Source organism: Phacochoerus africanus, chromosome 7 (assembly GCF_016906955.1).
Source record: "Phacochoerus africanus isolate WHEZ1 chromosome 7, ROS_Pafr_v1, whole genome shotgun sequence".
NCBI classification, from domain to species: Eukaryota; Metazoa; Chordata; class Mammalia; order Artiodactyla; family Suidae; genus Phacochoerus; species Phacochoerus africanus.
The window spans coordinates 21,571,117-21,707,168 of NC_062550.1; the positions used below are offsets into that span (position 1 = coordinate 21,571,117).

Below are 136,052 nucleotides of genomic sequence, written 5' to 3' on the forward strand. Positions count from 1 at the left end.
CCAGCCAACCAGGAAGAGGATTCTGGCCTGCCCAGCTCCTCAGCTCCAGTTCTCATCCTTAACCTTGGCCAGGTCTATACAAGCAATCCAGAAAGTTTATGCCATAACTCAAGTTTTTCAGAACAAAACCCACTCCCAATGCTTTTCCAGAGACAGTAATAACTTAAAGAAGCTTCTGGTGCCAAGCTAACTCCGTTTTGGCCCTCAAATTTAGACTTGGGTCTTTTTTTTTAGCAGCTAAAAATCCAGGACTGATCTGGCACACACCTATGGAAAAATTCTTTGAAAGACACTCACACCCAACAGAGATACTGTTTATGAGTTGATGGGTTCTGTGTAGATGCTGCCATATTTTACTGTCCAAAGGAATCAATTAATTAGTGCCTCACCAGTCCCCCCCGCCCGCCGCCGGCCACTGCTTGGCTGGCTGAGCGTGAGAGGCTGAGATAGATGTGCGTGGCCAGCTCACTGGTCTTGTTAACAAGCCTTGTCATAAAGATGGAGATGATAAGGAGAGCGAGGGAAGCCCAAGCCCGGGTGGCCGCAAGGGGGGTGGGTTGGAGGGCCCAGCCCAACGGTCTGTGGGTTAGTGGCAAGTCAGAGCTGGTGTGAGAGCCCCCGGTCAGGTTTATGCAGTGTTCTCCCCTTCTGGGGTGGTCATGCTGTGGCTCAAGTAATTCCCTCTCCCCTCCCCTTTTGCTTAGTGTCCCCTTTTCTTCATCAAGCCCCAAATTAAAAAAAAAAAATTCTTTTTTAGGAATTCATGCTGTGGCTCAGTGAGTTAAGAACCCAACATAGTGTCCGGGGGATGCTGGTTTGATCCCCTAGTCTTGCTCAGTGGGTTATGAATCCAGCATTGCCGCAAGCGGCAAGCTTCGGGGTGGGTCGCAGATGCGGCTCAGATCCCGAGTTGCTGTGGCTGCGGCATAGCCTGGGAGCTTCCATATGCCGCGAGTGTAGCCCTAAAAAGAAAAAAAAAATTTGTAAATACAGTTACATAGACCTCTGTCCATAAGTGCCTGTCTTGCCATTTGCCACATTCGTTCAGGAACCTGCCGCCTCTTTTCCTTGCATTTCTCTGCGTGGTTCCTTTTCATCTCGGTCTGGTGCGCTCGCTCTCCTCCCTCTTCTGGCTCTCTCTCTGGCTTCATGGTTGCTTTTTCTACCAGGTTGGTACTGGCTCAGGCCCCAGTGAGCTTGTAAAAACAACAATCAAATATCCCCCGGTTATCTCTCGGCAGAGTAAACACCCCGAGATAAGCCCAGTGGAAAACAAAACAAAACAAAACAAAAAAGAACCCCTCATTGTAATTGCTGGTTTGGGTTGCAGCATTTAATTCTGTTTATTCTCACAAATGTGCATACTTACCGGAAAGATATTGATATTAAAAGGCAGGGGGGAATTAATTTTATTTTTATAGTCATCTATTAAGAGCAGAAGATGATCTGAGTCTCCTTTAAAGGGTCTAAAAAAGGGGGAGGGAGAGAGAAAGAAAGGGAGGGGGAATGGAGAAATATGACTGAAGGCGAACAAAGATCTTTGCCTGAAGAAGCAGTGTAACACTAGACAGCACTATAAAGTCTGGGAATGTAAGAACGCAGGACTCTGCTCAGCTTCCTCCATTTGGAATCCTGTCCCTTGAACTTCCTGCTGAAATCCCAACCCTGACTCCACAGCAGTGTTCAAGGAAGAATTCATGCAATTATCCAGATAATTGTAGGGCGAGAGAAAGGGCATTTTCCTTTGATTGTCTGATCCTTACTGGTGTCTGTGCAGAGGGGGAGGAGAAGGAGGTGTGCGGGAGAAGAGGAGGTGGTAGGGTCTCTCATTATCACCCTATCCCCTCCAAGACGCTATACCTAAACCAAGAAGGAAGCGCTAACAGCTTCTGGAACATACTCAAGAAGGGATGGAGATTCAGTTTCATTTTCCAGATATTTGCTTGGCTCTCCTTTGTCTGCATTGACCTGCCTCACCCAATATTGTAATTATCACAAGTAAGCGAATAATAGATAATTATAGGGGTGTCCATAATATCCTTTATTTTATAGCCACACAAGATATGATTAGGATTAATGTCGGAGGCTTTGTTGAAGCCTGGGAGGCAGCAAGAGGCAAGGTAGAGAGGCCTGGATAATCTATTTCTTTCCTATTTGTGTGTGTGTGTGGGGGGGAACTCTTCAGAAATCCCCATTTCTCTAAATTCCCTCTCCAGATGTCTTATGTGAAATGTCTAGGATTTTAGGGGCTGACAGCTCGGAGATGGGCAAACAACTTTTCGGTACTTAAGCCTTCCTCTTAGTCTCAAAAACAGTGGTTTCTGCTCTTCCCAGGCACCCAACAGCCAAGGCTTTCACTCTCAGTTCAAAACCACTAGAGACTTGGCAGGTGAAGCCAGTGAGAGGAAGACAGGGTCTCACCCAGAACAAGTTCACTGCCATTCAAGTGGGCACTGGGCCCAGAATGAAGCCCCCTTTGACCCCAAATTGGCCTTCTTTCTGGGACCCTCTTCCCCAGGGATACCTGCATAGGGGTAGAAGCCAGGCTAGGGCTGTGGAAGTCAGTTGGGATGGGGATGGGAGAGTATTGAAAATATTTGTTCTTGTTTCCAGGATTCAAAAGATCGGGACACTGTAGGAGAGAGAAAAAAAAGAGATTGTGATAGAGAGTCCAGCAAGAGAGAATCAAGGCAAACCCTGAGTAGGCAGAAATCAAAGGAATGAGTGCAAGGAAAGGGGCAGAAAGAAGAACAGCAGGGGAAAAAAAGAAAGAAGTTAAAAAGGTAGGAAAAGGAAAGAAAGGGGCAGAAAGGAAAAGGAGGAAATGGAAAAAAAAAAAAAAAAAAAGGAAAGAAGAGAGCAGTTTGACAAAGAGAGGAAGCCGGGAGGCAGAGGCCAGGGTCGCCTGGGCTCTGCCTGGCTGCCTGCAGCGGTCTGGGTGGGCGGGGGGCGCCATGACAAAGTGAAGGTCAAGTTAGCATCGTACCTTATAAGGAAGGCGTCGGTCCTCCATTTCAGCCTTTCTTTCTGCCGGGATGTGGCCGTGGCATTTCTGGTCTTGTAAACACTGGACTCTTTGGGGCCTTAAAAAAAAAAAAAAAAAAAAGCCCCCCTCCTTCCTTTATTGGGGGTGAGTTCGGCCGGCTGGGGGAAGCAGTGGACAGAGAAGTCAACTAATGAAGACTCCGGGAAACTTTTCTCTCCTTTTCTCTCCCTCTGGCTCCGCTCCCGCCAGCTGGGGCCCCCTCCCTCCCCCCCCCTCCCTCCCTCCCTCTCGCCCTCCTCTTCCCACCCCATCGCCTCTTTTTCTCTCGGTATCTCTCCGTCTTCCCTATCTCTCGCCACTGTCTGTAACTCTGGGCTCCGTTTCCCCACTCCGCCCTCCCTCCCCTACCGCAGACTCTAAATCCATTCCATTCCACGAAGCGGAGCAGGACGTAAGCAGTGGAGAGAAAATTAGCCATCACAAAGAAAAGTTCATTTACAGCTTAGATGTCTGACTGTTAAGATTTCCTTCGAAAACGAGGCGGTTACACTCGGTAAGGAGGAGGGGAAGTGAGGCAGCACGAGTGGGGAGGGCGGAGGCGGTAGGAGACGTGGATTTATTTATTTCTCAGATCCAGAGGCGGAAAGAAAGGGGGAGAAGCGGGAAAGCGAGAGAGAAGCGGTTGAACCCGGCAACTAGCGAAGAAGGAGGCTGCCGCCGGGGGTGGGGGACGGGAGCGAAGTGCGCCGCGCACGGACCCGGGACCGCAGCTGCTACCCCCGGGAGCGTTGAGCCGGCTCAGCCTAGGCCTTGGGTGCGGAGGAACGAGTATTTAGGTATTTGTCGCTCTGGGAGGTGGGAGAAAAGCAGGGATGGGGGGAGGCAGGGAGAGACAGACGGAGTTAAAGCGGCGCCGCCGCCCGCCCGCCGGAGGGACAAGGAGTTCCGGAGCGGCGGCGGCGGCGGCGGCCGCCGCCCGGGCTGCGGGCATCGGGCGGGCTCGGCCTAAGGAAGGCGGCGGAGAAAGGAGCCTGCAGTGGAATCCTTGACCCACTCCCTCGGGGGTACCAGGGTAGCACCAGCGAGGAGGGGGAGGCGAGGTGGGGGGAGTGAAAGCGCGCGAGATAATGAATATGGCCGTGGGGGTGTCTGCGAAGGGCTCTCCTCTTTCCGAGGAGACCTCGAAGCTCGCTTTCGCCTGCTCTGCGCCCACGAAGCCCTGTTTAGGCCCAATCATTGCTTTTTAAATAGGAATGCTCATGGCAGGGGAAGGGAGGGAGGCTCAGAAAACACCGGTGGGGGACCTCTGGTTAAATCTGATGGGCCCCCCTCCACCCCATAACTCCCTCCTGGTTGTCACCTACACCCTTCTCCACTGGAAAACCAGCTGTCTGGGATCAGTCCCCTCCCACTTGACCTACCTGGCTGAGGAAGCCTCAGGGCTCTGAAGTGGGGCCTGGGGCCCAGGTGGGAGCAGCCGCCGGGAGCAGTGAGGGTGGTCAGGGAGCTCTCAGACCTCCAGCCTGCAGCCCTCCCACCCGGTGTTGTGATAATGAAAAACAAAGGGGGAGGATTTGATTATTTCTGCTGGTGTTAAAGGATCCTGGCTTTCCAAAACAGCCTCTGACCCCGAGATCTAAGGTGCTAAGTGTCTCTCCCAGGGACATTTAAGCTGGGCCAGTGTCCTACTGCCTGGGCTCAAGGGGCTGAGACCGTGGCCAGGATCAGGATGTTTGCTGTCACCAAGCCCCAGGGAGAGAGTGGCAGGCCCTCTCTGGCATTATCTAGAGTTCTGAGGAAAATATTTTTAAAGGTCAGAATGGACTGGGGAAGCCCTTTCTGAGGTCCCCCTTGGCTCTGGGAGGGGGAGTCCCAGGAATGGAGGGAGTTTACAAGCGGGGACATTTCCCCCTGGTGTGGGAGAGACAGAGATAGCCAGACCTCATCCTGAAAAAATGTGTTTTTGTGTCTGTGACAGAAAATTGGTAGCCACGTGGGAGATTTAGGGACTTGCAGCGAGTGGAGCAGGGCCAGAGGCTGCTGTCCTGAAGGCAGAAGCTGAGGTGTGATTTAGGGAGGGTGGAGGAATCTGAGGACACTGGAAAGGTATCGTCCAAACCCATTTTCTCAGAAAAGCCAAAGACATGCACACGGGCACACGCACGCATGCATGCGCGCGCACACACACACACAGACACACACAGACACAATGGGCCCAATATTGAAAAACACCAGATGATCCGCTTCGAAGGAACATAAACAAGCCAAGCGGATGCAGGTTAATAAAACCCGCAAAAGCCCCAGACAGGAACACTTAAAATGCCCCAGAAACAAAGCATACCGTGACAAATTCTCACCCAACACATAAGTACATGCACCAGAATGTTCCCAGGCATAGAAGACACGTCCCCATTTCCAGCCCCCATCCTTGGACACTCAGGTGTACCTGCCCAGCTCCAAGAGCACACACACTTTTGTGTCCCCTCCTAAACCTACCTACAGAAACCCCTGGGGGCTGGCGGAGGTGGGGGGAGCAAGCACTGAGCTTCGCACACACCACACAGAGCCAGGCACACACCCCACAGAGCCAGGCCTGGGTCTCCTGAGCCTCAGTAATGCACGATCCATACCCGGAGATAAAAGTCTAGACAATAGACGGCTGTTTATGACAATGAGGCTCTCCAAGTTTGGGGCCAGGCGATAAATCTCTGGCGAATCTTCCTGTAACTCAACTTCTGGCTGTAGTGTGATGGGAGAAGCACGGAGACCGCAGAGAGGAGAGCAGCAAAATGAGAGACTTTTAAATCGTGAGCAGAAGGCGAATTTCCCGCTGGGGCAAGTGAGTGCAGGCGGCCACACTCACCCCACATGGCAGGTCCACACTGTGGAAGCTTTTGGATCAAGCTTCAGCACACAGGCGAGTCAGGCTTCCCGGGCCCCCCATATCGGGGGAGAAATCTGTAGGCAAATGGTAGGGCCTGAAGGCAGGGACAGACCCACAAACCATTCTTGCCACAGGCAAAGGGTCTTTTTGGTTGATGACCAGAATCTTCTTATTATGTGTCACCTGAATTTTTTCACACACACTTCCCCCCCCCCCCCGCCCCGTCTCTCTCTGTCCTCCTTTTCCTCCTCCTTCTTTCTCTCTCTCTCTCTCTCCCTTATTCCTTTTTGGATTGCTGGGCTGTTCCCTTTTGCATTTTCGGCCCAGGCGTCTGATTACAAGTAAAGAGCCACTGAAGTTGATCTCATAAAAATGCCGCGAGCTCACTTTGATCTGCACGGACTGGGTCCGAGCCTAAGTAGGCGCTAAAGCTGGAGAATGGCGGCTCGGGCCAACTGGGCCTCTGCTGGGCCGAGAGGTCGGAGATCCGGGTGGCCCAGCAGGGCAGTCCTGCCCGGAAGAGGCATTTTCTGTGCTGCTGCAACTGGGTTTGGAAACCAAGGTCCAATGGTAGCGGCTCCATTTCCAGACTGCTTTTAAGACATTTCCTTCATTTTAGAGCACTTGGTGAGGGGTCCAGTGAAACTGGCTCGTAAAATGGGGCTTTTATGGGGAGAAATGGGGTCTTGTTGCCAGCCTCCAGGGACAATCCCTCCGTGGAGGAAGGAGGGTGGGGCCTTGGGGGGCAGAGGGGCTGCCCTTGTCCCTCCCCATCCTGTCCAGGGGCCAGAGGAACCTCAGGGCATCTTCCTCTTAGGTGGCCTGACCTGGGACCTAGGGCTTTGGGGGCTGAGGAGAGATGGGGGCTGAGAACTGACAGTGCTTTTTCCTTCTAGTTCCCTGGCTGGGGGTGGGAGTTGTCCCGGGGTGCAGAATAAACCACTGGCCTGAAAATCCCCAAGCATATTAAAGGGATTATTAAACTCAGCGGCATTGCTCTAAGGGAGAGATTTGTGCAAAAAAGAGCAATCCTTGCCGGCTCAGCCTTGAACCGCTGAGGGTATCCACCCGCTGACTGCTTATCTTTTTATTGACTGCACTGGGGACTGAACTTATAGACCAGAGCACTCTAAGGGCCCCCTTTCTCCAATCTGGGTTTCCTCCCAGTTTTAGATCTGTGGATGGAGCCCCTTTCCCCACAATAAGCTACTCTTTCCAGAGCAGCCGCACGAAGTGGACAAGCTGCAAGGAAGCCCAGTACTGGGGGGGGGTTGCTGAGTGGGATCTGGACAATACTAACCCCCTTCTGAAGCAGCCCCTGGTGTCTCTGTGTGGAAGGGAATGGTGCTGCCTGCCGCCGCCCTGGCCAAAGTACTGGGGCAGCTACCCAGCCCGCAACCTGGCTGCCAGGCAGGCAGGCGATGCTGACTGAGGCCACCCAGAGCCAGTGGGGCTGGCAGGATGGCCCTGCCCAGGAGGATTTCAGGTGAAAGCTGGGACTGTAGTAGGTAGAGAGGCCACTAGGCCCCTGTGAGATGAGGGGGAAGAGCCACCTGCACGCCATGGAACAGGGCTTGCTGGGACTCTGGGGAACTGATTTGGGAACTGATTTTGGAGCTCACATCATTGGGAGGGAGGCACTGATGCCCGAGGGGGCAAGCTGGGGCAGACAGCTCAACCTCTGCTTCAAAGTGGCCCAGATCTGGAGCTGGGCAGGGAGGCTGCTCCCCCAAGCCGGGGGCATTTTTGCCAATCAGTGCCTCCCTGACCTCAGGAGCCCAGCCTTTTCTCCTTGACCCCAGCAGCAACGTTCCTGGGATATTTTTTTTTTTAATGTTGTTGAAAAATTAAAACTCAGACCCAAACTAGAAAAAAAATTTCTTGAACTTTGTGTCTTAATTTGGGGAGAAAAATATTAATGTTCAGAAGCCTCTATTGGGAGACCCTAGAGGATCCTGAACATTGATTCCTTCGACATTTTTTTTTCTTGCCTTTCTTTTTTGTTTCAAGGAAATAGAGCCGCCAGCAGCTCCTTGCAGCCGCCTGGCTCACTTTTATGGTGGCCCTGGAATAAACTTTGGTGGTCAAATTCAAGTGCTCAGGCCCACAGCTGTCTCCTCACAGGAAGCGCACCCCCTCCCCACTGTCGGCCCTGGCTAGTGCAGAATTTGCCCTGGGGGCTTGGGCCCCACAAGGCCCTGGAGGCCAGGATGAAGGAGGAAGCCGGGCCCTGGAGGGAGGTGGGGAAAGCCAGAGCTGAGACTGAACCCTCATCCACACCTCTGCAAGGAGTAGGGGTTCCTATCACTGTTTGGGGAACATTTTGCCTCCAATAAACTGGAGTTTAATGAGGAGAGCACGAACCCCATAAAAGCCGTAGTCCATAGTTCTTCATCATTATAATTAAAAACGCTGGCCCCAGCTCACCCTATAAAAAGGGGTAGAGAAAAGAGGAAAAGCAACAGATTTTTTTTTTTTCTTGAAGCCCACTCTTTAGCAAGGCCCCAATCTACATCCTCTTTGCCCCTAGTTAAGATCTGGCCAGGACCAAAGGAGGGCCTGGGAAATAGCGCCAGCAGTGAATGGTTAGAGGGGAGCTGGAGGCCTATCCCTGGGTAAGCCAGAGCCACCTCAAGAATGGGGTCCATGGCCAAGGTGGCGCCAACACAGGTGTTGCTCTAAAGCAAGTGATTTAGAGAAAGTGATTTTGGGGGGGTGTATTTGGGGGGCAAGTTACCATTTTTTGTGTCTTCCCCATCTGGGGATGGGACCTCAGTACCTCATCAAGTTCAGCAAGGAAAATGGAATACAAAGAATGTTGTTAAAGTGAAACCATTTCGAACCAAGAGTGAGGGGTAAGAAGAGGTTTGAGCCATTTCTGGCTTTTCCTAAGAGCGCAATGGGCTGAGTCCTTGAGAGCTTCAGTTCCTCCCGCCAACCGGAACAGTACAGATCACAGATCACGCCCTGGTGGCTCCTCCGTGGATGCAAGTTTGCTTTCTGCTCCCGAGCATTTGCTCTGGTACCCAGTCCAGAACCTTTCAATAAACTGATTTTCAGCTGCCCAGATGTGTCCTGTGGTGCCCAGAGGGATGGGAGACAAAGGAGGGCAGAACCACTGAGTCCCCCCCCTGGGTCTCAGCCACCCAGGAGGCTGGCAGAGGTAGGGGAGGGAAGAGCAGCGCTGAGAAGCAGAAATGAGGCCCCAAGGCCTGGCTGCAGCCCCTGGGGAGTGGGGATAGGGGCTGGGGGTTTCCACTAGGGAGTGGCCCCTGGCCCAGCCCTGCCTGTCCAAGGTCATTAGCTTCCTTTCACTGCCCTGCTGGTCTATCTCAGAGACCTATACCTGACCCCACTGTCCACCTTACGGCCCCCAAATCATTCAAGGACATGAGCCCCAAACCCAGCCCCCCCCCATGACCTTCCAAGTCACTGGGCTTCTTGTCAGCGCACAAGCGGAGGCTGAGCCCTCAACCCAAAGGCGCCCCCCCCCCACAGAGAAGATACAGAGCTCTCATTCCAACCTTTTTCTTGGAGGTTTGAGATTTAAAAATCCACAGTGGATGTAGCTTTCTGCGCATTGATTGACAATAAAGGCAGGCATGAAATATTCACCCAGGGCCACTCTCTCATACTAAATATTTAACACAACATTAGAGAAGGTTTTTCCCAGACTTTGCCAGGCACCGGCTGGGCGGCTGGCTCACTGCTTACCACTGTTTATGACTAATCTGAGTCCCTTGCCGCCGGCAGCACAGCAAGCCAGACAAAGTTGGGACACTGGCTTGCTGCTGGGCTGCCTCACCTTTGGGAAACTTCTGATACTCTTCCGGGGAGTCTCTCCAAAGGGGGAAGGGAGTCTCCATACCCAGCCCTGGACGGAAGAAGAATCGACTTCTTCAAACTCTTGCACACGGGCACTGGACCCCTTCGGGCTGGTGGGGTAAGAGTCCCTGAGAGCTGAGGGGAAAGGATTCGCATCTCTGGCAGAGTCAGGCAGTGGGGAAAGAGGTCCTTATCCCTAGCCCAGTCTTGGGCTGATCACAGGGAGGAGGCAAGACCCCCCCCCATATGCGAGAACCCTCCTCCTTCTCCCAATCCTGGGGAAAGAAAAAAAAAAAAAAGAGCAGCAGCTAGAAAAAAAATACAATTACCCCCTCCTAGCCACCGCCCCCGCCCATCCCACCGCCCACCCCACCCCAATCCTCTCTCTCCTCCTTTGCTCGCTCTGTGGAATGGAGAGGAGGGGAGTGTCGAGAGAAAAACGAATACAAATCTGCAATTGATTTTCATAATGTTTCTGCGGTGTTTGCAAACCAATCGCCTGAACGTCCCCATCTTACCTAAGAGAGAACCCCTCCTACGCCTGCGAAGTGCTCCGAACTGATATATGACAATATCTACTTTGGATCACGTGCTCGGGGAGAGAGACTAAGACGGATAACGCGTCATCTCGCCTTCCCAAATTTTCCCCCCTCGCTAGACAGGGTCCAAAACCTCCATCTGGAGCCGGCAGGAGAAGAGAACGATGTTTAACTCGGTCAACCTGGGCAACTTCTGCTCGCCGTCGCGCAAGGAGAGGGGCGCTGATTTCGGCGAGCGAGGGAGCTGCGCCTCCAACCTCTATCTGCCCAGTTGCACTTACTACGTGCCCGAGTTCTCCACGGTCTCCTCCTTCCTGCCCCAGGCCCCCTCTCGTCAGATCTCCTATCCCTACCCGGCCCAAGTGCCCCCGGTCCGGGAGGTCTCCTACGGCCTGGAGCCCTCCGGCAAGTGGCACCACCGGAACAGCTACTCCTCCTGCTATGCGGCGGCCGACGAGCTCATGCACCGGGAGTGCCTGCCTCCTTCCACCGTCACCGAGATCCTCATGAAAAACGAAGGCTCCTACGGCGGCCACCACCACCCCAGCGCCCCGCACGCCGCCCCGGCCGGCTTCTACTCCTCGGTCAACAAGAACAGCGTCCTGCCTCAAGCCTTCGACCGTTTCTTCGACAACGCCTACTGCGGCGGCGGAGACGCGCCGGCCGAGCCCGCCTGCCCGGGCAAGGGGGAGGCCAAGGGGGAGCCCGAGGCGCCCCCGGCCTCGGGACTGGCGGCCCGGGCTGAGGCAGGGGCCGAGGCCGAGGCCGAGGAGGAAAACACGAATCCCAGCTCGTCCGGTTCAGCCCACTCAGCGGCCAAGGAGCCGGCCAAGGGAGCCGCCCCCAGTAGGTAGCAGCGGCCGGGAAACAGGCGGGCAGGAGGGAGGGAGCCAGGGAGGGAGGGCGAGGGTAGGGGGGAGGCGAGGGGAGCGGGGACGGCCTCGTGTTTTGGGTCAGTCCGATTTTATGTGGAGTTTTATAAGCATTCAAAGGATTTTATTATAACCTACAAAGCCCTCTCTCCCAACGACTCGACTTTTTACGATGGAGAAGGGGTGGGGAGGGAGGGAAAAGGGCTCTTTGGAAAAGCCGGGTGAACCCCCTCCCCGTTATCTCCCTCGGTCTGTGAAATTTTTAAAAGCGCCACCATCGCGGGCGATATTAACTTTGATCGTGAACTTAGAGGAGCATTTAAGGAAGGATGGGGAGCCGGGCCGCCGGGGGTGGGAGGGAGGGGAGGGGTGGAGGGGGAGAAGGGGGAGGGCAAGGGAAAGACAGGGAGAAACTCCGCGAGGGGGAGTGGTGGGGGAGAGAGGCAATGGAGCAGAACCTGAGGCCGGGGAGGCCAGCCGGGGCTGCTCTGCTTCTTTTAAAAACTATTTTTGAAATGTTCAAACTCTGCGTGCGCGGGTCCCTGAGCAGAACCCGGAGCAACCCGGGGGTCAGCGGCGACAGGGGGTGGGGGCGAGGCGGCTCAGGGCTCCACTCTGCTCTCTGCTCCGGGCCTGGGGCTCAGCGTTTCGCTGGGGCCCGCGGCCTCGGCGCTGGCCTGGCCGGGCCGCGGGATAGGCGCGACCAGCCGGGCGTCCCGGGGCGCCAGGGCCCCCGGAAGCGGCTCTCGGGTGTCTTTGGTGCCTGCTCGCTCGCTTCCTTCCCGCCTCCCCACGAGTGTCCCTCGGTCTCACTTCTTTGCGCCTGTTCTCCGCGGTTCCCCCCGGATTTCTGCGGGAACGGGGGTGGGTTTTCAGAGCCCCCTAGGAGGGCAGCGCAGGACAGGGCCCAGGAGCGCGCCTGGGTGCGGGGAGGGAGGGGGTCACGGGGACGCCCTTGGCCCCGGCTGGCTTCCATCTCCCCCAGACTCCGTCCGCCTCGGCTAGCCCTGGCGAGGGGAGGGGGGGTCGCGGCTGGGCCCCCGCTCTGCCGCGTCCCCCCCGGGAGGAGAGCCGGCCGGCCTGGCGGGAGGGCTGCCCGGCGGTGGGGCTGGGAGAGGGGCCGCCGAGCGCTCCGCGGGCTGGGGTCGCCCGGGTCTCACGTGTCTCTCTCCCCCTCTCCTCGCACTTGCCCCCTCCCCTCCCCTCCAGACGCCCCCCGCACCCGCAAGAAGCGCTGCCCTTATTCGAAATTCCAGATCCGGGAACTGGAGCGAGAGTTTTTCTTCAACGTGTATATCAACAAAGAGAAGCGGCTGCAGCTGTCCCGGATGCTGAATCTGACGGACCGACAAGTGAAAATTTGGTTTCAGAACAGAAGGATGAAAGAAAAAAAACTAAGCAGAGACCGGCTGCAGTATTTCTCGGGAAATCCTCTGCTGTAACCGCAGACCGGGCCCTTTCGGGGAGGGGGGAGGGAAGGGGGAGATTATTTTATTTTATTTTAAGTTTTTATTTTCTAACTCGCCTCCTTTCCGCGGGTGGAAAACTGGACTGTGGCCAGGGCTGGCCCCCACTGCCGTTTGCCCGCACTTCTTTCTGGAACCTCCTTCACCTTGGTCTGACTCCATGTGGGACAGGGACCGGGCCTGGAAAGGGGGGTGAAGGAAAGTGTCTGACCCACGGCGAGTGGACACCGTTGGCGCCGAGGCCAAGACTCTTTATTTAAAAGAAAACACACCTCGCGACAACGTCTTGCTGCTCGGATTGGGCGGGGGAGGGGCGAGAGTAGTGGCCGCCAGAAGCGAACAATCCTTGAACTAAAAGCCTTGCCCAAGTGGGAAGATCTGCTAGGACACCGCGTCTTCCAGGGGAGAAGGCCCGGGGCTCCCCGCCCCTATCCCACCTCGCCCCACTGCTAGGGGGCAGCTAAATGTGATCCCGCCTTGCTGTGAAATTTCTGTTCCTTTGACCTGGTGTTAGGTGTGCCACGTCCATGTCCTACCTCCGTCTGCGCCCAGGCCCCGCCCGAGCCTAAAGTTGTTCTCCCCTTGAGCGTGTAGAGCCCTCCTTTGAAATGTCTTAACTGGTGCATTGAGGTTTCCTAACCTTTTTCCAAGCCGTGCCCCACTCCATGAATTTATAGCTATAGTCTATGCATTTGTTACCACTTTTGTTAAGGCAGAAAAAAAAAAAAGGTTGGGATGGAAGAGGCAGTAGGGAGATGGGATTGGACACCTCTTCCATGCTGGGGCCTGAATTTTTGTAAATAAATTTCACAAGCATTTCTTTCTACCCGGAGGGGATGTGGGGTGGACTCGCCTGGAATGAGATTCGAATCACCCGTCTCCATGTGCGTGAGTGCGTGTGTACGTGTGCAATCCCCACCGTGCTCTCGTCCCAGAGGGATTGCTGTGAATTTTTTTTTTTTGTGGCAAATAAAGATATTTCATTCTGTTCAATATTATGATTTTATTTGACCCTTTTATTAGCCCCTCTCCTCTTAAAACCCTCAGTGCTCCCAAGGCGGAGGAGGAGGCAGGCGGGCAGAGCCCAGCCGAAGAGGAGGGGGCATGTGGGGTGAAGGCCAGAGCTGGAGGGCCTGCACCCCCTCTCTGAGGGCAGGGGCAAGAGTGCGGGGAAAGCTTCCTCCTGCTCTCAGGCTGAGGACATTGCAGGGCTACTCTTAAAGCTCTCCTTCCTCATGTGCAGCTCGAGCTGCCTCCCAACGCCCAGCAACGCATTCTGTTTAAGCACACGTTTGTTGTGGAGTTAATTGTAACCATCATCGAATTTAAATTTATAGGAATTTTCTTGGCTCCACCGCCCTCCTGCCAGATGTCTCCGTCTGTCGCAGTTATGTGTATAGGGTTGAGGGTAGGGCTTTCAGTTTTTTTCTTTTTCTTTTTTTTTTTTCCTGTATGAGAAGACGCTATTGGAATTTTTATACACAGTTTGAGGAAGGGGAGCAGGGAGGGGAGAAACCAGCCCCCTCCCTTTCCTCACCGCGCTGGCTCCTGAGGGTGGGAGGTTGGAGCTGAGCCCCTTCCCCTCAAGCACAAATGGCCAAGCTCCTCCAGAGACAACAAGACCCTAGGCTGGGGCCACCCTGATGTGTATACTTTGGTCGTCCAGAGTAGAGAGCTCCAGAGATTTCTTTTGTAAGATGCTGGCTTGGGGTGTGGCACTGGGGAAGGAGGTGACCCCGGGAGGGAGGACCATCGGGTTGCCACACCCATCTATATTGGCTGCATGTGTCTTCTGCATAAAGATAACCCTAGTGCTTTAAGTGCGTTCCGTGAGGGCACTCGTTCGTTATTTGGGGGAAGAGATTTGGAACCAATTCTTTCTTCCATTCTTCCCCTCTCTTTGGAATTGCTCTTCTGTCAGTCAAAGAAAATGTTTTTGCCAATTCAGTTTCGTAGAATGAAAGGAAAAAGCACCATGACTATGGACTATTGCTTCTAGGGTCTGTCTGTCCTTATTGATGGCAGGGATAGCTGAAGCTCTAATTTGTAAACATAGGTCTTGAGACAAAATTTGCGAAGTGGGGTGTACATATGCAGACCCACAATTCCCTTCTGTGCCATGCACAAGAATTTGAATCGGGATGCCTATGGATGCCCATGAAAATGAGTATTATGTGTATGCTTTTGCCTGGAGTATGGAATAAAATTGACCTCATGCACCTCTAGGGTCCTCCGAGGGGTGCAACCACTGGCAGCCTTTAGTGAGTGCCAGCAGAAATGCAACTGAGGGTCCTGTGTGTGTGTGTGCGCGCGCGCGCCTGTGCGGGCACACATGTGCATGTGTGTTCACGAGTGCATGAGAGAGATTTCTCCAGGTATGGCGTTTAGTCATAATAAGGAATGTTGGCCTGCTGGCCGTGTTTCCAAGCAAATAGGCTGGCAATACTACATAGAACAAATTTGTTTATAAAGCAAAATACTCATCTCCAAAAGGCTCCTGATTTTGGAGGAAAAGATTGAAAACCCAAAGCTACCACTTGCCCTGCAATGTGCAGCCCAGAAAAGATCCCCAGCTCTAGAAGGGGTTTCTGAAGGAAGAGGGTGTGTGTCCTAAGTGAAAGAAAAACAAAAGCTCCCATGAGCCAGGCCCAAGAACCTGCCAGTCCTTGGCGACCCTATAAAACTTGGGGGTGTGTGTGGAAGAGGTCTCTGTCCCCCAAACAAACCCACCTTTGCCCCCGCCCCCGGATGTCCAACCCCCCCGCCCCCCGCCGGTCTGGGGCACTCGGGGCTCAAGCTCTTCGGGTAATCCCCTCCAGCCGTGGCGCTGCCTGGGAACAAAAGAGCCTCGTCTAGACGCCACCATAAAGCGCACCCCTGGCTCCCCCCCCGCCCCCCCCCCCCCCCGCGCCTCTAAACCCAGTTTCATTTCGCCCTTAACGACCCAGTCTGGCCTGTGTTAGAAAACGCTTCCGCCCTAAATAGTAAACAAATCCGCAGTGGACAGTCCTGGCTCCCCCAACCCACCCAGACCCCTGCTCCATTACCCCCTTGCCCGCATTTCCCCCCTCTTCCCCTCCTGCCTTTCTCGGCTCTCAGCCCCCCCATCCCCTCCCCCCTCCCAGTAAATAAACCCGAGGCCGAGTTCAAAGTTTCCCGGAGCTAAGGAGGAATGTTGGTTGTAAAAATCCAAGTTTATAGCGCACGTGGGAGTTTACAAGGGTATTAAGTGGTGTGGGCTGAGAGAGCACTCTGGGCCCCTCCCCCTCCCACTATGGGCTTTGGGGGTGCAGCAGGAACCTGGGGGGCTTGAAAGGAGGCGTGGCTGGGGCCAGCCTTGAGTTTGGGGTTTCTTTGTCACTAAGGCCTCCAGGTTGCTGGGGGATGGCGAAGTGAGGGTGTCTTGGGAGAAGGTTGACAAAGCCCCGCTGAGCGCCTCTGAGCAAAAGCCTGCAGGTCCCAGGCGTCCCAGACGGAGAGGATGGGGAGCTCAACTCTGGGGAAGCCAGAAAGTTGCGGACCAGGTGTCTGAAAGGTGACTGGAGCTGGGAATACCTGGAGCCCTTTCCCAGTCGGAGGAGGAGATAGTACCCGGGTCTAACTTCTCGAGTGGGTTGAAGGGAGAAGGGGTTTTTCTCACCAGGGCAAAGAAGAACTTTGAACTTCAAGGAAGTCAAGGGCGCCACCCCTTCCCTCTCCCCGCCCCTCTCCGGAATCTGTAGGGCAATTCCTTTCTGGACCAATATTCCCTCAAGGGGGCAGCCCCTGGGGTTGCCTGGTGCCCCAGAGCTGGATAGTGCTGTTTACTGAAACTTCCCAGCTTAGAGCCCGCCAGAACTCTGTGCACGCGACTGCACTCTTTATTATTCATATAAACCTTTGGAAAAGGCAGCGCGGGGGAAGTTTTTATAACTTTGTTTGGCATAAAAGTTTTACAAGATGCCTCCTCCCTTTCTGAAAAACTTAAAGTTTTGGTCTTGCCATTGGAATGAAATCTCAGGATCTTTGGGAGGCTGGGGAGAGAGAGACCCTGGGGCCCCAGTGGTGGCGGCGGGCGGCGTCGGGTGGGGGGGTGGGGGGTGGTGTCTGGAGCTGCAAAACAAGGCTTAAAGGATGGGATTAATCCTTTCTGAGGCTCACCTTGGACCCAGCTTTGGGGGCTGCTAGGAAAGTCCTGGACTCTCTGCTGTTGAGACACAACCTTACAGACCCCCAAAGTTTGGACAGTGTCAACAGGACCAGGCAGATCTTCCCCATCACATGCTCTTGTTCTCCTGCAGGCATCATTCTCTCTCCCCTCCTTCTTACACACACACACACACACACACACACACACACACACTCACAGCCCTGCACACACCCTCAACCGCTGCACGAAGTGGAGACCCATAACCTTGACTCAGACCACCAAGTTGGGAGAGACTGCACACACAGCCCTGCATCCCTGCCTCCTGTAAACTCCACAAAGGGTCTGATGAAAGACAGAATTCAAAACATGCCTGGCCAGAGGTTGCAGCTGTTGTAGGACTGAGAGAGAGAAGGAAAGCTGCCAGACCGCAGTCCAGGAGCCTGCAAACAAAGGTGCCTGTGTTGGGACGTGGCCTTGGGCCGCCAAGCCTGCGAGTGACCCCCGGACCTGCCCCCCACTTGGATTGACATACCCACCCTCCTCCATTTCCCCTAATTGCAGCCTCCTCGGGACATCAAGTGGGCTCAAACGGGGGGAGGGGGGCTATTTTAATGTTCAGCTGTTCAAGTCAGAACAATGATGGAGTAACTTCTCCAAAGACTGGCCTGGTGGATGCAGCTCCGTCAGGGTGAAGGACTTGAGGATACCAAAGCCCTGAGGCTGGGCACTTCAGGGGAGCCATCGGAGTCCGTGGTCAGGATGTGACCCAGCGCCTGCTTCTCCTTCCCTCTAATGGCGACTGCTGAGGCCTGGCCGCCCTGCCGGCCCGCCGCCGCCAGCCAGCCCTACACTTCGCCTTGTGAGGAGTCGAGTTAAGGCTGAAGGCGGGAGAAGGTCAACTCCAAGCTTGAGCAGCAGCGGGGCTGGGGAGGGATGCTGCAGAGGCTGGCGCTCTCTCTCACTGAGTCCAGCACGACAGAGAAAAACAAGAAGGCTAGGGGCGAAAGCCGAGGGGAAGGTAGGCACTGAGGAGGAAAGAAACGAGTCAAGAATACTTTGCAGAATAAAGAAAGGAAGGAAGAAGAGAGAAATGAGGAAGATAAGAGAAAGAATCAGAAAAGCAGAAGGAAACAAATGAATGGCAAAGCAAAAGAGACGGAAGCAAATACAGAGAAAGGAGGAAGAGGTAAAAAGAAAGAGGAGGAAAAAAAAAAAAGATGGAAAACAAAGATCTTCCAAAAGGAATTTAGCCGGTAAGAGAGAAGCGGGATTTTCTCCGGAGTAAGCCGGCGGCGACCACAGCCCTGCCTCCGGCTGGAAACCCAACCTACTGGGCAACTTGGGAGCAAACCACAAAGTGGGGAGCCAATCATCCCCCCCGCAAGGCATCCCCCTATCCTCCTCCACAGCTTCTCGTGGATGTGTTTGCCGTCTGTTTTCAGTTCAGGAGGCAAAGTTCAACAACGGGCTGGTTTCGGCGGGGCAAGAAAGCAGTCATGCTGACTCTCAGACTTCAGGATGCTGGGATCACAGGGAATACATTTTGGGGTAAAAGTGAATATTTGTGGCCGCGTATCTACAATTAAGTGCCAAGTCAGATATGTGTATAGGTGGGAACCTCCAGAGCAACTGGGTGCAAAAGTGTACATTGTCCAGGTGTGAGAGTGACTCTGATGGCAGGGCTGCTGGGGTGGTGGAGATCCGGAGTGGGGTGGTGGGAGATCCAGAGACCAGAGGCCCCTCCAACTGTCCTCGGCCTTCCCTTTCCTCTTGTATCTGTTTGAAAAATCTCTTTGGGGGGGGCAGTTTCTGAGTATTCTATCTTTTGCTTGGGATTTCTCTGCTCCCAATTCAGCCGGGGGCAGAGCCCAGTGTTAGCGAAGAAGAAAGCAAATCCTTCCTTCAAGTTTTGAGAAGAGAAGGAGTTATCTGCGCCTTCAAAATAAGAGGGGAAAAAAACCCCTGCAATTTTTAACCACCGGTGTGATTTTGTTTTCCATTTCACTGGAAGAGATTTCAACACGCACACTGTCTAATTATTTTATTTTATTATTTCACCCCAAAGGGAGAGACACCCTTCCTTTTTTCCACTTCACCTCTGGAATTTCCTAGATGACTTCCTTAACCTCAAGGGGAAACTCTGCTAATTTTCCTTGGAGAAATCAGGGTGGCTCTGGGGCGCTTTGAGGGCTAGAGTCTGGAAAATAGCCGAGGTTCCTTTCTGTTCCTTGAGCCCTATGTTTTCCTTCTTCTGTTTTCACATGGGGACCCCTAGCACCCCAGCCCTCAGCCCCAGCCCTATTGGGACCCGCCAACCATCCTAACTTAGTCTGCAAGGAGCACCCTCACCTCTCTGGATCACAGTCCTACCGGCGGGCGGCAGGAGGCCCAGCTCCCCAGCCCTGCGGCCCTTCCAGGGTCCAGGGACTGGGAAGAAGGGCACAGGGGGCTGGGGCTCTGAGGGTGGGGAGGGGTTGTCAAAATGTAGGTGCAGCTCTGGCTTGACGCTCCTAGTTGTTCACATCCCCAAGTTGAGGCAAGAAGAGGGAGCTCCGGAGTCAGGCATAGACGCAGCACTCCCAGGAAAGTTGGGGAAATGACTGAACGGGGTGGCTCTAACAAGGCAGAGGTCTCCTGGACCCCAATCCAGTTCCCTAGGGGTGCAGGCCTGGGGGTCTTGGCCCCCGCAGGCAGGGCCAGTGGGCGCCCGGCAGCGGCTGCAGGCGGGATGGCCGATGGCCATGGCAGCCTGAGTGCCTTTGAACGCCAGGCCCCGGACGGACAATAGGACAGAAGCGGCCTTTGCTCCTGGCCTCGGAAAGACAGAGCCCAAGGGGGTCAGAGCTGGGACCCACACCCGAGTGTGCTTTCCAGGGAACCCTTCTCCCAGTCCTCACCCTCACGTCTTCTTTCCTTTCGCCTCCATGGGGGCAGACCCCAAGTCTGCAAAAAACCCAAGTTATTGGAGTCTGCGAGTCTGCGTCTTTGGGTTCTTGTTGAACAGCTCCGGGTTTGCGTTTATCCTGCATAATTAGAGGCAAACATTTGTCCCACCGGGGGTTCCACTTAGGCTGATGAATTTGATTTCTTTTTTCATTAATGGGCCGTGTTTATCATACTTCTAATTATTTCAACTTTAAACATTATTCGTTCTTGTGAGAAGGTGGGAGTGGAGGCGGGAAGCTCCATCTGGGGGGGGGGGATTATTTCCACTAATAAGGGCAAGGATTCTGAAAGCAACTCCATCCCCTCCCAGGGCTGAGTGAGTCAGGGATGAGGGTCGGGCTGGTACAGGAGACAGGTCTCTAGGCAGGCGGAGTGGCTCTGCTTCTCTCCCGCTGGTTCCCCAGGTTAAGCCTGTGGGGCTTGATGTTTTTGAGAGGTTATCTGGAGTTTGTCTCCCTCTACTCCGCTGCCTCCCTCACCCCCTCCCAGGCTGGGCTCAGACCCTTCCCTTTCGAGGCTCTTCGAAACCTTCCGCAGCCCCAGCTGATCCCAGCCTGGCCTGGGCAGAGGCTCAGGGAGCACTGTCCGGGCCTACGGCTACCAACACCGAGAGAAAAACCAGGAAAAGCTGAGGTGAACAAGCAGCGGCACCTGGGTGTGGGGGAGAGGGCTCAGCAGACCCCAAAATGGGGGGCAAGGGCTAGGGACTGGGACGCCAAACTGCAGGAACAGGCACAGCAGGCAGGAAAAGAAAGGAGATGTGAAAGAGGGGGGAGGGAACCCCCCAAAGCCATATAATTCTCAATTGCTTTGGTCTTTAATTTCATCGCCCCATAAATGAGGAAATATCAGTTCCCATACTAAATTTTTATCCCCGGCTGATAAATATGACGGGGAATTTTCGTTGGGTCCTCGTAAAAGCGAACAGTTTCGATCAAACTGGTAGGGAAAGACTTATGCAGATAATACAAACAGAGTGGCCATAAAGTCTCCGCGTTTCCCGAGGGGTGGGCGGTGGGACAAATGGCTCCTGGATTGACTGCCGCCCAGGCCGTCCCAAGTCTCATCTGGGGCCTAAACAGCCTAACCTTGTCCAGGCCAAGCCCCATGCCGAGCCCATGGCGACCCCTGCAAAGGAAAACACGAAACCACTTCAAATCTCCCCTGGCTGCCCGGGCCGCGCGAGGCACACGTTACACCTTTCTCTTCCAGTTTTCCCGGGGTTCAGGGACCCCCCCGCGCCTTCTCTCTCGCCCTCTGGATGAGAGAATTCGGCAGATTTCTCGCCGAAGTCGCCTTCTAGCAGCCTCGGCTTGGGCCTCCCTAGAAGCGAGATCCAGCCTTCTCACTCCTCCACGCCAGGGCGGCCGGAGCTCAGGTCCTTTCCCGGCCAGGCTCCAGCCCTTCGCAAAGTCAAAACCCGAGGTTCGGTCCAGGGGAAAATGCGGGGCGACCGGAAAGACAAGTTATTCTGCAGATTCCGTTTCCTGAGGAAGGGGTGGAGAGTTTAGTTCGCTTTGGAAGAAAGGCGATGGAGAAACGGAAAGAACTGTTTGAAACATACCTTGTGCCTTATTTCTCGCTTCCCTGTATTAAAAATCATAACTAAAACATAGACGGGTCCCTCGTCTCCTCTCAAAAATGCCCCCGGCTCATTCGCCCTGTAAAGGGCACTTCCCTGGGTCGGATTTTGGCACGTCTGTTGTCCTGGTTTCCCGGTTGATGCGCGACTCCCCCAAACCGCCGTGGGCCAGCGGGTTCCCGCTTTCTCTCTGAGAATTTTCCCTGTTTTCGTGGGGGCAAGGTCAACTGGCAAGCGAGGGCCACCAGGGCCTGGAGCCAAGCAGCCGAACCGGCTCCAAGGCCAAAGCCTTGCAGCCCTTGAGTTGATAACCCAGGAGCCGCCCACCCAGCCAGGCCCAGGCCGCACTCCCTGGTCGGGAAGCCGAGCGCCTTTGGTTACCAGCTGCCTCCTCCCGCCACCCCTAATCTCCCCGGAACCTCCTTCTCCCAAGCAGCCCCAAAGTCATCGTGACCTCCTCCCTGGCCCGCCCCAGACACTGGTGATTCCCCGTCAGTCCCCACAGGGAACTTGCAACTCAGCCAACTTCCGTGACGGGCGGTCCCGAGCTGAGGTCTCAGCCCCAAGGGCCAAGCCCGACGGAGGAGGACGCAGGAGAGCAGAAACTTTAGTTCTGTTTGGGCTTCCTTAACTTTTTCTCGCCCTTTCTCTGCCCGCAGGAGCCCTCCCCCAAACCTCACCCCACTCCCATCCCAAGGGAAGAAGCGGGGGCGGGGGCCAGGGCGAGGTAGAGGGGAGGTGAGGAGAGGAGAGGTACCTGAATCATGTCTTGACCTTTTAATTTGAATTTGACTGTTTTGAGCCCCGAGTTGTCTCCCTCTCTCACTCGCTCCCGCATTTTCCCCCTCTCCGCCCCCCTCTCCCCAGGAGTTACAGGCTGGTTCCCGGGTAAACAAACCCCATTCTCTCTAGGACCCCCCCATCCCTCTCCACCCCCCTCCTGCCCCTGTCGCCCCGGGGGCCCTTCCTTTGTTCGCGGGGAAGGGCTCCGGCGCTCCTACCCCGAGGCGGCTGCTAGGTGGCGCTGTTACTCCACGCTGCGCGCTCCGCCTGCCGACAACTTGACCCCGCTGACGTCACGGCCGTCTGAATCATCAAGGCCATTTTCAAATCCCATTGGTCTAGCCGTCACATGGTGAGGACCGAATGCGCGGATAATTATGGAGCTGATATTTCCCCCCCTCCCCTTCTTTTCCCTCCCGCCCTTCCAACCGCCCCCCCTCCCGGATGGGGAAAAAAAAAAAGATGTCAGCTCCTCCGCTGTAGTATTGCTCCTTAAAAACCCCTCTCTCTGAAAATGACATGCCCTCGCAATGTAACTCCGAACTCATATGCGGAGCCCTTGGCTGCGCCGGGCGGAGGAGAGCGCTATAGCCGGAGCGCAGGCATGTATATGCAATCTGGGAGTGACTTCAACTGCGGGGTGATGAGGGGCTGCGGGCTCGCGCCCTCGCTCTCCAAGAGGGACGAGGGCGGCAGCCCCAACCTCGCCCTCAACACCTACCCGTCCTACCTCTCGCAGCTGGACTCCTGGGGCGACCCCAAAGCCGCCTACCGCCTGGAACAACCTGTTGGCAGGCCGCTGTCCTCCTGCTCCTACCCACCTAGTGTCAAGGAGGAGAATGTATGCTGCATGTACAGCGCAGAGAAGCGGGCGAAAAGTGGCCCCGAGGCAGCTCTCTACTCCCACCCCCTGCAGGAGTCCTGCCTCGGGGAGCACGAGGTGCCCGTGCCCAGCTACTACCGCGCCAGCCCGAGCTACTCCGCGCTGGACAAGCCGCCCCACTGTGCCGGGGCCAACGACTTCGAAGCCCCTTTTGAGCAGCGGGCCAGTCTCAACCCGCGCGCCGAACATCTGGAGTCTTCCCAGCTGGGGGGCAAAGTGAGTTTCCCTGAGACCCCCAAGTCCGACAGCCAGACCCCCAGCCCCAATGAGATCAAGACCGAGCAGAGCCTGGCGGGCCCAAAAGGCAGCCCTCTGGAGAGCGAAAAGGATCGGGCCAAAACTGCCGACTCCAGCCCAGACACCTCGGATAACGAAGCTAAAGGTAAGGCCGCCTGGGCCGTGGCCCGGCTGGGACGCTCGGGCACTTGGTCTTCGTGGCTGGGGCGGGGGCAGAGAGAGGGTTGGGCCGAGGAGGCCTTCGATGGTACTGGGAATGCGACCCCGGCTTGCGACTGGTGTCTGCTGAACGCCAGGCGGGTGGCGCGTCATTTGGCTAGGGAAGGTAAGCGGCGAAGTGGAGGTGCCGGGCCGGCAGCGGCCATGGGCGCTGAGACCGGGGTGGTGCGCACCACGGGCAGCCTGCTGGCGCCTCGGGCTGCCCAGGCCGGGTGACTGCTCCAGGTGCGTGCTGGCTTTGGTTTGCTTGCTCTACGCTGGTGTCCTGGGGGGCTGATGTCCCCTCTGCTTAGGTCAGAAGCTTGCAAAAAGCTTAAAATGGCGATCTTGGGCCAGGGACCAGGGAAGGCTTGGGAAAAGGGGGATTTCGCTTTACTGCATTTTCCCAGTTGAAAACTGTTTCCTGCGAAGCGCGATTTGTTGTTCGTGGGTCTGGTTTGTGCCTGTGGTTTGGGCTCCTGCGGTTTGGGGCTCGGTCGGGGGCTTCGGGCAGCCGGGCTGGGGCCGGAAGAGGTGGAGGTGAAGGGCTGCCTGCGGTCCCTCCCTCCCCCAGACGCCTAGCCTGCGAATGGCGTTGGAACAGGGCACTGGGAATGTTGTAAGTTTTTTGTCTCCCCTTTGCATTTTTTTCTTTCCTTTTTTCTTTTTCTAGTTACATTAAAAAAATTTTTTTTTCCCCTGTGGGTTTCCAAAAGCAGCTTATAAATGAGTGGTTGGGAATTTCTGTGTGCATGGTAAGCGGTTTTCTCCTGAAAGGCAGTGTGGCTTTGATTGGATTTCATTGTGATTTTGTTTGGGGAGGCAAAGCCTGGTCAGAGTTCAAGCTCAGGGTTCAAGATTCATTTCTGCTGCAGGAATTGGGGGCCTACAGGACCTTTCTCTGACACCTGGAGAAAAGGTGGAGGAAACGGGAGCAGCAGAGGAAGGCTGAGGGGACTTTTCCTGAAAAGTTGGAGCAAAAAGCATCAGTAAAGGCCCAACTGGCAGGAGGCGGTGGGGGGGGGGCGGATAAACCTGCTCCCCCCTGGCCTTGACTATTGGAGGCTGCGTGTAAGAGGAGCTCTTTGGGTGCAGAGGCAGATAAAACAGGGAGAACTGAGCAGCCTGGGGGCAGCCTGGGTCTTGTGGTGCTTTGTATATGGATGCGGTGCACACGCATGCCTGGCGGCGACCTGTGTCACACTCACACACACTCACGCATGCCCTCTCACACATGCACCCTCACCCTCTTGGGTCTTCTCTGCAAACCAATGGTGGTCTTGGCAGATCAGCCCATGGAGACCCTGGCCAGAAGAGGGGCACCCGTGTGTTCACGAGGGTGAGCGAGGTGGAGAGAGGCACATGCACCCAGGGAGCCTTCCTTGTGGCACGTGTGCAGCACAAAAGTTTAATTTTATACCCTCTCCCCACACCCTGAGCTTGATGGGAGTACAGATTTAGGGTAGGAGAAGCTGTGTTCTAGCTCCACCAAAAGCAAAGTCAAGGTTAACAAGCCCACCTCCTAGCTCAAACTGCCCCCATTCCCGCAGGCTTCCTCACTCTCCCGCCCTCCCCACAAGGATCTAAACCCTCCCATGACAACTAATCCCTCTCACTCTGCACTCTGCCTTTACGCCCTTCTTGCCTCTCACCCCCCACACACCCATTTTGGCATCTCCGCCAGGCCAGAGGCAAGAGGGCTTTGGGCCAGACTTCCCCATTTGTTATTTCTCCCCTTCCCCAAACCCAACAACCTCAATAAGGAAATTAATGGCACAGAGTGAGAGGTGGAGAGTCTTATACAATTTGGCAGGAAGCTGCAGGTGCAGAAGTGGGAGCAGAATTAAGGATGTTCAAGTGTTTTAAACTGCAGCCTCAAGTTTGCATTTTCCTGGTGGCTCCTGCTTCTCCCAAGGCCCTCAACCCACTCCCCATCAGGATAAGATCTGGGAACCTGGCAGTTTCATTTGGCACAGGGGGAGGCAGACAGAGCCCTGAGCCATCAGCAGAGTCCTTTGCTGTGTGTCCCTCCTGGGTCTCCGGACTCTGGGTTTTTCCCTAGAAAAGATGGCCAAGGACTCTTCTGCTGCTCAAGGAGCCAGGCTGGTCCATTTCAGCAAGATCGTGTGCCAGGGAGAGAAGCTGTGGATAAGAGAGTGGGAAATACACCCTATATTTACACTGTCTCCTTATATAAACAGACACATGGGTACGTCTCTGTGTCTGGGTGTACATATGTGTAGGCGTGTGTAACTCTGCAGAAACACACATGCACACGCATGCGTGCATATCTACATAGACTAGCAGGAGATTTCCAGGAGGCTGCATTTCCTCAGGATCTCGCTCTCCCTTGACCTTAGGTCTCTGGCCAGGGCAGTTGTCTGAAGGCCCCTCAGCATGCCCCAGAGCTGTTACCCCTGACCTCTACTGCCTGCACAAGCTCCCTGCCTCAGCTCCTCCTGGGGGAAATGGCCAGGAGAGGAAGAGCTGGCAGTGGGAGCTCCACTGGGGCAGAGTGGCTCTGTGGCACGTCAGGTGGGAGCCAGCCGGGGGTGGGGTTCTGATGCAGAGACGGCTGCAGTGGCCTCCGGTGGCAGAGACTGAGGCCCTGGCCCAACATGGAGTTGAAAGGGGCCAAAGCTCTCCGGGAATTGCTCTGGGCAGCGGGGTGGCCTCTGTCACCGGGTCTGAGGCCTGGAGAACACTCTTCCCTCTGGTTGGGTTTTTCCAGAACTGGAAAGGAGCAGAGATGAGGGAGGGTCTGGTGAGGCTTAGAGCGCCCACCAGGGTCCGCAAGCTGCGGGAGAGCCGGGGGTAACTCAGAACCTGCGAGGTCCAGGTGGATGGAGGTGGTTTAAATTTAATAGATGTGTTGGATGCAAGTACCTTCTGTCTTTCTCCCCTGTAAGTCTAGACCCCAAAGAAATTCTAAGAGCCCCCAAGCCCGAGAAGACCCCACCCGCCAGGCCTGTGGGGCGACAACAGCTCCCCTGCCCTCACTCCCTCAGCTGCCCCCACAGCAAGCTGGCCGGGCTGGCCACGCTGCCTGCGAGGGTTTGCGTCTTCGAGGGATACTTATGTAAATAATGTTATTTTTAACAGAGGAGATAAAGGCAGAAAACACCACAGGAAATTGGCTGACAGCAAAGAGCGGAAGGAAGAAGAGGTGCCCCTATACTAAACACCAGACGCTGGAATTGGAGAAAGAATTTCTGTTCAATATGTATTTGACGCGAGAGCGCCGCCTGGAGATTAGCAAGACCATTAACCTTACAGACAGACAAGTCAAAATCTGGTTTCAAAATCGCAGAATGAAACTCAAGAAAATGAACCGAGAGAATCGGATCCGGGAACTGACCTCCAATTTTAATTTCACCTGAGCGCGCGGCCTCCCCCCCCCCCGCCCCTCCCCCCCTTTCCTCTCCCCGCCCCTCCTCCCTTTGTGCCTGGTGGTATATTTTTTTTCCCCTCCCTGAGTATAAATGCAACACGCCCGCAAAAAAGGCAAAGACCTCAGACTCTCCATCCAAGGGACCGATGGTTCGTGCTGCGAAGATGCCTCCACCTAAAGCATGAGCAGTGGGGTTCGGGGGTGTGGGGTGTGGTGTGCCCGCATAGACGAGGGCGGGAGTGTGGCTGGTGTGTGTGTCAACCCCTCACTCACCCACGCACTCACACATAGCATCCTGTTCTCCAGGCAAAGTTAAGGTCGAATCCACCCGATTGTAAGGGAAAAAAAAGAGGGAAAAAAAATTAACCAGAGAAGGTCTGTAATCTCGCAGAGCACAGTCAGACTCGCTCCTTCCTTGCTGCATTTCCTCCTTAGAATAATAGACGTTTTGGAAAGTTCGGCTAGTGTTTGTGTGTTTGTCGTAGCGTCCAGCGCCTCCACCAAACCCTCTCCGTGTCTTTACCTCCCAGTCGCTCTGAGAATCTGCTTGAAGTCTCGTATTTGTACTGCTTTCTGCTTTTCTCCCATCCTCCCTGCACCCCCACATCCCCCATCCAACTGCCATCTCAGAAATTCCATCCAGAGGAACAAAAAAATTTTTAAAAATTAAAAATAGGACATAGTGAAGCGAAGACAGAATGCCCCTCCCCCAAATATCGCCCTGTCCCTGTCTGGGAGTTGTGTTATTTAAAGATATTCTGTACGTTGTATCTTTTGCATGTAGCTTCCTTAATGGAGAAAAAAAATCCTAATAAATTTCCAGAATCGTAATCCTCAAATGGGTGGTTTTTTGTTTTTAGTGTTTTTTTTTTTTTAGCGACACCCTCCCCCCAAAGAGGCTGAGTGTGTGGATGTGTGTGTTTTGTGTTTGACTCATCTCCTAGAGCCTTTCTAGAACGTCTCTTGGCGGGTTTAATGTAAGTGAGAGACCATAACGTTGATTTAAATATTATCCAGGTGACCACAATAAGTCAAGGTCATAAAACAGTAATGTCAGGACGGTCTTGGTGCGCGCGAGAGGTGGATTTTATGATCTGCAAATATAATGTGGTGCTGCAGTAAAAGATGCATTTAAAGGTGACTGGAGGAGGGAAAGAGGCAGAGAGCAAACTGCAATCTTGAGGAGCAGACGGATCTGATTGCCTGGGGTGCTGGGCCAGGCGCACCCCACCGCTGCTGGGGGGAACCCCAAGAGCCCCCCACCTATCCAAGGAGAGGAATAAACTTAACCGCCGGAGGGGGACGAGGAGCTCAGCCACCCCCCCCCTCGACAGCAGCAGCAGAAGCGCGGGCAGCAGCAGGAGGAGGAGGAGGAGGAGGCAGCGACAAGGTAAGAGAAGCGGTTTCTTGTTCTTCTCTTGGCGGCGGAGTGGGGACTAGCGGCGTCCCCAGGTGCCCGGCGCGCGGCGGGCAGAGCAGGGAGGAAGGTGTTTCGGGCATCCGTGCTTACTGAGAGCCCAGGCGTGCCGTGTGGCGGCTCGCAGCGAGGGCAGTGGCCATGAGCTCCCCCTCCCTGGCCCCGTTGCCGTGGGGGTCGACGGTTAAAGGGGTAAATTGGTGGTTTTTGGCTTCTTTCTCTACTCGGGCGCTTAGGGTCGCCTCGAGGTCGACACATGGGTCTAGATGTCGCGCAGTCTGGTCGTCTGCTGGGGTGGGGGGAGAGCAGGGGGTGGGTGGGCTAGAGAAGGTTGGCGCTTGAAGCTTAGGTTTTCCTGCTTTCTGCTGGTTTGGATGTGAGCCTGAGCCAGGCTTTTGGTCCCCACTCTCTCTGGCCGTGGGCAAGTGGCCTGATGGGAAGAGGCTCTGGAGCGGTTTCGGCCACACGTAGAGGAAGGGAAGCCGGCGTCCAGCTGGGAGACGGAGAGGATCAGAGGGAAGCTAGGAGGAGCGCACAGGAGAGCCCGAAGGGCAAGACAGGGGACCCAGCTCGAGAGTGGAAGGACACTCCAGCTTCCCCCAGGGCCAGGGCCAGAGGCAGGGGGATAGCCCCACTGCGGGGCTGGGGGCGGGGCAGGGGTTTGGCGGCTAGAGGTCCCATTTCACCAGAATCCCCCTGAGCAATTTGCTTAGACCAGAAGCGGATGAGGCAGTCAGACCCCCTACCCACCCCAGCCACCCAAAGTCTGCTCTCTAGTCCTTAGGGAGGTTGTGGGGGCGGAAAGGGGGACGGGGCTGAATTTCTTCCTTCCCCAACCCCCTTCCCTTCTCCTCCCGATAGATGCAAAGCTGAATCTCCCGCCCTGCTCGCTCAGCTGATCTGTGGCTTAGGTAGTTTCATGTTGTTGGGATTGAGTTTTGAACTCGGCAACAAGAAACTGCCTGAGTTACATCAGTCGGTTATCGTCGAGGGCCCCAACCCACCTATCCCCGCTCCTTCCTTCCCCGGTGGGACTGCCCCCCAGCCCCCACCAAGATAGGGCAAAGTGGGTCCAGACCGAGGAGGGCAAGCTGTGAGTGGGGCCTCAGGGCAAGTCTGGAGAACCCCCGCTTTATACCGTCCACTCCTCGGCCTGTCCCAATCCCTGTGATTGAGAGAGAGGAGTTTTTCCTGCAGCTATTGTTCCCTGGGCCCAGCTGATGGAGACAGACAAAGAAGGTCTAACCAATTCCAAGGAAATTCAGGAATTTGAGTAAGAGGTGGCCTGGCGGGCCAGCTCAGTTGGGTAGCAGGGTGGGGCAGGGCGATGAGGAGAGAGGAGAGCACAGAAAGAGAAAAGAGTCTCTGGGAGGCTTAGCTTCTCCCACCTGCCACCTCCAAGGGGGGAAAAAAATCTGCCTCCAGTCGGCTGGGGCCGCAGCTTCTCCTTAGAAAAGTGGGATGCCTGGGGTGCCCAGAGTTGGGGGACTCTGAGCACCAGCTTAACCACCTCCCCTTCCCCTTTCTATAGCTCCATCCTCAGGAGAAGGGCGTGTGTAGGGTGTTAGTAGGCTAGGGGAAAGCCATCAAGTCCAAGTAGAACCCCCCCCCCACACACACACCCTACTGGGAAACATCAGGGCAAGAATCTGGCTCTGGTCTCTTTCTAGCTGTCCGTTGCCTGTAGGCCTTGGTCTGTTGTGTCTGTGCCTGTCAGGCAGCTGCTTGTCTTTGCGCTGTGTGGAAATGTCTGGGTGAGCAGAGGCTGCCAGCGGCCACCATTACCATATTGTTGAGGAGGTTGTTGGCTGATGCCAGGGGGAGGAGGGGAGGACGGGGGCGAGGGAGCGTCTGGGCAGCGTGCAACTTTGCAAAGCTTCTCGCCCTCCTTTCTCTCTCTGGTTCCTCCATCCTGGCCCTGGTTGCTGGAGAGGAGGCTCTCCAAAGAGGTTTCTCTGCCTGCAGAGAAAAATGGGGAGGGTCAGGGAGGCAGGGGAAGATACACCTCTGTTCTCAGAGAGCCTGGGGAAGAGAAAGTCAAAAGAAGAAGGACAGGTTCTTGATTCTCTTACTTTGGTATTATTATGATTATTAAAACAGTGTAAACTTTCAGACAGGGGGACAGTATCATGTCCTTGTAACACAGTGTGTGCATGGAGGTCTGCGTGGGCACACTTGGCTGCTGGGGGGATATGTGTAACCCTGGAGGAGTGTGGGTCTCGCTTTCTACACCTCTGTCTCCTCCAGGCTCTCTCAGAGCCCCTGTATATATTTTTGTGCAGACTCATGTATTTTTCTCTCTTATACAAAGAGACCCCCAAGGAGGCTAGAAGAGAACATGGGAATAGAGCGGTCCTTCTCCCCCAGCTGAAATTGTCCATGTGTCTTTCTGTCTGTCCTCCAGCCCTTTGTAGGGGGGGAAATATCTCTTCCCTTGCAAGGAAGTGCTCAAATCTATCATTTCCCTATGGCTCTCAGGGAAATGGGGAGGCTTTCAGAGAGGAAGGCCAGCTGGTGCTAGGCAGGCAAAGGCTTCCCGGGTTTGGGAGCCCCCAGCAGTCTCTGAGTCTTCAGGCTGTCAGAAGCCTGGGGCCAGCTGGAGTGAAGGGAGTCCCAGGCAGGGGCGGGGTGCTCAGGAGTGCCTGGCTTGGAGACAGTGTCCCTGATGGGCCGAAATTCACCAATGAACGACTTCTGCGTTTTGGGTCTCTCTGCCCTAATTTCTGTTTCAGAGCTGGTGGGCTTATGGGGGGGGTGACCACAGAGCCATGGGTCTGGGTACCCCCCCCATATCCTGGGGAATGGGATGTGTTCTCCAGGGCCAAGGTGAGGTCCAGTCTGGTGGACAGAGTCCACCCTGGGGCCCTGGGGCCGTGGATCATGGCTAAGGCGATGGTGATTATTTATTCGCTTCGCTGGAAGGGAGTCTTCAAAAGAAACAGCGTGAAGAGGAGGGAAAAAATTATCTCTCTCGTCTGTGGATATTAAGATGGATTTTTATTTCTTAAAGGACCCTCCCCGCCGAGAGCGCATAAGCGTAAACTTAATATATGCTCCGCAGCCCAACTCCAGAAATCGCAATAAAAGTTAAAACCTCCCCTACTGGTTTTTTTTAATTATGATATGGGAAAGAGGAGCAGGATTTATAGAGCTGAACTCTCGGCGTGTGAGTGTTTAAGACTTGCGGGAGAAGGAGGAAAAGGCAAGAGCTCGCCAAGGAGAGCCTTGGTCTCTGAGATCTCTCTCCAGCTGCCGGGGCTCGGGCTTAGCCTACCGATCCTCTGTGGCCTCCCTGGGACTCCCCAGCACCCACCGCCCGGGCCCATCGCCTTGCCTCGGCGCGCTCGGAGATGCAGCCCTTCCCGGGAACAGGTGAAGGGCAGCAGGGGCTGGGGACAGGGGGCTGCGGGTGGGAGCGTGAGGACACCGGGCTTTGTGTGGGTGCCCGTGCAGGGGAGGAGGTTTGCAGCCCGGGCAGGGCCTCGGCCCGAGGGTGGCCAGCGGGCGCCTTGGTCTGGAGGGGTGTCCGGCCGGCCGGGCGCGAGAGCACGGACAAGGTGGCTTGTGTGTGGACTTTGGCCGCAGACGGATCAGAGCGGGCTCCCGAGCAGAGGCCCGCGGCGAGGCGGGCCACCGGATGTTGAGTCTGTAGGAAGGACCTTGAGGTCTGTTTGGTGTTGGGGCTGCTGGGGTGCGGCGGCCCAGAGTGTGGAGCGTGCAGTGCGCAGGGCGCGGCAGCCGGCGTGGGCGAGGCAGCAGGCCCGGCACACCTCCGCTGCTGCAGGGCTGGGTCCAGGATGTCCGAACTGAGGCCGACCAATGGTCAGAGCGTGGAAAATAAATGCAGTTAAGGGTCTTTCTTTCTTTCTTTTCCACATGAGAGGGCCTTTCTTTTTTTCTCTCTTTCGGAGATACCTGGATTTGGTCCAGAACAGGTTGCCCGCGGGAGGGCCCCGCGAGCGGCAGCGCGCGAGGGAGGGAGAGAGGGAGGGAGGGCGAGGAAGAGGGAGGGAGGGAAGGAGGGCGGGCAGCGGCGGCTGCGGTGGCCGGGGCTTCCCTCCCCGGGCGGAGGCGGCTGCCCTGCATCTGTGGCCGTGGGAAGCCGAGGAGCAGGTAACGAAGGCGCTTCCTGAGGCGGGATTGGACCAAGCCAGAGGGACCGAGGCTTCCGGGGTCTCTGCCCAACGCCCTGGAGGGGAGAGAAGGTAGGGAGATCAGCGCCTGCCTGGCCTGGCAGAGAGGCCTCAGGGGAATGTTGAACCTGTATTTGATTTCAGGCTCACACTCATGTTGTGAGTCTGTCTGCCTCCGGAGATGCGGGTTGCCTGTCTGTGTCTGTCTGTCCGTCTGAGACGTCTCAAACCCTAGGCTGTCCTTCCAAAGGCTGAAAAAATCGGGAAAATTTGTCGGAATGTGCACTTTCATTCATTGGATTCTCTGCACCTCAGTGGGGCTGGTTGCCGCGCCCCCAAGTTGGAAGGGAGCTTTCCTCCTGCTTTCTGGATGCCGGATCTTCCTCTAGTTCGCTCCGCCACGGGCCGAGTTTCCGGCTCCAGGTTCGCCGGTTGCCCTGAGGTTTGAGGCCAGACAGCTCCTAGTCTGGCAGGGAGGGCGGGGGAGAGACTAGCGGCTCTGGCCCCTTAATTGTACTTCGGACCCGTATTGTCTCTCCTTTCGCCACCTCGGCTGGCTCCCTCAGTCTGGGCTCCAAAGTCACTGCAAATTTTCTTGCGACACACACCACAGCACACAAAGATCAGGTAACCAGGCGCCCAGGGCCAAGGGAGGCTCCCGGCGGAGAGCACCCCTAGCTCTGGGGCCGCTCCCCCTCCAGCCACTCCTCAGGCTGGGAAACCAGACCGTGTTGGGGGAGCCGGAAATAGCCCCGTTTGCTGCGGGGCGGCAGGGCAGGGGGCCGGCGGGAATGCAGGCCGTGGCGTTGAGAGGGCCATGTTCACAGGCCCTAGGGGTTTTGCTCCTGCTGGACTCAGGAGCCGGACTCCTGGTGTGTAGGGATCCCGAATACCCACCTGGGGTGGGGGCAGGACGCGGGTCTCCTCGCGGCAGGCCAGGAGAATTCAGCGTCTGCTTCCAGCGCAGGCCTTTGCTAGGAGGAGTTGTGCGTGTGGGTGTGTTTTTCCCAACAAAGAGGGATCAGGAGAGAAAAGGGGGGAAAGTAGAGGGGAACCAAGGAGGGGGCGGGGAGGAGGAGAGGGCAGCCGAGAGGTGAACTGAGCCCATTTCAGGGGGAGAAGGAAAATGAAAGCAAATGGAGCACGCCCGGCCTCCTCCGCGCAGGCGGGTGCTGGCGAGCCGGGAGCGGGCGCCCTGCCTGCGGCGGCGGGGATGGCCCCGCTGGGGGACCGGGAAAAGCCTGTTTTAAATTTAATCCGAACTTGACGGTGTGGATTGAACCGGAGGGAATTGAAATCGCTGAAAGGGAGGCGCAGGGCCAGGGGAGGGGATGACTCTAACCTGTCCGTCTTTCTGTCTGTCAGTCTTTCCCACGGTGGTGCTAGCTTGATTGTGGTCTCAGCTGTCCAGGTCTGAGGTGCTGCAGTAAAGGCGCCCCTCCCCCTGAGGGGGCTCTCCTGCGCTCAGTGCACTCTTTTGGGGTCAGAGGAGAGCTCTAAGAACCAGACTGAATGCAGAGCTGCTAGCTACAGCTGGGGTTTCCCCCCCCCCATCCCCTACAGGGATTCCCAGTGGCCTCCAGTCCCTTGGCTTGCTCCATCGGTGCTGGGGAAAATTGAAGGGAGTGGCGGGGGTGAGAGGAGTCTGGGGATCTGGCAGGAGACCCAGCAGGCATCACTGAACCTGGGAAGACAACCCCCTCCTTCTTGGTGCCCCCACATCCTTTGTGCCCCCCACATCTACAGGCCTGGATTTGGGGGAAGCCTGAAGGTCTGCTTCAGAGCCCTGACCTGCCACCCCGCCACCAGACGCAGGGAACTGGTGGTACAACCCACACACGCAGTGGTGGAACCCGAGGGACTTCAGCCTGGTGGCCTGGTGAACTCAGGGACTCCCAGCCCCTTCCAGCCCCCCTCCTTCAGGCTGCCTCTCCCTGCAAAGGCCTAGGCAAAATGGGGCGGCGTTGGTGGGGAGGGGGCTGTGGGCGAGGCCTGCTTCCTGATCCACAGCTGTGTCTGCGCCTGAGTGGGGAGGGTCTGAGTTCACGCTCTGAACCGGAGGTGACAATCTCCCCTCAGTTTCACAGAGAATTTGAAGGCATGCAGCAGAGAGCTGGGCCTGGTGATCTCGGCTGCCCCGTGGCTGCCGCCTCTTCCTCCGGGTGGGCAGGGAGGGTGGGCAGGCTGCTCAAGAGTTGAAAAGAAGGCAGTGGCCGAAGGGGGTAGGAGAGAAAGGGGCATCTGTTTACAGCCACTATGCCTGGGGGGCTCTCCCAAATAGTGGAGGCCCACGGAGAGGGGCTTTAGGGGCGTCTTTCTTCTAGGAAAACTGAGGTTGGGGCAGATGGGCCCTGTTGCCTGGTGAAGACTCCAAGGAGGAGCGAGCGTGAAAACCTCCTTGGTCATAGCTTTGCTCCTTGACGAGAGTGTGGCTCAGTCCCCAGCTGCCTGGGCGGCTGTCTGGGCCGAGATAGGGTTCGATATCCCCGGAGGCCTGGTGTACCCACCCCAGCAGGTCGCCAGGGAGGGGCAGGAGAGGAGGCCTCTTCCTCCTTTGTGTCCGGAGGCGCGGAGCCGGTCCCGCAGCAAAGGCCCGGCTGCACAATGCCACGGCTGCTCGGCCAGCCCGCGCCCTGCCCCGTCTGCCTGCCTGTCGCCGCCCTTCCTCTGGCTCGCTCTCTGCATGCCTTCCTTTCCCTGCTCTCCTCTCGCTCTTCCTCCTGCATCCCCTCTCTTCTGTAATCCTCCCCTCCCTCTGCCTTGTATCCTAATCCTTCGTTTTCTTCTTTCCTGCCCTCCTTCCTTCCTCCCTTCCTCTCTATGGGCCTGGCGCCGTGCTTCGGTCGTACTCTCTCAGGCTGTCTCGGGCTGTCTCTCTCAGGCTCTGTCCCCTGATGTCCTCTTGGTCGCAGTCTGGCCCCGGGCCCTCTGAAGGCGACACATCTCTGCTCTGCGCTGCCAGCAGCCACCCCAGAGCCAGGCAGGGTCCCCCAGCCTGCACCTGGGGGACGTGCTGATGATGGCACTGGGGATTTGGAGAAAGCCATGGCAGGGGGACGGGAACCTCCTGTCTTTTCCTTGAACTAGTGAGGGAAAATTTTTGATTGACAGCTAACCCAACTCCATCAAGGCCAAAGAGATATTCTGTTTCTTGCTGTAATTTGGATTTCCCAGACCCGTCCAGTCCTGGGGAGGGGAAGGCAATCACGGCCTGGGGTGAAGAGGTTGAGGCCCCTGGCTGCCTCTCCCCAGCCGGGCACTTCTCACGTTTCCCCCCACCCCCATGCGTCAAAATCCCAGCCCCGCTAGACCGAAAAGGAAGGAACCAGAGAAGGGGAGGAGCAGGCACTGGGGAGGGGGCCTGGCAGGCTTGGGTCAGTGCTGCAGGCTGCAGATCTACCCTTCCCCCTCAACTCCCCCCCCCCAACACATATCCTACAATCTCTGGGACACCTCTCTCTAGCCCTTCTTCTCCCCAGAGGAGACAAGTTGACAGAGATGCAGGAAAAAAAAGCAGCCTCCACCCCCACCCCTGGCGTTTGGTCCCCTCCTGGGGACAGGAGTGGGAAAGAAGGGCAGGCAGGCATCTCGGGTCTGGGAAGACTTGCCCTTCCCTGCTGCCTCAGAGCCTGTGTCTAAGCCTCAGCGCCTGCCTCTTTCCCCTAGAGCAAACTAGACTCATCCCTGCTGACCCTGAAATTGCACCCCTCCTTCAAACTCCCTCCGCCATGCCCAGGGCGCATCTGTCTCTGGGGACATCACCTGCCCTTCTCCCCCGCCCCCAGCCAACTTCCCTGACCCCTCTCTTGCACCTACACTGAGAATGTCCTGCTTGCCCAAAGCCCACCTTTGCTAAACCACCACGGGACAGTCTGCTAGAAAGCAGAGGGCTGGGCAGCGAACCCCAAATTCAAGGAGGAGGGTAGCAACCAACTTATTGGGGGGAGGAATCCAAGTTGTGTGACCGTCCCCACAATCACACTGCCCCCTCCAGAATTCCTGCATCTGACTCCAAAGAAATTGCTCTCTCCCATTCCTCTGTAGCTTTTTTCCCGTTCCAAAAACAGCCTACAATTTTATTTAATGAAAGACACATTTATGAACAATCAAATGATCCTCATAAAATTTTTATTGAAGGACGTAAAAACAAGCTACTTGCCCACGACCGAGGTCGCTCTTTCGCCTTGCCCGCTCTCACCCTGGCTCTCTGCAGACAGAGCCCGCGAGCGACTTCTTTTTTCAAGTGGGGGGGCAGGAGGTCTCAGAGATGGAGTTGGGGGCAGAGGAGGGTGAACAGGAAGACAGGATGGGTACGCCCCACTGAAGTTGTGTAGATCTCTCCTCCACTTCTTCAGGCTGGCAAAGAAAGATAAATAGATATAGACAATAAATTTAAAATACAGGCGTTTGCATGTCTGTGCCAAAGCAAAGAGAGGACTTCTGGTGACAAAGGTGGATGAGGTCCCAAGGTCCTACCCCTCCCACCCGTGGACCACCTTCCCCAAGCTTCCCCTGCCCCAGATTTGGGGGGCTGAGTTGGCCAGTGGCAGAAGGACGCTCCCCTTCCCTCCTTCCCTCCCTCCACCCCAGCTTCCCCAGTCCCCTCCCACTCTCCCTCCCTCGCTGCTGCTGCAGCTCCTGAAAGAAATACATACATACACACTATTTAAAAACGCATTTTTAAAAGCCACGTTCCGAACTGACAATCGCTGATCTCGGCTCGCGCAGAGACTGCGGGAGCGTCGGGGCCGACAGAGACGGATTACGTCAAGAAATAGTTCCTCCACCTACCTCGCCGGGTCTCTCCGCCCCTGCGGGGCTCCCGCGCCCAGCTCGGCCCGGGGGGTCCCGGAACCCTGGCTTCGGGGACTTGCATTTTCACCCCATTAAGAAATCCTCCCGGGGGTGGGGGCGGAGGCCATCTGCCTATGGGTGGACCTGGGCCAGGGGCTGCTCTGCTGAGATGCGAGTTGTCCTGAGGGGGTGGCCGGGTCCTTGGGTCCAGAGTTGCGGACCCCCAGGAAAACGTAGGTCGCGGGGATCAGCAGAGAGAAGGGGGTGGGAGAAGGGAGGGAAAAAAAAAAAAAAAAAGCCAGGAAAAAAAGCCCCTGCGCATTGATCCGCGCCGTATTTTTGGGTAAATACGATCACGTGGGGGCCGGGGAGCCAATGAGCTGCGGGGAAAAGGCTGGAAAAATAATTACCTGCCTTGATTGTTCTGTGAGCAGATAAAAAGTACATATACAGTTCATACAATAATCTTATGTATGTAAAACCCTGTTACGATGTCGGCGACGGGGCCCATCAGTAACTATTACGTGGACTCGCTCATCTCTCACGACAATGAAGACCTCCTAGCGTCCAGGTTTCCGGCCACGGGGGCTCACCCCGCCGCCGCCAGACCCAGCGGTTTGGTGCCGGACTGTAGCGATTTTCCGTCCTGTAGCTTCGCGCCCAAGCCGGCCGTGTTCAGCACGTCGTGGGCGCCCGTGCCCTCGCAGTCGTCCGTGGTCTACCACCCGTACGGCCCCCAGCCCCACCTCGGCGCCGACACGCGCTACATGCGGACTTGGCTCGAGCCGCTGTCCGGCGCCGTCTCCTTCCCCAGCTTCCCGGCCGGGGGCCGTCACTACGCCCTCAAGCCGGACGCCTACCCCGGGCGCCGCGCCGACTGCGGCCCGGGCGACGGCCGCAGCTACCCGGACTACATGTACGGCTCGCCCGGGGAGCTGCGCGACCGCGCCCCGCAGACCCTGCCCTCGCCCGAGGCGGACGCCCTCGCCGGCAGCAAGCACAAAGAGGAGAAGGCCGACCTGGACCCCAGTAAGTTGGGAGCAATTTTCCTTTACAACCCGCGCGGGAGGGGAGGAGAGGACGGGCGGGAGGGGGGAGCCGGATTACAGCCCCTCGGAGCGGTGCAGGGAGCGCGGGAGAGGGGTGAGGGCGAGGGGGCGAGGACTCAATAAAAGCGAATTACCTTGGGGAGCTTTCAGGGGCAGGAAGGTCTGAGAAGGGGGCCCAGGGAGCCAGGTTGGGAGAGGGCTGAGGGGGCTCCTCTCTTAGGAGCTGGCTTTGATGAGAGCCCCCCCACCCCACCCACACACACCCCCGGCCCAAGCTTTTTGGCTCACTCTCTACTTTCGAAGAAATGCAGACAGGGCCAGGGGATGGGGTGGGGGCGAGGTTCGTTTTATGGTTTGGGGTGGGATGGGGGAGAGATGAGGACACTAGGGGCAGAGAGGAAATAACCCCAGGGAGAAAAGCCACCTTTACCTCCCAGGCAGCATGGGGGTCCTCACCCCACTAGAGATTCATAAAACAGGAGGTCCATGGGCTTCTCTCCCTGGAACCCTGGGTGAGGGATCTGGGTGCTTTCCCAGGCTGGGAACTGGGAGAGATAAGGGCTTCCAGAGTTGGGGGAGACAAGTGGGGTCCCAGTCTCCTTAAACTTGAGAGCCCTCTTCTGAGGGTCTGCAGGAGAGAGGGGTGTGGATGGGAGTCAGGGAAGAGGAGTGGGGAAAGGCATCTCCCCAGATTAGAGAATTACACACACACACACACACACATACACACACACACATGCACACACACACTCTCCAATCAGGGAAACAGGAGCCTTCTGAGTATTGCAAAGAAAGCCAGGGGTTGGGGGGTGGGGGACAGGTGAGAGCTGCAGGGCCAGAGAAAGAGGAAAGAAGGGGAAACAGCAGGGGAGGGAGTGCAGCCCCTGGGTGTGAGGAAGTGTCTGGGGGAGTCCCTGGAGGGGGCTGCAGGAAATCCTTTCCTGAAGCCCCATAAGGGGCCAGGGCCTAATTATACCCCTCTGAAGGCTTCCCTTCTTGCCCTCAGCTACTCCCATAAACCTGAAATTGGAGGCTTGGCTCCTGCAGAGCCTGTCCCTGGGGCTGGCAGGAGGAGGGGGACACTGGAAGTCAAAGAGGGAAGCTAAGATATAGGGGAGCCTGTCCCCAAGGCCAGCAGCTCCCTGGGGGAGAGGAGCAAGGCAAAGCTTTCCCCGTCCCGGCATCATCACCCTGAGAATTCGCCTCAGCAGGGTTCAACTCCGAGAGAGCGGAGACGGGGCGCTGGAGAGGGCAGTGAGGGGCTTGGGGACTCTCAGGGTCAGGAAGCAGAAGTGCTGAAATTTCAGGACTTGGTCGTGGGCTAGGAGGATGGGAGGGGGCAGAGGAGGAGGGAACTGGGGAGGAGAGAGACCTCGCTGTAAAAATAAAAAACAAGAGAGAGAAGCGTTTATGGGCCTATGAAACGGTTGGGAATTTGGACTTTTTATGAGGATATTCTCGAATTACTACTCTTGAAGCTGAGGACCAGACTGTAGAGGCTTTGATAGCTTCGATTTCCTATAGTTTTAGGTGCTGGAAACTGAGGAGGGGAGAGACGGGGAAGGTGGGGGGGAATGCAAAAGGAGTTGGGGGGGGGAATTCCTAAATCAAAACGTGTCCAAATTCAGGTTCAATTGTTAGGTTTGGGGAAACTGGCTGAGCCTGGGGGTTGGGGTGGCAGGGGTCCTAGGCTGGAAAGGGGCTCCATTGACCCCTGCCTGTGTTTGGCCCTCCAGGCAACCCCGTGGCCAACTGGATCCACGCCCGCTCCACAAGGAAGAAGCGCTGCCCCTACACCAAGTACCAGACGCTGGAACTGGAGAAGGAATTTCTCTTCAATATGTATTTAACCAGGGACCGTCGGTACGAGGTGGCCCGGGTTCTCAACCTCACCGAGCGGCAGGTCAAAATCTGGTTTCAGAACCGAAGGATGAAGATGAAAAAGATGAATAAAGAGAAAACCGACAAGGAGCAATCCTAAACCCTGCCCGGCCTGCTGCCTCGGCACAGCCAAGGGAAAAACGCAACAAAACAAAAAAACCCACAAAAATACCCCAACCCAGGAGGGAGACAGCACGAAAAAGAAAAGGAAAGAGCAAGATAGAGAAAAGCCAATCAGCTTAAAAAGAAAAAAAAAGGGGGAAGGGGAAAAGGAAAACTCTTGCGATTTGGGAGGGTTCAGTGTTGAGAAATTGGTGTTTTAGAGTTAGTTCTACCCAGCGAGGAGGAGAAGGAGGAGGAGGAGGCGGGGAGAGAAACCACGTTCTCTTCTCCCAGCGCAACTGAAATAAATGACACACACAAATGTGATTTTTTTCTCCTTTCTTCAGAGAAGCCAGTACTTGAATCGCTATATTTCTATTTTTTTTTCCTGTATCGTATTTGGCCCGGGCCATCCCTCCCCAGGCCTGGGGTGCTCTGCGTGCAGATTTTGTACGAAAAAAAAAAAAAAAAGACACACATACATACACAAGAATGCTTCCCAGCCCAGGAGCTGAGGGGCGAGGGCCGGGGACCGTGCCGCAGGCTGGGTCCGGCGGCGCAGGCTGGCGCCTCGGGCGTGTACATAGCAGTGTCTCCTCTCATCCCCAGAGTCCGTCCTGTAACGTGCTTCTGTTTGTTATGGTAGAACAGCTCTGTGTTAATATATCGAAGTCACTTAAAAAACCAGAAACCCAACTGCATCCAGTGTTCGTTATTTCTCCTCCCTGTGGCTCCTGTCCATGGAGGAGGCAAGTGCTCAGATCCTTTGGGGGAGGCTGGAGCCCCGCAAGGGGCTCCCTGGACATCGGAAGGGCAAGTGCCCACTGCTGCTCTCCAGGCAGGCTGTCACTGGGGTGAGGGTTCTGGGGTGCGGTAGAGGCCGCTGAGGCCCGGGTCCAGCTCCAGCTCGTGCCTGCCCAGGCTGGCTGCCTCCTGTGTGTGTCTCCGGGTAGCTGGATGGAGTCCCCCCGGGAGGGGGGTGCCGGGGAGGGGGGTGGGGGCACGGCATGAATGGTTTTCCCTGGCTGTAATTAATTGTAATAATTTATGAGTACACGAGATCGCAGGGGAGAGATAGGTGAAGATGAAAGTTGGGTGCTGGGTGAGGGCCCGGGCTGGAGTCCTGCCTGGCTGCATAGGGGCTTCGTGGGATGGCTTGGTGCATGTGTGTGAAGGGGGTGGTGCTAGGGAGGGTGGGGGGTGAACAGTGAGGAGGAAGGCCCAGCAGGCCTCAGGGAGCCGGTCAGGCCCTGGGGACTGCAGCGAGAGTAAAAGAAGCAAGATGCAGAGAGAGGGACAGGGAGAGAGAAAGTGGGGAGGGAAGAAAGGAGGCAGGAAGGAAGGGAGAGGGGGAGGGAGGGAGGAGGAAGATGGCAAAACCAATATGATCAGAATTAGATTTCATTTCTACCTCTCAGTGGATTCTCAGATCCTCCTCCCTTCCCCATTGCCTAGTTCTCTCTTTTCTATTCCATCTTTCTCTCTCTCTGGTGTTTACTTTGAATGTTGATCTGGGGGTGACTGGGGTTATGCTGAGTGGCTGCAGCATCTGGGGGGGAGTAGTGTAGTTGGGACCCAAGGAAGCTGGTCAGGAACTAGCCAGGAGTGGGGTGCTCTCTGATGGTGGTGGGACCCCAGGAGCAAGGATGTGGGGTGTACTGTGGATCAGCCCCGATGGGGCTGGGCAGCTGCCTAGCACCCCAGAGCACCTTCCCCAGAACGGGCAGTTTTCATCTGCTAATCAGAAGCAGACTCGAGCTGCCGGGTATGCCTCAGCCCGGCGCCCCCTTTCTCGGAAATCCCCCAATCTGGAAACTATTAAACTCAGACTGCTTGAAATATAGCCCTTTAATATCTCAGGCTGCCCATTCTGGCGAGGGTGCAGGGTGTTGCTCTGAATACTTGGGGAATACCACTGTAGAAGAAAAGAATTGGGGACCCCAGTCCCCGTGCAGCTCCCCTCATCGCATCATCTTACGGGATTGGTGAGGCACTTGTCAGGACCAGCCCCTTCCCCATCATTTGAATCTCCTACCCCTCCTTCTATTACAGACTCCATTTTCGGGGGCAGGAGGAAGGTGGGAAGGGGCGACTATTTTGTCTCGATGATAACTTTGAGGGGGACAATCACAAGTCGCAAGCAATGGTTTGGTTTTCCCAGCTGCCGAAGCACCCTTTCCTCTTTCCCGCTTAGGAAACGGCCCCAATCCACAAGCGATTGTTTGCGCTCGGTCCTTTTGAGAGGTTCTTTGCCGGTAGTTTTCTCTCTTTTCTCGCTTCCTCACTCCGCCCCTTGGCCATTTTGCTGCTCTGGGACCCAGGCCTCAGTTCCGCACCAGGCGGAGGACAAGGCACCCTCTCCCTCCGTGCTGACGGCCGGTACTCAGGCTGTTCTCCCGGCCGGGCTCGGCGGCGTTTCCGGGCCTCCACCCCGCCCCTGCTCCGAGGCCCTGTCGCCTCCCCTCGTCGGTCCTTCAGCGCGGCCTGCTTCCTGCAGCCCGCCCAAGCCGGCCTTACTCCGATCTGGAAGGAGGGCCCTGGCCGGAGCGTGGGATCCAGAGCAGGCCCACCCAGCCCAGCCCACTGTTCAGTACCAGCTCAGCCTCCAGCCTGCAGGTCAGGATTGGATTCGATTTTTATTTATTGTCATTTGTGACTCCAAACCACGACAGCACAACACACATCTGGGGAAAGCAGCGAAAGCCCGGGGAAGGGGGGGGGGAAGAGGGGCTGGCAAACGCCCCCCACCCCGCCCTAATCTTCCCCTCCCACCTCTCCTCTGCTCCTTTGTCAGAATCACAAAACCCTAAAGGTTGTTCCACTTGGGAAGGCAGAGGATAGGTACATTTCCGCGGTCCCGAAATGCCACTTTTATGGCGCTGTTTGTCTCCCTGCGCTGGATTCTGAATGGGGCAGAACAAAACAGCAGCGCGGAGCTGGCTAGACGTCTGGGCTTAATTGTTTTATGGTTTAAATAAGGTGGACACTCTTTCCTTTGAAATCGGATTATAGGAATGTTTTGTCTATGGCCCACGGAGAACAGGACCTCACTGGCTGGGAGGGAGAGGTGGCGAGAGAGCGCGCGTGAGAGAGAGGGATGGGCTACAAACCAGGGGGCAAACAGCCGGGAGAAGTCAGAGTCCCACCCCAAAGTCCTGCGGGCGGCGGCGGAATAGGCGATGCGGAGCCAGCAGCAGGGTAAGAGGGCCGAGGAGTTTTAGAGTGCGCGCCGGGGGCAGGCGGTCGTGGGAGCTTCGGAGAGTGCATCTGCGGGCGCGGAGGTGTTCCGAGGCCAGAAATGCGCCTGAATGCGGGGGAAATCGCGGCAGTTCTTTTGCACAGTGCGGGGAGGGAGGGTGACAAAAGAGAAAATAGTGTGAAGCCTTTGACAAGGTTTCTTTCGAGAATTTAGAAAACAAAAGTACAGCGGCCGGAGGCGGAGGGAACCCCTTCCAGGGACCCCTCTCGTGCGCGCACCCGTTTGGAAACTCCTTCTTCCCACTTCCCACCTTTGGGTCAAGCCTTGGGGACCTGCTGGCTCTAGCTGTTGGCTTTTTCCTGGTCGGCCTGCATTGGAGCAAGTGGACGCGAGGTGGCGCTGTTGCTCAATGTTAGAGGCGGCGGCGGTGCCCCCGGCCGGCCTGGCCGCACTGACATTTGAGGCCCGGCCCCGAGCAGCAGCGATGAGCAGGCCCCGCGCCCCGGCCCAGCCCGGCCCCCCTGGCACTGAGCAAATCAATCCTCTCACCTGCGAGGTGTAAATAAATCGCGAGTGGCGGCGGGAGATGGGCCCTCGCTCTGGCAGCCGACTCAGGAGGCTCAGGAGGGCGGGCGTCGAAAATAATCGCTTTGCGGAGGAGATAAGCACGAAGCAGGCGGCGCGTAATTAACACGAAAATGCAGAGTGACCCGGACAAACGAACATAAATCCGTGGTACCTAGGAGGGCGGTGTGGGCCTCGGGGCGAGGGACAGAGACACCCCAGCAACGATGGCTGCTTGCGTTCCTTTATTTCCAGGCTCCGGGAGCGAAATCACTCAGATACGTGTAAAAGAAAAAACAATCAAATGAACGAAAGAAAGAAAAGGCGAGGGACCCCACCCGCAAAAGGGGAAACCAAGTCCAGCCTGGGGTTTCGGAACTGGTGGGAGCAGGCGGTGCTGGCGGCACACTCGGGACAGTCGCATTCCAAGACACAAAGGCCCGGAAGAATAGCTCTGTGGCAGGGTTTTCGCTGGACCATAAAATGTCAAGATATCCCCCCACCCCCTAAAAGATAAGGCGCAGGCCCCAGAGCGGATCCGGCCTGCCCAGCCTCCTCTTTCCAGGAGGGGAAGGGAAAGTATTTATGACAGTCCCCAGTGACCTAGATGCTGGGAGCCCAGAGTCTGTCTCCTTCAGCTCCGTACCCGCAGAACTAGCTCAGAGGAGGCAGGGCTGGAACCAAGGCTGGGGCTTGTGCGGCAGCGGAGGAGACCTCTGTCATGCCCCCCACTGTCCTGGACCCTGGGGAGGCCTCAGCCCTGGCACAGCCCTTCGTTGACCTCCCCCTCCTGCTGCTCCAGGGCCAGAGTTCTGGGTGTCACGGGGGTGGGGGGATTCCCTCCAAATTCAGGGGATCCTGGAAATGTCTCCTGCTGGGGCATCAGTAACTCTCCTTTGGGAATTTGGCTGAGATTGGCCATTTCACCAGCAGTGACTTAGTTAATAGAGAGGAGGGGGCTTGTTCTCTCTACAGCATCCACCCCTGCTCTTTCATTTCTTTCTCCATCCTCAGAACTGGGCTCCAGAAGGGGAAGAAAAAGATCTGGTTTTCTGACCGCCTCCTTCCTCATCCAACCCCGAAACCCCAGGATGTGGCAGGGAAATAGGGAGCACATTTTTTTTTTCGCCTAATGCAAAGATCTAAAGATGCATATGTGTTTATCGCATCTTATTTTTGCATGTGCCTGGGTGTGTACAGTGTCTGTGAGGTAACAGGGGTGCTTCCAGCATGCATGACAGTTTCGTGAGCGTGCACTGAATGTTTCTCAGTGTGGAAGGTAGCACGGTATGTATGGATCCCGAGTGTGCCTCTGTGTTGCCCTGAGTGTAGCAACCTCACTCCACTGTGGAGCAGAGGACTGGAAAAATCATTCTTATTCCTCTTCTTCATTCATCTGCACACAGCACACATATCCACAGCTCTCTGACCTTCTCCCTTTTCTCTCTGTGTTAAGTCCACACAACTGTACACAGTTGTGGCCAGAGAAGGGTGCTGATGGAATAAGGTTCTTTTATGCCTTAGAATCAACTTGAATTTACCCAGGCTCTAGGATGGGGGAAACCCCCCAGAGAAAGTGTGTGTAAATATTTAAAGAGTGTCTGTTGACAGTTCCCATCCACATCCTGGCCTGGGCAGCCTGCCTGGGGAAGTGGAGGGGGTGCGGTGAAGCCAGAGGGCCCCTCCAGGCCAAACTGGCATTTCCTATGGGGTTAGGGTATGCAGGGACAAGTCAGAGGCCTGCTCTGGTCTCCTCCAACCCAGATACCCGTTGTCTCCTAAGAAGAAACCTCCGGGAGCAGCCCAAACAGAAGGCCAGGAACCCACCAGCTGCCCTCTCCTTCTCTGTCCCCACAAGCAGCTTTGCTCTCAGAGCCTCCAGGCAATCTCGTGACTATTGCCTGGGCTTCCTGTCTCAGGCAGGAGCTGGTGTCTGAAGGTGCAGTGAAGCCTGACTGGGTCTACGGAGTGCCCCCAGCCTCTGGCCCTCACCACTGTCCACAGCAGGCAGGCAGGGGAACCGTAAGGGCCTAGGGAAGATCTGGCAGCTTCCCACCTGGGGAGGGGCAGGAGACAGGGGGGCTGCTGCTGCCTCAAGTGTTTGGGGAGACACTGTGCTTGTTCCTCCTCAAAGTCCCCGGATGTAAGGACCCCCCTGGGGAGCCCATCTTTTGGGGGTTAGAGTACCTGCTCTCTCTTGTTGACATCCAGACCCCCTCCGGGGTCTTATACCTGTTGAGGTAACCTGAGTTGACCTGCTTGCTCAGGGATCCCTCGCGCTCTCTGGCTCCGAGGAAGGAAAAGAGAAGGGGGGGAGAGGCACCTTCAAATCTGAATGCGCACCTTGGAAAAGCTGGCCCTTGCCATTAGCTGGGGCTGGCTCCCCCCCCCCCACGCACATATACCACACCCCCATCCCTCCCCCTTCCTCCCCTCCCCTTCTTCCAGGTCCCCCCCCCCAGCCCTGAACCCCTCTACCCCCCGCCCTCTATCCCTTCCTTCTCTCTCTCTCTCTCTCTCCCTCTCTCTCTCCCTCTCTCTCTCCCTCTCTCTCCCTCTCCCTCTCGCCTGTCTTCATGTCGTGGATTGATGAACGCGAATCGCGTGTAAGCGCCGCCACCGCCGGGAGTCTGAGGAATTCGCCTGGGCTGTTAAAGGAAAGAGCTAAGTGCGAGAGCGCGAGCTCTACCTACCGACAGTGAAGAGAGCCGCCGCCGCCGCCGCCGCCGCCGCCGCCGCCCGCTCGCCCGCCGCCGCCCGCGCCCAGCCCGGGAGCTGCGCCGCCCCGCCGCCCCGCCGGCACCCAGGCGCCCCCCACCTGCCCAGCCCGGCCCGCCGCCGCGGGGAGCCGGCCGGCCTGGGGTTCGCTCCCGGGGGGGAGGGCAGTTTCGGGGGTCCCGGGCGGGGGAGTCGCGAGCCAGAGGGGAGGGGGCGGCGGGTTTTCATGTGCCCAGCATGAGCTCCTACTTCGTCAACCCCCTGTTCTCCAAGTACAAAGGCGGCGAGTCCCTGGAGCCGGCCTATTACGACTGCCGCTTCCCGCAGAGCGTGGGCCGGAGCCATGCGCTGGTGTACGGGCCCGGCGGCTCGGCGCCCGGCTTCCAGCACGCCTCGCACCACGTCCAAGACTTCTTCCACCACGGCACCTCGGGCATCTCCAACTCGGGCTACCAGCAGAACCCGTGCTCGCTGAGCTGCCACGGAGACGCCTCCAAATTCTATGGCTACGAGGCGCTCCCCAGACAGTCCCTTTATGGGGCTCAGCAAGAGGCGAGCGTGGTGCAATATCCCGACTGTAAATCCTCTGCCAACACTAACAGTAGCGAAGGACAAGGCCACTTAAATCAAAACTCGTCTCCCAGCCTCATGTTTCCATGGATGAGACCCCACGGTGAGAAGCCTTTTCTCTTTCCCCCTTGGTCTCCCGCGCTCCGGGGTCTTCCCGCCCCCCCCCCTTTTTGTCTGCCCTCGCTTTCCCTCCCGGCTTGGGGATCTCTCTCGGGCCCCACCCCCGTGCCTGAGTGGGTTTCTGCTGCAGGTTGGGAGGTTCGGCTGGGGGTGGGGCGCGGGGCTCGCCTGGGAGATTGGGGGGATTGGGGTGAAGGTAGGGGGAAAGGTGGTGTCTGGGTGCAAAGGGTTAAAAACCTTCTTCTCCACCTCTGTCAGTCAGTCTGTCTGTCCGTGTCTCTCTCTCTCTCCCTCTCTCATCATCTCTAGTCAAAGTTGAGGAGGTGGCAGGGAAGGGGCCCGAGGAGGACCCTAGATCAGCCTTTGGAGCAAGCCAGTTTCTCCATAAGGCAGACAGCCTCAGCTGAGGACAGTGGCCAGGCTGTCTTGGGGGCGAAGGGAGACCCCTACCTCCCTCCCCTGGCTGGGTCACAGGGTGGCGGGACCCCAAGGACAGGTGCTCTGGCTCACTGGGGTACCCACCACCGCCTCTCAGAGGACCAGCCTTAGGGCCACTATCCCAACTTTGCTTCACTTCCCTCAATTGGAGAAAAGAGAGGGAGTCAGAGAGGGAAAAAAAAAAACAAACCCAAAAACCAGAGTGCAGGAAAGGGGGGAGGAAGGCCATGCAGATTAGAAGGCTCTGGGGTCCAGAGGACCCTCACCAAGCTGCCCCCAATCAAAGGCTTGTGGGGTCTCCCTGAGACCCTCAGGGCAGCTCAGGTCATGAGCCCCTCCAAGGGTGGCCCCTCATAGTCCAATTTCGAAGTAAAAGGGGAAGCCAGAAAGCGACAAGTTCCAGCGGGGATGGCCCGTGATTTATTTGCTGGTCTCCAGTTAGCAATCAGGCCAAGCAGTGATACATTCCAGGAGATCAATTATTTTTCTTCCTGGCAAAGCACGAGGCAGAGAGACCCAAGGAGGAGCAGTGAGCAGACCCCCTCTTCTTCACCCCCAGCCCCTTTGCCTTCCTTTTGGAAACAGATTCTGTCCCCAGCCCTGCTCACCCAGTGCCCCTCTGCACTTGTAAACAAAGCTGCAAAGGGCCAGCTTCCGGGGACTGCAGGCCTGGGAGGGGGGAGCTCTGCACTGCTCCCCTGGCCCCTGCCAACCCCGATTCCAGACAGACCCCAGTCCTAGCCCCCACCCGCACCCCACCTCCCAAGGTGAAGCCAAACCAAAACAAACCCCCAAACTTTCCTGCTCTTGCCTGCTTTCCGCTCTCATCTTTTCTGAGGGAGGGAGGGAGGGGGAACTGGGGAGATTGAGGGGGGGACTTTAGGGGAGGAAGAGTGACAGGGAAAAGCCAAGCCCCCCACCCACCCAAACGTAACCAGACTGGGCTTCTGTTCTGTCCAGCTCCGGGGCGGCGCAGCGGAAGGCAAACTTACAGCCGGTATCAGACCTTGGAACTAGAAAAGGAGTTTCTCTTTAATCCTTATTTGACACGAAAGCGCCGGATTGAAGTCTCTCACGCCCTGGGACTGACTGAGAGACAAGTGAAGATCTGGTTCCAGAACCGAAGGATGAAGTGGAAAAAGGAAAACAACAAGGATAAACTGCCCGGAGCCCGAGATGAGGAGAAGGTAGAGGAAGAAGGAAACGAGGAAGAGGAGAAAGAAGAGGAGGAAAAGGAAGAAAACAAGGACTGAGCAAAAAGAGAGAGACACCCCCCCCCACTTTAGCAACTCCCTTGAAGTTTGGTTTTATGGTAGCGGATAAATTGAGAAGTTTACGACTGTCATTTGCTTTTATAGAGAATAGAATGACACTCACAACTCTAACTACCTGTCAGATACTTGCAGCTCTGGTTTTATTACCTTTGGACTTCCCCCCATCTTTATTTGTTTGGGGGCTGGAGCAGGGGGGAGACGGAAGACACAGCAGAAAGTTCCTCCGAGTCTCCGTCTCAGTCGTGGCCCCAACACACACACACTTGTCCCTCCCCCCAGCCCCCACCTCCACCCCTTCTGAGTCCTCCCTGGATTTTAAGGTCTGAGACCTGGGCTCTTGGCCCTTCTCCCGGCCCCCTTCTTGCCATCCCCCCACCTCCCTGCTTCTCTGGTATTTATTTTAGAGGGGAGCCCTCCCCCCCTCAAAATGCGGAAGAAGACTCGTGGCTTTGTGTTCATGCTAGGACTAGTGTGTTAGATTGACTTTTTTTTTTTTTTTTTCCCCAAAGGAAAGAAAAAGCGAAGGAAGGAAAAAAAAAAAAGGGAAGAAGATGTTTAAAGAAATGTTTTAAATGATAGCAAGGACTATCCCCTCACCCTCCCTGGGGCTCCCTGCTTAGAAAGACCCCCTTGACTTTCTCTAGGAACCTGATGGACGCCTGAAGGAGATGGGGGTCTCCCCCTCCCCCTCCCTTTCCAAGGGGTAGATAGGAGCCTGCTGCAGTCGTCGCTAAGATGCTACCTAGCCCATCCCATGGTCACTTGGGCCCATGCCTTCCTCCCCTCTGCTGTCTGATTTCTGTTGTTGGGCCCAGCGTCCTCTGAGCTGCATTAGTGCTAGTGCTCAGAAATCACCATAATCATGAAAATGATAATAATGATGATGCTGATAATAATAATACTGATAATAAATCTTTAACATACTACCTAAAGGGAACCTGCAATAATCTTGAAAACAATAAAAAAGAGAGAAATTTTAAAAAAATCCTAATACGGGAGAAAAAAAGAGAAAAAATTAAAATAAAAAAAAGAAAGAAACCTCCAACGTATTTTATCACTACCTATAGAAAGAAATCCTGCTTTGAGAGTATTTGTAATGCGGTTTTGTTGTCGTTTGTTGCTGCTTATTTCACTAAGAAAAACCCAACAACTGAGACTGCCTAGCCCGCCGGTCCTGTGCGCTTTTATTGTGCTTCTAACCCCAGTAGAGTAGAACTAAATTGCACTGAATGTATAGTTAACTCTGTCTTGAATTCTCTGTTTATGCAATGTGCTCGAAAGAAAAAAAAAACGTTAAAATATATCTATAATAATAATTTGGGGTCATTTGTCTTTATGTCCAGCTATGAATGTAGATTTTGTGTCCCGGCAGCCCTGTTTCTGGTCCAAGTACTTTGTATTGTATTATGTGAGTCATAATTAAAAAAAAGAGAAAAAAATATCTGAAGCTGGAATGACTGACTTGCTTTTCCCCCAATACTCCCCCTCCTCTCTCCTCTCTCCTCTCTCCTCTCCTCATCCTTCTTTTTCAAACACTCTAGTAAAGGTTTCCTCCTGATTGAGCTTGGGGTTGGGGAGAACTCATGTGGAGCGGAGCCGGAGGAGTTGAGAGGGTGGGCTGGGCTGGGCTGGGAGGGCGAGGGAAAAGGAGGAGGTGAGGAGGAGGAGGAGGAGGAGGAGGAAGAAGAGCAGCTTGCTCTTGGGAGAATCTTGGCTCCCAACAAAGTGGGTTTCTGAATGCCAGGATCCCACTGGGAAGAAAAGCATCTTCTCCCCATGTATATCCACCTTCTTCCTCCTGGCCCTGGCCCTGGCCTGGGCCCAGACCAAAAATCTGCCCCCATGCCCCTCCCATATCTAGGCCTTTTTCTTCCAGAGGCTGGGGCTGAAGATGAGGATGAGGCAATGGGGTTCTCTCTGATCTCCACATGCCCCTTATGGCCAACCCTTGGTACCCAGCACCCAGCACTAGAATGTGAACAGAGTGGGAAGGATGCGAGGCTCAAGGTAGCCTGGAACACTGGGCTGGAAGATGCCTGAGGGTGGGGGGGGTGAAGAAGCTTAAGCCTGGGGAAAAGCAGAGAGGGGAAAGGGGAAGGTGGGCAGGCTGGCACCCCAAGCAGCCTGGGTCCACATTCAGAAATTTCGGCCAGCACAGAGCCATCACTGTCACCCAGCCCACTTGCACTTACTCCTGCCGCTGTTCTGGCTGTTTTCAAGCCCACTCTCAGTTTCACCTTGGCAATTGGGCAGCCTGCCCTGCCCTCACAATGCGGGTCATTGGCCTGGGGGTGGGGAGGGCCTGCAGAGGGGAGAGCCCCCCACCCCAGCCCCAGCAGGGCAAGGACAATCTTCACTGGATTCCTCATTCCTCAAAATAAAGGGTCGAAGGCTAAGGGACTCAGGGGGCAAGGGGTCTGTCATCCCTCCCTGGAGGGTTCCGGGTAGAGAAATCTGTTTAAGCCAGTAAGACTCTGGGCAAATAATGCCAAATTCCAGAGATACCGTCGTATGATTCAGTCAAGAAAGGGGGGAAAGGGGAGGGAATGGGGTCTTCTGGTCTTAAAAACCAGACCCCCCAAAGACTGAAATATTTTGGAGGCCAGATCTCTCTCCCCACCACTCAATGATTTTCCCAGACTTGGGCCCAGGTCAACTCTTGTTCTGTGTCATTTCACCCGCGTCCGGGTCCCTGGCTTTCACGCAAAGTGGTCCTTTATATGGGATTGGATCAGGCGTCGTTAATAGGGGGACTCCTGCGGCCTGAGAGAGGCGGCCGATTGGAAGCGCAGGCTGCGGGCAGCCGGGAACAGCTGTGAGCAGCTCTGGGGGAAATCTTTCGGAACATGGGGTCCCTGCTGCCAGCCGCGGGGGGCCATCAGGTAACCCCAATGGCTGCGGGCAACACCAGCTACCCGCGGAGGGAGGCTCAAAAAGAGAGCATTTCGCTCCGACCTCAGGCCTTCCCGCCGGCGTCCAAACGCCAAGGGCGGGCGAGGGCCGTTTCATTTTTAAATGTGGAATTATGATTGCGAGTAAGAAAAATCGCTGGCCCAGTAGCCGAAAAGGTTGACCCTACACTAAGTGACTTCTAATGACTTCGCCGAATTTTCCCCACAACCAGTGTCCCATTCAACCCGGCCCTGATCAGCAATGCCCGTGGCCCCAAGCCGGGCGTCGGAGGGCGGGGTGCGTCTGGCGACTGGGCATCGCTCGAGGTGCTAAGCATGGGGTGGGCCAGACCAAGAGAGCTTCCGCCGCCCCATCATGCAGCACCTGCCCCCCCACCTCCACTCCTGGTACCCTTCTTGCCTCTTTTCTCGTTTGGAGAGAAAAGGAGGCAAAACCCATTTTATGGGGGAACTTAATTGCAAGCGGGGATGCGCTCTCTTTAGAAACGCGTCCTCCCAAATGCTCCCGCCGTCCCATTACCGGAATGGGGATCATTCGGCTGCAGCAGATAGGACTTTCTCCCATTCTTTACTTTTTTATTAGCCAATCAAAGTGGCTTCCGAAAGCTATTTGTGATTTGTGAAAAACAGTATCTTTCAAAATGCTGAGTTGAAGCATCTCGCTCATTTCGCCTTGAATTTATTATTCTAATCTCAACTGTAGTGATGGGATAATGCAGCTATTAAGTTGGGGGGCAAATTCGTTTCTCTGAATTAAAAAAAAAAAGTCTCGGCATTTTTTCTCCCTCCCCACTTCATTGTAGAGAACAAGGGAGTTGTGGGCCTGCAGGGAATCTGGGGGGAGGGGTGAGGCGGGGAGGGAGTGCCCTAAAGGGTTCCTTGGGGGACCCAAGGATGGGAGAACGGATTGGCCTCTCCAGCCTCTTCGTCCCCTAGTGAGACGCCCGGCGGGCTGGGCTGCTTGCAGGCTGGAGAACGTTACCCCCGCCCCAGTTAGAGCGAACTCAGGACAGGTTGTGCCACAGACGAGAAGTAAAATTTCCGGTGAACTGCCCGCGGCGCTGTCCCATTCTCCCCGCAGCCCATTGTGAAAAGCTGGGCCAGCGCTTCCTTGTCGTAATTTTTAACTACCTGTTATAAAATTTATGGGTGGGTTTGTAAAAGAAACGAGGTCCCTGCATCCGGCTGAGGGAACTGCTTTGCTTACTGTGCAGGAAGTTTGTGGAGGGGATGAGGGACCCCCTGTTGGTTGGGGTGGGGCACCCAGCTATGGAAGTCCCCATGCCAGCTAGATTCAGGACCAGGGGAAGGGCTGTGGGCCTTCGAATTTCCAGCTGGTGGAGAGAGTGGCTGGGCTGCAACTGGTTGGCCAATAGCCTCTATGAGGGACTCTCTTCTGGGCTCCCCCACACTGGTCCCATTGCCAAAATCAGGGGTCTGGAGGCTTGGGGGGCTCACACGGAAGGTGGAATTTAGAGAAGAATAGGTTCTTTTTTCAGGGCCTCCAAGGTGTGTCCCAGCTGCCCAGACACTGGAATTTTTCTGGAAAAAGGCAGGCAGGTGTGGGCTACCTGGCAAGACAGAAAGGCTTCACACTGCCATGCACCCAATGGAAAAAGAAGTGGGAGCCAAGCTCTTGGGCTTTAATTTTATTTTTAATTCTAAAAAGCTGCCATTTGAACCTAGGAGTTGAGGAGACCTGACACAAGGAATGGCCTTGGGGAAAATATGCCATTTTCTCTGAGAAAGGAACCTGGGGATGATGGGCACTTGGGGGGTTCTGGAAGCTGCCCCCCCCCAACACTCACACACATTCTCAGCCCTCCTTCACAGGACTGCCCAAGGTCGGTTTAAACCCTCTCCACTCTTCAGACCACGGCCAGGTCAGGCTTGGTTATGAGGCTGCCAGCGGCCTGCCCCTCCCATTCCTGTGTGGGGTGGAGTGGGGGGCTGCCCAGACGCCCCATTGGGAAGGATGTTGTTCTTTTCCTAGGAAAAGAAAATTGGCAGGGGCAGGGAGTGCATCCCATTTCAGCCCCTTCATGCCGCTGCTGGCCGTCCCTGCCCCAGTGCCACAAACCTCTGCAAAGCCTTGGTTCCCCCAGAGCCAACCTTAATACCCCATTTATTAAGGAAAATCTGTGAAATTCAGCATGGCAAAGGGAGGCAGCCGACTCAACGCCAGAATCCTTCCTTCTCTGCTGTCGCGTCCCCCCTTTGCCCTTTCTGCGCTAGCCAGGAGAAGCCCGGCCGGCCCGTGGGGAGTGGGCGGCGTGTGGGGGTGGGGTGGGGGTCGGGGGATGCTCCCTCTCCGAGAGAATTGGGTAAACATGGCGACCGCGGCGCCCATTTGCACACGCTACACAAATGCATCGCATTCCCGGTTGTTTGCAGAAAATTTACAGCTGAGTAATAAAAGTTTACGATCGACTCACAAGTTGGATTGGCCACAAGAAGTCATGTGGATTCCATCCATGAACGTGAACTTTTTATTGTGGTTTGTCCGTTCGGAGCGCTCCGCAGAACAGTCCTCCCTGTAAGAGCCTAACCATTGCCAGGGAAACCTGCGTTGGGCGCTCCCTTCATTACCAGTATTTTTTTTTTTTATTAATCTGATTAATAATTCTTTTCTCCTCTCATTTATTTTTTTTTTCCTCCCAGATGGAGTTGCCGGAAGCTGGGGGCACCTGGGGAGGGGGGAGGGGGGGAGAGGCAGGAGTAGAGGGCACCCCTCTCTCCCATCCCGACCCTCTAGCCCCCCAAGGGGCAGGAGGAATGCGGGAGCAGGAGTTGAGATAGGGAGCTGCAGATGCCTCCGCCCCTCCCCTCTCCCAGGCTCTCCCTCCTGCCCCCCCCCCGCAACTCTCAATTTTATTTGGCTTTTTGATTATTGGGACTATTCTTTTTTATTTTTAAATTTATATAAAGTGTATATATGTGTGTGGAGCTGAGACAGGCTCGGCAGCGGCACAGAATGAGGGAAGACGAGAAAGACAGAGAGTGGGAGAGAGAGAGAGGCAGAGAGAGAGAGGGAGAGGGAGAGTGACAGCAGCGCTCGGTAAGTGTTTCCTTATTGGTTCAAATATGTAACTAATGGTCCGTAGCTGGGTGGCGGTTTCAAGATAAGGACAGCAGCGGCTTGTCTCGGTTAGGAGAGGAGAGGGGGCTGGCGAGAGGGTGGGCGCGTGGGCAATTATGGGGAGGAAAAGTGGGGGGGGGAGAAATTGGGTTAAGCTGGAACATGGTAGTGGGGGAAGTGTGTTGTCCTTTTGTCACTGTGCGCTGAAGTTGGGGGTCGGGGGGACCAGAGGACTGCGCCTGCGGGGCTCAAGGCCGGGGTCTAGTGCGCGGAGCGTGTTCTTACCTGTTAGAGATATGCGGCCTCTTGGCTAATGAGACTGGGACAGAGGGGGCCGGGAGCTCAAACCCCAGGCAGAAGAGAGAATCTTGGGCTGTAACCATTGCTCGAGGAGCAAAGTCAGCCCCCCAACCCCCAAACAAACTTTCCAGCGGCCCCTCCCTGCCCCGCTGCCCCCTCCCTCCCGGAGCGCGCGACCGCAAGAGCTGACACATGCGCAGTGCGGGCCCAGGGCCGGGCCGCGGAGCAGGAAGAGAGCGCAGCTAGGCGGGCGGTGGGGCCTGTTAATTGGCAATTAGGGGGGAGGCTGGTGGCTGGTGCGCGTCAGCGGAGGGGAGAGCGTCTGCCCACCCCCTGCTCCCACCCCCACTCGAGCGGATGGAAAGATGGGAGGTGCCTAGTACTGCGGGTGAATGGGTGGGGGTGGGGGACTCGGTACTCAAAAGCCATCTTGTGCTTGGAGAAAGGGGGCCAATCTGCCTTCTCTCCCCCGGCCTGGCGTTCTCCACTTCCAACCGCGGCCACCCCACCCAGGATACCCACTGGGCTGCTTCACCCGCCTGGCCTGGCTGCTCTGGGCTGGGATCTGCCCAGTCTGAGGCGGAGGTGGGACTTGGGGAGGCCCCCGGACTGGGTAGGGACGGGCCCAGGCCTCGTTGCGGGGGCCTCCTTGGTGAGCGGAGGCAGTGAGGACTCAAGGCGCGGCTGGCTCGTGGGGTAGGGACGTCAGAATTGGGCAGCCCGGAGGGTCCTGGGCGCTCGGGATCTTCCTAATAATTGGTGCTAATGGCGTGTTGTATAGTCTTAACCCAACACATATGGTTTCATAACATAGTGGCTTAATTTCTTCCAAATGTACGTGGCCCTGAATGTGTTGCAGCTTGATATATGACCCTGCCCTGCTCCCTGGCCTGGGTCCGAGGCGGCCCCTATATGTGTGAGCTTCTGTTTATAAAGGGCGATGTATACATAATCGCTTGCACACCCAGACAGACACACCCAAACCTGGGGTGGGGGGGCCCGCATATTCCTGGAGAGGTCTGACAGTCCAGAGTCACCTTCGGTCCGAACCAAGAGCACGCCCCCCCGCCCCCCAGCCCCTCAATCCTCTCCCAACGCCGTGACTGGACTTCGCCGCCAAGCCTGAGTGGGGGAGGGGATTGCTCCTCGATTTCCTGTTTAAACCCTGACCAGTCGCCTTGGTGGTGGTGGGGCGGGGGGGATAACCTGTTTTTATCAAATTCTTCAAAATGTAGTTCGGCTGCATTCAAATCAAACCCCTTGGGCCCAGGTTGAGGGTGAATCTTCCCTCCCCTCCCCCCACAATCCCTTTCCCTTCCTCTCCTGCCCCCCCAAAATTTCCCTTTCGCAGCCGACATAAAGGCCTCGGAGGTATTCTCCCAGGGGAAGAAATGGCATTTTCTCTCCCCCTTCCACCCCCCCCCCCAATAGGACTTGTGTGTGTCGGCAGAGGCGTCTGCCGAGGGGCTAATTTCGCGTTCCTTGTTTACGATCTCGAGAAAAGCGCTTGGCTCTCCCCAAATGGGCCCAGCCCGCCGCCTGCTCAGGCTGCCGCGCGCTCTCCCGCAGCTCCAGCGTGGCCCGGGGGCTAACGCCCCGGGGAGCCAGGCCGCGGCCGCCGAACCCCGAGTTCCTTGCGCTCTGCAAAGGGCAAGGGGAGCACAGTGGCCCAGTGGAGGGGCCCCGGAGGCCTGAAAATGGGAGCCTTTCTCCTGGTGTACTGTGGGAACCGCCGATCGGTGAGGCCTCTATTTCTCTTTTGCTGTATTTTGTCCGCCCCCGCCCCTGCAGATGGCCGCACTGACTTGGTTGGGGGGGGGGGCAGGTCTCCTTTGTTTGCCCCCGAGGACGACAGTTTCCGGAGAAGGCCACTCAGGCCAGTGGGGATTCACCTGGGATACTAGAGGGACCCCCTCCCTTTGGAGGGGTGGGCCTGGGCAAGGCTGGGGTATTTCTGTCTGCCTAAAGAGATCTAAACGAAGGTGGCTGCTGAGATTTCAGAAGGTGGCTGGTGAGATTTCAGTTCGTGCTAGGGTTCCTGGTTGTCGGCTTAATAGCACTATCCTTTGATGTCCTTATATAATGTTTTCATCAATTGATTTTCTGTCCCTTCCTGACTAGGGTCCTGCAGGCCCACACTCCCTTCACCCCTAGACTTTTCCTTAGGAGAGAGAGGGATACAGAGAAAGCAGAGCAGCAGCGGCTGGCCCAGGTTTTCCACCTTCCAGTTTGGCTAGGGGAAAAGGCCAGCCCCAAATGCCAGCCCCTTCCCTCCCTCCTTACTTTCGATTTTCCTTCCCTCCTCTCTCTCCCCGGCTGGCGCTGGCACTCAAACAGAAGCACAAGAGGGGCCACCAGTGACAACTCTCAGCCTCCTTGCAGGCCAGATTCCCTGTAGGCATGGTCCTTAGAGCAAGAGAGCTGCTGTGATTATCTAATAATAGCCAGCGCAGTCGACTGAGAAGAGAATCAGGCTCAAGGACTCTGCACGCCCAGGGCTAAGGTCGGGCAGAATCCTCCAATCTGTGGGTTAGGGTCTGGTGACACTCCCTGAAGCCCTGGGCCCCCAGAATCCTCCTCTGAGCCCATGCTTTGGGCACCCCAGGCCTGCCCCTTACGGGGCTTTGTCAGTCCTGCCACAGGCTGTATTTCATGCGCCAGCTCCTAGCTAAGGAGAAATGGGCAGAGCAAACCCTTTCTCTCCCAGATCTGACAGTTGTGATCTCCACGAAGAATGCGACCTTGTTTGGAGAAGGCGGCCTTGTTGGCTTGGCTGTTGTGTTCGTAAAGCAGGCTTGGTAGCTTTATACATTTATTATACAGAGGCTCAAATGTACAGGCGCAGACTTCTGCATGAATAGATACAGACTCATATTTCCTCAGTGGTTAATTGTATATTACCATGCCTATATTCGCTCAAACACCGTTTTATGTGCATGCGAAATTTTGTTAGTCCTCACTAGATGGCCGTGGGTTTAGAAAGGCGCTGGGTGCTCTCTGTGCTGTGTGTGCTCTATGGGAAAATGTGTTCTTGCTGGAATCGGAGTATGCGGGTTTCAGTAACCAGGGGCTGCCACAAAAGCTTTCTCTAGACCTCACTGCCTTCGCTGTCCAAGCAGCTGGGCTGAGGAAAGACTGTGGACTCCCTTCTGCCCTCTCCCACAACGCCCCCAAAACTTCCCCAACTCAGGACTCTTTTACCAGGAGAATGCACTTGTGCTGAAAGTGAGTTCTTTAGGCAAATTTCATGGGTGAGGTAGGCCTCTGAGCAGTTCTGAGTGGTCATTGGGCCCTGGCGCTTGAAGCCTTGCTGAGTGCTCAGTAAGGTGGCCTCTGGGTAGCTGCTGCGGGCTTGGGTGCCTGGAGTGGCCGCTGGAGAAGGCGAGCCAGCCGGGTAGGGGTGTGCGGTGAACATCTGTCTGCCTCCCCCCCTGCCGCTGCTTGCCCCGTTTCTGTGTCTGTGTCATTTGTGGGGCAGATTGGGGCTCTCTAAGGTCCCCCAAATGCCCAGATCTGGTTACTGGTGGGACTTCATTTTAATCCGATCTGCAACCTGAGCCAGGGAGAGGCTGATGGGGCAGAAGAAGCTGGTCTGGCTGCCTGTGGGCCTAGAGCCCAGAGTGTGGGCCTGGGCTGGGAATCAACCAGCCTCCGTTTCCCATCTTTCTCCCGGCTGCAGACGGTGGGTAGGGGGAAATAAAGGCCCATCAACCCCCAGGAAAGAAAGTAAGGACAGGAGAGGGGCTGGCGGGGTTTTTCTCCACTCCCTAGGTGATCAGGTTCCTCCCAAGACTCTCCTGTCCAGACTCGCTGCAGGGCGCCCAGGCGTGCAGCTGGCTCCCACATTCTCTCCGCTGCCGGCCAAAGGCAGCCTTGGGCTTTGGGGCCTCGGCCGCTCCCCCCCACCGAACCCCCCCCAAGCGTTGGGGCGATGTTACCCCCAAAGTGCGCCCCTCACCAGGCCCACTGCCTCTGCCACGGCGCCGCAGCCGCCCCTGTTTATTGTGTCTGTGAGTTGTTTACTTGTTTTGTCTGCTGCCACCCTGCGTCAGAAACCCGCCAAACCAGCAAACTCACCCAGGAGAACAAAGTGCAGCGCTCTCCCCAACTCCCTCCCCTTCCTGGCACCCCGCTCCCGCCACCACCCCCTTCCTCACTCTCCCTTCCGAGGGGAGGAAGCAGAAACCGTCCTAAAATAAGGCAACTGTTTCTAGGGTTGGGGGAATGATGGGGACACCATAAACCTCCGGGTGGGTGTCCTGGTGGTGGAGGGTCAGAGCGGCCCTGCAGCTTTTCTTCCTTCCTCCTGGCGGCTGCCTGGTTAAGGGGGCTCCGCTCATTGAGGAAGTTGAGTCCCCCTCACCCCACTTCTTTCGGTAGGAGTTCTCCCTGAGACACAGGTTGTTGGGTTTTAAATCAGGGTAATGTTGGCAGATTCATAAAGCTAGATAAAGCATGTCGCTCTCGCTCTCACCCTCCCTTCTCCTCAGCCCCCCAAAATAGCAGTGAATTTAAGCAAATCCTACAAAATTAAATTGCCCCTTCGCTAAAGACCCTATAAATCTCCAATCCCGCCAGGTGTAGAGTCAGCGAGGCCGCTCTTCGCCTCTAATTTTGCTCCTGGCTATCAAATCTAAAAGAGTATCATCGAAGTAAGTAATATTCTCGTTTCTGAAATTAATTTCCCTCTCCCCATCTCTCTCCCTATTTTCGCCAGCGCAGATTAAATGGCTCTTTCAGATCTGCAAACAATAAAGGATAAAATTATTTACAGGGAAATAAGACGATGTTTCATTGTTGGCTTATTGTTCCAGAACATAATAACATTTTATTTTCAAATGGGAGAACTCAGACCAGAGGGAGGAGAAGAGGGAAAGCCGGGAAAGTGAGGGGAGGTGGGGTAAACCCACCCACAGCTCCTGCGGTATATAACTTTCATAACATTTACAGTTTCCTCATGACAACTCACTGTGACGTCATACGTGCTGCGTTCTTGAATTTTACGATTCTCCTAAGCCTCCAAAAATGGGTCCAAGCAGTGCCAGGGCGTGCGGGTATAAGAGAAGGCAGGAAGTTGGGGATCCTCTGGCCTTGTTCTGGGGGTTAAAAATAGTGTGAATAGTCTGGATTTTCATTTTCCCTCCTGGGCCAAGCCGGGCCACTTGCTTTGCCTCCCTGAAATGCCAGTCAGGGTCTGAGTTCCCTGCCCATTCCCAATGGGGATGAGATACTGGGTCCCAAGGAGGCTGTCTTTGGACCCCCTTCTCAGCTGCTTGGGATAGAGTTGGGAGGCTTGGGGGCCAGGCCCCAAAAGCCAGAAGTGATTTCTTCCAGAGGGAGCCCGAAAGGGGCTCAGGACTGAGTGTGATGGGACAGAGATGCCTAGGACCTATTTTACTTTTTAACCTTCAGCCAGAGAAGTGAACTGGGGAGCCAAACACCGGCATGGGAGTTTGGGTCTGTGGACAGAAGCAGCATTAAGTGGAGAGGTGGTAAAGAAAGGCCAGGCAGAAATCTGGAGAGAGCGAGAGAGGGAGAGGAGAAAATAGGACGCGAGTTAGCAGAGCTCCTCCAGTGCCCTCCTCTCTGTTTCATTGCAAATAAAGCAAAAGCAGCTCCAGCGGCCTCTCAACCCCTCAGCCCAGGCCTCTGAGGGGTTTGGGGCAGTTCTCAGGCACTCAACATGCCCCATCTGGCCTTTGCTTTCATCCCCCCACCCTGATCCCCAACTCCACTCAGCTGGCCAGCCTGGGCCCAGTCCCCCAGTCCCCGGAATCTCAGCACCCCCAAATGGGATCCATTTCCGGGTTGGATGTGTCAAATTTCACTTTTCACCAAGTGACTCCATGTCTGAACTTTGAAAGGAGCAAGAGCATTCTTTTGGGGAGTGCAGTGTGTGTCCCGGGAGCTGTGGGCTCGGGGCAACTTCCCCACAGTGAGATGCTGGGGGCTCCTCGGGTCAGCTGTGCTGTGGTGTCCCCAGGCAGACCTAGTTCCTCGTGTTCAGGTTTTCTGGTGGACCAGGAGACTCTCTTTGCAATCCTTTTACTCCAGATTCTGTGGAGATCAAAGGAGCTCATGCACAAAACACTAGGTGTTGGGAGTAGGATTTATTTTTTAAATTAAAAAAAAAATCCAATCATAAGCCAGTCGGAGCCAACCGAGAAGGAGAAGTCACTCTAGGACAGCAAAGCCCTAACCAAACAGTGCAATTGTGAGGTGAGCTCAACAGTTATTGAAAGTCAGCTTTCTCTGCAAGAGGGATTTCAGCCCACACCCAGTGGCACAAAAGGGGCCGTTGGGGCAATCGTTCCTCTCCGGCTCTGGAAATCCAGGATTGAGGGGGTGGGTAGGGCAGCTGCAGTGGCTTCCTGGCAGCCAGGCGCTCAGGCCGAGCGCTGAGTCCTGCGGCTCCAAGGCTCGCTCCTGTCCCCTGAGCAGCCTCCGGAGGCGCCGAGCTGTAGTTGGTGGCGCCGGCAGCCAGGAATGGAGCGTTCGTATCTGTGGCGAGGCTGGGTGAGTCCCAGACATCCGCGCAGAGTTGGGGCATCTGGGGAGAGAGAGAAGACAGGGTAGGACACACACTGATCTCTGGAGAAGACTGTCCCCCAATAAGAAGTCCAGGTCTCAGCCCTCTCACTTCAGATACCCTTCGCCAAGAAATGAAGGTATTTCCCAGAGCAGAATAGAAAGCAGAGGCAGGCAACGTGGGCCTGCCCATGACCCCCTCCTGGGCCAGAGTCCAGTCTCAGCCACCCTCTCCCCTGTGCAGAGCTGCATAGCCCCCCCTGGGCCCTGGAGAGGGATAAGGCTGGAGAAGGAGCCTCTCACTCGCCCTGGGAAACAAACCCTCAAGTGCCCAGCCTCCAATGCAATCCTTAACTTTGAGGACTCCAGGCCAGTGACTGTCCCCCACTCGGGCCCAGGGCGCCTGCACCAAGTTCCTCTCCCATAATTAGCGCTCCTAAAAGCCTGTGTTTGGGATGGGGGTGCAGTGAAACAGGGAGCGGCCAGTTTCCCCCTTTATTTCGCTTCTGTGTTTTTTGAATTCTGGTTTTGCATCCACTGATTCCAGCCCTGAAAGCGAAAATCCGTTCGTTTCTTGCCGCCAAACCCCCTCGGAATGCCTGACTCCAGAGGCGGAAGGGGCAGGGAGACCTGCGGGCCTGATGGGGGGGGTGTCCTCTGATTTCTCTAATTTCTCTAGGCTTGTTTTATAGAAACAAAGAACAAGTTCTCCCCCCCCTCCTTCCCAGGACTTGTGCATATTTACAGAGCTCAACTGCAGTTTTAATAAAACATCTGTTCTTGCTTCTGCTGATGAGTTTCCATAATTGTTTTCAGACAAATTTAACAGGAAAATATAAATATATTTAGAAAAACCCACGTCCCAGCTTTCCCCCCACAGACAGTCGTTCTTCTGCCAAAAACATAAAATGAACCCGAAATGAAAAAAGGAAAATATCCAATAGAGGGAAGATCCTGTTCCTCTGACCTGCTCTCCCCCCTTGGAGCGAATCCCTCCAACACATTTCAGCTGCATAATTAAAGATCTAACTGAAAGAGGAGGCTTCTTTCCTCAGGAAAAGGTGATGGGGAGAAAGTGTCTTGGAAATTAATTTTGCCGAAAGTCTTTAAGCAGTGGGGGAATTTATTTGTATTTCTGCTTCCCCTTCTCTCCCCCTTCCAGCATTTCTGTCTCCCCCCCACCCCCAGCAGCTGGTTCCTGTTCATTATAAATCGGCAAGACCTTTCAGTCTCTGCCCTCTGTTTAGGGACGTAATAAAACACTTAACTTTCCGGGGCTGAGACTTCCATTCTGCTCCTCAGGTCGCCCACCCCTGCGCCCACCACCTTCAGGCCCCAAAGGAGTCTCTCGCCTCCTTTGGGGCCCCTTTCCCCTCCAGACGTGGTTTAGGAGGGGCTCAAGGAAACCCAGGCATCCCTTCCTGGGCTAGCGATAGCCCAGGCCTCCCCAGAAGCCCCTTCTTTCTTCTAAGGTCTTTCCTTCCCCCACCCACCCATAAAAGAGATTTTAAAATACATAGAAAATCAACACTCATTGAAAGCGAAACCTCATTAAGACATCCTATCTTCCATCATTCAATTTGTTGTACATTGCAACAATTTAATATCTTGAAGGAAATATCACTGACATGATTTATCCCTCTAGCAATCTCTTTCTGAAATGGGGGAGGGGGGCATGTACCCTCCTCCCTTCTGGCCTGTTCTGCCTGTTCCACTGCTAGCCTTGGGGCCCCGAAGTGAGCCTGGGAAGTCTGAGTGGCTACTCTTGTCCAGGGGTGCACTGACCAGTTTCTTAGCTCAGCCCCTCCTCGGTTTTCCACCCCTCCTCCCCGGTTCTCTCTCCCTCTCCCTCTTGCCCTCCAGGGGGCCTGAAGCCCCAGCCAGCTGTTGGAAACCTCTGCCCAGGCACGCCACAAATTCGAGGACAGCTGGATTGTAGAGCGAACAGCAGCTCACGCTGGTGTCTGTTTGTGTACCTGCCATGGCACCCCCAAAGGAGACAACCCATCTCGAAATTTCTTTCTTCATTTAAGAGCCCCCCTCTCCACTTTCACCTTCATCTCCTTGGGGAGAGGAAAGTATGGTCCAAGAGGGGGGAACCTTTACAATTCTAGAGGGCTTTCCCCCTGCTCTTCTAAATACCAAGAAATTCCCCTTCTTTCTGAAGGACTGGGGCTCTGTGTTAAAAAGCCAACACAAACTGTCTCTCGCAGGAAGGCTGTCCCATCCTGCGAGGAGGACCATGTATTAACTAACATGTCGTCTCCATCAGCTCCTACACACTGTCTGCTTTGGGGTTCGAAACTTTATTTTTCCCCCCTAGCGACACTCCAGGGAAACCTTAACGTTACAGAAGATGGATAAACGAGTTTTTTTCCCAGCATAGTCCGTTTATGGCTTTATTGCTACCCATTGATTACTCCGCTTTGTTACACAGAAGGAAAAGATCATAAAATCCGGCGACATCCGGGTTCTTGTTATAGCCATCCCCCCCCCCCAAAAAAAATGGTGAGGGGAAAATATGAGCTTCAACTGCTCCCCTTCCCTTGCCCCCCCACCACCCCCCTCTTTGTCAATTCAAAGCGTATTTGGCCTCTTACGATATCAAATTAAGTAGTTTGGATTAATCAGGAGGAAAGAAACCCATCTGCACACCTTCCGCCGTTTCCCTTCGCCCACTGCGGCTCCCTCAGAAGCCTCGGACTCAGCTGCCTTTTCCTCACCTTCTCTTCCTTTTTCTCTGTCCCAAGGTGGGAAGAAACCAGGAGTAGGGGGTTGCTGAGAGGCCCGGCCCCACCAGGTGTGGCTGAGCCTTGGGTGAGAGGCCCCAGGAAGGCATGGCTGGAATCTCCAAGCCACAGGGCTCAGGACCAGGGGCATCTCCCTAGGCAGAGCAGAAAGTCCGAGGGGGCAGGGGCTTCTGACCTGGGCAGGGGCCTGAGCCTGCAAGAGGCTCACTGTCCATCAGAGCTCCACCAGCCTTCTCTTTCTGGCTGGATCCTATGCGAATTACCCCAGCAGCCCTGGCTGGCTCCAAATCATAAATTCTCACCAACATAAACAGGAGTTGATGTGTCTAGAAAGACTCTCAGAGTTCTTTCTTCTTCCTTTCTTCCTTCCATTCTCGCTCTCTCCCACTTTATACTTCCTTCTCTTCTTTGCCTGTTGTATTTAAATAATTTTTCCCTTTTAGGCAAAAATGCTGCAAGGGTTTCCCCGAAAAGGGGGTCCTGAGGAGGAGGTGGGGGGGGCGACCTAGGAGGCAAATGCATGGCTCTTTTGCACATCTCAGCTCTGCCACTGCCCCCTGAAGTCTCACCCTTCCCTCTTTAGACTTAGAGGCACCCCCACGTGCCCCCCTCCATCCCAGACTCTCAGATACACTCACTTTCCTTCCTTGGAGCACCATGTTTTATGCAATTTCTTTCCACTTTGGGTTCAAAAAAACCAAACTACTGGGGGAAAGAAAAAACCATACTGGTTTAGTGATAAGGACTCCCTTCATGGAGTGTCAGACCAGGATTTCCTGGAGGATTTCTGGGGATCCCCCTGAGCTGGGAGAGAGCTCCTCCCATGGAGAACTCAGGATGTAATTTTAGAAGGGGGCAGATATAAAAGATGAAATCAGATTGGAAATACAGGGACTTCTCCAGCCCTGGTTCTGGCCACAGCACAGCAAAGTTAGCCGGGGGCTGAGGGATTTCCTGGGAGTGCAGCTCGCCTTTTCCAGGCCCCAAGGCCCTGCTCACGGACGTTCACCCTTCCTTCACCTTCAAATCAGTTCCCTTACATATATATTTTTAAAAGAAATCCAAGTCTTACTTTCAAAGCACACACTTAGTCTCAACTAGGGAATCAACAGAAGCAGAAGCGATTTTTTTCCCCCTTCTTGACATCTGGCTTGCGATTGGCTGGAAGAGGGTCAGCTGACTTTGTCATTTTGTCTGTCCTGGATTGGAGCCGTCCCTATAACCATCTAGTTCCGAGTACAAACTGGAGACAGAAATAAATATTAAAGAAATCATAGCCCGACCAGGTAAAGGCAAAGGGATGAATTCCTACTTCACCAACCCTTCCTTATCCTGCCACCTCGCCGGGGGCCAGGACGTCCTCCCCAACGTCGCCCTCAATTCCACCGCCTATGATCCAGTGAGGCATTTCTCGACCTATGGAGCAGCCGTTGCCCAGAACCGGATCTACTCGACTCCCTTTTATTCGCCACAGGAGAATGTCGTGTTCAGTTCCAGCCGGGGGCCGTATGACTATGGATCTAATTCCTTTTACCAGGAGAAAGACATGCTCTCTAACTGCAGACAAAACACCTTAGGACATAACACACAGACCTCAATCGCTCAGGATTTTAGTTCTGAGCAGGGCAGGACTGCGCCCCAGGACCAGAAAGCCAGTATCCAGATTTACCCCTGGATGCAGCGAATGAATTCGCACAGTGGTGAGTTTTACAGCTCCGAGATATAAATTAAATAAACTGAACTGGCTTTATGACCGGCTTCCCTAGAAGAACGGGCGGAGAGAGTTTTTTATGGCCCCATAAAAACAATCACGCTCGTCTCCTCGCCGACGCCGAGACAGGGCCCCCTCTTCTGCCCCCTCTGCTTGCCTCCCGCTTGCTCGCAGGGGCCTGGCCCCCTCGGCCCCTGACGGATTGGAGGGCTCCAAGGCGAGCTGAGGGGGCAGGAACAGGGCAGGGGATGAGGGGAGGGGGTGGGGGAGCCCCCCAAAGTCGAGTCAGGCTGAGGAGAAGGGAGGGGGAGAGGAGGGGACAGTGAAGTGGGGAGAAGTTCCCGAGCAGCCAGGGTGCTTGGGGAAGTGGGGGTGCCCAGTCGTAGAGGAATGGGGCCCTCACCCCCAGGGTTGGGGATTTTTCAAAAATCAGCTTTTAGACACAAACAGCTTTCTGCCTCGTTCTGGCTCCAATCCACCCCCCACACACCTTTCTTTGGGACACACCTACCCACCCAAGGGGGCACTCAGTGAAGTTGGGATCCTGGCTGTACCCCCAGTGGGGGTGGGGACAGGACAGAGGCGAGAAAGCTGGAGCCGGAGGGGGCCCGTGAGTTGCTGGCCAAGTTGGGAGGGTCAGGACTGTGCTAGGCTAAATCGTCTGCGCAGGATGCCTTGCTGATTGTTTTTAGTGTGTTTTGTGCCCGGATCTCTAGGGGTCGGCTATGGAGCGGACCGGAGGCGCGGCCGCCAGATCTACTCGCGGTACCAGACCCTGGAACTGGAGAAAGAATTTCACTTCAACCGCTACCTAACGCGGCGCCGGCGCATCGAGATCGCCAACGCGCTGTGCCTGACCGAGCGACAGATCAAAATCTGGTTCCAGAACCGCCGGATGAAGTGGAAAAAAGAGTCTAATCTCACGTCCACGCTCTCAGGGGGCGGCGGAGGGGCCGCGGCCGACAGCCTGGGCGGAAAAGAGGAAAAGCGGGAAGAGACAGAAGAGGAGAAGCAGAAAGAGTGACCAGGACTGTCCCTGCCACCCCTCTCTCTCCTGCTCCCTCGCTCCCCCCAGCTCCCTCCTAATCACACACTCTGTATTTATCACTGGCACAATTGATGTGTTTGGACTCCCTGAGACAAAATTAGGGAGTCAAAAATGGACCTGAAAAGTCAACTCTGGACCCCCCCCCCCACCGTACAAACTCTTTTTCACCAGGCGCCTCCTCCTCTTCGCTCCCGTGCTAGCTCGTTCTCGGCTTGTCTGCAGGCCCCTTCCCCCGCCCAGGCCTTGGGGGTCGTCCCTGAACCTCGCTTCAGACTCCACAGATCTCCCTCCAAACGAGGACTTGGCCTCCCACCCCCTCGGCGCCCCCCACCGCCACCCCTGCCCAGAAAGCCGGCTCCCGGGGCCCCGGGGGGGCTCTGCTCCGGGGCCTCAGGGCCCGGCCTGGCAGCCGGGGAGGGCGGGAGGCCCAAGGAGGGCGCGTCGTGGCCCCACAGCAACCCCCAGGGCCTCCCCGCAGCCCCCGCCTGGCCCCTCTGCCCCAGCAAATGCCCAGCACGGGCGAATTGTATTTAAAGAATCCTGGGGGTCATATGGCATATTACAAACTGTGACCGTCTCTGTGTGAATATTTTTAGCTGTATTTGTGGTCTCTGTATTTATATTTATGTTTAGCATCGTCCGTGTTCCAATCCCATCTTTAAAAGGAAAAAAAAAAGAGGGAAAACTGCAAAACGACAGAAAAAAAGTGAATGACGTCTGTTTAGCCAGTAGGAGAAAAAAAAATAATTAAAAAAAAAAAGCCCCTCGTGTTACCCTCCTGTATAAATCCAACCTCTGGATCCGTTCTCGAATATTTAATAAAACTGATATTATTTTTAAAAGTTTATATCGGGATTTCTGTTACTTCGCTCGCCCGCCGGCCTCGGGGTGAAAGTTGGAGCAGGCTCCGAGCGCTCCCGTGTCTGTCCGCCGCCTGCGAGCCCCCCGGCCCCCTGCACGCGCCTGGCCCGCCCGAGCGCCGAGCCCTGCCTCGCGGTTCTCGCAGGGATCGCGCTGGGGGCGAGGAGGGGGGCGCTGGGAGGCCTCTCCCGGCTCCTCACGCAGAGCAACGCACTCACCCCGCAGAAAAGGCCGCGAGGGGTTTGACTGTGGGTAGAGGGGGAGCCGGGGTTGGTCGCATTGGTCTCCAGCCCCACGCAGGCCTTTCTTCCTGCCTTTGACAGTCTGGGGTCCTCGGCTGCTGAACCCCGAGCCCCCAAAGGCCAGAAAGGACGCATCACCCAGGCCCCAGGTCACGCCCGCCCACTCTCCGGAGTGGGGAGGGAGGCGCCGGAGTGAGCAGGGCAGCCCCCAGGCCCGCGCCAGGCCGCCAGGCCGACTCTTGCGAAATGTGGCGGAGGCGGAGAACCGCGGAGGGGAAAGAAGAGACAGCGGGATCTGAGCCCTTCCGCAGGGAGTGAGCGATTCAAGGCCATCTCGGAAAAGAAAGCCTGGAAACTGAGCTCTCGCCTGCTCTGGGACTCCTGACGTGGCGGGGACCAAATGTCTTTTTCGTTACAGCCCCGGCCCCAGTCTGGTTCTTTCCTCTTTCTTTTCCCCCCAAACTCGGCCCGGGAGGAGCGCAGCCAGATCCTATCCCTTCCCCAGCTCAGGCCTTCCCCCCTAAGCCCAGCCAGAGAAACCTGAGCGGACCTAGGAGTGAGGTAGAGAGGGGGGTCTCCCGGAGGGAAAAAAATCCGCCAGAGTTTTCCAGACCTTCCAGATCCCCGCCAGCGCCCCCTCCAGCGCCTCCCCCAGCACGGGGGCGGGGGTGGGGGTGCCGGAGGGGGGGCTTCTCCTGGCAGGGGCGGAGATTTCCTGGGGAGAAGCAGGCAGGAAAGAATCAGACTTGGGGCTAGGGAAGGGGTCAGAAAGGCTGTGGGAGCCCCTTGTTGCAGCCTGTAAAGGTGGCCCAGGCTCCTGCCCTGCCCACCCCCAGCCCCGTCGGCCCTAGCCTGGTCCTTTCTGCACCTCCAAAGAGCTCAGAAATTGCTCTCCTGTGACACCCTTCTGGGTCCAGGTCCCTAGAAAGCCTGGTTCAGAGGCCTTTTCCCCCAAAGGCACAAAACAGGCCTCTTCCTCTGTCCTGTTCTTGTCACATTTGTGGAGGCCTGGATCTTGCTTCTCCAGGCTGTCAGTTAACATCTATTTTCCATGCAAAATACCTGGCATAGGTACCACACGAGGGTCATACACAGGGATGCAGAGCAGTTCCCCAGCCCATGGTGTCTCTGTTTCTTTAGCCACCCAGCTACCTCTGCCACCCACCCCCCACCACCCACCCAAATTGAAAATTGCCTTGTTGCCACTCTGGACTCCCTGGCTTGATGAGGAGGCCTAGTCATCTTCCCCTGGCTCCTCACCTCCAGGCTCATCCCAGAGGCCCCAGCACTCTCTGTCCTCTCTAGTTCTGCCCACCCAGAACCCCTCCTCCTGGGGATCCTGTCTACCTCTCCAGAGGCTGGGTTCACTTTCCCAAGCTGACAGGCAACCCCCTCAGCAGTAACAGGGCCCTGGGGCCTCCAAGGGAAGGGATCCCCACCCTTGGTTTAGCAAACCTGAGATAAACCCCCTCCAGCCAGGGCAGGGGCCTCCCTACCCCAAACCCCTTCCTTCAGCCATTTTGAACACTGAAAGACCTTGAGGTTCTGGAGGACAGGGCTATCTGTTACCAAAAAAAAACCTCTCTGTGCATCCTAGTGAAGCTTCATCTCCCCTTAAAATTAAATATAATTTAAAAGGCCATTTCAGGGGTTTGTTGCAGCAACACCCAGCCTCTTCACAGGAGAAAAAGCCAAGGCCTGAAGGCCAGCCAGAGAGCCAGGCTGCAATTCCTCGAAGTAGGCACCAGGTGTCGCTGTGGGCTCGTTGTCCCAGCTACCCCCCAATTCCAAGAACCATTTTTTTTTCTCCCCCTTCTCTCCCTTTCTCTCTCTCTCTCTCTCTCTCTCTCTCTCTCTCTCTCTCTCTCTCACTCTCACTCCCTCACCCCCTTGGTTGGGCTTTGCCAACATATCAAGATGCGTTTCGCCGGCTTCCATCACTAACCTCCCGGAGGTCATCAAGCCAAATTTATGAGTGGCCGCTCGAGTCACGTGACTCTATTTAAGGCTCCCTTATTTGGGAAGAGCGCATAGGATAAAGAAAGAGATATCTCCACCTATAAATTGTGCACTTTGGAGAACAAAAAACCCCTCAACTTCAAAGAGTCACAAATCACCCTTAATCAAAAAGGGTGCAGAAATTTTTTTTTGGGCCCTCCCCGCCATGAGCTCCTACGTAGCCAATTCATTCTATAAGCAGAGCCCCAATATCCCTGCCTATAACATGCAAACTTGTGGGAACTATGGATCGGCCTCAGAGGTGCAGGCATCCAGGTACTGCTACGGCGGATTGGACTTAAGCATCACTTTCCCACCGCCTGCGCCTTCCAACTCTCTCCACGGGGTAGACATGGCTGCCAACCCCCGGGCTCACCCCGACCGCCCCGCCTGCAGCGCCGCGGCCGCTTCGGGACACGCTCTGGGCAGAGATGAAGCGGCTCCTCTGAACCCCGGGATGTACAGTCAGAAGGCGGCTCGCCCAGCGCTGGAGGAGCGAGCTAAGAGCAGTGGGGAGATCAAAGAGGAGCAGGCGCAGACAGGGCAGCCCGCCGGACTGAGCCAGCCACCGGCCCCGCCACAGATTTACCCGTGGATGACCAAACTGCACATGAGCCACGGTAAACTTTAGGACTTCATTTTGCGCGCTCGGGTCCGCCTGGGTTTTATAGGCCATGCGGGGCAAATAAAGAAAAAAAACCTGCGGCCATAAATTTTACGATCCAGGCATCAATGGCTCGTAAAACTGTCCACTAAAAGGCTTAGAGGCTGTGTGCGCCCAAATTTACGACGACATAATTGGATCATAGGAACAAAACGTGTATAAAAGGCAATATTCAATTTTTGGGGGAGAGGGAGGGAGTTAAAAAAATAGAGGGATCTGAAGGGTGAGGAGCGCGGGGCTCCAGAGCGGGGATCCCCCCGCGGTCCCTCCTCCCTCCCCTGCGGAGCCGGCTCGGCCGCCGCTTGCCGCTCCGGAGGATTCCAGCGACTCGGGAGGGGCGGGAGGGGGCTCCCCGGTGCTCGGATCTCGAGGGTGCTTATTGTTCGGTCCGAGCCTGGGTCTCCCTCTCCCCCCCACCCCCTCAGCCCCTCCGGCTGCTGAGTGAAGGCTGCGGCGGAAAGTTTCCTGCCTGGGCGGAGGCGCCTCTCCCCGGGCCAGGCTGGGCTGGGCCGGGCCCGCCTGCGGCCCGCCGGGCCTGTCCGGCCTTGCTCGCCTCGTCTCCCTCTGGCCGCGGGTGGGGGCCTGGGCTGGGACCGGGACGCTGGGGCGCTGCACGCTATTCACCCCTTCCTGGCTTGGGGGGTTTATGTTCCAGAGACGGACGGCAAGCGGTCCCGAACCAGTTACACGCGCTACCAGACTCTGGAACTGGAAAAAGAATTCCACTTTAACCGCTACCTCACTCGCCGCAGGCGCATAGAAATCGCCAACAACTTGTGTCTCAACGAGAGACAGATCAAGATCTGGTTCCAGAACCGCAGGATGAAGTGGAAGAAAGACTCCAAAATGAAAAGCAAAGAGGCTCTCTAGAGGCCGCGGGGAGGCCCGCCGAGAGCACCCCGAGCCCGCTTCGGTCCCCGCGCCTTTCCTTTTCCGTTTTCCTCTTTCGATATTTTGGGGCGAAGGGCGGCGGCTGGAGCACCGGCTCCCGGGCCTCTCAGACAAAAGCTCTTTCCCCCTGGCATTCCGCATCCCCACCGACCCCAGGCTCCCGCGGGGCTGCCCGGACTCCCTCGGTTCCGCTCCGCGCTGAGGTCCTAGGGCAGGCTCCGCAGTGGTTCCCCAGAGGGCTTGCGGCGCAGGGGCTGGTGCCGAGCGAACCCGGCCTGGGCCGCCTCGGGATCCCTGCCTCAGCCTGGCCCGCCCGAGTTCAGGTGGGCCCTGCGGGCGCCTCAGGCCCCTGCGCCCGGACCCTCTGGCCTCGCCCTCTCCTTTGTTCCCGGTTTAGGCCGACCAGGCGGCTGCGGGCTTGGGTGAGAGAACGGTGTGCCTGGCCGAGTCTGGCACCAGACTCGGGGTGCTTCCTTGCAGCGACTAAACTGATGTTCATTTTTAAAAATGATTTGCATATGAAAGGGGGAGATGACTGAACCTCTGCCTAGGGCCCCCTCCATTGCCCTATGCTCTTCAAACCTGCTCCCCCACCCCAAAGCCCGGGGAACCTCTCCAGCCTGCACTCTCTGCATGCTCTCTCAGGCCCCCAGCCTCAGGCCGCTAGCTAGCTCAACTATTGGGGTTCTCTGCTACTGGACCCCAGCAAAGCCCCTAGAGGCTCCTGGCTGCCCAGTAATCCCTGCCACGAGTTTCTGTGCCCTTCTGCCCATCGCTGTTGTCCAACTATTTATTGACTCCAGGTCTTTCCTGAAACTATATTTTGTCATATCAAATAAAGACAAAGAGAGAACAGGACTAAAGATGCAGTGGTTCCTCTCTGTTTGGGGGCGTGCATTGGGTAACAGTGTCTAAATGGGCTGTGGGGTGCTGGGGGGAGGCCCACAGGCTTTAAGCCTCTCCTTTACAAGACTTTTTAGGAGCCTCTAGGAGTATGGAGAAGAGGGAGGTGAAGTAGCTCCTTTCCTGATCACTAGCTCCAAGGAGGACTTCTGGGGAAAGGGGAAGGCACGCAGGCCACCTGTACTGACTTTTCCCGTGTTGTGGCTGTCCAAGGCATCCAGGCCTCTGCACCCACTCCCATCTTGGCTGGGTGGATCCGAGGCCTTTAGCCTGGCAGCAGCCGCCACTGCATGCCAGGGCTAATCTGCTGGGACCAGGGACCGGTGGCTCAGCGGTGGTGCTCAGACTCAGGCCCTTCTAGGCCTATGAAGATCTCTCCCTGGGCTAGGTGGTCCTTGGGAGGTGGGGGGACTCACCGTCCAGAGAGGGAGAGCTGAATCCTCAGCTTAGGGGTCCATTGGGTCCCCAAAGCATGCTCAGTAAGAGTTGGTACCGCTTGGAAGAGGGGCACTGGGGGATGCTGGAGGAGGTGTGTGAGCTTTCTAAGTTACCAAGGGAGAGGGGAGCAGCGGGGCAATCCGCAGTGTGTACCTGCCTGGCTGGAAATATTCAGACTGTCTTCCCCACCTCCTAGGGCCCAGGGCTATGCGGGACAATTATCTGGGAAAGGAGTTGCATAGACCAGTGCCCGAGTTGCGTCTGTTTGACATCATTTATCTCCATCTCTGGGATTTTGTGTGGAGGGGGAGGGTGGGCTAAAAGGGAAAGGGGGGGAAAGCGGATAATTCAGGTAGTGCCTGAGGCTGGTCGAGGCCCTCTCTGCGCTGCTCCCAGCTCCTGCCCTGGGCTGGGGGAGGAAGTACTTTACAGGAGAAACAAATGTGGGAAGGGTCCATAAAACTTTACTGCATTTCCTCTCCCGCCTCCCACAGGGTGAGTTCCTGGAGCCAAGCCTAGGCCCCCCACACTGGGGGCAGTTCAGGAGTTGAGCGTGAAGGCTGTTCCAGCAGCCAAGAGAGGGAAAGAGAGCAGAGAGGCTCTGGGGAGGGGCAAGGGGAATATTTATGATTATTAATGCTGATGCTCCTTGGATTTATTATAAGGACTGACTTCCCTGCATCCCACCGCCTAAGCTGCCAGTCTGTGTTTTTTTTTTTTTTTTTTTTGAAAGACCTAAGGGCCCGGTCTCACCCCCCATCACTGGAGGTCCCAGCACGTGTTTATTGAAATGCACCCATGGCTACGCCCTTCCCCTTCCCACTGCACTCAGGCCAGGTTAGGGCGCTTGCTGGTAACTTCTCTCCTCCCCTAAAGCACAGCAGTCAGCCCAGCCCAGCACCAACGCATCTCCTCTCTCGAGCCCCCCCTTTCTCAAATAAAATGTGTAATTTTCTTCAGGGAGTTATTTTAATTTTTTCTCCATGCTGAGTAAAACTATTGGGTGAGTGGTGAAGCGTGGAGAAGCACTGGCGTCTCCAATGGATAACAGTTAACTAAGAAAGAGGCCGTGGCGCCCACCATCACCCGCCCCAGCCTCCCTTGCTGCCAAGGCCCCGCGCTTCTGGCCCCAGGGGACCCATTGCCCCCGGCGGCGGGGGGTGGGGGGAGAACCCAGAGTTTGGCCAGGGGTGGGGGCAGTGTGGCTTGGACCCGCCCGGGCAGGGAGCATCAGCCCCAGTGCCTGACTGCTTCCTTCCCCTGCAGGCTTGGGCCTCTCTTTCCCTGGAGGAGCTGGAGGACTGATGCGTCGGCCAGCCCCGGGTAGACGCAGCCCTGCCAGGTTTCAGCCACTGTCACAGCCTGCAGGCCTGTGCTCAGGCCCCGGGCTCTGCTTCAGCGGCATCAGCGGCCACAACCTAGACAGAGGCCACAGACCGACTCCCCTGCAGTGGGAGTGAGAGCGGCCCAGACCCTTGCTTTCTCCCTGAGCAGAGGGCTTCTGCTTTGGAGTCTGGGGTGGTTCTCCCACCAGCCAGCCTCCTGGAACAGCCTTCAAGTCCCAGGGTTTGGCTTTACTGAAGGGGACAGTGGAGGGGCTTCTGGGTCCCAAAAAGAGACCGTGGAGCCTCCTTCTCCACTTTGCCCTGGAACCCACCCTCTCTGGCAGCGAGAAAGAAGGGGAAAAAGCGTGACTTACCTTCCCGGGGGAGTGGGAAGAGGGGGACACGGCCCACTCCTCTGAGCAATTAGAGGAGAGAGGAGGAAAAAAAAAATAGGAGGAAAAAAAAATATCAACGCGACCTCTCTCGGAGGCGACAGGTCCTTATGGAAATAAGTAAGTAAGTAAATAAATAAATAAATAAGGATCCACCCTCTCCCCCCTCCCCACCCTGCAAGGGGGGGTGGGGGTGGGGCAAAGGACCAGCACAAGGGCTTTTTAGTGTAACTGAGCATTAGAGAAATAGGCACAGCTTCTATGTGAATTTAGGAGTTTGAAACTTTTGGAGGTTATTTATGTGAATGGCCCGAAGGCAAGCCCGTGAGTGGCTCTTGGGGGACCACGTGATGTCATTAAACCAAGTTTTATGGTGTAGGGAGAGCTGACAAACCCACAATATATTTACATCATATATAATCTTAACTGTCCAGCCACGCAGCTGCTGGTGAGGTTTAATGCTAGGACAGAGGGCCTGGCAGTTAGAGGGGATTACGGCGCTGGGGATGATGGTGAGAGAGGTTACATCTTCGCAAATGAATCCCAGGCGAACGCTGTAAGTTCATTTTCTCTCTCTGACCCTTTCTCCCATTTACCTAACCCCCACTCCCCCAGATAGGAGGCAGTGCCCACTCATTAAGGGGAGGGGAAGCGGCCCTCCCCAGACCAGGCTGGGAGAAGAAGAGGAGAAGCCGCTGGGAGGTAGGAGGATGGGGGAGCCGTCCTCCCCACCCCCAGGCCCTCCAACTGTAAGTCAACTGGGGTAAAGAGAGGCCTGGGTTCTTCAGAGCTTTGCCTGACCCCCCCTTCTCCCTTCTCAGTTGGGAAGAAAGACAGCCAGTGGCAGACACAGGGATGTTTGGTGCTTGTAGGAGTGTGCAAACTCCAGGCGCAAGCGCAAAGGGCCTCTGGGGCCCTTGTTCTGGGCAGGGGCCAATGCAGCCCTTGGCCAGTGGCCCAGAGTCCAGGCAGGGCCGGCAGCTGGGGAAGGAAGCAGGGAAAGAGGGTTTTGGGTCTTCTGAGCCCACAGGCTGCAACCGGAAATGGCAGAGCATCTTAAAGGTGGCCAGTGGAGCCCAGGGGTCCCCAAACAGCCTCTCTCTCTCTCCCCTTACCACCGGGCCTGGGTGGGCAGCTGTCCCAGCCTCAACAGTCTGGGGTCTTAGTCTGTCTGGGGCCAGTGTGGTCTCATGTCTCCCCCTCCCTGTAGCTGTTGGGGGTTTTCCTGGCGTCCCTGGTGACGGCCTGAGATGAAATGAGGCCCCCCGGAGGCCTAGAGACTCCTGCTGTGAGTGGCGTACAAATGGGTGTGAGAGTGGAGGCAACATCTTTTCTGGGCTGGCCAAGAAAGCCCTCCAGCCCTGAGGAAAGAGTGGTCTCTGGGGGATGGTGCCCTGGGGCCAGACTCAGAGGGGGCTCCCTTCAGGTTTCTAGGAAGGCACTGCAGAGGCTTCAGGCGCAGAGGCACAGGTCCTCCCCACCTGCGAGTGTGTACCCTCCCCATGCGCCACCACCACCACCACCACCGGGAGCTAAGCCAGGGCTTCATGGGAACTCGGGGTCCCTGAGGGGACCAGCCCAAATTGCCAGGAATTCCAAACAGGGTAGCTTCTCATCCAGGCCTTGAGAAAGGGGAGAGGAGGGAGGGGCGAGCAGGTCTGCAGCTCTTCTGTGCAGGGGGAGGCACCGCCTTAGGGGCGAGAGGAGTCCCCAGAGTGGAGAGGTGTCACTGGGGAAGGACGTGGGTGGCATGCCCCTGCCGCCCAAGGGACTGAGGAAGAAGCAGGAATCAAGCAGAGGCGGAGCACCCAGGCAGATTCTAGCAGGATGAAGGGGGGCAGAGCCCCACCGCTCTAGGGCACTGTCTGCACGAGGTGCTGAGGCGTGCCAGTGCCCAGGTGGAGAACTCCCCGAAAAAGCCTTCCCTCCTCTCGAGGTCTCAGTCCTTCACCAGCCGCCCCCCACCCCCCAGCCTTCCACCGCTTTATTCCCGGGGAAGCGTTGGGATCAGAGCAGATTCTCCGCAGTAGCCTTGGGAGAAGTTAACCCAGAGTCTCCCTTCCTTGCACCCGCTAACCTCAATCCTCCCCTCCCCGCCAGTCTGATTTTGAGGGTTTCTGGAAACTTTCCAGCCAAACAGCAGGAAGATGGGAATTTCCCTTCTATAACTTGACTCTTCCCCTCCCTCAGGCCTCCCCAGGGTCTCGGGGAGCGAGTTTAAGAGTCTTCAACGAAGAATTTAGCCAGGGCCGCAGTCCCACACCCAGGCAAGACGCATCGCCTTCCCTGACTCCGGGCCAAATCTCAGCCCCCTTCCCTCCGCTCTGCGTAGCGAGGTGAGTGAGTGTGTTTCTGTTTTACAGATTTAACCGGGCGTCTCTTGGGGGATGGGGTGTTCTATGACTTTCTTGTCCCCTTCTCTGTTTCTTAGCTCAAAATTCCATTTAAATATCACCCCTTCTTCCCACCCTAGTAATCATAGATCGTCCTTCTTCTCAAATAATTGGCCTCAGCCAGTTTTATTGCTCTTTTGTAGGACAAATACAAATGGAAGTAATACAAACCGGCCCCGAGATTCTTGGTTTTCCCCTCCCCCAAAGGCCGAATTTTGGGGGGGGAGCGGAATGGGCGGTCCATCAGGTGTCAAGGCGCCCCAACTAACCCGGAAAGCTTTTAATTTTGTTCCTAGGTCTTTAACCCTAGAAGAGGTCAAGCAACCAATCAGAAAGGCGCTAAGCAGGGTCACATGGCCTTCACCAACCAATCAGCCAAAAAGTACTGGGGTCTCTGTCTCGCCCTTCCCCTGAAGTCCTCTTCCTCCCTCCCCACCACCTTCTATAGTTTCTGCATCTGCCCTGTCTCTGATTTGAAGAGTTTAAGTGAGGGTGAGAATATTCTAGCCCCCTCCCTCTGTCCCTGACCCAGCTCTGGGGAGTCTTTGGGTTGTGTCCTCTAGTTCTAAGAAAGTTGTACCTCCAGGTCAATCTCAATTGTACAGGGATCTGAGGTTATGGGTGCATTCTCTGCATCATTCCCATGTTCTCCCCTGTGTTCCTACCCAACACCCCGGACTTTGTAGATATGCACTTTACATTAGGCTACACGTGGACTGCAGCCCTGAATTCAAATTCTGACTCTGATTAGTTCTTAGACATTTACCTTGCACACATTTTCATCCTCTGGATCCTCTTGGGGGCAGGTGGAAGAGACCTCTTGATTTATCTTTCTGGACATGTCCCAGAAGACATTAATTAGCTGTAACCAACTGCCTCTGGCATGGTTGAGGAAGTGAGCAAAAGCGAAGACTTTGAAAGCTGTGTTTGGTACCTTTAGTTTGTTGAATAACTTCAAGCCAGTTGAAAGAATGGTTCTGGAAAAGGGAATGAGCCCAGAAAACCAGAACTCTTCCCCATTCTCATCCCCATATGAAACAGTTGATAGATTTAAGTCCCCTTCCTTTCCATTCTTTTGACAAGATCTAAAGGTGATGATGATAATGATGATAGTGATGTGATGAGCCTTTGTCCTGGCCGATGGCTATCAAAGGACACAGCCACTGAAAGTGTGGATTGTGATGTTCATGCTTACATAGGTCAGGTCAGAACAAGCAATGGGTGATAAACTATTTCTGAGCAAGAGCATCTGATGGCCCAGCGCATGCTCATGTGTCTCCTGAATGCTTGGGCTGAGCCCTGAGCCAACCCACTTGCGGGGCCAGACCCAGGCATTTCTTCCCCCACCCCCTAGTCTTCAAGTCTTCGTTCCAGGGTGAATTTTCTGATTGAGTTCCCCTTCCCTTCCCTCCTCCTTCTATCTCATGTCCTCCTTGAGCTGACTGATGAGCAGGAGTTCTGATAGCTTGGGCCACCCAGACACCTGAGGCCTCCTGGGGGCTGTGTGTCAGGGGTGCCAGAGTGGGAGGGATAGCCCAGTTTGAGCCAGGCTTTGTCAGCACCCTCCTGCTAGTTTGTCTTCTGAGTGGGGCTGATCTGGGGATGATGCCACAGGCCAAATGGAAAGGATTAGAATGAGAAGCCAGAGGGAAGGCAGTCCTTCTCAGAAACCATCGCACCCCCACTTCCCACGTCATCTTCAACCCCACTGCTCCACTGACTTCCTTCAGGAGTTAGAATTGGAGCACGCAAACTTATTTTTCCCTGGGAGATGGTGTGGAAGTCTTGTGTGAGGCCAATTCTCACCTCTCTCATCCAACTCCGAATGGATATCTCTTACTGGAGGTTGCAGAGCCCCTGAAAGTAAGGATGGAAACGCAGGGGGGATTGGCTGTAACTAAGCAGGCACTGACAAGAGAGATTTTTGTTTTGTTTTGTTTTGCCTTGCCCCTTCTAATAGCCAGGTAGACTTTCTCTGTCTCTTTGACACTCCTCCTCTTTGTAATTGCCTTGGGCTGAGTTTCTGAGCTGAAACATCCTTGTCCTGGGCTTTAATTCTGTGTGTTCTTCTCCTGGAGAGAAAAGCACTGCTCTGAGCCTCCTCCTCCTGGGACTGAAGGCCTTAGAGGTGGAGAAGGGAGAGAATCTGCATTCAAGACCCCCAGCTAGGGCTTTGGGGCTTTTTGAGATTCAATTTAAAGAAGAGGCCAGCTGCTAGAGGGCCTAGAAAATCACATCCCTTTTATTGGGTCCTTGTTATCCAGAATGGTGTGTCTGTTCGCGGCTTTGATGGGCCTCCAGGAGCCCAAGGAGTCTGGACTGAGGAACTGAGGTGATGGAGATATCTTTGTCCTTGTGTCCTAGAGAGGAACCCTGGGGTCCATTTCCTTCTCCCATTCCTAGGAAGAGTCTCTGTGTGGGGGCGGGGGGTGGAGGTGAGGGCGGGAGGAAGATGAAACTTTGGACTTAAGAAAGTTGGGCTAGGTTATCCTGGACTCTGTTCAGCCTCTGATGACCAGGCCTTAGAAGCCACAATGAGAGTCTGAATAGAAGGCTCTGGGCATGCTGGGGAGCCGGTGCAGGAAGGAGGCTGCTTTTGTACACGTGACACCAGTGCAGAGAAAGTTCCACCATGAACTGCAGCCCCATATGAGTGGGGTGGAATGTGTGGGCTCGGTTGCCTGGGATCCCGCCAGCACTGCATGGGCCACAGCTCTCAGAGTGGGTGGAGTGGGCTGGGTTCTGCCCTTGAAAGATCCCTGTGTCTCCCAGGCCTGGAACACCACCTCTGAACACACAACAGTATAGGTATGTGCCCGTGGTGGGGTATGGAAGCGATGAGAAGCCCAGGCTGGACACAATAAACCAGCCTTAAGCCAACTTCCCGGTCCTTGTCCTGCCCCATTCTTGCCATCAGCCCAGCCTGGAGACCATTCATCCTCCCCTCCCTCTTCCTGCTCTCAGGCCCTGGGCAACTGTTGAGTTTCCTCCCTTCTGCCTCCCTGGAAAACCAGACCCCTGGAGCAGCCCCTACAGATGGTGGCAGCTAGGCTCGTGGTGACCTTTAGTGTCCTATTGGCCTGTTGGGTTGTAGGGGTTTGGAGGGCAATGTGGGCCTCAGAGGCCAGACCCTTAGCTGCTCAAATCTCCCTTGACCAGCTCTCCAGGCTCAAACTCCACACGTCTCAGGACTGCTGCTTTGCTCAGATAGTGGAGAAAAATCTCGTCTAGTAAATATTTCTTTAAGAAGTCAACTTTCTGGGTGGAAAACCCAGTGTGTGTGTGTGTTTGTGTGGAATGAAGGAGTAAGGGTCAGGTCCCTCATTTTAGATTGTATTCCCCCCCCTCCCAGGGTGGAGGATGGGGGCGTGAGCTGAGGTTTTATTGAGGGTGCTTTTCCTGTTGGGAGTAGAGACGGGGTCATAAAAGCCTAGAGGAGGCTGTTTTGATCTGGTGACTTCTCAGGAAGTAGCATCTGAGCTTTTGCTTTGTAAATCACTCTCCCCCAAGCTAGCCAGCTAGATTGGATTGCACTTCCCCAAGCCCACCTGGGGCCTTCCTTACCTCCCTTTCCCCAGGAAAGCAAAGGAGAAAAATCAAAAGAAGTTCAGTCCCCCCCACCCCACCCCAAATCCTCTGTCTCCACCAAGAAAAGGGCTCATTGGTGAATCTTCTCCCTCAAAATTCCAGATGGAAATATCATGTCCCCTTTCATTTTCTTTTGCCTGCACAGATCTTGGTCCTCCAACCCCTCCGTTGAAAAGGAACTAAAAAGGCAGTCAGCCCCTAAGCCTGAGGGTGGATACTGTGACTCCCAGGGGCTCTCCCTTCTTCTGGGGCTGCTGTCTCCCTGTGACCCCTTTCCTGAGCCCCAAACCCCTCATGACAAGGTGGGACTTCAGGTGTATAAGAGTGAGCTTGTGGAGAGAGGCATAGGATTGAGACCTATCGAAGCCTCTAGGGTCCTAGGAATGCAGGAAACTCCCTGCAGAACCTGTGACTGGGTTTTAGGTAATTAAGGTAGGTGCAGGGCTGTGTGCGACCACCCACGGCCTTCTCCCAACTCTCTGTAACCCAGACGTCAGGAAACAAAATCCCAACGTTACCTGAATGGCTCCATTTTGTAATGTCAATGAGGCTTCTCCTCCTAAAAACACCCCACCTTCCCGCAGGTCCCTCCCCCAGCCTTGGGCTGGGAGCTGAAGGGAAGAGACGTCAAGAGCCCGCTACCTCTGTCTCCGTTCAGGCTATTTCAAGTCAGGACACTTTCAGGCCCAGGTGTCAGGGCTCCAATCCATTGCCAGAGAAATTCCCCATATGCTGGAAATGAGGCCATAGAGTATACAAGTTCCTGGGCCCTCTGAGCCCTCGCTTGTACAAGCTCCTGTTTACTTTGGAGAAGTCTGGGCTGGGGCCATCCCAAACCCACAAGCATCCGAGATTCTCCCTCGTTCTTAAGACTGGATGCAAATACACGTGTCCTTATAGAGAGCCAAGCGATCCTATAGCTGTATATATGACCATGTATTTATAGATGGCTGTGTGTGTAACAGGATGTATGTTTTACACCCCTCTCTACTCCACATTTAAATGCAGATTTATAGGTCTTTAGATTTATAGATCCACAGTGAACATAACAATCCTGTCAAATTCCTGTGTGCACATTACCAATCTCTCTATGGTGCTGGATGTATAGGCTGGGATGTTACTGGTACAGCTCTCTCTAAATAGCTGGATGAATATTTGGTGTTTTTTTTTTTTTTCCCCTCCTCAGTTGGAAAGAACTATGCATATGTTTGCTCAATGTCTCTTTTGAAATTTTTATCTAGATTTATGCAAAAGTCCCAGCTCATAAAATAGGCATATATTGAAGCTACATTTTTTGGAGATCTTTAGAGTCTTTGCTGCAAACTTAAATATTTGAAAGTATGTTTAGAGATGGTTCCATAATGCATATATCTCGATGTAGGGGGCATAGATCTCCCCGTAGAAGGATTTACACTTACTGCACCTCTGTGTGTGTGTGTGTGTGTGTGTGTGTGTGTGTGTGTGTGTGTGAATAAAGACATCAGGTGAGTGGGGATAGGGACAAATATCTTTTGGCTGTTTTGCTTATTAAAGAGGGTGATTCTGTAGTTATCTCCATGGCGATCTCTAAATAGAAGCCAAATGAGTCATCTGCCCCCTAAAAACCCACTCTAGGAACCACAGCCTCTCTCCAGGCTGTCCCTGGGACCTGAAATCCCAGCCCAGGCCCCCCAACCTGCAGTATCTCCCGAGACAGCCACTAAGAAGCGGGAGAGAAGGGAAGAGTCCTCTGGCTCCGCTCCTCTTGGCTCCCAGGGTGGAGAGGCTGACAGAGGCAGCCCCAACTGGGCCTTTGAAATTTGGGGAAAAGGATGTTCAAGTCTCCCACTATTTCTATAGGGTGCCCAAAGAGTGCCAGGGTCACTACTTGACCCATACATGCCTCCTTCCCAATTGTTCTTGGTGCCCTGGGCCCAATTAAGCGGCAGCCTCACTCCCAGCAGCCAAGCTCTTATCGGGCGGGATTGATGCCTCCGCGGCTCCTGTATATCATTTCCAAGATTTTTTCTGTCCAACTCCTCGGCTCCTTTGGCTTCCGCGGCTTTGACTAATGATTGCTACAGATGCCAACGTCTCCAGAATCCTAATAGCCAGGCAGGCGGACTCTTATTTACCCGGCAACATTGCTGCGGGGGGCGGGTGTGTGGGGAAGGGGCTAGGGAAGCAGAGTGTGGGGTGTTGCAGGTCTGGGGTGTGGGGGCGGACAGGGAGAAGGTTATGAAACTCAAGTTTCACTGAACTTCTTCCCCAATGAGAAAGACATTCGCAACTCACTCCTCTCCCAGAGGGAAAAATAGAATCATAAAATACTGCTAATAGTAACTCACAGCTTGCCTGTAGGAAAGGATCAAAGAATGAACAGGACATGGGAGAATAATCAGAGAAGTGTTTATTAGCTGTAAATAGATGAGCGATTTAGGCGGGAAACCAGCGGTTTAAGGAGGAAAAAGAGGTGTATTCTTTTGAAGGAGAGAAAGGGAAAGTCAGCCACTGTGGGAGAAGGGGCTCCTTAAAATTTCACGTCTTTCCCCTTCCTCTCCCCACCCCAATCGGGTTTTCTAGTCTTTGGAAATACCTCCCCTTCCTCCCTTGGCCTCACCTTCGATCCCTCCGGCCTGGGGGTGGCCAGCGTGTTCCTGGACCCCGATGCCCCGCGGTCACCTCCAGGAGGCTGCTCGGGGTGCCCGCTGGGGTTGCCGAGGTGATGGGGCCTCCGTCTGGGGCTGGGGGAGCAAAATCAGACCCGATGGCCCACTGCGGGCTGGGGGCCGCCAGCCCTATGGGAGTGGTGAAAAGTTGCGGCCAAATTTGCTTCTCCCGGAGCTTCTGGGCTGCCGGCGGGCCCGGGTCTTTGGGGGAAGCGGCTGGAGCTTCCCGCTGAGCCTGGAGCCGGGCATGGTGCTTCCTCGGGTCTCAGTGCAGAGCTTCCCCTACAGACACACCTTATTCGGGTGAAGAAAAAGATGAAAACGCGGAGCAGCCCCGCTCCAAGCCTAGGCATGGAATGCTAACCCCAACACGGAACATTTTTCTGTCAGAGAATAATGGAGCACAAAATAATTCAGCAAGGCGAGTGGGCAGGAGCACCGTGTGGGAGCCCCGCGCGGTGGGGCGGCTGCTGAGCGGCCCGCGCCGCAGAGCCCGGGAGGACCATTTCGTTGGAGTGTAGGACGAGGCCGCAGCCCCGGACCCGGAACCAGCCGCCCGAGGGCCAGTCTCTAAATTACAGCCCTTCAGCAGGACTCGGAAATGCAAAAAAAAAAAAAGGGGGAGCCGAAAGATTTAAACGGTCGGAGGCAGAGGCGTCCCGACGCGGTCAAAGCGAAAATCAATCACGTAATTAAAACGGGGAGAGCACGAGGCCCGAGGCTGGGGGTCCCGGATTCGGAGGAGGCGGCCTAGGTGCGGGCGGAGGTGGGCAATCGGCCCGGGGATGGGGCTCGCCCGCCGCGGGCCGTAGCGCGGAGGGGCTGCGGGGAAGTTTATAAACAGATCGCTATTGATTCCTGCTTGACTGGGAAGCAGGCAGTGTGTCCTCCCCCAGGCCGGGTCCTGAGGCCGCCCAATGGCTTCTTCTCCGGCTGCCCCATTTTTATGGGGTTGTGGCGTGTGGTGAAAGGCCGCTCCCCCCATCCCAGTGGTACCCTGATCTGTCCAGGCAAGTTTGTCTGAAGGCTCAGGTGGCACCAAGACATCGCCTCTGGGTTTGAGGGGATAGAGGGAGGTGACACCCTAGTTTCAGGCACTTACAAGTTGCCCTGGGTCTCTATTCCGCCAAGCCAGGAGTCTAGGTTTGCTTTTGGAATGACTCCCATCTTTGAGCCGAGGGTCGGAAGGGAGGAGGGTGGGCTTCTTAAGGGCCAGCTTGAGCCTGAACTAAGCTTGGACCCCTTTGGGCAGGGAAGGCGAAGGAACAGTTCCTGGAAGAAGAAAATAAGGCACACGGGGAGCTCAGTTTGCGAGTGACCGACGTTTTTGTGATTATTGAGGTTAATGCTGCTAATGATGGGCAATGGCTAGGTCCGCCTGGAGAGGGTGAGCCTGCCACAGCCCTTTCTCAGCGAGGCATCTCTGGAGAAGTCAGGGCTCCCCAACTTGGCTGTGGTCGGGGAGAATGAGATAATGACCTTCCCTCCCTTTCCCCTCCTTAAAAACTCTAGGAAAAAAGGAGAAACCTTAAAAAAACAACAACAAAACCCTCATCCTCCTCCCCCCCCCCATTTTCCTCTGCTTTTTCCAATTCACAAAATGCATCATCTTTGGGCACTGGGCTTTTGCCAGGTGCTCTTCAGTGCAGTAAGTTCAGTAAGCAGTTACCTGACCAAGTCCCCCCTGAATTCTGTTTCTGACCCTGGAGGAGACCCAAGATTCTCTTGCCTGCTCTATACTTAGTCTTCTCCAGTCTCTACCTTTTTTGGTGCTGGGTGCCTGATTCCAGGAGTCTCTGGCAGCTCAGAGGCCAAGAACAGATGAGGGCATGAGATGCCCTCATCAGCCCCCCAAAGGGATCCCAGCTTCGCATCGGCTTCTTAATTCTTTGAGCACCAGGTCAAGGAGCTCTCCGTAAGCTACCCTAAGTCAGCCTAATTCCTGGATCTTTCAAAAGCACATTTAGATTCCTTTAAAAGTAAAAGACCTCTCCCCTTCCAACAGGAAGGTTCAGGTTACAAATCTCCAGCAGCGCAAGCCTCCTTGTCAGAGTTTTCAACAACACAACAACAACAACAACAATTAAAGCTTGCATCAAAGGGCGACAGGGACACCCCAACCCCAATTTTAAAGGGCATACAATCCAGCAGCCTTGTTCCCGGCGTGGGGGGGGGGGGGGTAGCAGTAAGCAGTCAGTGAGGCCAGGATGAGCAAGGAAGGGGGTGGGGAACCCAACCTCTAACTAACAATTTCTCCAGCATAAAAATGAAACATCAAATTCGTTAGCCCAGGGCCTTCATTTTTCCCTTTCCACATTATAACTAGTTATTGAACTCGCTGGAAGATCTAAAGGCCATTTGCGAAGAGACAAATTTCAATGGAGTTTCCCCATCAATAACCCCATGGCAGTGACCTATTGGAACAAGTCAAACACCCGAGGTGAAATGCAGGTCACTCTGTCTAACCAATATTAAAATGCGGCCACTTTTTAAAAAGCCACTTTAAACGAGATTTGAGGAAAATTGAATTCCAAGGAAAGCAAGGCAAGGAGGGGGAAATCACGAGAAGACCTTGCCTATGGTCTCCGAACAAACAAGAGAAATTCATCTTTAATATTTTAAAGGGGGGCAAATTAACATTCCATGATTGCTTTTTTTTTTTTTTTGACTATAAGCGATTCCAGGAGGGAAAAAAAAAGGTTGAGTATTTTCTGGTGACACGTCTGGGTTATTAAAATCATTTTAGACCAATTCATTACTTTTACTGACAAGAGATTTAAGAAAAAATCAATTAAGCATTTGCATATTCTTTTGCATACATTAGCCCTGCCTGCTGGCATTAGAAAGGGACAAAAACACACATGTGTACATACGTACACACACACAGGGGGAAAATGGGATAAGAGTCTTGCTTTAGTTTGGGATTTTCAAGTTGCTTGGAGAAAAAAAATAAAAATGAAATGAATTACTTGATTGTATACCATCTAAAAGTCAATTTATTTGAGGAAGAGGAAAGAGACATGTAGCAGTTTTAATCTCTAAAACAAAAACCACACACACACACACACACACACACACACACACACACACACCCACACCCCTCCTGCACTTTAAGAGCAGGGAAAGGAATGACCCTCATTTTCCTTCTCTTTGCCCTCCAAATCCTGAGTTGGTTCTCCCACTTATTTTTCTCCCTAGCAAAATCCAGGGCGTCTGAGAGGTGAGATTTTAATGCAGCACAGAATCTGCGGAGCCGCTGAGGTCTCTCAGCCGGCAGCTTGTTACTGGGGAGGGGAGGAATATGGGTTATCCAACGGTCAGTATGGTAATCCGGGCACAATAAGGCCTCGCACACAATGGACACATATTTTTCTTCAGCAGTGTCAGAAGGGAAGCGCTTTGTACTGAAACATGTTTCCGAAAGAGAAACCAGATCGAGATTTAGAAAGGATATGGTGGTGGGGGGGCGGCATTTGGAGAGCGATCGTTTGGAGGCTGGCGAAAGGTGATCAGAAAAAAGAAAAAATAAAATTGGGGCAGCGAGAGATGGAGGGCAGAGCGGGGGTTGGAGATCCTTGGGCTGGTGAGGCAGGAGGGTGAAGCACAAAAGGAGATCCACGGATTCATCCCAGGCAAGAGCTGCTTTAGTGCCCCCCACCCCCATTAAACCCAAGAACAAGCACCCTCCGAAGGGATCTTATGTCTGTGCTTGCAGTAATATCCAGATGAAAATGCTTGGATGGATGTGTGTGGTTGCTATCTGGCTTGCTATTTTCCCCATGTGATAGGCGACTTTCTGGCTATTAAGATATAGGAGTCCAAAGAGAGTTTTTTTGGTAAATGATGTAGATGAATGTGGGCATATTTGGGGGAATCTCTCAGACTTCACTTTCTGGATGCGCGTGTCGAATTTGCTGTGCAAACCTGGAAGGAAAACTCCATCTATTTATGGCGGCATAAGGAGACATTTAATACACTAATAAATATTAATAGTATGAATGCATATGTATTTGTTAGCAGTCATAACCAAAGACGGATTTGACATTCGGTTGGAGGCATCTGAACTCTCTGGATCTACCCACACACTCTGGCCCGAAGTGGGTTTCCTGCTCCCGTTCCCTGGACCCACCTGCACGCGCTCAGAATCCTGGGGGCAGGGGGGTGAGATGTAAGGTGGGCAAAGCCTTGGGAAGGCCTCCCTAACAAGCCCAGGAGGGTGAAGAGATAGAAGAAAAGCCGGTTGAGGCGGGGCAGGGCTGGTAGTTGGTGAACGCTACGGGTTGGGAGGAGGGAAGCCAGGTGGAGACAAGAATATTCTGGGCCAGGATGGGGTGGAGCAGCCAGATCCAGGTGCAGGCCTAGAAGGGAGGGTGGGAGTGGAGCTGGAAGGCTTCCTTCTTCTGCAACCTTCCCCACCCCACCCCCCACCCTACCTGAGCTCCCTGGAACTTTGACTGTCCCCACGGGGCAGCCTGGGGCAGCCTGGGGCTGGGTTCAGACTTTTTATGGAGGCCAGCAGTCAGCATGGGCTTCCCTTTGCCACGTCCAGCAGCTTATAGTGAACCCACCCCCACCACCAATAATTACAAAAAACAAGACCCTCACACACTCCAAGCCACTACCAACCAAAGAGCAGCCTTCCCTTTCTCACAGTCTCAAGTTCCTCTTCCAACCAGACCAGCCAGTCCGCACACGCACAGGGTCCTGGACAAGGAGTGGGCAGGAGTTCTCAACCAACTTTAGAAATGTGAGAATCGCCTCGAGGAGATGGTCAGCCTGGAGGGGATTTGGTTCTCTCACCCACCTGGTGGCAGGGGGCAGGCACTGTAATCTTGGGGAGAGGGTATCCAGGGAACCCCCCCACCCCAAGCACCCACTCCTGGTGAGCCTGGTTGGTAAGTGTGGGGAGCCTGAGCCTGGTGGGAGGGAAGGCGGCCAGGGGCCCAGGCAGGGGGATTCAGTCCCTTTGGGCATCAGCCGTGGCCCAGCTCTCATTCCAGCCCTCAGGGTGAGCCCTAATTTGGAAGTGGGGACCCTCTCTGGCATCCCCAAGGTGGTGAGAGACAGGTTGGAAAGCTCCTGCCGTCGGTCTCCCTCTCACAAGGGTTTTATTTTTTTTTCCCTTTCCCCTCCTCATTCCCTTAATTGCAGATGTTCTAATTAAACCCTCAAATAGTTGTTATGCCGTTTTAAAAGGTACTTATTCAAGTGTCAACCAGGCTGGGCTGGGAGGAGGCAGCGTAGGGCGGCGAATTAAAGGTAGATTGACTAATCACAGCGGCGATCATAATAATAAAATCAGAGGGAAAAAAATCACATTACGACTTTTCGTGGAAAGGAGGGAGCAGGCAGCCAGCGGCCGCCAGCCCTGCGCTGCCGCCGACACAAAGAGTGCGGGCGATTCCGCGAGACTGATTTATGACGTTTTACAGCCCTATAAAAGCTGTAGCGACGAGGCAAGCGCTCCTACCACCGCTGGCAGATTTAGTCTAATAAATAAAACATAAACAGTTAACTTTATGTGTCACTTTTATTGTTATCAAGTAAAATATAGCCGAGCCCCGGCAAGCTATGATTTTAAACTATAATTGTTATCAAGTACAACAAGGGGACCCGGCTCCCTCCCTGGGCTCTCCCTTCTGCCACCCCCCCCCCAACTCTGACTTATGGGATCAGTTAATTGGAATTGGTGGCCTGACGTGGCCACCCTAACTGGGGGGGGTGGGGTGGAAAGCTGCTCTTCCTTGCCCCCTCCCTCCTCCATGGCCCTGCCACCCCACCATCAGGGTGTTCTTGTGGGTGGTGGCAGAGCGAGGGGAGGGGGCAGGAATGGACTAGAGACCCCCCCCCAAGGCTCACCCAGCCTCTCCGGCTTGGTGAGCTCACCCCTCAGCTTTTGGAAAGCAGCCTAGAGCTGGCCCTGGGGGATGCGTGTTTACATGTAAACACATGTGTTACATGGATACAATCCCTGGCCGGAAGCAGGATCTACCCACACAGGCCTCCCTCTTAGCTAGGTCTGCCCTCTGTAGGGATGGAGAAAGAAGAGCTCCCAGGGCCTTGGCTGGGCACCATCACAGGGCACTGACCCCTGGCAGATCGCCGTCCTCCTAGGGAACCAGCCTTGGAGCTAGTTGTCAGGAAGCAGCAGGCCAGACCGAATGGAGAGCGGAAACAGCAGCCAGCAGGAGAGATCCTCTGCGCTGGGCTGGGCAGGGAGGGTCAATGGGTACTCGGGGAGGGCAAGGCTTCTGAACTCTGCTTTTGCCAACCACTTCCTGTCTCTCTTCAGCGGGGGCTCAACCCCCAGACCTCCAGAAATGACGTCAGAATCATTTGCATCCCGCTGCCTCTACCTGCCCGGTCCAGCTGGGACCCTGCCTCGCCGGCCCCATGGCCAGAGGGTTGGGTGAGTGTGTCTGGGGAAGGGGGCTGGACGCTGGTCTCCTTGGAGGGGAGGCACCCCAGGCTCACCAGCCTCCTGGGCTCGGCCTGGGCCCCTCCCCATCCAACCTCCACTCCAGTCCTCATTCAACTTCCTCTTCCTGCGAAAGAGGGGCGCTGCCCGGTGACCTACACAGACTGAGAGAGAATCGCCATGAATGGAGACGTCTGGAAAAGCTCGGGAGCCGAGGCCCGAGGGGCCCGCCGGAGGCCCAAGGAGAGACCCTGGGAGGGGGCCGAATCGCAGCCTCCCGACAGCCCCCCAACGCCCAGGCTTTGGAAGGGAGCTGGGGGCTTCCCATCTCCTTTGGCAGGGGTGGGCTGTCAGTCGGCGGGGGTGTGCGCTGGGGGCACCCCAGCCCCTGCCAGTTAACCCCCCATCACCACCCCCCGCCCCAGCAGCAGCAGCAGCACCACACACACACACAAAAAAATTGGATACATTTTGAATAAAGCGATTCGGTTCCTTATCCGGGGACTGGGTTGCTCCGTGTGATTGGCCGGCGGAGTCACATGGTGAAAGTAACTTTACAGGGTCGCTAGCTAGTAGGAGGGCTTTATGGAGCAGAAAAACGACAAAGCGAGAAAAATTATTTTCCACTCCAGAAATTAATGATCATGAGCTCGTATTTGATGGACTCTAACTACATCGATCCGAAATTTCCTCCATGCGAAGAATATTCGCAAAATAGCTACATCCCTGAACACAGTCCGGAATATTACGGCCGGACCAGGGAATCGGGATTCCAGCATCACCACCAGGAGCTGTACCCACCACCGCCTCCGCGCCCTAGCTACCCTGAGCGCCAGTATAGCTGCACCAGTCTCCAGGGGCCGGGCAATTCGCGAGGCCACGGGCCGGCCCAGGCGGGCCACCACCACCCCGAGAAATCACAGCCGCTCTGCGAGCCGGCGCCTCTCTCAGGCGCCTCCGCCTCCCCGTCCCCAGCCCCGCCAGCCTGCAGCCAGCCAGCCCCTGACCATCCCTCCAGCGCCGCCAGCAAGCAACCCATAGTCTACCCATGGATGAAAAAAATCCACGTTAGCACGGGTAGGCAACTTTGCTTTTTGCTCTCCCCCTCCCTCTCCCCTTCCCCAGTGCTCCCCACCCTCCTGGGCCCCCTCCGGCCCCGTCCTCCTTTCTCTCCTTCCCCCTCTCTCTCCAGGAGCGACTCTGGGTTAGCACAATTGAACTGGATTTACGAGCGAGAATGGGTAATTACATCCCCCATAAATTTTATGGCTTAGCTACTCTGGGCAGTCCGAGCCATGTGCTACGATCTGTTATGTATGTGTGAAAACTATGCTCGCTTTCTAAGGGCGCATAAATAATTCAGTGTCGTTACAATGAGGATTCCCCTCTTATTACACTACAAAGTCTCCAGCTTCCTTCAACTTCTTTATAACCCATTTAGCTTGATGACTTTATTTCCACCACCCCCTCCTCCTGTTCCACAGAGCTGAGGATGGGGTGAGGGTGGGGGGCGGGGAGCCTGCTGCCTTTGAACCCCACTATTTGCTTTTCCCCTCCCCCTCCCCCCCCAGTGAACCCCAATTATAACGGAGGGGAACCCAAGCGCTCGAGGACAGCCTACACCCGGCAGCAGGTCCTGGAATTAGAGAAAGAGTTTCATTACAATCGCTACCTGACCCGAAGGAGAAGGATCGAGATCGCCCACTCGCTGTGCCTCTCTGAGAGGCAGATCAAAATCTGGTTCCAAAACCGTCGCATGAAATGGAAGAAGGACCACCGACTCCCCAACACCAAAGTCAGGTCAGCGCCCCCGGCCGGCGCTGCACCCAGCACCCTCTCGGCAGCCACCCCGGGCACTTCTGAGGACCACTCCCAGAGCGCCACGCCGCCGGAGCAGCAACGGGCAGAGGACATTACCAGGTTATAAAACATAACTCACACCCTGCCCCCACCCCAGGCCCCCCATCCTCCCCTCACACACAAATTGACTCTTATTTATAGAATTTAATATATATATATATATTTTGGTTCTTTTCGCTCTTCCTCCCACCTTATCCCTTGTCAATTACAAACAGACAAAAACAGATAAACAGGCCCCCTGCCCTTCTCTCCTTTCCACTGTTAAGGACCCTTTTAAGCATGTGATGTTGTCTTAGCATGGTACCTGCTGGGATTTTTGTTTTTTGTTTTTTTTTTAAGGCCACTTTGGGGGGTTATTTATTTTTTAAGGAAAAAAAAAGCTGCAAAAATTATATATTGCAAGGTGTGATGGTCTGGTTTGGGTGCATTTCAGGGGAAATGAGGAAAAGAAAAAAGGCAAGAGATTTTTAAGCAAATTCTCCTCCTTCTCCTCCTCCCCCCCCCCTTTCCTTAGGCCTTTTGCATTGAAAATGCACCAGGGGAGGTTAGTGAGGGGAAAGTCATTTTAAGGAGAACAAAGCTATGAAGTTCTTTTGTATTATTGTTGGGGGGAGCTGGGAGGAGAGGGGGGAAGAGAGCAGACAAAGCTAAATGCATCTGGAGAGCCTCTCAGAGCTGTTCAGTTTGAGGAGCCAAAAGAAAATAAAAATGAACTTTTAGTTCAGAGAGGCAGTCTATAGGTAGCGTACCCCCTCCCCCCTCCCCATCGTGGTTATTGTGTTTTTGGACTGAATTTACTTGATTATTGTAAAACTTGCAATAAAGAATTTTAGTGTCGATGTGAAATGCCCCGTGATCAATAATAAACCAGTGGATGTGAATTAGTTTTACGTCAATGTCTGATGGTTTCTTTTTATGCCCCCTCCTCCTCCTGGCCTGCTAACATCCCACCTTCTCTGTGTAGTTGCCTAAGTTTACTCTAAGCAAACACACAAATCTTAACTCTCAACTCCAGTTTCCCAATGTCCTTAGAAGACCCAGCTGAAGGTTTGGGGCAGAGGATCTCAGAAGAGGGGGATGCGGAAGATGAGGGCTGATTTCTTCCTGAGTCTGCAGAGGCCAGACTCTCCCCCAGGGTCCTTGGAGTGGAGCTGGGGTGTGTGTGTGTGTGTGGGGGGGACCCTCACTTTTCTGTAGTTAAGCAGAATGCCTCTTTTGTCCATTTTCCTCTCCTCTCCCTTCTCTCTGCTGAGCAGGCCTGCCTAATTTGCAGACTAGAAGGCAAGTTGAGGGAGTTGGGAGCCAGAAGAGTGTTTCACTTTGGGGGGCTCTTTGGGGATGAGAGATGAAGGATGAAACCCTCTCAACCTGCCTGTTCTCCTTAAAAGAAGAAACATTTTGAGCTGGTGATTCTGAAGCAGCAAAGTGACCTGTCAGGATGGCTTCTCTGTTTGTTTAGACTTGGAAAGAAGGGTGAAGTGGAGGCCAGAGGCCTGGGAGGCCCCCTTGCATGGGTAGGCCTCAAAGCCTGATGCCTGGAGATAAGGAAGGACTTTTATGTTTTCTCCCTCTAACTTTTATCACGGACCTGCCAGGTATTGAGAAAAGACACAGGGAGAGGCAGGCCCTCTTCCTACAGCCTCCCAGGTCCTGCAAGGCTTGGGGATAGGCAGAAAAAGGGTGCCTGGTTGGAAAAAAAATTTTTTTAATTGTTTCCCTGGGGACCAAAACAAACAAACAACTGAGCTGGGTTACCTGAATAATTCATTTAAGCCAATGTCTCCAAAGAAGTCTGATCCTGAGGCCCAGGCCCTAAGCAAGACCTTCTCAAATTTTTGTTTATTGAGAGACGGTAAGGGGACAGTTCATCCAAATTTCAGGCTGGAGAGCTATCAGAAGTGGGAGGAAGAGGGAGAAGAGATCTGGGGGAGAGGGGAGCACAGGATACTGCTCTTCTCTCTCCCCCAAATTCTGGAGTGAAAGGCAACAGAGGAATCAAGTTCTAAAAATGTCTTTGGTGTGTTTTGGATTCATTTCCTCTTGAAGCATTTGCAGGCTGATCCTGTGTGTGTGTGTGTGTGTGTGTGTGTGTGTGTGTGTGTGTGTGTGTGTGTGTGTGTGTGTGTGTGTGGTGTGTGTGTGTGTGTGTTTGTGTTGGGGGGAATCCCTTGGTCCTGGAGGTCTACTTTCTCCTCCCTCAATGATGCCCTGGGGACAGCAAAGCATGCTGCCTACAGTGTGAGGAAGCAGGGCCAACACTTCTCTGGAGTGATTTTAAGGAATCAAGTAAACTAGGGGCCAAATCTGACTGTAGCTCCCATCCTCTTGAGGCACGCGTCTTTGGGGCAGAGGAAGGGGGTCTAGCTGTGCCTGGGGAAAAGGGAGGGAAGGTCTGAGGGGTGGACTGGGGTGTCTTTCCAATCCTGTAGGGAAGCTAAGATGGAAAAGGGGGCGGGGGATGGAAATTAAGATCCACAGTCCATTCTGAACTTTGCTCATTCGGTTTCAGGGAATTTATTCCCTCTCCTCCCTAAAGTGGAAGAGATGAAAGCAAGGAGGGGAAAAATCACTATCTTTTATGTCTTAAGCTTCTCTCTGAACTTGCTGGAGGGACGCGCTCTTGCTCAGGAAAAGCAGCATAAGAGGACTGGGACAGTTCTTTTATTTTTCTTTCTTTAGGGACTTCTGTTTTTCCTTCCTCTTCTCCCATATAACTCGCAGAGTCACTCTGTGTGTGTTGCTCTCTGTCCCCCTTAGTGTGAAAAGGGGAAGCCTCAGACAGCCATAGTTTGTGACAAATGAAACAAAACTAAACCCCCTTCCATTTGAGTTTTTGGACATGTTGGCCTCTGGCCTCCCCTCCAGTGGGTTCCATTCTCTCTTCTTTCCCCACAGCTCTCCTTTGCCTTGGACCTGACCACCCAGAATGGGATCAGGCTGCCGCCGGGAGGAGTGGGCTGTCGGGTGTGGGGGGTCAAGCGGGGTGGGGGGGCCAAGCTCCAGCTGTCTTGGTCCCCGCCACTGCTGCTGCAGCCTCCCTGGGAAGCCCAGGGTCCGGGCATTTATTGAAGTTGGGTTGAGCAGTGGGGAGAGGCTGGGGGTTGGGGGGCGGGGAGGACAGCAGCCCAGGTTCACGGGGAGGACACAGCATTTTCTCTCCCATCGCTTTTATATTCGGCAGCGCCTCTGACCTCTCCCCCACCCCCATCTCCGACCCTCCCAAGCCAGTCCTTGCTCAGCCTCTGGTCTCCAGATAGGAAGCCACTGCTTTTGTAGGGCTGGGGATTTCTTGCCCCCAGTGATGGGAGAGGCGAGGCGCGTGAATGCCTGCAAGCGTATTGTGTCTCTCTCTCCGATGGCTAAGTAAAAAGAAGATGGGGTGAAAACGGCGACACCAATCTTCCAAGGTCCTCCTCTCCAAGCACCAGGAGATCCCCACAGGTCCAAAATCCCCTTGACATGTAAGTAGTTAGCACTGATCTGCTCTGGGGGCGAGGAGCGCAGCAGTTTCAACTCTATCTCTGTTTGCCATTCAATTTTCCATCTCCACTCCCGGTCTTGGGGAGGGAAGGCGGGAAACCCAATCAGGAACGGAGGGATTCTGCTTGGGACAAAAATGCAGTTTCTGTGCCGAGTTGTGTACCTGGGGAGTGAAGAAACTTGGCACAAAAAGGAGAGAGAGAGCCAAGAAAGTGAGCCTGGGGGCAAGGAAGGGGAACTTTGATTTCTGAAGGCCTCTCACTGCCGCTTGTGTGAAGTTTCCTACAAAGTTTTCTCTGCAATCTGTGCCTAGCTTCTCCCCCTGCCCGGAGTGTGGACTTGGCGGATTGCAATCCAGGGACACCTTCGTGCTGTTAGATGTATGTCTGTGTGTGGACTGGGGGGCGTGCTAAGGAAGAGAAAACAAGGGGTTCTCTGGAGTGTGGGGTGAGGGTGCCCTCTGCTAGGCGTGGTTTGTCTGCTTTCCTAAGGTTAGGGAGACTGACTCCGAATGAGGTCCTTGAGATGGAAGGTGCTGTGATGGGCAACAGCAGCGCGTTGGGGGTAATTTCACCATCTTTTTCTCTGCTTTTTGCCCAGTCCTGGGGGAGCGTGATTCACAGAGCCACGACTCCTGCGTGGTTTTCCACAGCTTCTATCTGGCACCCCACCTTTGGAGAGCTAATTCTTATTCACATGTTCCCCTTTCAAGAAATTCTTCTCAGGCTTGGAAAAGGAGATGGGAGAAGCCCCAACTCCAGTGGCCATCAGAGCAGAGGGAATATTTATTACCTCTCTGGGTGTCATTACCTAAGAATACAATTTTATGAACTTCCTAATCTGTTAGCTTGATTTATCTGGGGGAGTAGAGGCCCCAAAATAAACATTTGAGGGATTTAGCAGGAAAAAAAAAAATCTTGCCAGTGACCAATCTTTCTACTAGAACTGACCACCCGCCTCGGCCTACCTTTTTTCTGCATCGCTTATCGCTAGTCCCATTTTAATTTTTCCTCCTGCAGTGAGTATCCAAGTCTTAGATGCCTCTTGAGAATTAAAAATGGTTGAGAGCACCGTTTGAACCTGAGACCTGAAGGGCTCCCTCAGCAGCCTTAAAATCTGTGCGGCTCCAGGATCTTGGATCCCCTTTGGATTTGGGGAGCAGAGAGAAACTAAGGTCTGCTCAGTGTCCCCCCACCCCCCACATCTTGGAGCCTCCTCTCAGAATCTGGTCCCCCCTCTACACCTCCTCTCAGGATTTTCCCGCTCTCTCTGGTGTCAGCTCTGTAGCTTCTCTGTACACAGGGTCCATGCAGAAGCCAAGCCCACATCCATGCAAGCCGGGGTGAGGTTCTCTGCAGCTCTCTTCCAGTCTGCAGCTTCCTGCAGGCCCAGCCAGCTGATGAACTAGGAGGCCGGGGAGACAGGGATGGGTGGGTGGAGGGGTCTGCAAGTGTGTGGGAGTGTGAAGAGGGCTACATAGTCTAATACATGGAAAGGGACTATTTTAATTTCCAGTCCCCATCAGCAATTGCCAGATTCCCTAAGATGTAAGATCTTCTAGGACCTACTCTGCCAGCCATGATGGGATATGGGGTCCGGCCCAAAGAAGTGTCACCCCGACTCCCTCCTCCGTTCTGACCCTCTCTTTCCAGCATCAGAGATTGAGAGAGGGAAGTATATTTGAACTTCAGGGCGGAGAAACCCTGAAACAGAGCGTGTGTCGGAGGCAGGGCCGAGGAGCCCAACCCTAGGTTCCCGCTCCCCGCCTCTGGCTTCCTGGGAAGCCGGGCCTAAGAGAACCAGGCACAAAGCGGCTGCCTTCTTTCGGGGGTCCTGGGCGCCCCTCCTCCGAGGGGCAAGGGTCTGGAGGATCGCGAGAGGGGGCCAGACCCGGCAAAGGCGAGGTGCGCGAGGCCGGCGGCGGCCCGGCTCCTCCTCCGGGTTCCACGGCGCGTCCGCTCCCGGGGCGCGGTGTCGCCTTCAGCTGGGTCACGACCCCGGGCTCGCACCGAGGACAATAGGGCGCGGGGCGGGGGCTGCGGGCTGCGGGGCCGGCCGAGCGGGTTCACTGCGCGGTGAACTCCGCTCCACCTCCGGGGGCTCGCCCTTTAGAGCCCAGGCTCCCTTCGCTTTCCCCTTTTCCGCCTTCCACGTCTTGGTGGAAAATGGAGCAGACTCTCAGCTGCTCCTCGACCAAGCGATCCCCCACCGCTAGCACCACCATAGAAGGAGATTTCAGGAAAGGACAGTTTTCTCTGAGTTCCCAAGCGCAGGACATGGGACCCTCTCAAGACTGGTGCGGAGGGGAAAGGGAGTTAACAGTAGAAACAGTCCCAAGGCGGGACTTGGCGACTCTGAAGAATCCCAGGCAAGCCATCCAAACCAACAGTCTCCTCCATCAGAGGAAGTCCAGGCCAAGAATGGGTCCCCCCTCCAGTTCCACCCAAATCAGAGCAAGCATTGCCTCCCTCTTCCTTGGATCTTTGTCTCCGGAGGCCAGGTTAGGATCAGGGCTCCTATAAAAGGGGAGGCACCTGCTCAAATCTAATGGATGGGGACAGGGCTGGGTTATCCACAGGGTGGGGGGTGGGATGAGCCCCTTGGGAGCCATTCCTCAACCAGTTTGTTCTTGTTCCCAAGTGTCCCCACTCCATTGATTTCCTGGCTCCTATTTGTGACTCTGTCCCTTTGGGCGGTGACACAGTGTTTGCAACTTTGTACGCGTGGAGTCCTTCCACTCAGCTGGAACAGACTTTGGAAATTCAGGTTACAGAACACGGATAGAGTTCTGGCTGGAGGACCCCCAAAAAAGGGCAGACAGTTTGGGGAGAGGAGAAGATGGGGGAGGTATGGGGTCTTTGCCTTGTGCATTAGCTCCTGCCTTCAGTTGCTGCAGCTGTACCTCTAGCCCGCTGCCCCCGCCCCATCCTGCCTGACTGGCCTCAGAGGTGAGGTGGGGACATGTGGGCTTCTCTTCTTGGACTCTTTTGGTCTCAGTTTCTGATGATTTTGAACTGTTTTGGCATGTAACTGCCTCCAGCTCTGTCTGTCCGTCCTTGCTCGGCAGTTGCAGGTTTCTGCCTAGCATTCTGCTGCTTTCTGTGCTTGCATTCTTGCTCCTCTGCCCCTCTGATCTCTGGGACAATAATCTTCTGGAACAGTCTCCAGCCCCAGAGCGCCTCCTCGAAAGAACTCCCCTCCAACTGAGAAAGCCCAAGCGGAACCAAAAGGTAGGGGGTAGCAATCTGGGAGGGACAGCTGAGGTTCAAAGCTTCCTGGCGGAGCCTTCAGTCCAGGTCATCTCAGGGGCCGATCTGCCTGCTCCAGAGTCCCCTGGGCCAGCAGCAACTAGAACAAGATTTTACAGCCTGGGGCAGATGTTGTCCTAGCCGCCTCACCCGGATTCCCCTTTATCTCTCCTCCACCAAAGAGGCTCCAATCCCCACTATACCTTTGTTCTCTTTCCTTTTCTCCCCTCCTCCCCCTCCTCTTCCTCCGTTTGATCCTGCCTTTCCCCCTCAAATTATTTCTTTAGATCTGGGAGCATCTGTTCCTGCCTGCCCTCCCTCCCCCTCCCCCCTGCTCCTCTGCTTGCCCCCTCCCTCCCCCTCTAGCAGTCAAAGAAGCCCCCAAATGGAGGGCCTCTGTCCTCTAGCCAGTTCTGAGACCTTTGAGGCCAAACTTGGAGACCCCTCCCCAACCCCCAGTTCCTTTCATTTCATCCTACCAGCTAGAGAGTGTCCTGGAATTGTGCAATTGAGTCTGGGCGCCCAGGGACCAGTCTCTTCTCTCACAGGGATTGTTATCCATTAAATTCAGGTAAAAGCGAGGAATCTGAGGTCGAAGGGTTTGACACTGAATTATTTAGATAATTGTCCCAGGTCTCTGCTGGGCTTTTGGGGGCTCCAGCTTTTGAGCATGTCTTCATAGTCTGACCATGGAGGGGAGATGGCCTTTCCTAAGCTCTCTATGTGCTCATTCTTTATCACCCTCTGCTGTCCCACCCCTTGGTTGCAAAGTCATTTTCTGAGCAGTTCGAATGCCCCTCCATCCATGCCAGAACCTAAGCTGGAGAGACCAAGGCAGGGTCCACCCTGTATACATGTATCAGAGGGCCTCTTTTCCCTGTCTTCCAAAAAATAAAAAAGAAACCAAAAAAAAAAAGACTCCTTCACATCCTCCTTCCCTCCACGCATGTCCAGGAATATGTGGTCCCCAGAGCTTGGTGGAAAGGGCAGTGAACCCAATCAGGGTAGAGAATAGCCCGCCTTTTCCTCTCTTAGTCAATCTGCTTGGGTCCCAGTTCAGATAATTCAGACCCAAGACTCTTGAACCCTGTCTGGTAGACCTGCCTCTGGGAAGAACCCACCCTATGTGCCAGAGCGCTAGCCTGGAATAATCCCAAAGTCCTTGCCCTTGCGCAAACTGGGAGAGAAGAATAAATCCTCCTCCCTCCCTTCCGTCTAGCACTACTGAGATTCAGCCCTGCCTGGGATCCTGTCCCTTCCTCTTTCCTTGAAGATCTGTGGTTGGCCAAGAGCCCCAGATTCACGCTCCCCATGGCTCTGCCACTCGGTTTCCATGACAATGAGAGGCAACTGAACTCCTCATCCCGACCCCGCAACTGGTTGGATAGATGTAGACCAGCCAGGATGTTTTCTGAGGGAACATGAGCTAAGAAAAATACAGGCGATGGGAGCCCGTATTTTGTTGCAGCATCTTTGCTAATTAGTCAGGATGGAAGAGGGAAGACTGGGGAGAGTCCTTCCCTGCAGGCTATGATTTCATACAGTCCTTTCTCTCTGCATACATGTTTACCTAGCGGCACCCCCTCGAAACATACATGACACATACATGCAAGTTCCCCAATATATTAATTTCTTCCGTTCATATATATACGGGCGGGGACTTGGCTGAAGACGTGTGTGTGTGTGTGTGTGTGTGTGTGTGTGTGTGTAGAGACTATGAGGAACAGAAAATCATTTCTATTCCAAGTAGAACACCTTTGAAGTAGGTTCATTGACTTATCACTGGTGACAGAGGCTTTTGCTGTCCCCGTTCCCTCCGACACGGCTTTAAAAAGCCTGCCTGTTTGCTGAAGACCGCGTGGCCTGAGGACTCATTCTTGAGCCTACAACTTGGCTCCAAAGGCCCAGAGTGCCGCTATAAGAAGGAGGCACATGTCAGAGGCAGCTGGAATATCAGATTCCGCCCTTAATTCTCTCACTTGTGTGTCCAAGTTAAATTAAAACCACAAACGTTTATCTAACCCTCCGATCTACACTATTCTGCCCATAGGCAGGACATCGGAAACCACCACCACCACAATCGCAGCAGCAACTACGGGGTAACTATCTCCTAGGGTTCTTAATTGCCTTGGGATTAAGTGGATTAATGTACGAAAAGCACTTAGATAAGTACTTGGCATATAGGAAGCTTTCAGTAGGTACGATCTGTTATCATGAACCATAATGGGCATTTTCTTAAGTGTTTACCGGGTACCAGGCACTTGCTCAATTTGTTATCTCATTCGAGCCTTACAATAACAGCTCCACTTTACACCAGAGGAAGCTGAGTGAGACCCAGGAGGCTAATGATATGCCCACCTGGCAGACCCTGGATTCCAATCGGACTGGCTTGGCCCCAGAGTGGGCCCGCAGAACCAATTCTTTGCTCATGATGGACCTGGACACTGGCTGTTAGGATAGGACTGAATTTGGCAGGGAGCACTCGTGAAGGTTTGGGGGCAGGACCAGCCTGAGGACAAGCGGAACCTAGAGTAACCCGGGTTTTCTACTTGGCTTAGTCTTGGGTTGACAGGTTCTGACAACAGAACAGGCTCTGACCCAGTTGTTCACAAACTTTTTAGTCCTATGACTCATTTTCACTCTTCAAAATCGTTAAAATATCAGAGTTGTTGCTACATGGGTTTTATCTATCACTATGTACCTTATTAGAAAGGAAAACTGGAACTTTTAAAAAAATTTTTGTGGCTACACCCATGGCCTGCGGGAGTTCCCAGGTCAGGGGTCAGACCCGAGCCACAGCAGCATCCTGAGCCACAGCAGTGATAACACTGGGTCCTTAACCCAGTGCACCACCTGGGAACTCAGAAAACTGGAACTTTGAAAAAATCTTTTAGGAGTTCCCTGGTGGCCTAGCAGTTAAGGACTCGGTGTTGTCACTGCTGTGGCTCAAGTTACTGCTGTGGCTCTGCTTTGATCCTTGGACCGGGAACTTCTGCAGGCTACAGGCATGGCCAAAAAAAAAAAAAAAAAGTCTTTTAAAACAATCATAAATCTATTGCCTGTTATCGTAACTAAATTTTATGAAAAATAACAATGTTTTCCAAAACAATTTAGCAAGAAGAATGCCATTGTTTTACATTCAAGCATATCATTTTAATGTCTAGCTTAATAGAAGATGATTGGATTCTCATATCTGTTTCTGCATTCACCTCGCTGCACTATGTTGTTTGGTTGAAGTATATGAAGTACGTAGTCTCATGCGGGTGTATAGTTGGGAGAGAAAGGACTGCCCAGAGCTCCTGAAAGGGTCTCCAAGACCCTTAGGGCTCCTCGGACCCCACTTTAATAACCACTGATCTAATCAACTGAGATAACCAGCAGAACTCACTCTGTAATAATTATATTGGACATCTTTTTGGCTCTTTACTGCTGCTTCTACCTCCAAAACGCATCATCGTTTCACTGGTCCATGCTGTATTTGAATTGTGTTATCTTGGGCAAGTTACTGAATTTCTCTATCTCAGAGATTAAATTTGACAGAAAGATAGATAAATATAGATAGATAGATACATAGAAATATTTACATGCTGTGTATGTTATAGGTGTGTATTCATTATTTTAGTGTGATTCATAGAATAAAATATAGATTTATAGATAAAATAGTTTTTTTATACTTAGCATAGTTTGACATGAGCAGCTTAGCTATTCATATCTATCTTTTTTTTTTTCCAAAGGGGACACTGAGCCAAAGAGGGTGATGTGACTTGCTGAAGGTGACATGCTCAGCAAGTGGTGGACAGGAGACCAGAAGTCCTGTTTCTCTGATTCCTATACCTGTGCGCAGGTATCCCTCTCCCTAAAGACATGGCTGCATGACATGTATATGAAGGTGGCCGGGTGCCATACACTGTTTATGGAAATATATGTGATGGCTTTATCTGAGCATATCCATGTATGAGAGCGAGAAAAAAATCGCGTATCCCTGTGTGCAAAGTTGCAGTTTATTAAGAGGCACAGGGCAACAGCTCACCCATGTTTTACCTTCCTCACCAAACTCTCTGTGTGTTTATGGTTCTGGGCTCCATATGCCAAATTTCAGGGCTCTCTCTTCCTTCCAAGTCTCCTGTTGGTACCTTCTCACCGGGGGTATGTCGATAGCCCAGTTCTTCACGGCAGCGCTCAGAACAGGCACGCCTGGAGGAAACGATCAGAACCCCTTCTTCTTTTTTTTCCCCTGTACATCCTGCGCAGCCTAACTTTTCATAATAACTGATCTACAAGTGTAGAACTAAGGGAAGCATAGCCGTGTGAACTGAGGTGTGTGTTTGTCTCCGCAGATGCAAATGTGCAACTCTTGGGTGTCTATAGCCTTGTCTAGGTAAGCACCATGCAAATGTACACGCAACGGGAGCCTCGGTAATTTCATTAATCGGATAGGTATTTATTCACAAATTCTCCATTTCATGGCTGCATGAGGTTCATGTTTATACACGGTCCAATGAGAAGAACCCTGGGTGGGAGTTGGACTGCCGGAATTCTTGTCAGAGCTCTCTGCTCCTAGTTGCCTTAAACAAATCACTTCCCCGGCGAGAGGCCTCCACTTCCTCATCCACATAATGGGGGGAAATAATTAGAGTTTCAGCTGCATCTCCAGACGGGGTGCGTAGTGGGGAAAAAGTAGGAGATGCCTGCGTGCATGGGATTCTTTTCCACTGTGGAAAAAATTTAAACAGAATTGTAGAGAGAATAAGAAAAGCAAATACTCATGTACCCATCGCCTCATTTGACCCATGATCAACCCATGGCCAATCTAGTTTCATCTAGATTGACCCCAACACTACCTCATATACTTTGAAGCCAATCCCAGACATCACATCATTTCTTCTGTGAGCAATTCAATGAATATCTCTAAAAGATAAAGCCCTTTTTTTTTTTTTTTGGTCTTTTTAGGGCCGCACCCACAGCATGCAGAGGTTCCCAGGCTAGGGGCCAAATCACAGTTGCAGCTGCCAGCGTACACCACAGCCACAGCAATGCGGGATCCGAGCCATATCTGCGACCTACACCACAGCTCATGGCAACGCCGGATCCATAACTCCCTAAGCAAGGCCAGGGATCGAACCTGCGTCCTCATGGATACTAGTTAGGTTCGTTAACCACTAAGCCACAACGGGATCTCCAAGACATTTTTATATAACTACAATATAATTATCATACCTACCTACAATCTTCAGCATTTCAATAATACTTAAAAATTTTCAGGACATGTTTTAGCTTTTAAAGCATGGCAATGTTCTTGAACAGGCAGAGCAGCTGACTTCCCTATGCCTCATGCTCAGGGTTGATGAGGGTCAGTAAGGGAAAATGAGGAGAATGGGGAGGGAAGGATGACATTTCCTTTTTAAATTTCCCTCTTAAAATCCCAGTTTGCCTCCAGAAACTCACCTCTACTCAGGAGGTCCATTAAAAATGGGCCAAAGGGTTCCTGCTGTGGTATAGTGGGTTAATGATCGGGCTTGTCTCTGTGGAGGCACCCGTTCGATTCCTGGTCCTGCACAGTGGGTTAAGGTTCTGGTGCTGCTGCAGCTGTGGCATGGGTTGCAGCTCTGGCTCAAGTTCTATCCCTGGCCTGGGTGCTTTCATGTGCCACAGGGGTGGCCGAAAAAGGAAAAAAAATAAAAATAAAAACGGGCTGAGAGGGGACCCTGGAGGTCTGTATGTGCCTGGAAGTTGCTGCAGATTTCACCTTGGAAGAAAATAGTTGTTAAGCCAGAGGGAATCTGAGTAGAGAGCCTGCCCAACCATTCTCCAGCATCAGATTTCACCTTTGGCTTGCCAGGCATTTGAGAGATGTCTGAAGTCTCATTGGAGTTACAGATCTCCAAAGGCGTGCAGACACATGTAACAGCATCCTCATACAGAAACCCAGAAGGAGATGTGCACGGAGGCATAGACAAATCCACCCATTCACACACAGGTCATGGCAAACACATGCAAACACTCAGAGACAGATGCAAACTCATGTGGGAAAACACAGATACAAACCCATTTGTGAATATCCAGGGATACAAAAACAGGCAAGTCCCTGGGACAAAAATATAAAAAGCCAAATACAGATGCCCAGAGGCGTGCAAACACACATTGGGCCATTTTTACTCGTGACCAGTTAACATGGCCAAGCCCCCATTCTGGCAGCTCCTTCTCTCTCATCTTATCAAATGTTGGCCAAAGCTACAATCTGAGTCACATTCATGCAAATGGACACCTAAGAGAAGTCACCCCAAGGTCTTCCCACTGCTCTTGGATGCACAAGTTTTCTATCTCTCAGTCCTCTCCCAGAAAGACAAGACTAAGGGTAGTGTGGCACGGTGTGTGTGTTTGTGTGTCCATACGAACACATGTTTTGTTGTCCTGACAGGCCAGCTCAGTGAGAAGGGAAAGGATGCTGGCCTCATACAGACTGCAAGTCACCTCAAGCTGATAAGGGAACATTGCTTTGCCTTTACTGTGCTACAGCGGTAGGTTAGACTGATTTGTCACTGAATTGACTGATTCAAGTGGGTGTTTTGGCATCTTAGAGACATGACCTGAGTGTGCTTTCTCTGGGCCTGAGTGAGGCTATCAGTTGTCTGGGGTTTGATTTTTTTTTTTTCCAGTGAACTTACCAATCAATTCAAAGAATAATGGTGATGGAACTGAGTGGACTAGGTAGCTGACTAGGCCTCCCATGGCCATAGAGTGATTCTGAGTCACAAACAATGGACAGGCTCTGACAGTTTAAAAACAAAATCCATCAATTAAGCAGAGATAAACCAGTGGGGCTATTTGGCACTGCGTTCACCAAAACCAGTCAACTGACTAAAATGTTCTCACTGCAACCAATTTTTGCAAGATGCACCAGCAGCACCGGAGAGTCAGGGAACCCAAATGTGTTTGCACTGAAAGCTGGATCTCCATGGGCATTTAGGAGAGGAAAGGGCTGTTTCGTGGCTGTACATTGCAAGAATAAAGTGGTGATACAAGGCTGTGTGTGTGATCACATGAGCACGTGCATCTGGAGCTGTGTCTGCTTACAACTAACATCACTGGCAAGAAAGTAAAAATTGTGGAGCATAACCAGGGCTTTCCTTTCACATTTTATCACAGAACATTAGGTGTTGAAGGGACCTGAGAACTCGTGTGGAAACTGAGGCTTAGAGAGTTTTAAATGACTTGTCCAGAGTTCCCATTGTGGCTCAGCAGTAACAAACCTGACAAGTATCCATGACAACTTGGGTTCAATCCCTGGCCTCGATCAATGGGTTAAGGATCCAGTGCTGCTGTGAGCAGTGGTGTAGGTCACAGACGAGGCTGGGATCCCACATTGCTGTGACTGTGGTGTGACTGGCGGCTACAGCTCCCACGTGACCCCTAGCCTGGGAACTTCCACGTGCTATGGGTGTGGTCGTAAAAGACCAAAAAAAAAAAAAAAGAAAGAAAGAAAAAGACTTGTCCAAGGTCACACATCGGGGGAAAGGCCAAGACGTATTTAGATACCGTGTTAGTATGCTGGGGCTGTCATGACAAAGTACAACAGACTAGGTGGCTGAAAAACAGACATTTATTTTTTTCACAGTTCTGGAGGCTCGATGTCTAAGATCAAGGTGTTGGCAGCGTTGATTTCTTTAGAGGCCTTTCTCCATTGCTGGTAGATGGTCTTTTGCACATAGATCTGGCTTCACATGGTCTTTCTGTGTCTGTGTGTATCTCCTCTTCTTAGGACACCAGTCATGTTGGATGAGCATCCACCACCACGTCCTCATTTTGCCCGAATTACCTCTTTAAAGACTCTCTATCGGAGTTCCCCTCGTGGCACAGTGGTTAACGGATCTGACTAGGAACCATGAGGTTGCAGGTTCGATGCCTGGCCTTGCTCAGTGGGTTAAGGATCCGGCATTGCTGTGGCCTGTGGTGTAGGTTGCACATGTGGCTTGGATCCCAAGTTGCTGTGGCTGTGGTGTAGGCCGGTGGCTAAAGCTCTGATTAGACTCCTAGACTGGGGACCTCCATATGCCGCAGGAACGGCCCAAGAAATGGCAAAAAGACAAAATAAAATAAAATAAAGACCCTCTATCTAAACGCAGTCACATTCTCCAGCCCCTGAGGGTTAAGATGTCAACACATGAGCTCTGGGGAACAAAATTCAGCCTAAAACAGACACGAAAGCTCTGGCCCCCCCAGTCCAGTGCTATTGTCCCCATGTCAAACGGAGAAGTAATCTGGTAGATTTTCGTTGTTGCTAAATTGGTTCAATTTTGTTTTGTTTCTTGGAGATGGGGTCAACATGAGATTTTATTTCATTTTATTTTAACTTTTATTTATTTTTTTAAGGTTTTTATTTCTCCTACGACAGTTGATTTACATGGGTCTATCAGTTCAACATGAGATTTTAAAATGTTTTCTGGAAGATTTTGAAACCAAACTTACGGTTACCAAAATGGAAACACGAGGTGACAGATGGACTGGGAGGTTGGGATTGGCATATACGCACTACTACATCCAAATCAATCGGTAATAAGGACCTGCCACCTAGCTTGGGGAAATCTATTCACTACTCTGTGATGGCCTATATGGGGAAAGAATCTGAAGAAGAATGGATCTACATGTATTTGTATGGCTGATTCAGTTTGCTGTACACCTGAAACTAACACAACATTGTAAGTCACCTATGCTCCTATAAAATTTATTTTAAAAATATATTTTGTAGGAGTTCCCACTGTGGCTCACCAGGTTAAGAACTTGACATAGTGTCTTTGAGGATGTGGGTTCCATCTGTGGCCTCACTCAGTGGGTTGAGAATCTGGCCTTGCCACGAGCCGTGGTGTAGGTCACAGACGCAGCTCAGATCTGGTATTGCTGTGACTGTGCTAGGTTGACAGCTGCAGCTCCAAATCGACCCCTGGCCTGGGAGTTTCCATATTCTGCAGGTATGGCTGTAAAAAATTAAAAAAAAAAAAAAGGGAGTTCCCGTCGTGGGGCAGCAGAAACGAATCCGGCCAGGAACCATGAGGTTGCAGGTTCGATCCCTGGCATAGCTCAGTGGGTTAAGGATCCGGCCTTGCCGTGAGCTGTGGTGTAGGTCGAAGACCCGGCTCCGATCTGGCATTGCTGTGACTCTGGCGTAGGCTGGTGGCTACAGCTCTGATTAGACCCCTAGCCTGGAAACCTCCATATGCTGTGGATGTGGCCCTAAAAAGACCAAAAAAACCCAAAAACCAAAAAACAAAACCCAATGTTATCTGGAGTCAGGGCCCTGTGGGAAACTGAGTGAGCACTCCTGAGGAACCTGGGATTAGACCATGAAATACTGGGAAAGGAAGTTTCTAAGCAGAATCTTTGGACAGTAAGGAAGCCTGGAGATTAACTTGACCGTCTCAGGGGGAGGGACTTACCTGGTGTATTCGGAGAACACAGGTGTCTGACAACTTTCATGGCTGGCAAATTCTTTCTTATGTATAATCAGCATTCCTCATGCTAAGCTTGAGCCTCTCCCCTTACCTCCAGCTTCACAAATGGATCAGAAGAGAGGTTTCTTTTTTTCCCTTGAAGCTTGAGGAAGGCTTGATAACATATTAAGGAAAACTTTCTATTCAAGACAGCCTCCGGAGTTCCTGTCATGGCTCAGTGGTAACAGACCCGACCAGTATCCATGAGAACTCGGGTTCGATCCCTGGCCTCGCTCAGTGGGTTAAAGATCCAGCGTTGCCATGAGCTGTGGTGTAGACCGGCTGCTGTAGCTCCAATTCAACCCCTAGCCTGGGAATTTCCGTAGGCCACAGGAACAACCTTAAAAAACTAAACCAAAACAAAAAAGTTCGCCTCTTTCTCTCATCTGTGGCTGGAGGTAAGATGTCAGAGGCAAAAAAAAAAAAAAAAGGCGTGCTTACCTAGATCTTCAGCCCCTCTCCAGGTCTTGGCCAGTTTTAGGGAGTGGATTGAGGTGAGGTGACCTGTAATGCAGCACAGAAATAGGGTCTTCCCTGGTTTACTAGAGAGGCCCTCTCATTTCACAGAAATCACAGGTGGGCCCCAGGAGGATCGTGGAGCATAGTGTGGCTATGACAAGGCGTGTGCCCAAAAGCAGGCACTGCCAGGCATGAGGGTCCACATTACCATGATCGTTGGTACCCATGTTCTCTGCCGTGGAAAGCAAGCTGGGTTTTGGAGGAAGCAATTCCACAAGTGTCCGGCTGAAATGCAAAGACAGCCAGATTGCCGAGCGGTGTCGGGAAGAATACCGATTTGGGGATCAGAATGCCTGGTCTCTGTCTGAGCCTCAGTTTCCCCTCCTTTACGAAGAAGTGATTAGGTTATCACTAAGATTCCCCCCAGCTCTGAGACTCTAAGCAAAACCTAGAGGATGCTGGGGGGCAGGGAAGGAATACTCTTTGTAGCAAATCAAATGATGGACTATGTGTCTCTGTGAACCAAACCAGGCACAGAAAACTCTCCATCTTCATTCCAGAGTTGGTGGGGGTTGGAGGAGCAGGGGTGTTCGCTGGGGTGTCTCCTCATCTGACAACTCAACCCTTCCCACGGGGCCCCTGCAAGCACACCATGGGAAACGCTCTCCCTTAAGGACTCTGCTCCTGGGGGTGGCGGCGGGGAGAGTGTCTGCAGGAGGCCAGCGGCCAGGTAAAAATAGAGAAGTCAGCCCAGTCTCTGCTTAGCTTCAAATATCAGAATAAAGGGATCCAAATTTATAGCTTTCATCTGAAGTGAATGGATAATGAGATGCAGGATCAGCCTTATGCAGTGATGCACTTTAAAGCCCCTGGGAAGGCTCTGTTTTCCCCCTCCCCAATTATCCTGCCACTGAAATGCCTCCTCGAGTCCACCATTAGAGCACATGGTGTTAAGCGCAGTCCTCTGCACATAACATCTTTTAAAATACAAAAGCACCGCTGGGATGCTTTATCAAACCAGGAGAGAACCAGAAAAGCAGTGCTTAGGGGGGCTGCTCAGGGAGAGGAGGGGCTCTGAAGATTGATCTCTAGATACTTCTCAGTTCCATGTTAGCCGAGCCACATGAGAAAGCCAGATGCTGCCTGGGGAAGCGGGAACTCAAAGACTCCCCTCAGAACCAGGTGCCCGAACTCTGGGTGTATTTTCAGCCTTGGGAAAGGGCTGGACTCGTGGTGGTGAGGCTGGTCATTATGCTGAAAAATCACAGGGGCTGCCAGTAAAGCTGAATTCAGGGAGCTGAAAATTCTGAGTGCACATGCCCTGGATCAGCTGGTGTAGACAGAAGTGCCTCACAGAGCGGCCCCGCTATATCTGGAGGACGAGAAACTATTTCAGAAATTTTTGTTTGTTTGTTTCCATGGTTATCTGTTGTTCATTTAACCCAGGAGGCATGATTTGGAACTGCTAAAGCCTAGCAGATGGGGAAACACACAGCCAGGGTTCAAACCTGGCTAAGCGACCTTGGGCAGGTGACTTAACCTTTCTGAGATTACATTTCTCATCAAATCCTGTATAAAGCACCTGGCATATAGTAATGCCCTATAAATGGAAGTGATTAGAGTTAGGAGTATTGAGGGGGCTTCTGGACACTACCCATGAATTGGAACTGAGTCACGGAATGAAGAATCACCATGATCTGAACAAATCGGAGGCCCAGACCCTGATAATTCATGCATAATCCTCTCACCTGAATGGAGTCCAGTCTTTTCCCAACTTAATTTGACCTCTCAAGAACTGACGACTGGTGAGAGGAGTTCCCGCTGGGGCTCAGCAGGTTAAGAACCTGACATAGCGCCTGTGAAGATGCAGGTTCAATTCCTGGCCTCATTCAGTAGGTTAATGATCTGGTGTTGCCACAAGCTGTGACATGGCTTGTAGGTGTCGCCTGGATCCAGCATGGCTGTGGCTGTGGCATAGGCCAGCAGCCGCAGCTCTGATTTGACTCCTGGCCCAGGAACGTCCATATGCTGTAAGTGTGGCTGTGAAAAAAAAAAAAAAAAAAAAAAAGAAGAAGAAGGACTAGTGATAAAAGACGGCCTTCCTCACAGATAGGATGAGTGGCTGCCTTCATGACATGGTTTAAGAAAAATCTTTTTTTTTTTTTTTCCTGGCTTTTTAGGGCCACACCTGCGGCCTATGGACGCTCCCAGGCTAGGGGTCCAATCAGAACTGTAGCTGCCAGCCTATGCCACGCCCAGAGCAATGCCAGATCTAAGCCACATCTGTGACCTATACCACAGCTCACGGCAATGCTGGATCCTTAACCCACTGAGCAAGACCAGGGATCGAACCCGCAACCTCATGATTACTGGTCGGATTCGTTTCCGCTATGCCATGACAGGAACTCCGGGTTGGGCAAATGGAAAGGCCAGAGGCATACAGGGGAAAGTAGAGGCCACAGAAAGACGTGAGAACAATAGAAAGAGGAAAAGACATCAAATGGGCTATGGGACCTGCCAAGAATGTCAATGATGCCACCCACGGTTTAGAGAGGTAAGAAGTAGATTCGATTATAACTTTTCCAGGTCACCTTGATATTGACTTGACTTGGCTCTTGTACCCCCCAGCCCAGACTGGCTTCTTTCCAGGAGCACTTGCGTACTTGGGCAGAGAGGTGAAGCGCTGGCCTTAGCATCTAGGTTGTCTGAGTAGCAACAGCCCAAGATCTCAATGACAGGCCAAGCAGGGGTGTCTCTAATCAAGATAATCACCACAGAAGCTTCATTCTCCACCCTGGGTTGGGGTCAAGGCAGGAGGGACTATGCAGTGTGCTCTGCAGACCACGGGGACACCAGGCCACCTTTCAGTTGGTCCACGAGTCCACCCAGAATTTGTCCTCCAAACACATGCGTCTGGTTTGCGTTTTTAATTATACTCTCTGGGAAGATAGGAATTTATATTTGAAAGTACAAAGAAACGAATGTTTTTATTTTATTTTTTATTTTATTTTCGCTTTCGAGGGCCACACCCGTGGCATATGGAGGTTCCCAGGCTAGGGGTCTGTCTGGAGCTACAGCTGCCAGCCTGTGTCACAGCCACAGCAAGCCCTCCTCTGAGCCGTGTCTGTGACCTACACCACAGCTCACGGCAACGCCAGATCCTTAACCCACTGAGCAAGGCCAGGAATCAAACCCACAACCTCATGGTTCCTAGTTGGATTCGTTTCTGCTGCACCACGACAGGAACTCCAGAAATGAATATCTTTAAAAGTATATCCATTGTCACTGTTATTCACTCAGGAAAAAATAAGTATATGAATATGTATGTACAGATACATTTACACACACACACACACACACACACACACGTGCGCGCATATACCTATGCCTTCCTTCTTTCCTTCCTTCCTGCCTCCTTTTCTTTCCATTGTCAAAAGAGGCTAATAGATCTGTGGGGCCTGGCATCTCCCAGGTCTGGCATGAACAATCTGAAGGCCATGGCTGTAGCTGTCACATGTGCAGGACGGGCCACCCCTCTTAGACTTGATTCAGATGTTTTGGCATCGGGGCATCCCAAGATCTCTTTCGAACCTGGTCTGCTTCTAAACCCTGTGCAGGCAGTTTCCGCCCCCAAAGAGCAATCAGAGAAGTAAGAATTCGGTGCCTCCCACATTATCCGAAATATCCTTATGATGTCGAAGAAACAATATTAATACCCACAACTCTCTGGGCTTCCGCTGCTTCCCTCCCCCGCCTTTCCTCCTCCTAATTATGGAGAAACTTCCCTAACGGGAGTGGGAAAAGCTGGGAATGGGAGAGGAGAATTGGAACTGGGGGGGACCGTGTTGAGCAGGTGAAAACACGGGGGGGGGATGTTCTGTAAACGCTCCATCTCTGAGAGGGTGACTTTGTGGATGGGAGGAGGAGAAGGAGCTGAAGGGTGGTAATTAGCTTCTGATTGTTTCCCCTGGGTGTTGTGAGAATTCCTTAGGAGACACTTGTAAAAAAGCAGAGGGAAGACAGTAAATACACATCTAATGATATGCTAAATAAATTATTATTGTTATTATTATGACTATTATTATAGCAATTGCAACTTGCTCCTTGCTTCCAAGTTTCCGCTAGAGATGGGAATTGGTCCCCTTATAGCCAGGCTTCCACGGCTGCCAAGATGCCCCCCCCAGACGCCCCCCCCACCCACCCTCAGGAATTAGTGGAGTAATTGGGCAGTGGAGACCAGGCTTCTGTTAACAGCCACTTGCCTGGTTTCTGCAGGAGAGCAGATAAGGAGCTCGGCAGAGGCAGAAGCGTGCAAAGCCTCTGCCTGATGCCTGTGCTCTTGAAGGAAAGAAGGAGAAGGGCTATGCCAGGAATGGCAGGGCTTATACCTGGGGAGGAATTCCCTGACTCTCAGGCAAGGGGAATGGGGGGAGGAAGAGGCAGACAGCTGGGACTGGGTCACAGAAAGAAAAGGTAAATACATATTCAGATTAGGGACACCCAACCCAGAGCTTCCCGGGTCCATATAATCCCGGCGACCGTCAACACGGTGTTCGTGCATTTGCTGGGGAGAGAGTGGGTTGTTTGTATCAGCTTCTCAAAAGGGTCTGGGACCCCGAAACAGCTAAGAGTCATTCCAGCCCAAGTAAAGGAATCCAAAGTCTCCAGGCTCAACAGTGCTTGGCCAGCATCTCTTCATTTCCTGCCTTTTGGCCAAAGACAACTGTTAGGTGAACCCGCAGGTCCTGAGGTTTACAGCAAACTGCCCCCACCTCCTGGCCAGCACCCAGGCACCTGCCCATGTCCTGTTTAGGCAAATGTATGCAAATACCAGCCCCTTAGCTCCCTCTCTGCGTGTCCTTAGGAAAAGCATTCTCCATCCCAGTGGGAAGTTGGGCAGGGGGGACTGGGTGTCTGAGGAGGAAACTACCAAAGACTGAGGCCCTAGAAATGAGATTCCAGGTTTACCTTCGCCTCCTCTCTGGACCTCAGTCCCTCACCCAGACACCGGGCAGATTGCCTCTATGGGTCCTTAGGGAAAAAAGGAACCAAATTTGTGAGGGTTCAAGCCTTGATGGGAGAAGGGAAAATAAACCCTTCCCTGCAGACCTGGATCCTCACTAGATGGGGAAATGCTGAACTTGCCTATCGCACTTCATTCACTGTTTATAACCACCTGTCCCCAGACTCCCAGAAGGAACTATTCTACAGGGACCAAAACAGGGGGAAGGATGACAAGAAATAACTGTGTGAAATGACCTGATTAGGTGGCATTACTGGATCAGAAAATTGATGAGCTTTTTAAAGTTTAAAAAAAAAACTTTTCTAGGAGTTCCCTGGTGGCTCACTGGGTTAAGGGTCCAGCATTATCAACTGCTGTGGCATGGGTTGGATCCTTGACCTGGGAACTTCTGCATGCAGAGGACTGAACCAAAAAAAAAAAATTTTTTTTCCCTAAACATGAATTCTGATCAGTTTGGTAGCATCCCCAGAACAGGGCTCAGGCACAGAGGCCTTTCTTTAGCCAGGCTGGCTGCCTCTGCTGATTTATGTTTGTTTCATCTGTGTATTTCTTAATGGATCAAGTGGTGCTTCCTCTTTGAGCCCCTCAGGCCCACAGGCAACTCCATCCCAGCCCAGGGCTCCGCTCTGGTTTAGTTTTCCTATCCTTGGGAGTCTGGGGAGCCTGGAGACTGAGGGTGGGGAACTGAGCCTGCTTTGCCCCCTCCCCCATTTCCTGGCTCCATCCTCTAACCCCCCACCTCTGGGCTCAGGCTACTCTCCTGCCCTAGCGCTAATCCTACCAGAGCTGACTGCAGCCACCAGCCCAGCTCCAGCCTGGGTACTCAGATGCCTGCTAGCCTGGGCAGGCCATGAAGGGTGAGGCTCCCTCTGCCAAAAGCTTTTGCATTGATTGCCACTCAGTTTCCTGCAACAAGTATGTATTGGGCAACTCCTCTGTGCCAGGCAGCAGATAGAGTCCCTGCCCTGGCACTCCAATCCAGTGAGCAGAGTTGTATGGGGGCTGGCGTTTGGCTTTTAACCCCAGCCGAGGGGTCTCTACTCCCTTTCCCGCATCCAAGAGATCCTGGAAGCCCAGCTGGCCTCTGAAACTAAGAGCAGAGAAACTCTTGGCAAAATGTTCAGCAAAGATGCCTGTGACTCCCTGGTTAAAAAAAAAAGAAAAAGAAATGGGGTTGAGGGTGTCTCTCTCTCCCCCTGCAATGTCCACCCCCCCCGGGGGGGGGGTAAGCTGATGGCTGGAGACAGTTGTGGAGCCTGGACTCAGTGGCGCCTGGAAGGGAGCTAGCAGGACAGCCAGTTGATGGGAGTGGGAGGAATGCGGGATAGAGGTTCAGGTTCACATTCTTGCTCATTAAGGTCCAATTCTCCCCTAAAAGCCCAAGGCAGGGCATTTAGGGAGCTGGAGGGGGCTTCCAGGAAACCCCAAGTTGGGAAACAACAGAGAGGAAGTGGCCCAGTTGCAGAATTAGACCCTCGAAGCCCGGGCCTCCGAGAAGAGAAGGGGGGGTTCTCCCCAAACTCCCATCAGAATAGGCCCCATACTGGAAAATTCACCCCTCAATCCACCAGACTTTCCGGGGGCACAGGAAGCCCAGGCGAAAACAAGCTTTGTAGGGTCACGTTACCCCGATTTCCTGGCCCTATTACCAGAGAGCAGAGGTGGTGAAAGTGCCCCCCTCTTCCTGCCCTGTCCCTCCTATGTTTCTTCACCCCTAAAGCTCACCCTCTGAGATCCCAAGATTAGGGTTCAAGAGAAATTGCACCAGGCGTGGGATAGGCCAGAGCTGACTTGTGGTGTCCTAAATGCCACACGGAAGGCCCTTTAAGGTCTGCCCTCTCCCTCGGTGGAGGGTGGAGAGTATATCTGGGTTCTCAGACTTTCACTGCCTCCCCTTCCTTAAGCTGCAGCCTCTCACAAAACCGGTTCTGCCTTCTGCGGTCCCCACGTTGTTTTTCACCTCTTTCCCCCTTAACTATCTGTTCCCGGTCCCCATCTCCTACCTTCTGCCTCCTCTCCCGGAGGCTTCCTAGGCTCTGTTCACCCCTTGGTAACTCCAGCCCTCCGTGAAGCAAAGAACTCTGGTTTCCTAGATGGCCAGATACAGCCTCTGAGGTGGCCCTCTGAAAACATTTCCGTGAACAAGTCTCTCGCAGCCCCTGCATATAAATATGCCTGAACAGAGACAGACTGGCCTAAGCCCCAGGACACACACATCATGAGATAATTACACCCTTATATACATACAGATATCCCTACAGAGTTATACGCACAAGGGTCTATAACTCTAGCGAGATAGCAGCATGTACGTATAGGACTATAATTACTTATGTCTATTTTTACAACTATGTCGTTATAAATAGATATGCCTATATATAGTGATAATAATATAGAAACAACTCTATAGCCATATAGGGCGCTAAGTGAATGCTCTAACTACTCTATATCACAATCAATAAGTATATATCTCCTGATACATAATTTCCACGATATGCATTTATCTATATAGCTGCTCAGAGCTATAAATCTGTCAGGATATCAAATGTCCATAAAGCTGGATGGCTATAAGAGAGTCATATATTTTCCCATATATAAATCTGCTCCTATAACTATTGTATATGCACAAATACAATGGAAATAATTATATTTCCCTGGAGCATAAATCTGTACATACAGCCGCAGCACATTTAGATATGGTTAGAGATAGAGCAATATTTTCTAGACATCAGTCTGTCAATAGAGCCACCAGTGCCTCCAAACAGAGAGAGTTATAGTGGGAGTTATAAATAAACTCTCCAGATGTGAAGGGATCTGCAGAACTAGATATAAACAGGGCTCTAGCCAGCCTTCCTCTCCTTCTTTGTAAGATATTCCTGATGAGAGCACGGGTCACAAATGACAAGAAGAAGAGGTGCCTGGGCCCTGCTATTTTCCACCCAAAGAGGGCTGGAGGTCGCTGAAGTTTGGGAAACCAGGCAGGAGTTGGTGGGGGGGGGCCCAGAAGCCCCTTCCGTGTCAGTCTTCTGGTGGCGGCTGAGAGCTCGGGCAAGGGGAGAGGCCTAGGGGAGAAAAAATGAAGCAGAAGCTGGCTTGAGTCATTGTCCCTCGTCGTAGGCCCCAAATCCTCGCACCAGGGAAGACCCCGGCCCGCCGGGCATCGGAGCTGCCGAGAGAGCAGAAAGGGCGCGGCGGCTGCTGGGGAGAAGGGGACCGCAGGCCGGGCCGGGAGGCTGAAACCGAGCGAGGTCGCCAGCCGATGCCCAGGCCGCCCAGCGCAGAGCCCCATCGTCCTGGGCAGCTGCCTCGTCGGCGGCCGCCTGGAACCCAAACCCGGGCCCTCTCCGCGCGCCCCGCGCTCAGCGCTTGGACCGCTGTTCTTTTTATTGTTATTTTGCCCGGTTGGTTGTCGCAGTATTCTCCACCCGAGGAGCGAGGACGCCCAAGGGTCTCCTTTGAATCTCTGTATGTGTACCCGCCTTCAAGAAGTGACTCGCCCCGGAAAGTGTCTGTCTCCGACTCTTTTTAGACCAGATGTGTCACCGGCTGTTAAAAAAGAATCCATGCCTCTGAAAAGGTTTACGACTTAACATTTTTAAAAGTTCTCACGGTCATTTGTGCTGATCATTGTCTTTTCTTTCTCTTTTAAAAAGTTGGCTAATTTGTGTTTTTATATTTCCTCTTTGATTTTTTTTTGGGGGGGAATACAATTATTTTTAAAGGGAGGGGATTTCGTTAGAGCCGGAAACTGTAGGGCAGCTTCCTCCCCCGCGAGAGCGTCCGACGCTCTACATCTCTGACTCCATCCTCCCCCAAACACATAAATTAATAAGGTTATCAGAAAATTGTACCTGGATAGAATGAGGCGGACGTGGAAAGATCCAGGACGGTGCTCTTCTCTTCCTTTACAGAAATGCGCTGCGCTCCAAGCCCGGGAAGGAAAATTCAAGGCGCCCCAACCCCTCCCTTCTCTCTCTCTCTCTCTCTCTCTCCTCTTTTTGAAAGACCTCAGGAAGGCAACCTTCCCAGGGCTACCAGAGCCCCGGCCTTGCTCCCCGCTTTTGGGCGCGCGGCCATAAATGTTTTTCTGCTTCGATCTCCGCCCGGCGGCTGGTCCTCTCCGGCACCTCTGCCGCTTGCCAGGCCTGGATCCCCGACTGTGGTCATCGCCTCATCCCTTTCTGCCCCTGGGCCTGACCCTGCACCCTTGGCCTGCCTCCTCCTTCAAACAGGGCCACCAAAGAGACCCCAAAGCCACTAACCGTTCCCCTGCGTGGGGTTCCTCCCCTGATCGCACAAAGCAAAAGCTGAGAAAGACAAGCAGGACAGAGCGGCCTCCCGGCTCTCCCTCTCCTCCTCTGGCCGGAGGACCTCATCGGAGAGGGGGTTCCCAAACCCAGCCCCTCAAGGGCAGAGGAAGAAGCTAACTTCCTTTCCTGTCTTTCCTCGGTTGCTGTGATCATGACTCCTTCCCCTGTGCCCTTCTCAAAATAGCCCCTCTTGCATTTTATTGTTATTCTGCTAGGGAGGGACTGTTAACTACTGTTTTTATTGTTATTTATTATTTATTGTTATTATGATTGTTGTTAGAGATTTGTTTACCGGTTTAGGGGACAGCAGCCAGGCCCAGAGGGAGGCCTGCTAGTCACACGTGTGCGAGTTAGCGCGCGCGCGCGCGCACGCGTGCGCACACACACGCACACACACACACACATCCACACACCCCTATCGAGGCACACACTCACAGGTATGTGCCCACAAACACCTCCTACATTCAGGCCCCTGAACAGCGATTCACACAGGAGGCTGGCATCCTCCTACCCCAGCACACAAACAACACACTGCCCACGCACACCAGCATTCAGGCGCAAACACCACCCTCAGACTGATGCCAGAACCCACACAACGCACTTGTAAGGGAAGGAAAATAGGTAAAAACCCACTGGCTGAGGTTCCCTTCTCTCCCACAACCTGGAGGGGCGAGTCAGGCCTGGGTCTCTCCCCCACCCCAGTCTCTCTCTCTCTTTCTCTTTTTTTCCCTCCTTGTTTACAGCTTCAGAGAGCTCAAGGCCCATAAATCTTGAGGGGCCTACAGAGGCAGAGCACATTTGTATGCATCGTTAGGACTCGCTAATACCTAAGCCCATTAACGAGCGTGTTTGCACGCGGTTTCCGGTGTGTATTAACTTATAGTTAAATTCTGGAGGAAAGGGCATTGTGAATTAACATATACCAAATCCATCACCGGGCTTTTGTCATATCAGATTAGGCAGCCTTGGGTTTGGGGGAATGGGTTGCCTGAATCGGGGTGTACCCACCCTCTAAACTTTCAGGTCCAACCTGAGGGTCTAGGGGAACACAGGACACTCCTACCCCCAGCCCCAGTCACTCCTCTCCCGGGCCAGCAGCTGCACACCTGCTGGACGGTGGATGGGCAAGAGACCCGGGTCCGGGAGGCTAGCGCCGCGGTGGAGGGAGGCTGGCAAAGGGAGGCCCCGCCAGCTGCCCGGGGCTGTGCTGGGACCGCTCCGCTCGCTCGTGGCCGCTGGGATGTCTGGTTTCCGCTGAGAGAAACGAGAGAAGCAAGTGGAGTCGCTGAACTTTAATTAAACCAAAGAGAAGACGGGGGTTGGGGGTGGGGGGACGATCGGAGGAGGAGGAGAAGGAGGCCGAGGCCAAGTGGCCGAGGAAAGGAAGCCAGTCCGGCTCGGGGAGATCTCTGCAAGGGGGGCTGAAAGCTGGGCCTTGTAGGACCGTCTTCCTTTTCCCCACCCCAGCTTCTCCGCCATAGTCAAGGAAGGTCATTCCAGCCCTCTTTTAAAAAAGAAAGACAGGAAACAAAAGGAAAAGAAAGAAAAGGTAAAGAAAAAGAAAACCCTTTCCAACTACAGGGCATGTTTCAGCCAGGTGGTCCTGGTTCCGATGACTCGGATCCAGTTGGAAACCTAAGGATCCGTGTCATTTGGCCTGTACAGACGGAGGTGAAGGATGCTAGTTCTAGAGGGAGGGTGGGGAATGGAAGGTCCATGTCTTGAGGTCCCGGAGAAAATGCCAAAGACAAACCCAACTAAACTATCGTGTCCGTGTGGATCCAGTGGCCTGTTTAAATAAAGCAAGCGGGGCGGGGGAGGGTACGCGGCCGGCGGGATGGAGAGGGGCTGGCGGGAGAGAAAACGACCCCCCCACTTCCTCTGCGAGAGAGGCGACGGGGCCTCCCCGGCGGGGCTCCGGCGGCCGCGCGCGGGGCTGGCCGGCTGCGGGGGGGGCGAGGGGGGGGGGGCGCGAGGGGAGGGGGAGGGGAAGCGGGGGAGGGGAGGGGAGGGGAGGGGAGGCGGGGGCGGGCCCTCCCCGGGCGCTGTGAACTTTAGCTGGGCCGCCGCCTGTCAGCCCCAGAAAGCGTTAAAGGTGCAGCAGCCCGCGCCAGCCTCCGCAGCCGCCTTTGTACGCGTGATTTATGACTTCAATCTTGGTTCACCGAGAGTTCACACGGCTTTCGCTGCTGTTGAAGGTTAAAAGATGGTCTTCGCTTGACAAGTGGGACTATTGAAAATTCCTTCTTCTTCAGTTTTTTTTTTTTTTTTTTTTAAGCGAAGAGCCGAGGCTCAGGAGAGAGAAAAAAATTGGGGGGGGGGAGGGGACAGGGGTTGCAGGTGGGGAAAACGGTAAATCAGGAAAGTTTGCCCCCCCCCCCCCACGTTTAGGGCGTTTTTGGAACTAGGATTTGGGAGGATATGCTGGCAGGCGAGGAGAGAATACGAGGAGCTAGGGAAGGGATTTTTTTTTTTTTTTTCATCTTTAGAGGCCGAAGGAGTGGCATTTTTGAAAACACAACTCATGCTTCCACAGTTAATTATCTGGATAACTTGGATCACACCTAACGGAGCCTCCTCTTGAGACCAAAAGTGGGGCCAAGGAAGGAGAGAGCTTGGGGTGAAGGGCGGGTGTGTGGTCCCCATGGCAGTAGATGCCCACCCAGTGTGCTTGGCTGACCATCCACATTATCTGTAGCAGCTTTTCAAGGGCTTCCTTATACTCACAGATTTGGAAAAGGGTGCTTTTAGGTCCCAGTTGTTCCAACTCCCTTCATCCTGTAAATTTAGCCTGACATGCGTATTTGATGTGGATGATGAGGATGATGGGAAAACTCCAGAACTGGGACTGGAAATCCTTTCTAATACCTGATCCCCTTGGCCTCCCCCTCCCCCAACCACTTGCTCCTTCTTCCTTCCAGCACTTTGAAAAAGGTGGTTCCGGGGCAGAGATGGTGATCAAGAGTCTCCTAATGGCCAGACGATAAAGCTCCTTTGTGGTCTAAGGGCTCTCTCCTCCTTTTCAGATTCCCTGAGTCAGAGGAGAGTCTCTGGAGCTGAGAGTTTCTGAGTGGCTCTTTGAGGTTCCTTTAAGATTTTTTCAAAAATCTGGGAGTTCCCGTCGTGGCTCAGTGGTTAACATATCCGACTAGGAACCATGAGGTTGCAGGTTCGATCCCTGGCCGTGCTCAGTGGATTAAGGATCCGGCGTTGCGGTGAGCTGTGGTGTAGGTTGCAGATGAGGCTCGGATCCCGAGTTGCTGTGGCTCTGGCGTAGGCTGGTGGCTACAGCTCTGATTGGACCCCTAGCCTGGGAACCTCCATATGCTGAGGGTGCAGCCCTAGAAAAGCCAAAAAAAGAGAGAGAGAGAGAGAGAGATTTTTCAAAAATCTGAAAAAACTCTGAAGTGGGAATTTAGGGCCGTGGGTGTTGAGGAGCACAGAGAACTGGGCCTGGTGTTGGGTTTGTCTCCTCAGTCCTATTTAACCCACCACCACCGCCACCACCATTATCGATGCAGTGTAGATGTCTTCTCAGGAGGTCAGACTCAGCCCCGGGAACCCAGCTCCTGGAACCACGGGCATCCGCACTAGAAGGCGTGCTCCCTATTTCCCTTCCCATGTAGAGTTGGACAGTCTTCTGCCACCATCTGAGGGCTCCTGGGCAACCCCCGGGGAGATGGAGAGGAAGAGGGAGAAGAGCCAGAAGAGGGCCACACCCACACCAGCCCCTCCTGCACCCCATGTATAAACAGTGGCACCAAGAGACCCCAGAAAGTCAGGCCCAGGGTCCAAGATCACTTTGGCGTGGACAGCCCTCTGGCCTCAGGAAGAGCCAAGAGGCAGTGTGGCCCTGTGTTCAGAGGTCTGCAGCTCCCCTCTTGCACTGAGACAGTCTCTTCATCCCCTCTTCCCCCCTTTCCTGCCTCCTGGGGATGGGGTGGAGGGAGCTGCTGGGAGGAATGGGCCAAGGAAGCACATGCATCTCTTCCAGGTTTGGGTTGGGAGAGGGAATGAACTTAAGGGCCTCTGGAAATAATGGCTGCACCAAGTCCCCCCCCCCCACCAACCATGTCCCTCCCCGGGAAATAATTTCAGTGGGTCGGTGCTTAGCTGCAAGTGTGGAATAACTATGAATTATTAATGCATAATTAAGAGGTTGATGGTGACCATTGCCCTCCAGTGGACTCATGGATTTCCTTCTCTGGGAAGCGCGGGGCAGCCTCCATTAGGCCTTACCCTCAGAACAAGCAAACTGAGGCCAGCCCCTTGAACTCGGCCCCCATGTGGAGGGGCTGCCTCGTTCCCAGTCAGGTCATGTGCACCTCGGAGGGTATTTGAACTCCATAAGCTGCCTTTCATGGACTTCAGATTTCAAAGTGTCTTGTAGGCTTGGCTCTTAGAAAGAGTGGGGACGGGATGCGAGACCCCGATAAGGGAAGCTGCTGGGACAAGCTTTGTGTGGAAACAGGGATTAAGGCCTGATGGCAGGAATGCCAGGTGCACTGCTCAAGGGATCTGGGGTCAGAGGTGGGTGTTCTGCCTCCACTGCCCTGAGGGGATGCTGGCCTCCCTCGGCCCCTGGGGACCCCTGAAGACACACTTGGCTCCTTCTCTTGACTTCCCATTCCCCGCATCCTGCTCCCCTGTAAGAGGCAAAGGCTTTAAGACACTCCACACCCTGGGACAGCTGTAGGAAGGGGGATCTGCCAGTTGTTTCACATCTGCAATGGCCTAGAGAGGAAGGCAACTACCCGTGAGCTAATTTCCTTTTAAATTCCTGCCTGCAGCTCACCTGCCTCTGTGCTGAGACATTTCTTCATCCCCTCTTCCCTCCTTTCCTGTTCTTTGAAGAGGTTCACCGGGGGAGGTCAAGGCAGCTCCTACAGGGGCACCTAGAAATGAGGAATGAAGTAGGAAATGAGGGAGGGGTTCGGACCTCCTACATCCCTTGACTTTTACCTCCATCCCTCAAACCCGCCTCAACACCCCGATACCAGGGCCTTCCCTCCTCTCTCCCCCAGCTCTCTCTCACAGAAAAGGAGCCCTGGCTCCCCTCTCCCCGCTGAGGCAAAGGCTGCTCTAAGAACACCACTCCCTTCCCTGGAACATTTGGGGGCCCCACCTCCATGCGTCTCTTGGTGCCCATCTGGTCCAGAAGGAGGCCAGGGGCCCGGCCAGCACATCGCCACTTTCTGCCCCCCGTGGAGTGGTCCATGGAGTCATCTCAATTGCCATCTCAAAGCTCACTTGCTCTTTCTCTGGGCCACCGAAGCATCCCTGGGTCTCCCCCAAGCCGGGAGGCAGGTAGGAAGCCCAGCCAGAGAGTCCCCTGGAGCTGGCGAGTATATTTTAATTTACTGTTTGATGGCAAATAAAGAGACCTTGGGAAAAAAAAGGGAAGGAGCAACTGCGCCCCACGTCCTCCCCACCCGCCCCTCGTCTGGACGTTGGTTTTCTCCATGAAACAGTGCACTGTTGTTCTTGGACAACCGTTCCCCACCATCTCCGTTCGAAGGGTTTGAGTTTCACCCTCCGTTCACCCCCATTAATCACCCCAGCAGCTAAACATCACCCAGCCCCCTCTGGCCCTTTCTCTTCTTCTTGCCCTTAGTATTCATGGCAGGCATTCCTCAGCGCTGCTTGCCTTACAAAGACCCCTCCTCCGACACCAGGTCCGGCCCCCTCTCCAGCCACCCTGTCCCAGTGGGCACTGCTCACTCATCCCGACGTCCTAATGGCCAACTCCCACTCCTGGACCCCATGCCCTCACCACAACCCCTTCGGGTACCTTATCGCATCCCCACATCCCCTGCCCTGTCTCTTCTCCCCCACCACCGCGCTCTCCTTCCTGCCCCAGCCACGTGGAGGCTCTTATGACACTTTTCCCTTCTCCTCCTCCAAGATAGTCCCTAGGCCCTTTAGACACTAGCTTTGAAGCCCTTCCCTTCCAGCCTTGAGAAACGAGAGGCTGTGAAGAAGCCCCGTGGCTAAAAGCATGGGTTTGGGATTCGAATCCCAGCCCTGTCCCTTGCTGGTTGTACAACCTCAGGCAAATGACTTACCCTCTCTGAGACCCCCCTAAAGTGGACATACCCGCTGACCTCATGGAGCTGTTGTGTAGATAAGATTAAATTTTATTTACATAGATCCAAGCATTCAGCAGGAGCTTGATAAATAGCAGTTATTAATATTAGAAGCTTCTTGTAAGGAGAGAAAAGGAGGCGCTTCAGATTCCAGTAAAAGTGAAGGAATCGCCTCCTCCAGCATCTGAGAGGGAGGATAACAATGACAGAATCTTGCAGGTGCACATGGCCCCTGGACCGGCAGCCACTCTCTTCTAGCTGTCTTCAAAAGTCTCATCATTTGCTGCAAGGTGGAACCCCCTGGGGAGATTTAAGAAATACTGATGCTTGGGTCCCCACCTCCTGAGATTTGGATTTGGTTGGTCTGGAGTAGTATCCAGGCTTCCGTGTTTTTAAGAACTCCTCAGGTAATGCTAACTTGTAGCCAGGGGTTGAGGAGGCGATAGGTCCTAGGAGGTGATACGAGAGATGCTAGGACAGTTGGTGTGTGGCCCTTTTCCTGTGTGTGAACTGGGAGCCGAGCAGGAAGGCTGCTCAGGGTAGAGCTTCTTCTTAACATGGGGCCCCCTCAGCAGCTTCAGGGGGGCGGGGGGGGGGAGGGGGGAGCGGGTGCTGTCATGGCTTCTCTTGAGCTCTCAGAATGGCCAACCCTCATCCTTTTCATTTCCTACAACTATTGGGATTTAGAGAGGGGCCACCCCAAGAGGACACAGGAGAATAGACAGATTGACCTCTTGGAGGCTCCTGCCCCATCAGAAAAGTCTAAAATCCCCAGACCACCAGTGACAGAGGCAGAGGCAGCTAGTAGGGAACGTCTGTAGCTACATAGTAAATGGACTTTCTACCTGGTTGCTACAATAATAGGCCGAGCAATTAGGATACAAGTTTCCAGGATCTTTTCCTATATTTCCAAAAAGATAAATCACCCCCGGGAACAGAATCTGCATATTGTAATTAACTGATAAATATTTCATGCCTGGTTCAAACTTTCTCCTCCTTTTTTTTTTTTTTTTGTCTTTTTGCTATTTCTTTGGGCCGCTTCCGCGGCATATGGAGGTTCCCGGGCTAGGGGTAGAATTGGAGCTGTAGCCCCCGGCCTACGGCAGAGCCACAGCAACGCAGGATCCGAGCCGCGTCTGCAACCTCCACCACAGCTCACGGCAACGCCAGATCGTTAACCCACTGAGCAAGGGCAGGGACCGAACCCGCAACCTCATGGTTCCTAGTCGGATTCGTTAACCCCTGCGCCACGACGGGAACTCCTCTCCTCTTCTATTTAATGGCCACAAACTTGAGCGCAGAGGAAACCAGGGAAGAGGGAGCGAGGGGAGGGGAGGGGAGGGGAAGGAGAAAATGTCTCAGCTGCGATTTACTTTCCTCGAGTTCCTTTAAGGAGACATTGCTCACCTGAGAAAATCGGGGTCCCAGGTCATAAAGCTGTGACTTGGGCTTCTTGGCCTTAACCGTGACCTCCCGGAAGGCCAGTCTCTGATGACTCTGGGGCACAGGGTGCCCCATGCTTTGGAGTCCAAGGGCCGGTGTTTGAATATAAGCTCGGTTGTGCCATTTATGAACGGGTTGGCTTGAAGCCATTTACTTAATTTATCTGAAACTCGGTTTCTTCATCTGTAAAACAGGTATGAGAATCTTTTCCTTGTAGGGTTGCTGTGCCCAGTAGTGTAACACATGATAACTACTGCTATCAACAGTAACAATTTATAATAATTAGTCACCCCATTGCATCACATCCCATTGTACCCCTTGCCCTGCCTAACCACACCCCAATGTTTAGGGCACTTAAACAATTAAATGCTTACTGTGAATGTAGTGAATACCTTACCTCCTTTTTTTTTTTTTTTTTTTATGGCTGCACCATATGGAAGTTCCCAGGCCAGGGATCAAATGCCAGGGATCGAATCTGAGCCGCAGCTGTGACCTACTCCACAGCCGCAGCATTGGTGGATCCTTAACCCACTGTGCCAGGCTGGGGATGGAACCTGTCCCAACACAGAGACGACACCAGATCCTTAACCCACTGCCCCATGGCGGGAACTCCAGTACCTCACCTGATGTAATCAACACCCAACTCTGTGAAGGGGGTGTATGATTATCCCTGTTTATTATCTGTATTATCTCTGGTTGTTATTAATAGGGGAACTGGAGCCAATGGCAGTTAAGCATCTAGCCCCAGATCACACAAGGAAGTGCTTAAGAGCACAGGCTCTGTGGGCTGACGAGAGTTTGTGTCCAAGTTTCGCTCTGTCATTTAACAATAGCTGTAGGCTGCAGAGCAAGCTACTTAACCTCTCTAAGTCTCAGTTTCTTCATCTGTACAATGGGAATATGAATGGTACCTCTCTGGAAGGTAATGGTGAGACCTAAGTGTGACATGCATGAGCGGGGCCTGGCTCAGTACTGGTACACGGAGGTGGCCAACAATTATTAGTGGTTGTCCTTATGGTCCCCATTAACTCAGTGGCCCTCAGCAACTCAGCCGTGGTGTCTGTCTCCTGCCCTTCGGTGGTGCTTGGAGGGTACGTGTGTGTGAGGGTTCGCCACAAGCCACAGGGCTGCTCTCTCATTAACTCCCCCCCTCTCCCCACACACACTTCAGTACCCAGGACTTGGGAAAAAGGACACTAAACAGATTACGACTCCATTTCGGGAATTAAATCAAAACTCAAGACTAACTCAATTTGGCTTCCGATGAGAGGGAAAGGTTAAAAGGGAGTGAGGAGGCGTCTGGGTGCGCTCGCAGAATTGTAATGGCTTCTGGGTCCTTGCCCCCAGCCCTTCAAGGGGCCCTTGCCTGAGGGGGCTCCCCTGGGGCGGAGGAGTGGAGGAGCCCTAAAATTCAAGGTCACCTGGAAGTGGTGAGGGGTCAGGAAACCCTCTAGGAACTTTTCCCCGAGGGATCCCCTCCTCACAGCCTTCGGTCAGCCCAGCCCTGGCTCGAAGGGGATCCCAAGACTGAGCGGGACTGGGGCCTAGATGGGTGGGTGGGCCTTGTGGCCGTCAGCTCCCTGGAGGGTTACCTGCACCGACATGATTCTTTTTCCAAACATCCACGCAATATTGAGATTGTCTTCCTTTATGTTCAAAAATACTTGTTAGCCCAAAACACTATGACACAAGTACTTGCATAAACATATATATATTCTGCTCCACCCAGAATATATATCCACCCAGCTCTCACTCAGCTTCATAGATCCGCCCAAGTAATTCTGAGCGCTGTGAACTAAAATGTCAAAATCCATTTCTACTTAAGGGAGAGTGGGAGAGTGGTCATTTTCCTCAGTATTTTCTCCTTTGCTGCTAATATGCTCCATCCAAGTTTAAAAAGACCACATTTCGGAGTTCCCGTCGTGGTTCCGTGGTTAACAATTACGACTAGGAACCATGAGGTTGTGGGTTTGATCCCTAGCCTTGCTCGGTGGGTTAAGGATCTGGCGTGGCCTTGAACTGTGGTGTAGGTCGCAGACGCTGCTGGGATCCTGTGTTGCTGTGGCTGTGGCGTAGGCCGGGGGCTACAGCTCCGATTCGACCCCTAGCCTGGGAACCTCCATAGGCCGCGGGAGCAGGCCTAGAAAAGACAAAAAAAAAAAAAAAAAAACAACCAAACAAGCAAGCCACATTTCCCCTCATGTAGAAGGGGAAACTGAGGCTCCAGGAGACGGCTAGCTCGTTCAGAATCACAGACCTGCAGTGTAGGATCCCAGGATGAATCTCAGATAGACACCAGCGCTTTGGGGGAGACCTGGCGGGGAAAGCCCCCCCCACCTCCGCCCTCACCTGGACGCGCAGTGGGATGGGGAGAGCGTCTGAGAGCTGGCGCTGCGGCGGGAGGGACTCCGGGGCTCGCCAAACAGCGGGGCCTCGGGCGAGAGCGTCGCCAGCGCGTCCTCATTCTGCGATTACTGTCAGGGGACCATCCATCAGCGCCGCCCGGGACGCTCGGCCAGACTGCCCGCCGCCCGCCCGGGTCTCTCCAGATCGCATTAGCGTGGGGCGAGGGCGCGCTGCGGCGGCACCGGCTGCTGGGAGAGGGGCGGGCCGGCCGCGCGGGGGGCTGGGGGAACCTGGGCACCGCGGAGGGCCGCGGCAGGGGCAGAGCAGGGGCTGCCCGAGGGCCCCTTTCCTTCCCATCTCCCGGCTCGGGCGTCTGAGGTCCAGGAAGGGGGCGCTAGAACCCGGAGCGGTGGGAGAAGGGAGCCCAGAACACAGAGGGCTCCAGGGAGGGGGGCCAGCTCGGGGTGGGGAGGACTCCCGGGACGCAGAGAGAGAAAAACACCTGTAAAGGGAAAACCAGGAGCAAGTTGTCTGAGGGAGGAGAGAGATTGAGAAGGGGAGGGCAGAGAACGTGGGTTAAGTGTGAGAAAGGGATTTAAAGGGGGAGGAAAAGCGAGGATGTAGGGAGAATTGGGAAGGAACAGACGAGCCAGCAGGCAAGCAGGGCTGAAAACACCTTTGCCATAACCTAGAGCGATGCAGAAATGGGGTCCAGAGAGCAGACTCCTTTATCCAAAGACCCACTCCAGCTGCTGGCTGGGCTGGCGCTTGGCCCCCAGTGGCATTTGTTTAGTCAACACTGTGTTTTGAGTATTTGCTCCGCACTGGGCCCTGGGGCTGCTGAAATGAGGCAGAATCTGTTCTTCTCCAGAAGCTGCAGTCTTTTTCTCAGGAGCAAGAGGGGCCGAGCATCCGGAAGAGGCGCCCCCCCCCCCCCCCCCCCCCCCCCCCCCCCCCCCGCGCACCAGGTGGGGTTCCCTGAACTCAGCTCCCCTTGCTCTTCTGCTCATCTCCTTGAGTGTGGCAGTTCCGTGGAAGAACCCCCTCCTCTTTCTACGGGACTCACCAGAAGTGGAGGCAGGAGCTTGAGAGTTTGGCCAACTTGTCCTGCCTCCCGCAGCCAATAGGCTTGGCCTCAAAACACGGCCCTGAGTCCCCCCTTGGTCTGCCCTCTGGGGATGGGCCAACACCATGGGTTGCCCTGAGATCAAAGCAAAGCAGATCGAGGTTAGACACAAAGAAGTACTTCCAGGTGATACAGTCTGGAACCTTTTTTTTTTTTTTTTTTGGTAGCTGAGGCTCTACAGCATCTGTCCTTCCCTGAGGGTGGTGCAGGCACCATCTGCCAGGGAAAGACTTGTCCTCTGCAGTCAGATGCTCCAGTCTGCCGGGTTTGGGCACATTGGTTCCAGAGAGCCTGGTCCCAATGGGGTCTGTGCTCTAGACATGGATGAACTGACATCTCCATGGCCTCCCCGCCCCAACCCCCAGTCCCTGCCCGCTCTACAGCATCATGGAACCCCTGAATCTTTGGCAACCCCCAGACCATCTCATCCTTCTTCCTGCATCTGGGAGAACTGCGTCTGAGTGGTTCCATCTCACCCTCCCCAACCTCGCTCCTTAAACTTGTTTTCCCACAATCAGGAAGTGCCTCCTTAGGTCTAAACTTGATCCTTCCATCCCCATGGTCTATCACCATCCCTTTGATGGGATTTTGTCATGACCAGGGCTGAAGCGGCATATTCTTCCTACAAACACCCCTCCTTGCCAGTGATACCCCATCCTCAGTGGCCAGCCAGGGAGTGGGGACAGCCACCCTTCGAGAGCCCTGGAAACTTCTCTTTCCTCTATCTGAAACCAGCTCCTACATGCTGGTGGTGGTCATCATTTAAAAGAAAGAGTCATCTGGGAGTTCCTCTTTTGGCTCAGCAGTAACAAACTGGACTAGTATCCATGAGGACGTGGGTTCGATCCCTGGTCTCGCTCAGTGGATTAAGGATCTGGCATTGCCCTGAGCTGTGGTGTAGGTCACAGACACAACTCAGGTCCTGTGTTGCTGTGGCTCTGGCATAGGCTGGCAACTGCAGCTCTGATTTGACCCCTAACCGCGGGTGAGGAAGTTGGCCCTCCCCCCTGCCAAAAAAAAGCAAAAAGAAAGAAAGAAGGAGTTATCTTCCTCTACAGCCCAGGTTACATTTAGAGGAAGGGAGATGTGAAGGAGTTTCCAGTCCCAGCCTCTGCCTTTGTGCCCATCCCCAGAGAGGCATGGAGGGGTCCTCAGGGCAAGAGAGAAATGAACAGAGCTGGGCCCCAATCAGATTCCCTGACCCCCATTTCCAGCCCCAGCTGCCTGGGATAGGACCCCCATAGGACAAGACAAGTAGATATTCTTAAAGCTGCAGCCTAAAGACCCCTAGACGAATTTCAGCATTATTCCTTCTTGTAGGCATAAGCATTGCCCTCAGGACCTAGCCAGGTGGAAAAGCCTGGGAAAGAGGCTCTTTCTGCAGCTGCTGACACTTTATCCAGAGGCAGATGTCAGCCTCACCCCAAGAGCAGCGCTGGAAGCTGAGAGGTTGGGAGTAGACAGTGAAACAATTCTTCCAAGGACATGCCTGGCTCTTGGAACGCCCAGGCCAGAAAAGCATCCAACGGAGGAGGCCTTGGCCATAACTCTCTGTCTCTGTGCTAACTCCACACGCACTGTCTCATGCAATCTTCAGGGCCGGGTTCAGCGCCTGGCACAGAACACATGCTTGTTGTACGAATGGATGAATGAAGAGCCGTGGGAGGAAGGTCGCGATCCTCAATTATAGTTGAAGAAACAGAGGCACGCAAAGGTTAAACGACTTGCTCAAGGTCACGTGGCTCATTGGGGCAGGGCCAAGTTTCAGGGGAGAGCCGCTTTGGTGGGCGAGGGTGCTGGAGAGCAGGAGGGAGGCAGGAAGGGAAGGAATAAATGAGGAGACACCAGACCAGAGGACAGAGGAGAGCTCTATAAAGAGACAGCTCCCTGGGAAAGATGAGATTTTATTTACTTATTTATTTAGCCTTTTCAGTGCCATACTTGCAGCACATGGAGGTTCCCAGGCTAGGGGTCGAATCAGAGCAGTAGCTGCTGGCCTGCGCCACAGCCACAAGGGATATGAGCCACGTCTTTGACCTACACCACAGCTCATGGCCACACTGGATCCTTAACTCACTGAGTGAGGCCAGGGATCGAACCCACGTCCTCCTGGATACTAGTCAGTTCATTACCACTGAACCACAAGGGGAACTCCAAGATGACATTTTAGATCATGCCGCTTTAAAAATAGCTCATTGGGAGTTCCCATCATGGCTCAGTGGTTAACGAATCTGACTAGCATCCGTGAGGACGCAGGTTCGATTCCTGGCCTCGCTCAGTGGGTTAAGGATCTGGCGTTGCCGTGAGCTGTGGTGTAGATCCAAGATGCAGCTCAGATCCCTTGTGGCTGTGGTATAGGCTGGCAGCTACTGCTCTGATTCGACCCCTAGCCTGGGAACCTCCATATGCCACAGGTGCGGCCTTAAATAAAATAAATAAATAAATAAATAAATAAAAATAGCTCATTGAAGATTGATTGGTAGCAAAGCCACAGCCCTGCAAATAACATGGAGAGGTCAAGGGGGAGACTGGACCATTGACGACCAAGAGAGAAAGTCAGCACTGAGAGTCCGGACATGTTAACCCCCAGATCTTTGCTCACCCCAAATGCTGTGTGACATCAGACCAGCCACACCCCTCTCTGAGCCTCTAGAAAATGGAGATACTAGATGAGGAGGCGGGTACACGTGGGCAGAAAGGGTCATAGTCCTTAGGGTAGCATTTGTGGGCATCAAGTGCCCACTTCCCTGGATTGACTCTTTGTTCTTATTGTTGTCATTGCTTTTATCTGATTTTAATTATCTTATTTTTTTAAAAAATAGGAAATACTTATGCATGGTTGAAAATTCAAAAGACACCAAAAGTTACACAGTGGCAAGTAAGTCTCCCTCCTATCTTCAGGACTACCAGGCCACCCAGGTCCTCTCTCCATTCTAATCACGGCAATCGCTTGTCTTGGGGAACCCTCCCAAGGTATTTTCTTTCTTTCTTTTTTTTTTGTAGGGCCACACCAGCAGCATGAAAGTTCCAGGCTAGGGGTCGAATCAGAGCAACAGCTGCTGGTCACAGCCACAGCCACGCCAGACCCGAGTTGTGTCTGTGACCTACCTACACCACAGCTCATGGCAATGTCAGATCCTTAACCCACTGAGTGAGGCCAGGGATCGAACCCACGTCCTCATGGATACTCATCAGGTTCATTAAAGCTGAGCCACAATGGAAACTCCCCTCCAAAGATATTTTTTACCTGTCCTGCCTTGTATCTTGATGTCACCAAAAAGCTTGAGCACGGAAGATTTTTGGGGGGATGGTAAAAGGATGCACCTGGATCCACAGAGTCTTGAAGGATCAAATGCTCTGAATTTCACCCTGGCGAGATGGCTGCACACCTTAGGAGCTCCGAAGGCTTGCAGGGGAGAGGGAGGGATCAGGGGCCCAGGCAGAGGCAGGAATCCTCTCCAGGGCTCTAGGCCCCCAGCTCTGCCATTCCAGGGCCTCACAGATGCACAGTGCATGCCATGTTCACCCGGCTGAGGTGTCACCCAGTTGGGCACTGCTCCGCTTCTCCCCAGAACAAGGCTCCACGCCTTCCCTCACTGCCTGCTGCACTTTTGGGAAGCCTTTCTTGATGTCTAACTCCAGTTCTTTCTAATTTAGGTGCAGCTCGTGGGTTTTGCTTCTGCCCTCCGTGGAGGTGAAACCTCCTCTCTGAAATGGTGACTGGGTTCCCTCCTCTGCTAGCAGACACCAGAGCATCGGCCCGCCCCACCCCACCTCGAAGGCCTCTGGATCCCTGTCTACCATCATTTCCAAGCACTCCGTTCCTGCCTGGCACATCCCTTTGGTGTTGTCGTCCCAAAGTCCACTTTGGTCCCTGAGATGATGGAATCCCACCATAAAGCCAAGTCTTCCACCAGATCCAGGGGGTAAATCCAGGCCCGTCGCTTTGCCAATGGAATCTCCCCGTTTTGGGTGATGGCCTAGTCCAACTCTTGCACTTGGGCCCATCACCTTCACCCCCCCCCAAGACCTTTTTCATGGCCTACAGGGGGATAAGGGACAAGGGAACCCCAAGCCTGGGATGGGTCCCCCCCAAAACCCTGCCCGGATTAGCCTCATGCTCTGCATTTACTCATTAAGCAATTATTATTGAGCACTCTCCTAGGTTCTTGGGATACTTTGGTGAACAAAACCGAGACAGAGCCTTGCCCACATGGAGTTTACATTTGAGAAGAGAGCGACAGTTAATAAACATTTATTAAATAAGAAAATTCTACTGTATATTAGAAGATAAGTATTATAGGAAAAAAAATCAGAGAACGAGGGATCTGGATGAAGGGAAAGTCTGTAATTTTAAATATGGTAGTTGGAGTTCCCATTGTGGTTCAGTGGTAATGAATCCAAATGGTATCCATGAGGACACAGGTTCAATCCTGGCCTCACTCGGTGGGTTAAGGATCTGGCATTGCCATGAGCTGAGGTGTAGGTCGTAGACACGGCTCAGATCCCACATTGCTGTGGCTGTGGCATAGGCTGGCAGCTGTACCTCTGATTTGACCCCTAGCCTGGGAACTTCCAAATGCCATGGGTGTGGCCCTAAAAAGCAAAAATAAAATAAAATCTAAAATAAATAAATTTGGTAGTCAAGGAAGTCTCATAGAACATATGGCATTTGAACATAGACCTAGAGGTGAGGGAGTAAGTAAGCCCGATGGATCTCTTGGGGAAGAGAATTCAAAGCAGAAGGAACAGCTAGTGCAAAGGTCCTGGGGCAGATGTGTGCCAGGCAATTTTGTGGAACCTGGAGGCCAATGTGGCTGGAATGGAGTGAGCAAGGATTAGAGTGGGAGGAATGATATCAGAGAGGCAATGAGGGGCCAGGTGACATGGGTCCTTGTAGGCTGTTTTAAGGAGTTTGATTTCTATTCTGAATGAAGCAGGGAGGAAAGAGAGGATTGCACTGACATTATGTATTATTTAAATTTTGAGGACTTTATTTATTTATTTATTGCTTTTTAGGACCACACCCATGGCATCTGGAAGGGTGGCATATGGAATTCCCAGGCTAGGGGTCAAATCAGAGCTACAGCTGCCAGCCTACACCACAGCAACATGGGATCTGATCTGAGTCTGCAACCTACACCACAGCTTACAGCAACACCGGATCCTTAACCCATTGAGCAAGGCCAGGGATCCAACCCACATTCTCACGGATACTAGCCAGGTTCGTTACCACTGAGCCACAACAGAAACTCCATGGACTGAAGTTTTTTTATTTTTTTGTCTTTTTAAGGCCACACCTGTGGCATATGGAGGTTCCCAGGGGGCTAGGGGTCTAATCAGAGCTGTAGCAGCTGGCCTACGCCAGAGCCACAGCAATGCCAGATCCAAGCTGCGTCTGTGACCTACACTGCAGCTCATGGCAACGCTGGATACTCAACCCACTGAGCGAGGCCAGGGATCAAACCCACAACCTCATGGTTCCTAGTCGGATTCGTTTCCACCGCACCACGACGGGAGCTCGTGGACTGAAGTTTTAAATAGGCCTTCTGTCTTTAGTGATAGAATAGATTGCAAGGGGGTGAGGAAAGATGCAGAGAGACCTGCTGAAAGTTTATGGCACTAATTCAAGTGAGGAGTGAGTGGTTTGGTCCAGGGTGGCAACAACTGATGTGCTGAGAAGGGCCCAGATTCTGAATTTGGTGATGGTTTTCTCTTCCTTGGCCTCCATCCCTTTGCTCACATCGCATTCTCTCTTCCTCTTTTTTTGCTTTTTAGGGCCACACCTGCAGATATGCAAGTTCCCAGGCTAGAGGTTGAATCGGAGCTGCAGCTGCTGGCCTACACCACAGCCACAGCAACGTGGGATCTGAGCCGCACCTGTGACCTACACCATAGCTCACGGCAATGCCAGATCCTTAACCCACTGAGCGAGACCAGGGATCGAACCCACATCCTCCTGCCTCCTAGTCGGGTTCGTTAACCACTGAGCCAAGAAGGGAACTCCCACATTCTCTCTTCTTTTCCAGGTTGTATGTTTGTTTTCTCTTCCCCTGAAGACTGAGCACTCTCTGGGGGCGGGGCTCAATTCCTGTCCCCAGGATCTGTGCCAGCATCCAGGGCCGGGCCATGCAAAGGTCACCAGGCCCCAGTGCTGCCTAGGAAGAAGCTGATGAGCAGGGCAGCCTGGCAGCCCTCCCAGGTCCCGGACTCTCTAAGCCGAGGGGAGGAGGCTGCTGTCTCTAAAGAGGACGTGATGGACAGTTATGGAAGGCACTCAGCTGGGGGCTCCACTCGAGTCTTAATCTGAGCCGCCCTCGAGGAAATCATAACCAGCTCTTAAAAACATGTTAAGACCAAAGCTGGTGTATGTGTTGGAGCAGCGCTTCAGACAGCTGCTTAATACCGGGGGCCTCCGGGCCTTTGATTCCTCCACCCTTCGCCTGGCCCTCTCCCCCCACCTACCCCATCTGGCTGGTGTTTATCGGCCAAGACGTTGTTTAAATCACACTCATTTCCTATAAACATTTCACTTGAAATGCCATCCGCTGCTCCAGAAATTCATCTATCACCGGCTCAGGGCTGTACTTGAGGAGCCTCGGGGTGACGGCTCCCCATCTCTCTCTCCTGGCCCCCATCACCCCTCCTCCCCTGACCCACATTCTCAGGTTTCACGCCTGAGAACAACTTCCCCTCCGTGTAACAGGGCACTTAGTGCCAGGATTATTTATAACAGTGGCGATGGCAACAGGCTGCGGGGAACAGCCCAGCCCGTGGACACTGTCTCTTGCAGAGCTCAATAAATGAATCTGGATCACTGTTTACCGCTTGGTGTCTCAGGCTCCTCTGTGTTTCCTGCTGGCTTCAGGGGGAACGTTGGCGGGGGGAGGAGGGAACAGGGACCTGGACCAGGTCAAGGCTATCCTCAGAGTTTAAGGTACTTGTCATCCGCGCCCCCATAAAGTGACCTCCTCACTCCGCCTCTGATCCCTGCCTCTCATTTCTGGCCTCAGGGGAGCTCTCCTCTTGGAAATGAGAGGCTTTTAGGGGCTCGTTCTCCAGCAGGGGAGCCCGCTGCCTCCCCAGAAGGCCTGGCATCCCTCTCTCATCACAGTGGCAG

At 54.0% G+C, this 136,052-nt stretch overlaps 8 protein-coding genes and 4 long non-coding RNA genes across 15 annotated transcripts; 7 read left to right on the forward strand and 5 right to left on the reverse strand.

The window, feature by feature from the left end:
- The first annotated feature begins 10,311 nt into the window (after window positions 1–10,311).
- HOXC11 (homeobox C11) lies at window positions 10,312–13,565 on the forward strand. The gene is made up of 2 exons (XM_047788444.1): window positions 10,312–11,080; window positions 12,316–13,565. The coding sequence occupies exons 1-2, from the start codon at window positions 10,399–10,401 to the stop codon at window positions 12,546–12,548; spliced, it is 915 nt and encodes a 304-aa protein (XP_047644400.1). The 5' UTR covers window positions 10,312–10,398; the 3' UTR covers window positions 12,549–13,565.
- A 6,877-nt stretch (window positions 13,566–20,442) lies between these two features.
- Window positions 20,443–21,620, reverse strand: LOC125131673 (uncharacterized). The gene is made up of 2 exons (XR_007136009.1): window positions 21,212–21,620; window positions 20,443–21,134 (listed from the first exon to the last, which is right to left on the reverse strand). It is a non-coding gene; the product is annotated as an uncharacterized LOC125131673 (long non-coding RNA).
- A 792-nt stretch (window positions 21,621–22,412) lies between these two features.
- HOXC10 (homeobox C10) lies at window positions 22,413–27,560 on the forward strand. Its single transcript, XM_047788445.1, has 2 exons — window positions 22,413–23,277; window positions 26,433–27,560. The coding sequence occupies exons 1-2, from the start codon at window positions 22,527–22,529 to the stop codon at window positions 26,708–26,710; spliced, it is 1,029 nt and encodes a 342-aa protein (XP_047644401.1). The 5' UTR covers window positions 22,413–22,526; the 3' UTR covers window positions 26,711–27,560.
- A 3,556-nt stretch (window positions 27,561–31,116) lies between these two features.
- Window positions 31,117–35,556, reverse strand: LOC125130341 (uncharacterized). Its single transcript, XM_047785715.1, has 4 exons — window positions 35,539–35,556; window positions 33,614–33,729; window positions 33,169–33,245; window positions 31,117–32,327 (listed from the first exon to the last, which is right to left on the reverse strand). Exons 1-4 carry the CDS (start codon window positions 35,554–35,556, stop codon window positions 31,729–31,731), a joined length of 810 nt encoding a protein of 269 aa, XP_047641671.1. The 3' UTR covers window positions 31,117–31,728.
- Window positions 35,557–36,382: 826 nt separating this feature from the next.
- On the reverse strand, window positions 36,383–37,365 carry LOC125130892 (uncharacterized). Its single transcript, XR_007135823.1, has 2 exons — window positions 37,063–37,365; window positions 36,383–36,627 (listed from the first exon to the last, which is right to left on the reverse strand). It is a non-coding gene; the product is annotated as an uncharacterized LOC125130892 (long non-coding RNA).
- A 9-nt stretch (window positions 37,366–37,374) lies between these two features.
- HOXC9 (homeobox C9) lies at window positions 37,375–40,793 on the forward strand. Its single transcript, XM_047786795.1, has 2 exons — window positions 37,375–38,094; window positions 39,851–40,793. Exons 1-2 carry the CDS (start codon window positions 37,557–37,559, stop codon window positions 40,093–40,095), a joined length of 783 nt encoding a protein of 260 aa, XP_047642751.1. The 5' UTR covers window positions 37,375–37,556; the 3' UTR covers window positions 40,096–40,793.
- A 1,921-nt stretch (window positions 40,794–42,714) lies between these two features.
- LOC125130896 (uncharacterized) lies at window positions 42,715–46,582 on the reverse strand. 2 transcript variants are annotated; one of them, XR_007135825.1, is made up of 4 exons: window positions 46,554–46,582; window positions 44,036–46,143; window positions 43,846–43,944; window positions 42,715–43,428 (listed from the first exon to the last, which is right to left on the reverse strand). It is a non-coding gene; the product is annotated as an uncharacterized LOC125130896 (long non-coding RNA). The 2 variants fall into 2 exon arrangements; XR_007135824.1 differs by lacking the exon at window positions 46,554–46,582 and having other exon boundaries at window positions 44,036–46,256.
- An 83-nt stretch (window positions 46,583–46,665) lies between these two features.
- Window positions 46,666–49,503, forward strand: HOXC8 (homeobox C8). Its single transcript, XM_047786796.1, has 2 exons — window positions 46,666–47,251; window positions 48,667–49,503. Exons 1-2 carry the CDS (start codon window positions 46,816–46,818, stop codon window positions 48,957–48,959), a joined length of 729 nt encoding a protein of 242 aa, XP_047642752.1. The 5' UTR covers window positions 46,666–46,815; the 3' UTR covers window positions 48,960–49,503.
- Window positions 49,504–55,180: 5,677 nt separating this feature from the next.
- HOXC6 (homeobox C6) lies at window positions 55,181–68,155 on the forward strand. Its single transcript, XM_047786797.1, has 2 exons — window positions 55,181–66,249; window positions 66,977–68,155. Exons 1-2 carry the CDS (start codon window positions 65,850–65,852, stop codon window positions 67,282–67,284), a joined length of 708 nt encoding a protein of 235 aa, XP_047642753.1. The 5' UTR covers window positions 55,181–65,849; the 3' UTR covers window positions 67,285–68,155.
- A 2,135-nt stretch (window positions 68,156–70,290) lies between these two features.
- HOXC5 (homeobox C5) lies at window positions 70,291–72,827 on the forward strand. Its single transcript, XM_047786799.1, has 2 exons — window positions 70,291–71,029; window positions 71,729–72,827. Exons 1-2 carry the CDS (start codon window positions 70,576–70,578, stop codon window positions 71,941–71,943), a joined length of 669 nt encoding a protein of 222 aa, XP_047642755.1. The 5' UTR covers window positions 70,291–70,575; the 3' UTR covers window positions 71,944–72,827.
- Window positions 72,828–77,085: 4,258 nt separating this feature from the next.
- Window positions 77,086–92,819, forward strand: HOXC4 (homeobox C4). 3 transcript variants are annotated; one of them, XM_047786801.1, is made up of 3 exons: window positions 77,086–77,358; window positions 89,944–91,146; window positions 91,641–92,819. In XM_047786801.1, exons 2-3 carry the CDS (start codon window positions 90,708–90,710, stop codon window positions 91,994–91,996), a joined length of 795 nt encoding a protein of 264 aa, XP_047642757.1. In that variant the 5' UTR covers window positions 77,086–77,358; window positions 89,944–90,707; the 3' UTR covers window positions 91,997–92,819. The 3 variants fall into 3 exon arrangements, with proteins under 3 accessions (XP_047642757.1, XP_047642758.1, XP_047642756.1); XM_047786802.1 differs by lacking the exon at window positions 77,086–77,358 and having other exon boundaries at window positions 88,585–90,060; window positions 90,206–91,146; XM_047786800.1 differs by lacking the exon at window positions 77,086–77,358 and having other exon boundaries at window positions 88,585–91,146.
- A 23,434-nt stretch (window positions 92,820–116,253) lies between these two features.
- On the reverse strand, window positions 116,254–118,050 carry LOC125130900 (uncharacterized). Its single transcript, XR_007135827.1, has 2 exons — window positions 117,473–118,050; window positions 116,254–116,683 (listed from the first exon to the last, which is right to left on the reverse strand). It is a non-coding gene; the product is annotated as an uncharacterized LOC125130900 (long non-coding RNA).
- Window positions 118,051–136,052: the final 18,002 nt, after the last annotated feature.

Excerpts from the sequence above, each read along its gene's own strand:
- HOXC11 (XM_047788444.1), top strand. The coding sequence starts at position 10,399 with ATGTTTAACTCGGTCAACCTGGGCAACTTCTGCTCGCCGTCGCGCAAG. Across the intron at positions 11,081-12,315 it reads GGCCAAGGGAGCCGCCCCCA|ACGCCCCCCGCACCCGCAAG; the intron begins GTAGGTAGCAGC and ends CCTCCCCTCCAG.
- HOXC10 (XM_047788445.1), top strand. The coding sequence starts at position 22,527 with ATGACATGCCCTCGCAATGTAACTCCGAACTCATATGCGGAGCCCTTG. Across the intron at positions 23,278-26,432 it reads CTCGGATAACGAAGCTAAAG|AGGAGATAAAGGCAGAAAAC; the intron begins GTAAGGCCGCCT and ends TATTTTTAACAG.
- LOC125130341 (XM_047785715.1), bottom strand. Across the intron at positions 33,246-33,613 it reads ACAGACAGAAAGACGGACAG|CAAAGGCCTGCGCTGGAAGC; the intron begins GTTAGAGTCATC and ends AACTCCTCCTAG. Across the intron at positions 32,328-33,168 it reads GCGTCCTGCCCCCACCCCAG|GGCGTTGGGCAGAGACCCCG; the intron begins GTGGGTATTCGG and ends TCTCCCCTCCAG.
- HOXC9 (XM_047786795.1), top strand. The coding sequence starts at position 37,557 with ATGTCGGCGACGGGGCCCATCAGTAACTATTACGTGGACTCGCTCATC. Across the intron at positions 38,095-39,850 it reads GAAGGCCGACCTGGACCCCA|GCAACCCCGTGGCCAACTGG; the intron begins GTAAGTTGGGAG and ends TTGGCCCTCCAG.
- HOXC8 (XM_047786796.1), top strand. The coding sequence starts at position 46,816 with ATGAGCTCCTACTTCGTCAACCCCCTGTTCTCCAAGTACAAAGGCGGC. Across the intron at positions 47,252-48,666 it reads TCCATGGATGAGACCCCACG|CTCCGGGGCGGCGCAGCGGA; the intron begins GTGAGAAGCCTT and ends TGTTCTGTCCAG.
- HOXC6 (XM_047786797.1), top strand. The coding sequence starts at position 65,850 with ATGAATTCCTACTTCACCAACCCTTCCTTATCCTGCCACCTCGCCGGG. Across the intron at positions 66,250-66,976 it reads GCGAATGAATTCGCACAGTG|GGGTCGGCTATGGAGCGGAC; the intron begins GTGAGTTTTACA and ends CCGGATCTCTAG.
- HOXC5 (XM_047786799.1), top strand. The coding sequence starts at position 70,576 with ATGAGCTCCTACGTAGCCAATTCATTCTATAAGCAGAGCCCCAATATC. Across the intron at positions 71,030-71,728 it reads CAAACTGCACATGAGCCACG|AGACGGACGGCAAGCGGTCC; the intron begins GTAAACTTTAGG and ends TTTATGTTCCAG.
- HOXC4 (XM_047786801.1), top strand. The coding sequence starts at position 90,708 with ATGATCATGAGCTCGTATTTGATGGACTCTAACTACATCGATCCGAAA. Across the intron at positions 91,147-91,640 it reads AAAAATCCACGTTAGCACGG|TGAACCCCAATTATAACGGA; the intron begins GTAGGCAACTTT and ends CTCCCCCCCCAG.